At 47.6% G+C, this 139528-nt stretch overlaps 3 protein-coding genes and 1 long non-coding RNA gene across 4 annotated transcripts; all 4 read right to left on the bottom strand.

Moving 5' to 3' along the window:
- Window positions 1-38054: 38054 nt before the first annotated feature.
- On the bottom strand, window positions 38055-44604 carry LOC142930576 (uncharacterized). Its single transcript, XR_012946539.1, has 3 exons — window positions 44176-44604; window positions 40390-40603; window positions 38055-40247 (listed from the first exon to the last, which is right to left on the bottom strand). It is a non-coding gene; the product is annotated as an uncharacterized LOC142930576 (long non-coding RNA).
- An 8885-nt stretch (window positions 44605-53489) lies between these two features.
- Window positions 53490-55636, bottom strand: LOC142930578 (protein-arginine deiminase type-4-like). The gene is made up of 2 exons (XM_076073439.1): window positions 55122-55636; window positions 53490-54298 (listed from the first exon to the last, which is right to left on the bottom strand). The coding sequence occupies exons 1-2, from the start codon at window positions 55122-55124 to the stop codon at window positions 54059-54061; spliced, it is 243 nt and encodes an 80-aa protein (XP_075929554.1). The 5' UTR covers window positions 55125-55636; the 3' UTR covers window positions 53490-54058.
- Window positions 55637-57189: 1553 nt separating this feature from the next.
- LOC142930629 (protein-arginine deiminase type-2-like) lies at window positions 57190-78902 on the bottom strand. The gene is made up of 12 exons (XM_076073624.1): window positions 78042-78902; window positions 76231-76350; window positions 74548-74963; window positions 74176-74279; window positions 73550-73666; window positions 72981-73104; window positions 71059-71213; window positions 69121-69268; window positions 66529-66634; window positions 65574-65656; window positions 60600-60725; window positions 57190-59890 (listed from the first exon to the last, which is right to left on the bottom strand). The coding sequence occupies exons 1-12, from the start codon at window positions 78307-78309 to the stop codon at window positions 59651-59653; spliced, it is 2007 nt and encodes a 668-aa protein (XP_075929739.1). The 5' UTR covers window positions 78310-78902; the 3' UTR covers window positions 57190-59650.
- Window positions 78903-80380: 1478 nt separating this feature from the next.
- LOC142930577 (protein-arginine deiminase type-2-like) lies at window positions 80381-99279 on the bottom strand. The gene is made up of 4 exons (XM_076073438.1): window positions 99034-99279; window positions 84073-84244; window positions 83010-83082; window positions 80381-80803 (listed from the first exon to the last, which is right to left on the bottom strand). Exons 1-4 carry the CDS (start codon window positions 99123-99125, stop codon window positions 80709-80711), a joined length of 432 nt encoding a protein of 143 aa, XP_075929553.1. The 5' UTR covers window positions 99126-99279; the 3' UTR covers window positions 80381-80708.
- Between the last annotated feature and the right edge of the window lie 40249 nt (window positions 99280-139528).

Here is a 139528-nt window from a genome sequence, read left to right on the forward strand (position 1 = left end):
AGCTGACTTTGTGGAGGCTCTACCCGCAAGCGCCCAAACCAGTTAGAAGAGTTGATGCGCCAACTCGACCTATGCTTCGGCATGTGTAATGTGAGACAGGCAAAGACGGCCTTAGAGGCGCGCCGACGCCAACCCGGCGAGGACTTTCGCGACTATGCCGAAGACGTGCGATCGCTGACACGGATCGCCCATCCAGAGTTCGCGACAGAGGTAATTGACGAGCTGGCTGCCGACAAAACCCTCTGGTATTTAGCCTGCACCACGTGGTGGCAGCCCAAAGTGGGTAGTGCAAGCCTTCCCTTTGATACCCTTGTCAAGCGCGCGCTTGAGTGCGAGGAGCTTGCCAGTGAACGCGCGCAGCTCCGGGGGCTGGGACGAGAATGCGCCATCGCGAGCCTGCTCCCAAAGGAGGAAGAGGAGGAGGGGCTCACCAGTACGGTAAGGGGCCGGGCAAGGGAGCCTCCGGGATCCCGCGAGACAACCCCGGGATGGGTAGCAGGGCTACAGACCCGCATGGGAGATATAGCCGGCCAGCTGGCCCACGTATGCGAGGAAACGAACCAGAACATGACCAAACTACAGTCTACAGTTGAGACCATTCAGTCCGAAATGGGAGAGCTGCACTTCACAGTAGGCAGGCTAACTGGACGAGTGTCCCGATTGGGGGCAGAGCTTGGGCAGACACGTATCGGGGAGAGAAAGGACGGGCAAGGGGCCTCCTATGGGGCCGCCCCCCGGGCATGTGATCTGTGCGACCGGCGAGGGCATCTCATGAGAGACTGTCCTCAGATCGCCCGCGCTAGAAACGCACCAGGGCTAAATGCCAACGCCCCCTAGAGAGTGGACCAACTAGGGGTACAATCGACGCGGTCCCAACACAAAATGACGATAATAATAATGGTGAGCGAGTGACCTCCACCCAGATTCCGACAACAACACCCAAGGACGCGGTGAGGACGGGCGACTGGCTGCGGGAACTGGTTGCGGGAATCACGGGGGCCACGCCGCTGGTAGAAGGGCAGGTAAACGGGCGGTGCACCCGGATTTTGCTGGACACGGGGGCGGTGGCCTCACTCGTGAGCGCCACACAATGCAGCGTGCTCGGGATTGACGTGGGCCGCCTGCAGGCCCCAGATCGCGCGGTGCACACGGCGAGTGGAGCCGGGATGGGACTTCTGGGGAGGGTCACCCTGGAAGTCCGTCTCGGACGCCAGGTGTGTGACCAAGAGTTCTATGTCTCGAGCATGTTATGCCACGAGTGTATCACAGGTACAGACCTCCTGGAAAAGCTGTGGAAGGCAGCGGGGAGCGGATTCCTTTCCTGGGACCTGAGCCGAATCGCCCCCGCTTTGCACCCGTGGCCGCTACCCTGGTGTCGGCCGTCACCATCGGGCCGCTCGCCGAGATGCTGGTGCCAGTGGCAACACCCTCCACCGACCCACACACACCGACCATCGGGCGAGGTAATGCTAACTCCTCACCCGGAGTTGGCGACGCGGTACAGGGTTGTGGGATCAGCCACGCTGGTCAATGCAGATTGGGGCCGACTGTTTGTGCAGGTATTTAACATACACAGTACCCCGGAAATGCAACGACGACGCACCACGGTAGCCACCATACACCCCTTGCACGCGCGCCACTCTAACGACTCGGTGTTTGCACTCTGGGCTGAGGACCCTGGTCGCCCCGAGGACAACCAGGACCTGGCCTGGCGAGTCGGCCCGACTCCCCGAGCCGAGGGCGACTAGTTATAGTGTAATTAGTGTAGTTAGCCTGGTGGTTACGTAGCTAGTTACGGTGTAGTTAGTGCAGTTAGCCTGGTGGTCATGTAGCTAGTTACGGTGTAGTTAGTGCCGTTAGCCTGGTGGTCATTGAGCTAGTTATGGTGTAATTAGTGTGGTTAGCCTGATGGTCCTGTAGCTAGTTACGGTGTAATTAGTGTAGTTAGCCTGGTGGTGACATAGCTAGTTATGGTGTAGTTAGTGTAGTTAGCCTGGTGGTCATGTAGCTGGTTACGGTGTAGTTAGTGTAGTTAGCCTGGTGGTCACGTAGCTAGTTACGGTGTAATTAGTGTATTTAGCCTGGTGGTCATGTAGCTAGTTACGGTGTAGTTAGTGTAGTTAGCCTGGTGGTCATTTAGCTTAGTACGGTGTAATTAGTGTGGTTAGCCTGGTGGTCATGTAGCAAGTTACGGTGTAGTTAGTCTGGTGGTCATGTAGCTGGTTATGGTGTAGTTAGTGTAGTTAGCCTGGTGGTTACATAGCTAGTTACGGTGCATTTAGTGTAGTTAGCCTGGTGGTCATGTAGCTGGTTACGGTGTAGTTAGCCTGGTGGTCACGTAGCTAGTTACGGTGTAATTAGTGTAGTTAGCCTGGTGGTTACGTAGCTAGTTATGGTGTACTTAGTGTAGATAGCCTGGTGATTACATAGCTAGCTACGGTGTAGTTAGTGTAGTTAGCCTGGTGGTCATGTAGCTAGTTACGGTGTAGTTAGTGTAGTTAGCCTGGTGGTCATGTAGCTAGTTACGGTGTAATTAGTGTATTCAGCCTGGTGATCATGTAGCTAGTTACGGTGCAGTTAGTGTGGTTAGCCTGGTGGTCATTTAGGTTAGAACGGTGTAATTAGTGTGGTTAGCCTGGTGGTCATGTAGCTAGTTACGGTGTAATTAGTGTAGTTTGCCTGGTGGTCCACCACCGGAGGTTGTTATCTGGTGAAGGGGCAGTTACCTCTTTGTTTTGGTATTAATGTGTTGCCTCCAAGGAGTACGTCTGCGACTCAGTTGACCTCACTACGCATGTAAACACAGCAATACTACACATTCACAACCATTAAAAGTATCAGAGATAAATACATGTCCATATGATATACACTCACACGCAATATATAGTCACATAGCACACGTTATTTGCTGTAGTAATTCGCTAGACTGTACTGCTATCGATTACCTCATCACCTTGCAAGGTGTGAGTCTTGTTGTATATCACGGGTATGAAAATTTGAATGAAAATAATAAAAAGTTAAATGAAATTTGGAAGTATCCGTAATTATCCGAAATTATGTTAATTGATGTAATTATGCGCATAAATTACGCTAATTAGAGAGATAATCGTATACATTTATGCGAGTGTGCGATTATGCTAATACGAGCCGTTATGATAATTAGGCCCCGCCTCGCCGACGAGGTTAGTATTATCAATCGGGATAATGCAATTGATCGTATGAGGTTATGCAGGTTTGATGTAAGTCTGCCAGATTAAACTCGGCTTCGTTGTCTAGGTTCATACTATTGATCGGTATAATACAATTATTCTTGTTTTAACAGTTACTGATTAGATATTAGTGTTTATGTCAGGTCTCCAAATTCAAATCTCAACGTAGGATACAGTTCTTATAACTAAGATTATTTTGCATGAACTCATGAAAGAAACACTCAATTACTTCTGTGTTAGGCAATTTTATTCTAAACGAAACCTTAACACTATACTATGCGAATTCTCATGCTTGGATTTATCAACACAGTACCATCGGGGAATTTTCCCTCAGGTAGTAGGACATTCAACCATCAATGATTGCGTTGTTTCACTTTGGCAACAGCACCTATGATTAATTCACCGCGTAACGCGAGCTCAGTTGGTGATACGGAGAGTCTTTAAAACAGACATGCACAATATTCCAACAAAACCTAAAGACATTTTAATATGCGAAATTGTTATGCTTGAAATGGTCAACACAGTACTCCAGGCGATGTTCTCCTCATTGAACATACATTCAACCCTCAATAATCACGTTGTTAATTGGGTAACAGATCAATTGATTACTTCAGAGTAACACGAGCATTCACGGCACATAGGAATAAAAAGTCCTTAGAAAGTCATCCAACGATATTCATGCGAAAGGCGATCAAAGCAATTATTATACCCCAAAGGCACAAATATACGTCAATAGATTCATCGGCAAGATTATATAATTAACGAGATGTCTTGGAATAAGGTGTGCGGCAGTACGTGCTCTCCCATGGGAGATCCTTATCTGTGGCTAAGCTTTTCATTAATTCGTGGACAAGATTGTATGATAAAGAAACCGCCTTAACGCAATATTCTCCCTGTGAGCGTATAGCTTCGTGGCGAAAGTTTCAAAGGTTTAATTTGTATCGATGAATCTATTGGTAATTATGCGGTTGGAAGTAAAAATCACAAAACAATTAATGTACTTATAAACGACATATTCTCATCACTCGATGCCTTCACGGCCAGCTGATGGTTCATGTACTTGATAATTAGGCTTCTTATTAGTGATTCGTGTATGTTTTGAGTGGTATGAATTGGGTTGAGTGGGCAAGTGATCAATTCTTTGCGTCAAGCAGACGCCATGTGATGCGTTGTAGTGTGGGGCAGAGTCCGTATCATACGATTAGCGGGGTTTCCTTCTTTCACGCGGTCGGCCGGAATTCGGCCCACAGCAGGTTGACGAGTTGACACGGTGCTCGCCGTCGGCGCGATGATCTGTCGGCAGATGGCGGCCGCAGCTTGTCCGATGGCAGTTGACACCCTTGCTCACGGGCAGCTGGGCAGGCTCTTTCCCCTGCTGGATGAGCCGAGTTGGCACAACAGCCTCGTCTGCTGGCAGTTGACACTCTTGCTTGGTGTCGCTTGGTGGCGCGCTCTCTGGCGATGAACGATGCTTCGTTCGTTGCGGCACTTCTTCTGATGGTGCTGAACTCGCACGACGTAGCATGTCGCTAAACAGCGAGCCTCGCCATTCTGGGTGAGTTGATGAGTCTTCTTCTGCATCGGTGGTTGGCTGGTATCTTCAGGTTGGTCGCCGGCTTCTGCTGCTGGTTGCTGATCTGATTCAATGCTCGCGGGTCTCTCTTTTTATGCCAAAATTTCTCTCTCTGGTTCTGCCTTTTCACAAAGGACCGGATCTCTCTTTGATTTCGCTCTTTGTGGTGGGGTATGGATTGTCGTGTGTCCGTGTGTGTGTGTCATTTATTGAGGTAATATTAGTCTCATCAAGGCATGGTCCCCTCGCCTTCCTCAAGCCATAAAAGACATCAAAAGGAAACAGATGTTTCAGATTGCCCCAAGTGCATCCCTCCATCTCACTCTCTGCATTAATTAATCTGAGAGGAGGGGGCGAGCCTCCTGTCCTGCTCTTCCCTCCCGGTGTGACATTTTCCGCCGCACAAAGGGTGTGTTAAGGCTTTTGAAGTTAACATTTTTTTTTATCATAGTTTGGTTCCGTACCACTTGCAGTTATGATTCTGTATGTGACTCAAGGTATGTTGTAGTAGTTTTCCATCGTGGTGTTTGATTTTTATTTCCAAGAGGAGATGCTCTCTCGAGCATATGAAAATTCTTATCACGTGCTGCTGGAAGACAAAGGCGGCCGGGAGTTTCTCTTTCTCTCTGGCTGGCACTTGGTTTAACACTGCACAAATGTTATTTGGTTTTATGTTTCCCAAGATTTGTGATTTAACACCGTCACCACGACGCACTTCCCCGTTTTTATAAATTTCCGTTCCCCCGTCTGTATCCAGGGATCCGTGCTCTTGTGCTTGAATTATTCTTTACTTTAATTTTGTTGATGTCTTGAGTTTGAGAGGTAAGCATCTTGACAGTTGGAATTCGTATTCCTTGGTTTTTGGAAGGTCATGTATCGGCAAGATGTAATACAATTTAAGGTGAACAACGTTAGCATTAATATTGTGTTACCCACTATGTGGATTGTCTGCCCGGTTTCGCTCCCTGGAAGCTGCGAGGCCCTGAGAAATTCCCCCCCCCCCCTTTCCTCCCTGGTTCCGCCTTCTTACAACGGACCGGATTTTCTTTGATCTCGCTCTGCGTTGTGGGGGGGGGGTGTGCCGCACGTGTCGGTGTGTGTGTTCTCCCAAGCCATCTGTGTCCCTTCCTGTGATCACCGTCGCCCTCCCCAAGGTGTTACATTCCTTGCCATCCGTGCTGCGGGAAGACAAAGACGGTTGGGAGACTCCTTCCCTATGGGACACAGTCTATCTTAGTTGTGTAAGCCCGACCCATTTCGCCTCATCCCTTCTCGATAACCCTCGGTTTAATACTGCACAATGATCATCTTGGCTCACGTTTCCCAAGATTTGTGAAATAACACCGTCATCACGACGCACTTCCTAGGTTTCATTAATTTTCATCCCCATCTGAATCCAGGGATCCGTCCTGTTATGCTTGAGTTATTACTTATTTTATTTTATTTTTGATGTCCTGAGTTTAAGAGGTCAGTTTCTTGATTGTTGGAATTCATATCCCTTGGTTTTTGCAAGGTCGTGTAACGGCAAGATGTAATTTAATTTAAGGTGAATAACGTTAGTGTTAATATTATGTATGTGAAGTAATAACCCACTAGGGAGATTATAGTCTGGTGTTGTTTATTGTGTAAAGTGTGTGGATTCGTTATGATGTCGACTCATTTGTTGCTAAGTTCTGAAATTTAACCGTTGTATTAAGAGCAACGAAGGGTAAAATAGTTTTAAACCTCGCGTGTGCGTGGCGTCTCATTGTCTGGGGGTTCCAAGATGGAGTCTTTGAAGCCTGGAGCTTCCCCTCGGGCTTCATTAGTAATTCCCCCTTTCCCTCTTTGTTTATTACAGTTTATGGTTTATCTCCTGGCGGCCTGTGGTGTGTGAGGGGAGGGGGAGTCTGTGGTGTGTGAGGGGAGGGGGAGTCTGTATCCCCCCGTTTATTATTTAATGGCTTTTTACGACCTCCAGCTGCTTATTCTGGGTGTCGGTTCTTATCGTTGAGGTTGTTAACTTATTTATTTATCCGTTATTATTTTTAAAAAAATCCTCAAATATTATTAATATCAATTTTGGAAAAAGGGCCATATACAACATTCTGACACCTCATTATCATCGACCATGATGTAACCATTGCTGTATTAAGATCTCTCCATGCCGTTTTCACCCCTCAATGTCCTACGATGCAATAACTCCCCAAGCTCCAGCACACAAACTGATTCCTTTGCTCCGTTTCCGTGGTGGATGTCCTCTCCTGGCCGTGTTTCCCTTTTTTTGACAACCACTCCTCCTTTCGTCTCGACCGCCGGTCATCGTCCACGCCAATGATGATGCGTCCTGCTGCCCGAGCACACTTACGTTTCTTAAAAGTCAATATTATGTTGACTGTTAACCCTCTCCCATTCCGGTGATGTATGTGTACGTCATCGGAACGAAATCAGAAGAAAAGATCAAAAGAAAATAAGTTTATTAGATACGTCTTCAGGTCGGAAGACGTACCCGAGGCTCCCACAAGATCATGTGGAAGGGCGTGTGGCGCAGTTTGGCGCCAGCTATCGTAGAGTTAGGTCGTGTCGCTACGGTTCTCTGCGGTGAGTGCAATGTCTTTAAAAACAACGGCGCTACGCCTCTCTAAATGAAACTAACGGCGAACCGCTTGCATGCTCTGACATTCGGCGGCGAACGGGACACCGCACCCAGCAACTTGCAGACTGCCTCGGGATGGGTAAAATGGTTAAGAACTCACGTGCAATGAAGTTTACCGATGCCAACTCACGTGAGCCTCCGCACCAGACATGATCGTCCACCCTTTATACACACCGCCCACAGCGGCACGGCGGCGTCCACCACCCACCCGCGAAAACATCGCCGAGCCAACAAGCGCCGCTCAACGCCACCACAGTACACGCACCCCCCCCCCCCACCCCCCACTTGTGCGCTGATACTGCTCCGAGTTTGGCCGACAGACGAATGGCCGGGGGTTCTGCAGCGATGACTTCTCAAACCCTGTTTAAAAAATACTTGGGAGGGAAGGGGAGAAGGGTTACAGTCGCCCAAAATCCTCGCGACCTCCTGGGCACAACACACGCCCTCGCATCCCACCAACGTGGACGCAGCCACTCTCAATTCCTCTTCTTAAATCCAGACTATTGGTCATCATCTCTCCACACCGTTAGCAGTGTGGTGAAGGCATAGTAACAGATCGTGACACGGAGCCAGCTACTGTGAGTGGTGTGAAGGTTCACCGACAAGCCATGGGATGACAGTTTCCGTGGGTAGCATGGTGAAAGCTGGCTGAGGAGGTCATTAGCAAAGCCCGGGTGCCAGGAGCAGTGTGGTAACGGCTCAGTCACAGCTCGTGGCACAAACCCAGCTACTGTGGGCTGGGCGGTGTTGAGGCCTCGCTGCACCACACTCACCTCCATCCCCTCGTCCGGCTCGCTGACCTGCATGGGTCTCATGTAGGGGCTGCCGTCTCTGTGCAGCGCGGGAATTGATGACCCAGCTTCGGTGGGACACCTCCAGCACGAGCTTGACGCTCACCGGCAGCTGCTCCGACCGAACGGTGGCCGCCACATCCATGGCCTGCGTGATGCTGCACAAGCGCACGTGCACACGTGGGGCAGGTGGTCCTGAGCGCACCCGCATTGGCGCCGCGCAGCCACCCGTCTGACAAAGAAAGTGGCGCACGTTGTGGCCGATGCAAATGTAGCGCAGAAGAGTATGGAGCTCTGTGTGTGTACGTGTGTATGTTGAACTTCTTTTGCGCTGTACGTCGCCAACCGCGCAAATCGGAGGTGCGGTGGAAAGGGCCAGAAACTAAATGCAGAAAGATCAGTTCTAAAGAAAATAGATTTCAATCTTTAATAAATTAACATTTCAATCGAAGAAATTAGGTTTCAACTTGATACGGCTCGCGACCACGTGAGACCCATCACTTCGACATGGCCCACAAGCAATATCTATCACTGTGAGCATCTTAGCCGCACTAATCAGGTACTAGAGGGAAATATTTTTGACCTGGCTATAGCATGGTCTTTCTAATTTTAGTCCGCTTCTGTCACAGCTGAAGGCCCTAGCAGTGACAGAACAATTTCTGATTTGAAACTCCACCTAATTTACTCCCGGTATAAGTGTAGTGTTCGATTTCACTCAGACAACTTCTGTCTTTCTTCGAACACTGCTTTATTTACAACTCTCAGCATGTCCTCCACATTCCACAGTATCCTGGTCGCCACGGCTCGCTCGCCGTGCTTCACTCGACTCGCTCGCCACCTTTGTCTCTCCACTCCCCATGATTACTTCGCTTATTCCTTATTAACTTCTTGTCTCCGCTCTCCGCTATCACCCTCGCTATGCTCTCTCCACTGCTAACTGCTTCGTCTCTGTTCACCGTTATCACCATCACTATGCTCACTCCACTGCTAACTGCTTCGTCTCTCACTCCGTCTCAGCAACTCCGCACACAGCGTCTTCGCACACAGCGACTTCGCACACAGCGTCTTCGCACACAGCGTCTTCGCACACAGCGTCTTCGCACACAGCGACTTCGCACACAGCGACTTCGCACACAGCGTCTTCGCACACAGCGTCTTCGCACACAGCGACTTCGCACACAGCGTCTTCGCACACAGCGTCTTCGCACACAGCGACTTCGCACACAGTGCCTTCGCACACAGCGTCTTCATACACAGCGACTTCACAGACAGCAATTTCGAACACAGCGTCTTCGCACACAGCGACTTCGCACACAGCGTCTTCGCACACAGCGTCTTCGCACACAGCGACTTCGCACACAGCGCCTTCGCACACAGCGTCTTCATACATAGCGTCTTCGCACACAGCAATTTCGAACACAGCGTCTTCGCACACAGCGACTTCGCACACAGCGTCTTCGCACACAGCGTCTTCGCACACAGCGACTTCGCACACAGCGACTTTGCACTCAGCAACTCCACCCTTCAACTCTTCACTCCAACTCTCCCAAGCTCTCTAACTTCAACCCATCTCCAAGCTCAACTCCCTTCAACTCAACTCCCCTCTGTTGACTCCGACTCCCGCTCTTATACCCGCTCTCATTACACCCCCAATTAATTAACCCGCGTCCCAACGGCGCTCCGCGTGACCGTCGCACCTGTTTCTCGCCAGACTTCCAGACGCCTCTCCAGCCCCAGCAACAGCACCAACCAATCACAGCCGTCCACGGCTACCCTGGCTTATTTGCCCTAATATAACCTGCACTGTATTCGCCTTCACTACAGGCTGACCCAAGATAACCCGTACTGTTTGTGTGATCAGGTAATCACGCTGTTTGTGCTACGTACCTTCCTACTCCACTACATAAGCACAACCGTTTATTATAAACCTTGCTGACATGTGCGCCCACCTCCATTGCGTTTACGGCCAGCTGCCACAGTGCACAGCGCATTGTAACGAGGGCCCCCCCTCTCTCACCATGTCAGTCGTGGGGGAGGGGGTGTGTTAAACCATACATGGTGCTGGTCAGTGCGGGCGTTGGCGAAGGGAGTGGGATGCCCAGGACCAGTTCATGTTGTAAGGTAGCTGCATTTAACGGGCACGGAATTTGTTCCAAAGTGTGGCGTCAAATGCTATGATGATGCTCCTTGACGTCACAATTACGCAAGTCACTTTACGCGAATGTAGAAACATTTCCTTCGATTTTAATGACGCTTCAAATTCACTCGAGACAGCATGTAACAAGGAGCAGATTTTTTAAGTGTCCTCTCTGAAGAATGCCACGTCAGCTGTGTGCGGAGCGGTGTGGCAATGTTTCAATTTAAAGCTTTCGTGACTGCAGGGATTCATCTTCTTGGTTCTTTCGGTAAAGTCACGTACAATGGAAATAAAATAATAAAAATAAAACATAATAACATGAAATTCTCAAGACGTTTCTGCCACAACACAAGTAGCCTTCCTCAGGTGAAGAAACAGAACTATCAGTAAGACAGCGCTTCAGTGACTACTGCCAAGCTTGGCAGCGTCTTTTAAGCTGGGTGGGAGGAGCAGAGCGCCTAGGGCATGGAGATGACCAATAAGGACTGAATTGGTCTGTAATAAGGTAGGACACTGATTCGGAGTGGACAGGTATGGTCTTGACTTTGAAGAAGGTAATTTTTTTAGCGCGACCTTTGCCAATTACTTTGGCCGAATGTTAACGGTGGCGACCCTAACTCACAATTGGTAAAACGATGCAAAGATAGCAAAAACAACACATTTACGAACGTCGAATTCAACATCCACAGCGACACGCGCAGTCCAGAAACCGGTGAGTGGATTATCCCGAGTTGTGTATAGAATGAGGGCCAACAGCCAACAAGGCTATTTTAATTTAACACGTAGGCTTTCGCGACGAATATATAGAGGCGTAGATGTGGTAACCGCACTTCTGCGCTCTTGCGCAAAGTGGGGGGGGTGGGGGGGCGCAGGGGGGGTAATTACCCTATTGAAAGTTGGTACGGCTATTGTAATACACAATTTACAGGAAGGACATGATCAAATAAAGGGCTCGCATAATATACGTTGCCTCAGTAATCCCCCCCCACCCCACTTTGCGCAAGAGCACAGACGTGTGGTTACCACATCTACGCCTCTATGTAAGGAACGACAAAGTTAGACTTAAGCTAGTTTAATTAGTGGTGAAACGTCGTACTCAGATTGTAAATGTTTTGGCTTGGCTCTCCAACACACCGGTGTGCTGTAATAGTGACGAATTGGCACGTTTTGATTACGTGACAACCCTTACTAGAGTTGGCTGTGTCGGCTGGTGGCGGGGTTTAACGACACATTTATATATTTACGCAATCTAAGCCCAAAACAACTCTATTATTGAAGGCTATTTTACTCATTCTAGATTTGAAGTTTTCGTGACTGCAAGGATCCATGCTCTGGATCTTTCGGTAAAGTCACGTAGGTAAAGAAAATTATATAAAAGATAAAAATAAATCAATTAAATTAAATCATGACATTACTATTGCAATACGAGCAATCATCATCATCAGGTGTGAAAAGCACAGCTAAAATTTATTTTTATCTTTTATTTTATTTTCTTTACCTACGTGACTTTACCGAAAGAACCAGAGTATGGCTATTTTACTATTTTATTTTAACCGGTAAAGCCCACTGAGCTATGTAGCTCTTTTTCAGAAGCGACCTGGCTATCACAAATCATAGCTCAACGAAGTGGCTTATCACGTAAATATTTATAGCAGCCAAATACTCGAAACGCACGTTGATTCTAAATGTGGGGAGGGGGGGCGGAGGATCAGGAGGAAAATCCACACAATCACAGGGAGAGAAACACCACAAACTTCAAATACACAGCAGGCGTCAAGGTCGGGGTCGAACCCACAATCTCCTGTATACCAAGCGAGGGAGTTAACATCTCACCACCCGGGTGCACACGAGTCGTCCAGGTAAATAAACTGTTGTTCCGAAACGCACACACACCACAGTCCACCGTCCTGCCTCAGCAATTCTCTGAAGTCATTCGTGCCCCCGCCCTCACCACACACCTTAGTTTCTCGCAGGCCTGTGCATTTTCCCTCCCAACCTCCTCAGCTTTTGAGACTGACGAGAAGTTCTTACCGGGGTCCCCGACTCGGTGGTGCCTCGGCTGGGAGGCTTCCCCCCCTTGCTCTCCAAAAACCCTCGCAGAATTATGACGTTTGGTCCAAAATCCTTCGTTTTCAGTTTCGATCATTAATTTAAGACCATTTTGCGTTGATAAATTATCCACGTGATAAGGCACTTTATTGAGCGATTATTTGTAGCCAGGTCACTTCAGAAAAATAGGCGAATTGTTCAGTGGGCTTTACCTGGTAAGATACAAAAACATTTCTTCAGTGATTTTTTTGTATTGTTTGTTGCACCGTTCTGACCCGCCCCTTCTGGACGTCTGTTTCTTGTTTAGAGATGTAGGAAAGAATCGGTGTATTCGGAGAAAACCCATGCTATGAGACGTTAAAACTTAAAGGTTAAGACTTAAAGTTTGAGACACAAATGGGTTCACAATCCCAATTGCCGCACTATCTCCTGACCACCACAAAGTGCAAGTGAGTTTAGGATTTGCAACAACAACTAAATCTGCAGGCCCCACCAACACTTGCCTCCCAAGTGTAGGCCTATGAGTGTGTGCGACTGAATGGAGGTCTATGTGTTGCAAGCTCAAAATACTTGGGTAATGCTGAATCAGCTCAGAGCGTCACACACAAACCACACATTTTACAAACGTCATAATACAAAATATGTATTAACATCGTTCAGGCAAAGGAATTAGCATCATACATTCGGTAAGAATAATTCGCAACCCTGCGTTAATCCAACGCTGGTTGAAGGCATCCTCGCGTGGTTATTCTGGCAGTATCTTTCGCAGCTTGATGAGGAAAGCTGTGAAAAAATACAATCCACGCATTATAATTTAATGTCACCTTAACAAAATATACGATACAGAAATAAAAATGACGTGAACCTGCAAATATAGATCACCACCCTATCTACTCCACACGAAGCTCTCTTGACTAAGAGCAGACTCCTCTCAATGGGTTTTTGTAAAAAAACTTTTCATGCCTTGTCGGTCATGGGGTTGTACATGTATAGTGACATCACGGATTTCACTTGGTCATGCCGGCTCTAGTGAGGCACGGCGTGCGATGTATTGACATCGTGGGCACCACGATTATGTGGGTGCAGTACCGGCCCTAGAGGTGCTCGGTGAGCGCTGACTGGCAGTGCTGGATGGCACCACGCTCTGCGTGCAGTGCTGACCCCTACAGGGTAGGGTGTGAGAGTGCCGGCCATTGGAATGGGGTTATAAAGGGCCATGGCACTCTGGTTGACCCCGAAGGACACGTGGCCGGTAAAGTCTACACAGGGCGCCCAAGTGGGGGCTAGGGGTGGTCACGTGTCGAGAGGATTCGAGAAGGTGGTCGTGGCCAAGGGCGGAACCAGCCACGACCAGTGAAGATATAAGCCGGGTCCCCAGAGGGACCGGGATTCGGCGTTGCTGTTGTTATCCTGAAGATCTACGTTCGACGTCTGAGAAAAGTCACCAACACATGGACCTGGACCCGAGCTGGGGTCGTGTCCACTGTAGCTACTCGCAGTGTAATAAGTGTAGTTAGCATGGTGGTCATGTAGCTAGTTACGGTGTAATTAGTGTAGTTAGCCTGGTGGTCACGTAGCTAGTTACATTGTCATTAGTGTAGTTAGCCTGGTGGTCACGTAGCTAGTTAGGGTGTTATTAGTGTAGTAGCCTGGTGGTCATGTAGCTAGTTATGGTGTAATTAGTGTAGTTATTCTGGTGGTCATATATCTAGTTACGGTGTAGTTAGTGTAGTTAGCCTGGTGGTCCACCACCGGAGGTTGTTATCTGGTGAAGGGGCAGTTACTCCTTTGTTTTGGTATTAATGTGTTGCCTCCAAGGAGTATGTCTGCGACTCAGTTGAACTCACTACGCATGTAAACACAGCAATACTTGTACACATGCACAACCCTTAAAAGTATCAAACAGAGATAAATACACGTGCATATGATATACACTCACACACAATATTTAGTCACATAGTACACGTTATTTGCAGTAGTAATTCGTTAGACTGTACTGCTATCGATTACCTCATCACCTTGCAAGGTGGGAGACTGACACCTAATCATCATCGACCATGATCTAACCATTGCTGTATTAAGATCTCTCCATGCCGTTTTCACCCCTCAAGGTGCTACGATGCAACAACTCCCCAAGCTCCAGCACACAAACTGATTCCATTGCTCCGTCTCCGTGGTGGATGTCCTCTCCTGGCCGCGTTTCCCTTTTTGGCAACCGCTCCTCCTTTAGTCTCGACTCCCGGTCATCGTCCATGCCAAAGATGATGCGTCCTGCTGCCAGAGCACACTTACATTTCTTAAAAGTCAATATTATGTTAACTGTTAACCCTCTCCCATTCCGGTGACGTATGTGTACGTCATCGGAACGAAATCAGAAGAAAAAATCAAAAGAAAATAATTTTATTAGGTATGTCTTCAGGTCGAAAGACGTACCCGAGGCTCCCACAAGGTCAAATGGGAGGGCGTGTGGCACATTTTCGCGCCAGCTATCGTAGAGTTAGGTCGTGTCGCTGTGGTTCCCTGCGGTGAGTGCAAAGTCTTTAAAAACAACGGCGCTACGCCTCTCTGAAAACTAACGCCGATCCGCTTGCACGTTCTGACATTCGGCGGCGAACGGGATACCGCACCCAGCAACTTCCAGACCGCCTCGGGATGGGTAAAATGGTTAAGAACTCATGTGCAATGAAGTTTGCCGATGCCAACTCACGTAAGCCTCCACACCAGACGTGATCGCCTACCCTTTATACACACTGCCCAAAGCGGCACGGCGGCGTCCACCACCCACCAGTGAAAACACCTCCGAGCCAACAAGTGCTGCGCAAAGCCACCACAGTACACGGACCCCCCCAACCCCACCTGTGTGCCCATATTGCTCCGAGTTTGGCCGACAGACGAATGGCCGCGGGTTCTGCAACGATGGCTTCTCAATCCCTGTTTAAAGAATACGTGGGAGGGGAGGGGAGAAGGGTTACTGTCGCCCAAAATTCTCGCGACCTCCTGGGCACAACACATGCCCTCGCATCCCACCAACGTGCACACAGCCACTCTCAATTCCTCTTCTTAAATCCAGACGATTGGTCATCATCTCTCCACACCGTGAGCAGTGTGGTGAAGGCATAATAAGAGATCATGACACGGAGCCAGCTACTATGGGTGCGGTGAAGGTTCACCGACAAGCCATGGGATGTCAGTTTCCGAGGGTAGCGTGGTGAAAGCTAGCTGAGGAGGTCATTAGCAAAGCCCGGGTGCCATGAGCAGTGTGGTAACGGCTCAGTCACAGGTCGTGGCTTAAACCCAGCTACTGTGGGCTGGGCGGTGTTGAGGCCTCGCCGCACCACACTCACCTCCATCCCCTAGTCCGGGTCGCCGACCCGCGTGGGTCTTATGTAGGGACTGCCGTCTCTGTGCAGCGCGGGAATGATGACCCAGCTTCGGTGGGACACCTCCAGCACGAGCTCGACGCTCAACGGCAGCTGCTCTGACCGAACGGTGGCCGCCACATCCACGGCCTGCGTGATGCTGCACAATCGCACGTGCACACGTGGGGCAGGTGGTCCTGAGCGCGCCCGCATCGGTGCTGCGCAGCCACCCGTCTGCCACTGAAGTGGCGCGCGTTGTGGCCGATGCAAATGTAGCGCAGAAGAGTATGGGGCTCTGTGTGTGTACGTGTGTATGTTGAACTTCTTTTGCGCCGTATGTCGCCAACCGCGCAAATCGGAGGTGCGGGGGAAAGGACCAGAAACTAAATGCACAAAGATCAGTTCTAAAGAAAATTTATTTCAATCTTTAATAAATTAACATTTCAACCTAAGAAATGAGGTTTCAACTTGATACGGCTCGCGACCACGTGAGACCCATCACTTCGACATGGCCCACAAGCAATATATGTCACTGTGAGCATCTTAGCCGCACTAATCAGGTACTAGAGGGAAATATTATTGACCTGGCTATAGCATGGTCTTTCTAATTTTAGTCCGCTTCTGTCACAGCTGAAGGCCCTAGCAGTGACAGAACAATTTCTGATTTGAAACTCCACCTAATTTACTCCCGGTATAAGTGTAGTGTTCGATTTCACTCAGACAACTTCTGTCTTTCTTCGAACACTGCTTTATTTACAACTCTCAGCATGTCCTCCACATTCCACAGTATCGTAGTCGCCACGGCTCGCTCGCCGTGCTTCACTCGACTCGCTCGCCACCTTTGTCTCTCCACTCCCCATGATTACTTCGCTTATTCCTTATTAACTTCTTGTCTTTGCTCTCTGCTATCACCCTCGCTATGCTCTCTCCACTGCTAACTGCTTCGTCTCTGTTCACCGTTATCACCATCACTATGCTCACTCCACTGCTAACTGCTTCGTCTCTCACTCCGTCTCAGCAACTCCGCACACAGCGACTTCGTACACAGCGTCTTCGCACACAGCGTCTTCGCACACAGCGACTTCGCACACAGCGACGTCGCACACAGCGACTTTGCACTCAGCAACTCCACCCTTCAACTCTTCACTCCAACTCTCCCAAGCTCTCTAACTTCAACCCATCTCCAAGCTCAACTCCCTTCAACTCAACTCCCCTATGTTGACTCCGACTCCCGCTCTTATACCCGCTCTCATTACACCCCCAATTAATTAACCCGCGTCCCAACGGCGCTCCGCGTGACTGTCGCACCTCTTTCTCGCCAGACTTCCAGACGCCTCTCCAGCCCCAGCAACAGCACCAACCAATCACAGCCGTCCACGGCTACCCTGGCTTAATTGCCCTAATATAACCTGCACTGTATTCGCCTTCACTACAGGCTGACCCAAGATAACCCGTACTGTTTGTGTGATCAGGTAATCACGCTGTTTGTGCTACGTACCTTCCTACTCCACTACATAAGCACAACCGTTAATTATAAGCCTTGCTGACATGTGCGCCCACCTCCATTGCGTTTACGGCCAGCTGCCACAGTGCACAGCGCATTGTAACAAGGGCCCCCCCTCTCTCACCATTTCAGTCGTGGGGGAGGGGGTGTGTTAAACCATACATGGTGCTGGTCAGTGCGGGCGTTGGCGAAGGGAGTGGGATGCCCAGGACCAGTTCATGTTGTAAGGTAGCTGCATTTAACGGGCACGGAATTTGTTCCAAAGTGTGGCGTCAAATGCTATGATGATGCTCCTTAACGTCACAATTACGCAAGTCACTTTACGCGAATGTAGAAACATTTCCTTCGATTTTAATGACGCTTCAAAAAGGAGCAGATTTTTTAAGTGTCCTCTCTGAAGATTGCCACGTCAGCTGTGTGCGGAGCGGTGTGGCAATGTTTCAATTTAAAGCTTTCATGACTGCAGGGATTCATCTTCTTGGTTCTTTCGGTAAAGTCACGTACAATGGAAATAAAATCATAAAAATAAAACATAATAACATGAAATTCTCAAGACGTTTCTGCCACAACACAAGTAGCCTTCCTCAGGTGAAGAAACAGAACTATCAGTAAGACAGCGCTTCAGTGAATACTGCCAAGCTTGGCAGCGTCTTTTAAGCTGGGTGGGAGGAGCAGAGCGCCTAGGGCACGGAGATGACCAATAAGGACTGAATTGGTCTGTAATAAGGTAGGACACTGATTCAGAGTGGACAGGTATGGTCTTGACTTTGAAGAAGGTAATTTTTTTAGCGCGACCTTTGCCAATTACTTTGGCCGAATGTTAACGGTGGCGACCCTACCTCACAATTGGTAAAACGATGCAAAGATAGCAAAAATAACACATTTACGAACGTCCAATTCAACATCCACAGCGACACGCGCAGTCCAGATTCCGCTGAGTGGATTATCCCGAGTTGTGTATAGAATGAGGGCCAACAGCCAACAAGGCTATTTTAATTTAACACGTAGGCTTTCGCGACGAATATATAGAGGCGTAGATGTGGTAAACGCACTTCTGCGCTCTTGCGCAAAGTGGGGGGGGGGGGGGGCGGAGGGGGGATAATTACCCTATTGAAAGTTGGTACGGCTATTTTAATACACAATATACAGGAAGGACATGATCAAATAAAGGGCTCGCATAATATACGTTGCCTCAGTAATCCCACCCCACCCCACTTTGCGCAAGAGCACAGACGTGTGGTTACCACATCTTCGCCTCTATGTAAGGAGCGACAAAGTTAGACTTAAGCTAGTTTAATTAGTGGTGAAACGTCGTACTCAGATTGTAAATGTTTTGGCTTGACTCTCCAACACACCGGTGTGCTGTAATAGTGACGAATTGGCACGTTTTGATTACGTGACAACCCTTACTAGAGTTGGCTGTGTCGGCTGGTGGCGGGGTTTAACGACACATTTATATATTTACGCGATCTAAGCCCAAAACAACTCTATTATTGAAGGCTATTTTACTCATTCTAGATTTGAAGTTTTCGTGACTGCAAGGATCCATGCTCTGGATCTTTCGGTAAAGTCACGTAGGTAAAGAAAATAATATAAAAGATAAAAATAAATCAATTAAATTAAATCACGACATTACTATTGCAATACAAGCAATCATCATCAGGTGTGAAAATCACAGCTAAAATTTATTTTTATCTTTTATTTTATTTTCTTTACCTACGTGACTTTACCGAAAGAACCAGAGTATGGCTATTTTACTATTTTATTTTAACCGGTAAAGCCCACTGAGCTATGTAGCTCTTTTTCAGAAGCGACCTGGCTATCACAAATCATAGCTCAACGAAGTGGCTTATCACGTAAATATTTATAGCAGCCAAATACTCGAAACGAACGTTGATTCTAAATGTGGGGAGCGGGAGCGGAGGATCAGGAGGAAAATCCACACAATCACAGGGAGAGAAACACCACAAACTTCAAATACACAGCAGGCGTCAAGGTCGGGGTCGAACCCACAATCTCCTGTATACCAGGCGAGGTAGTTAACATCTCACCACCGGGTGCACACGAGTCGTCCAGGTAAATAAACTGTTGTTCCGAAACGCACACACAGCACAGACGACCGTCCTGCCTCAGCAATTCACTGAAGTCATTCGTGCCCCCGCCCTCACCACACACCTTAGTTTCTCGCAGGCCTGTGCATTTTCCCTCCCAACCTCCTCAGCTTTTGAGACTGACGAGAAGTTCTTACCGGGGTCCCCGACTCGGTGGTGCCTCAGCTGGGAGGCTTCCCCCCCTTGCTCTCCAAAAACCCTCGCAGAATTATGACGTTTGGTCCAAAGTCCTTCGTTTTCAGTTTCGATCATTCGTTTAAGACCATTTTGCGTTGATAAATTATCCACGTGATAAGCCACTTTATTGAGCGATTATTTGTAGCCAGGTCGCTTCTGAAAAATAGGCGAATTGTTCAGTGGGCTTTACCTGGTAAGATACAAAAAAAAATTTCTTCAGTGATTTCCTGACCACCACAAAGTGCAAGTGAGTTTAGGATTTGCAACAACAACTAAAACTGCAGGCCCCACCAACCCTTGCCTCCCAAGTGTAGGCCTATGAGTGTGTGCGACTGAATGGAGGTCTATGTGTTGCAAGCTCAAAATACTTGGGTAATGCTGAATCAGCTCAGAGCGTCACACACAAACCACACATTTTACAAACGTCATAATACAAAATATTTATTAACATCGTTCAGGCAAAGGAATTAGCATCATACATTCGGTAAGAATAATTCGCAACCCTGTATTAATCCACCGCTGGTTGAAGGCATCCTCGCGTGGTTATTCTGGCAGTATCTTTCGCAGCTTGATGAGGATAGCTGTGAAAAAATACAATCCACGCATTATAATTTAATTTCACCTTAACAAAATATACGATACAGAAATTAAAATGACATGAACCTGCAAATAGAGATCACCACCCTATCTACTCCACACGAAGCTCTCTTGACTAAGAGCAGACTCCTCTCAATGGGTTTTTGTAAAAAAACTTTCCATGCCTTGTCGGTCATGGGGTTGTACATGGATAGTGACATCACGGATTTCACTGTGTGATGCCGGCTCTAGTGAGGCACAGCGTGCGATGTATTGACATCGTGGGCACCACGATTATGTGGGTGCAGTACCGGCCCTAGAGGGGCTCGGTGAGCGCTGACTGGCAGTGCTGGATAGCACCACGCTCTGCGTACAGTGCCGACCCCTACAGGGTAGGGTGTGAGAGTGCCGGCCATGGGAATGGGGTTATAAAGGGCCATGGCACTCTGGTTGACCCCGAATGACACGTGGCCGGTAAAGTCTACACAGGGCGCCCAGGTGGGGGCTACGGGTGGTCACGTGTTGAGAGGATTCGAGAAGGTGGTTGTGGCCAAGGGCGGAGCCAGCCACGACCAGTGAAGATATAATCCGGGTCCACAGAGGGACCGGGATTCGGCGTTGCTGTTGTTATCCTGAAGATCTACGTTCGACGTCTGAGATAAGTCACCAACACATGGACCTGGACCCGAGCTGGAGTCGTGTCCACTGTAGCTACTCCCAGTGTAATGTGTAGTTAGCATAGTGATCATGTAGCGAGTTACGGTGTAATTAGTGTAGTTAGCCTGGTGGTCACGTAGCTAGTTACATTGTCATTAGTGTAGTTAGCCTGGTGGTCACGTAGCTAGTTAGGGTGTTATAAGTGTCCTAGCCTGGTGGTCATGTAGCTAGTTATGGTGTAATTAGTGTAGTTAGTCTGGTGGTCATGTAGCTAGTTACGGTGTAGTTAGTGTAGTTATTCTGGTGGTCATGTATCTAGTTACGGTATAGTTAGTGTAGTTAGCCTGGTGGTCCACCACCGGAGGTTGTTATCTGGTGAAGGGGCAGTTACTCCTTTGTTTTGGTATTAATGTGTTGCCTCCAAAGAGTACGTCTGCGACTCAGTTGAACTCACTACGCATGTAAACACAGCAATACTTGTACACATGCACAACCCTTAAAAGTATCAAACAGAGATAAATACACGTGCATATGATATACACTCACACGCAATATTTAGTCACATAGCACACGTTATTTGCAGTAGTAATTCGTTAGACTGTACTGCTATCGATTACCTCATCGCCTTGCAAGGTGGGAGACTGACACCTCATCATCATCGACCATGATCTAACCATTGCTGTATTAAGATCTCTCCATGCCGTTTTCACCCCTCAAGGTCCTACGATGCAACAACTCCCCAAGCTCCAGCACACAAACTGATTCCATTGCTCCGTCTCCGTGGTGGATGTCCTCTCCTGGCCACGTTTCCCTTTTTGGCAACCGCTCCTCCTTTAGTCTCGACTGCCGGTCATCGTCCACGCCAATGATGATGCGTCCTGCTGCCAGAGCACACTTACATTTCTTAAAAGTCAATATTATGTTGACTGTTAACTCTCTCCCATTCCGGTGACGTATGTGTACGTCATCGGAACGAAATCAGGAGAAAAAATCCAAAGAAAATAATTTTATCAGGTATGTCTTCAGGCCGGAAGACGTCCCCGAGTCTCCCACAAGGTCAAGTGGGAGGGCGTGTGGCACAGTTTGGCGCCAGCTATCGTAGAGTTAGGTCGTGTCGCTGTGGTTCTCTGCGGTGAGTGCAAAATCTTTAAAAACAACGGCGCTACGCCTCTCTGAAAACTAACGCCGATCCGCTTGCACGTTCTGACATTCGGCGGCGAACGGGATACCGCACCCAGCAACTTGCAGACCGCATCGGGATGGTTAAAATGGCTAAGAACTCATGTGCAATGAAGTTTGCCGATGCCAACTCACGTAAGCCTCTGCACCAGACGTGATCGCCTACCCTTTATACACACTGCCGAAAGCGGCACGGCGGCGTCCACCACCCACCAGTGAAAACACCTCCGAGCCAACAAGCGCTGTGCAAAGCCACCACAGTACACGGACTCCCCCCCCCCCCCCCACCTGTGTGCCCATATTGCTCCGAGATTGGCCAAAAGACGAATGGCCGCGGGTTTCTGCAGCGATGGCTTCTCAAACCCTGTTTAAAAAATACGTGGGAGGGGAGGGGAGACGGGTTACTGTCGCCCAAAATCCTCGCGACCTCCTGGGCACAACACACGCCCTCGCATCCCACCAACGTGGACACATCCACTCGCAATTCCTCTTCTTAAATCCAGACGATTGGTCATCATCTCTCCACACCGTTAGCAGTGTGGTGAAGGCATAGTAACAGATCATGACAAGGAGCCAGCTACTGTGGGTGGTGTGAAGGTTCACCGACAAGCCATGGGATGACATTTTCCGTGGGTAGCATGGTGAAAGCTGGCTGAGGAGGTCATTAGCAAAGCCCGGGTGTCATGAGCAGTGTGGTAACGGCTCAGTCACAGTTTGTGGAACAGACCCAGCTACTGTGGGCTGGGCGGTGTTGAGGCCTCGCCACACCACACTCACCTCCGTCCCCCTCGTCCCGCTCGCCGACCCGCGTGGGTCTCATGTAGGGACTGCCATCTCTGTGCAGCGCGGGAATGATGACCCAGCTTCGGTGGGACACCTCCAGCATGAGCTCGACGCTCACCGGCAGCTGCTCCGACCGAACGGTGGTCGCCACATCCACGGCCTGCGTGATGCTGCACAAGTGCACGTGCACACGTGGGGCAGGTGGTCCTGAGCGCGCCCGCATTGGCGCTGCGCAGCCACCCGTCTGCCAAAGGAAGTGGCGCACGTTGTGGCCGATGCAAATGTAGCGCAGAAGAGTATGGGGCTCTGTGTGTGTACGTGTGTATGTTGAACTTCTTTTGCGCTGTACGTCGCCAACCGCGCAAATCGGAGGTGCGGGGGAAAGGACCAGAAACTAAATGCAGAAAGATCAGTTCTAAAGAAAATAGATGTCAATCTTTAATAAATTAACATTTAAATTGAAGAAATTAGGTTTCAACTTGATACGGCTCGCGACCACGTGAGACCCATCACTTCGACATGGCCCACAAGCAATATCTGTCACTGTGAGCATCTTAGCCGCACTAATCAGATACAAGAGGGAAATATTTTTGACCTGGCTATGGCATGGTCTTTCTAATTTTAGTCCGCTTCTGTCACAGCTGAAGGCCCTAGCAGTGACAGAACAATTTCTGATTTGAAACCCCACCTAATTTACTCCCGGTATAAGTGTAGTGTTCGATTTCACTCAGACAACTTCTGTCTTTCTTCGAACACTGCTTTATTTACAACTCTCAGCATGTCCTCCACATTTCACAGTATCCTGGTCACCACGGCTCGCTCGCCATGCTTCACTCGACTCGCTCGCCACCTTTGTCTCTCCACTCCCCACGACTACTTCGCGTACTCCTTATTAACTTCTTGTCTCCGCTCTCCGCTATCACCCTCGCTATGCTCTCTCCACTGCTAACTGCTTCATCTCTGTTCACCGCTATCACCGTCACTATGCTCACTCCACTGCTAACTGCTTCGTCTCTAACTCCGTCTCAGCAACTCCGCGCACAGCAACTTCGCACACAGCGACTTCGCACACAGCGTCTTCGCACACAGCGTCTTCGCACACTGCGACTTCGCACTCAGCGTCTTCGCACACAGCGATTTCGAACACAGCGTCTTCGCACACAGCGACTTCGCACACAGCGTCTTCGCACACAGCGTCTTCGCACACAGCGTCTTCGTACACATCGACTTCACACACAGCGTCTTCGCACACAGCGATTTCGAACACAGAGTCTTCGCAAACAGCGACTTCGCACACAGCGACTTTGCACTCAGCAACTCCACCCTTCAACTCTTCACTCCAACTTTCCCAAGCTCTCTAACTTCAACCCATCTCCAAGCTCAACTCCCTTCAACTCAACTCCCCTCTGTTGACTCCGACTCCCGCTCTTATACCCGCTCTCATTACACCCCCAATTAATTAACCCGCGTCCCAACGGCGCTCCGCGTGACCGTCGCACCTCTTTCTCGCCAGACTTCCAGACGCCTCTCCAGCCCCAGCAACAGCACCAACCAATCAAAGCCGTCCACGGCTACCCCAGCTTAATTGCCCTAATATAACCTGCACTGTATTCGCCTTCACTACAGGCTGATCCAAGATAACCCGTACTGTCTGTGTGATCAGGTAATCACGCTGTTTGTGCTACGCACCTTCCTACTCCACTACATAAGCACAACCGTTTATTATAAACCTTGCTGACATGTGCGCCCACCTCCATTGCGTTTACGGCCAGCTGCCACAGTGCACAGCGCATTGTAACGAGGGCCCCCCCTCTCTCACCATGTCAGTCGTGGGTGTGTTAAACCATACATGGTGCTGGTCAGTGCGGGCGTTGGCGAAGGGAGTGGGATGCCCAGGACCAGTTCATGTTGTAAGGTAGCTGCATTTAACGGGCACGGAATTTGTTCCAAAGTGTGGCATCAAATGCTATGATGATGCTCCTTGAAGTCACAATTACGCAAGTCACTTTACGCAAATGTAGAAACATTTCCTTCGATTTTAATGACGCTTCAAATTCACGCGAGACAGCATGTAACAAGGAGCAGATTTTTAAAGCGTCCTCTCTGAAGAATGCCACGTCAGCTGTGTGCGGAGCAGTGTGGCAATGTTTCAATTTAAAGCTTTCGTGACTGCAGGGATTCATCTTCTTGGTTCTTTCGGTAAAGTCACGTACAATGGGAATAAAATAATAAAAATGAAACATAATAACATGAAAGTAGCCTTCCTCAGGTAAAGAAACAGAACTGTCAGGAAGACAGCTCTACAGTGAACACTGCCAAGCTTGGCAGCGTCTTTTAAGCTGGGTGGGAGGAGCAGAGCGCCTAGGGCACGGAGATGACCAATAAGGTCTGAATTGGTCTGTAATAAGGTAGGACACTGATACGGAGTTGACAGGTATGGTCTTGATTTTGAAGAAGGTAATTTTTTGAGAGCGACCTTTGCCAATTTCTTTGGCCGAATGTTAACGGTGGCCACCGTAACTCACAATTGGTAAAAAAGATACAAAGATAGCAAAAACAAGACATTTTCGAACGTCCAATTCAACATCCACAGCGACACGCGCAGGCCAGAAACCTAATGATGAGAAAATTACCGGTGAGTGGATTATCCCGAGTTGTGTATAGAATGAGGGCCATCAGCCAACAAGGCTCTTTTGGTTTAACACGTAGGCTTTCGCGACGAATATATAGAGGCGTGGATGTGGTAACCGCACTTCTGCGCTCTTGCGCAAAGTGGGGGGGGGGGGGGGGGTTGGGGGGGCGGAGGGGGGGTAATTACCTATTGAAAGTTGGTACGGCTATTTTAATACACAATATACAGGAAGGACATCATCAAATAAAGGGCTCGCATAATATATGTTGCCTCAGTAATCCCCCCCCCACCCCACTTTGCGCAAGAGCACAGAAGTGTGGTTACCACATCTACGCCTCTATGTAAGGAACGCCAAAGTTAGACTTAAGCTAGTTGTAATTAGTGGTGAACGTCGTACTCAGATTGTAAATGTTTTGGCTTGGCTCTCCAACACACCGGTGTGCTGTAATAGTGACGAATTTGCACTTTTTGATTATGTGACAACCCTTAGTGGAGTTGGCTGTGTCAGCTGGTGGCGGGTTTTAATGACACATTTATATATTTACGCGATCTAAGCCCAAAACAACTCTATTATTGAAGGCTGTTTTACTCATTCTAGATTTGAAGTTTTCGTGACTGCAAGGATCCATGCTCTGGATCTTTCGGTAAAGTCGCGTAGGTAAAGAAAATAATATAAAAGATAAAAATAAATCAATTAAATTAAATCACGACGTTACTATTGCAACACAAGCAATCATCATCATCAGGTGTGAAAATCACAGCTAAAATTTATTTTTATCTTTTATTTTTTACCTACGTGACTTTACCGAAAGAACCAGCGTATGGCTATTTTACTATTTTATTTTACCCGGCAAAGCCCACTGAGCTATTTAGCTCTTTTTCAGAAGCGACCTGGCTATCACAAATCATAGCTCAACGAAGTGGCTTATCACGTAAACATTTATAGCAGCCAAATACTCGAAACGCACGTTGATTCTAAATGTGGGGAGGGGGAGCGGAGGATCAGGAGGAAAATCCACACAATCACGGGGAGAGAAACACCACAAACTTCAAATACACAGCAGGCGTCAAGGTCGGGGTCAAACCCACGATCTCCTGTATACCAGGCGAGGTAGTTAACATCTCACCACCGGGGTGCACACGAGTCGTCCTGGTAAATAAACTGTTGTTCCGAAACGCACACACAGCACAGTCCACCGTCCTGCCTCAGCAATTCACTGAAGTAATTCGTGCCCCCCGCCCTCACCACACACCTTAGTTTCTCGCAAGCCTGTGCATTTTCCCTCCCAACCTCCTCAGCTTTTGAGACTGTCTAGAAGTTCTTACCGGGGTCCCCGACTCGGTGGTGCCTCGGCTGGGAGGCTTCCCCCCCTTGCTCTCCAAAAACCCACGCAGAATTATGACGTTTGGTCCAAAGTCTTTCGTTTTTAGTTTCGATCATTCATTTAAGACCATTTTGCTTTGATAAGTTATCCACGTAATACGCCACTTTGTTGAGCGATCATCTGTAGCCAGGTCGCTTCTGAAAAATAGGCGAATTGCTCAGTGGGCTTTACCTGGTAAGATATAAAAAATAGTTTTCTTCAGTAATTTGTTTGTATTGTTTGTTGCACCGTTCTGAACCGCCCCTCCTGGACGTCTGTTTCTTGTTTAGAGATGTAGGAAAGAATCGGTGTATTCGGAGAAAACCCATGCTATGAGAGGTTAAAACTTAAAGGTTAAGACTTAAAGTTTGAGACACAAATGGGTTCACAATCCCAATTGCCGCACTATCTCCTGACCACCACAAAGTGCAAGTGAGTTTAGGATTTGCAACAACAACTAAAACTGCAGGCCCCACCAACCCTTGCCTCCCAAGTGTAGGCCTATGAGTGTGTGCGACTGAATGGAGGTCTATGTGTTGCAAGCTCAAAATACTTGGGCAATGCTGAAACAGCTCAGAGCGTCACACACAAACCACACATTTTACAAACGTCATAATACTAAGTATTTATTAACATCGTTCAGGCAAAGGAATAAGCATCATACATTCGGTAAGAATAATTCGCAACCCTGTGTTAATCCACCGCTGGTTGAAGGCATCCTCGCGTGGTTATACTGGCAGTATCTTTCGCAGCTTGATGAGGAAAGCTGTGAAAAAATACAATCCACGCATCATAATTTAATTTCACCTTAACAAAATATACGATACAGAAATTAAAATAACATGAACCTGCAAAGAGAGATCACCACCCTATCTACTCCACACGAAGCTCTCTTGACTAAGAGAAGACTCCTCAATGGGTTCTTGTAAAAAAACTTTCCATGCCTTGTCGGTCATGGGGTTGTACATGTATAGTGACATCACGGATTTCACTGTGTGATGCCGGCTCTAGTGAGGCACGGCGTGCGATGTATTGACATCGTGGGCACCACTTTTATGTGGGTGCAGTACCGGCCCTAGAGGGGCTCGGTGAGCGCTAACTGGCAGTGCTGGATGGCACCACGCTCTGCGTACAGTGCCGACCCCTACAGGGTAGGGTGTGAGAGTGCCGGCCATGGGAATGGGGTTATAAAGGGCCATGGCACTCTGGTTGACCCCGAAGGACACGTGGCCGGTAAAGTCTACACAGGGCGCCCAAGTGGGGGCTAGGGGTGGTCACGTGTCGAGAGGATTCGAGAAGGTGGTCGTGGCCAACGGCGGAACCAGCCACGACCAGTGAAGATATAAGCCGGGTCCCCAGAGGGACCGGGATTCGGCATTGCTGTTGTTATCCTGAAGATCTACGTTCGACGTCTGAGAAAAGTCACCAACACATGGACCTGGACCCGAGCTGGGGTCGTGTCCACTGTAGCTACTCCCAGTGTAATAAGTGTAGTTAGAATGGTGGTCATGTAGCTAGTTACGGTGTAATTAGTGTAGTTAGCCTGGTGGTCACGTAGCTAGTTAGGGTGTTATAAGTGTAGTAGCCTGGTGGTCATGTAGCTAGTTATGGTGTAATTAGTGTAGTTAGCCTGGTGGTCATGTAGCTAGTTACGGTGTAGTTAGTGTAGTTATTCTGGTGGTCATGCATCTAGTTACGGTGTAGTTAGTGTAGTTAGACTGGTGGTCCACCACCGGAGGTTGTTATCTGGTGAAAGGGCAGTTACTCCTTTGTTTTGGTATTAATGTGTTGCCTCCAAGGAGTACATCTGCGACTCAGTTGAACTCACTACGCATGTAAACACAGCAATACTTGTACACATGCACAACCCTTAAAAGTATCAAACAAAGATAAATACACGTGCATATGATATACACTCACACGCAATATTTAGTCACATAGCACACGTTATTTGCAGTAGTAATTCGTTAGACTGTACTGCTATCGATTACCTCATCGCCTTGCAAGGTGGGAGACTGACACCTCATCATCATCGACCATGATCTAACCATTGCTGTATTAAGATCTCCCCATGCCGTGTTCACCCCGCAAGGTCCTACGATGCAACAACTCTCCAAGCTCCAGCACACAAACTGATTCCATTGCTCCGTCTCCGTGGTGGGTGTCCTCTCCTGGCCGCGTTTCTCTTTTTGGCAACCGCTCCTCCTTTAGTCTCGACTGCCGGTCATTGTCCACGCCAATGATGATGCGTCCTGCTGCCAGAGCAGACTTACGTTTCTTAAAAGTCAATATTATGTTGACTGCTAACCCTCTCCCATTCCGGTGACGTATGTGTACGTCATCGGAAGGAAATCAGAATAAAAAATCAAAAGAAAATAATTTTATTAGGTATGTCTTCAGGTCGGAAGACGTACCCGAGGCTCCCACAAGGTCAAGTGGGAGGGCGTGTGGCACAGTTTGGCGCCAGCTATCGTAGAGTTAGGTCGTGTCGCTGTGGTTCTCTGCGGTGAGTGCAAAGTCTTTAAAAACAACGGCGCTACGCCTCTCTGAAAACTAACGCCGATCCGCTTGCACGTTCTGACATTCGGCGGCGAATGGGATACCGCACCCAGCAACTTGCAGACCGCCTCGGGATGGGTAAAATGGTTAAGAACTCATGTGCAATGAAGTTTGCCGATGCCAACTCACGTAAGCCTCCGCACCAGATGTGATCGCCTACCCTTTATACATACTGCCCAAAGCGGCACGGCGGCGTCCACCACCCACCAGTGAAAACACCTCCGAGCCAACAAGCGCTGCGCAAAGCCACCACAGTAGACGGACTCCCCCCCGCCTCCCCCACCTGTGTGCCCATATTGCTCCGAGTTTGGCAGAAAGACGAATGGCCGCGGGTTCTGCAGCGATGACTTCTCAAACCCTGTTTAAAAAATACGTGGGAGTGGAGGGGAGAAGGGTTACTCTCGCCCAAAATCCTCCTCCTGGGCACAACACACGCCCTCGCATCCCACCAACGTGGACACAGCCACTCTCAATTCCTCTTCTTAAATCCAGACGATTGGTCATCATCTCTCCACACCGTTAGCAGTGTGGTGAAGGCATAGTAACAGATCATGACACGGAGCCAGCTACTGTGGGTGGTGTGAAGGTTCACCGACAAGCCATGGGATGACAGTTTCCGTGGGTAGCATGGTGAAAGCTGGCTGAGGAGGTCATTAGCAAAGCCCGGGTGCCATGAGCAGTGTGGTAACGGCTCAGTCACAGGTCGTGGCACAAACCCAGCTACTGTGGGCTGGGCGGTGTTGAGACCTCGCCGCACCACACTCACCTCCGTCCCCTCGTCCGGCTCGCCGACCCGCGTGGGTCTCATGTAGGGACTGCCGTCTCTGTGCAGCTCGGGAATTGATGACCCAGCTTCGGTGGGACACCTCCAGCGCGAGCTCGACGCTCACCGGCAGGTGCTCCGACCGAACGGGAGCCGCCACATCCATGGCCTGCGTGATGCTGCACAAGCGCACGTGCACACGTGGGGCAGGTGGTCCTGAGCGCGCCCGCATTGGCGCTGCGCAGCCACCCGTCTGCCAAAGGAAGTGGCGCACGTTGTGGCCGATGCAAATGTAGCGCAGAAGAGTATGGGGCTCTGTGTGTGTACGTGTGGATGTTGAACGTCTTTTGCGCTGTACGTCGCCAACCGCGCAAATCGGAGGTGCGGAGGAAAGGACAAGAAACTAAATGCAGAAAGATCTGTTCTAAAGAAAATAGATTTCAATCTTTAATAAATTAACATTTCAATTGAAGAAATTAGGTTTCAACTTGATACGGCTCGCGACCACGTGAGACCCATCACTTCGACATGGCCCACAAGCAATATCTGTCACTGTGAGCATCTTAGCCGCACTAATCAGATACTAGAGGGAAATATTTTTGACCTGGCTATAGCATGGTCTTTCTAATTTTAGTCCGCTTCTGTCACAGCTGAAGGCCCTAGCAGTGACAGAACAATTTCTGATTTGAAACTCCACCTAATTTACTCCTGGTATAAGTGTAGTGTTCAATTTCACTCAGACAACTTCTGTCTTTCTTCGAACACTGCTTTATTTACAACTCTCAGCATGTCCTCCACATTCCACAGTATCCTGGTTGCCACGGCTCGCTCGCCGTGCTTCACTCGACTCGCTCGCCACCTTTGTCTCTCCACTCCCCACGATTACTTCGCTTACTCCTTATTAACTTCTTGTCTCCGCTCTCCGCTATCACCCTCGCTATACTCTCTCCACTGCTAACTGCTTTGTCTCTGTTCACCGTTATTACCGTCACTATGCTCACTCCACTGCTAACTGCTTCGTCTCTCACTCCGTCTCAGCAACTCCGCACACAGCGACTTCGCACACAGCGTCTTCGCACACAGCGTCTTCACACACAGCGTCTTCGCACACAGCGACTACGCACACAGCGTCTTCGCACACAGCGACTTCGCACACAGCGCCTTCGCACACAGCGACTTCGCACACAGCGTCTTCATACACAGCAACTTCACACACAGTGTCTTCACACACAGCGATTTCGAACACAGCGTCTTCGCACACAGCGACTTCGCACACATCGACTTTGCACTCAGCAACTCCACCCTTCAACTCTTCACTCCAACTCTCCCAAGCTCTCTAACTTCAACCCATCTCCAAGCTCAACTCCCTTCAACTCAACTCCCCTCTGTTGACTCCAACTCCCGCTCTTATACCCGCTCTCATTACACCCCCAATTAATTAACCCGCGTCCCAACGGCGCTCCGCGTGACCGTCGCACCTGTTTCTCGCCAGACTTCCAGACGCCTCTCCAGCCCCAGCAACAGCACCAACCAATCACAGCCGTCCACGGCTACCCCAGCTTAATTGCCCTAATATAACCTGCACTGTATTCGCCTTCACTACAGGCTGATCCAAGATAACCCGTACTGTCTGTGTGATCAGGTAATCACGCTGTTTGTGCTACGCACCTTCCTACTCCACTACATAAGCACAACCGTTTATTATAAACCTTGCTGACATGTGCGCCCACCTCCGTTGCGTTTACGGCCAGCTGCCACAATGCACAGCGTATTGTAACGAGGGCCCCCCCTCTCTCACCATGTCAGTCGTGGGGGAGGGGGGGGTGTTAAACCATACATGGTGCTGGTCAGTGCGGGCGTTGGCGAAGGGAGTGGGATTCCCAGGACCAGTTCATGTTGTAAGGTAGCTGCATTTAACGGGCACGGAATTTGTTCCAAAGTGTGTGTCAAATGCTATGATGATGCTCCTTGAAGTCACAATTACGCAAGTCACTTTACGCAAATGTAGAAACATTTCCATCGATTTTAATGGCGCTTCAAATTCACGCGAGACAGCATGTAACAAGGAGCAGATTTTTAAAGCGTCCTCTCTGAAGAATGCCACGTCAGCTGTGTGCGGAGCGGTGTGGCAATGTTTCGATTTAAAGCTTTCGTGACTGCAGGGATTCATCTTCTTGGTTCTTTCGGTAAAGTCACGTAGAATGGAAAGAAAATAACAAAAATAAAACAGAATAACATGAAATTCTGAAGACGTTTCGGCCACAACACAAGTAGCCTTCCTCAGGTGAAGAAACAGAACTGTCAGCAGGACAATGCTTCAGTGAACACTGCCAAGCTTTGCAGCGTCTTTTAAGCTGAGTGGGAGGAGCAGAGCGCCTAGGGCACGGAGATGACCAATAAGATCTGAATGGGTCTGTAATAAGGTAGGACACTGATACGGAGTTGACAGGTATGGTCTCGACTTTGAAGGAGGTAATTTTTTGAGCGCGACCTTTGCCAATTACTTTGGCCGAATGCTAATGGTGGCGACCATAAATCACAATTGGTAAAAAATATACAAAGATAGCAAAAACAACACATTTACGAACGGCCAATTCAACATCCACAGCGACACGAGCAGGCCAGAAACCTAATGATGAGAACATTACCGGTGAGTGGATTATCCCGAGATGTGTACAGAATGAGGGCCATCAGCCAACAAGGCTATTTTAGTTTAACACGTAGACTTTCGCGACCAATATATAGAGGCGTGGATGTGGTAACTGCACTTCTTCGCTCTTGCGCAAAGTGGGGGGGGGGGGGGGGCGGACGGGGGGAAATTAGCCTATTTAAAGTTGGTACGGATATTTTAATACACAATAGACAGGAAGGACATGATCAAATAAAGGGCTCGCATAATATACGTTGCCTCAGTAACCCCCCCACCCCACTTTGCGCAAGAGTGTAGAAGTGTGGTTACCACATCTACGCCTCTATGTAAGGAACGACAAAGGACACTGATACGGAGTTGACTTAAGCTAGTTGTAATTAGTTGCGAAACGTCGTACTCAGATTGTAAATGTTGTGGCTTGGCTCTCCAACACACCGGTGTGCTGTAATAGTGACGAATTGGCACTTTTTGATTACGTGACAACCCTTACTAGAGTTGCCTGTGTCGGCTGGTGGCGGGGTTTAACGACACCTTTATATATTTACGCGATCTAAGCCCAAAACAACTCTATTATTGAAGGCTATTTTACTCATTCTAGATTTGAAGTTTTCGTGACTGCAAGGATCCATGCTCTGGTTCTTTCGGTAAAGTCACGTAGGTAAAGAAAATAATATAAAAGATAAAAATAAATCAACTAAATTAAATCACGACGTTACTATTGCAACACAAGCAATCATCATCATCAGGTGTGAAAATCACAGCTAAAATTAATTTTTATCTTTTTTTTTATTTTCTTTACCTACGTGACTTTACTGAAAGAACCAGAGTATGGCTATTTTACTATTTTATTTTACCAGGTAAAGCCCACTGAGCTATGTAGCTCTTTTTCAGAAGGGAACTGGCTATCACAAATCATAGCTCAACGAAGTGGCATATCACGTAAATATTTATAGCAGCCAAATACTCGAAACGCACATTGATTCTAAATGTGGGGAGGGGAAGCGGAGGATCAAAAGGAAAATCCACACAAATCACGGGGAGAGAAACACCACAAACTTCAAATACACAGCAGGCGTCAAGGTCGCGGTCGAACCCACGATCTCCTGTATACCAGGCGAGGTAGTTAACATCTCACCAACGGGGTGCACACGAGTCGTCCCGGTAAATCAACTGTTGTTCCGAATCGCACACACAGCACAGTCCACCGTCCTGCCTCAGCAATTCACTGAAGTAATTCGTGCCCCACGCCCTCACCACACACCTTAGTTTCTCGCAGGCCTGTGCATTTTCCCTCCCAACCTCCTCAGCTTTTGAGACTGTCTAGAAGTTCTTACCGGGGTCCCCGACTCGGTGGTGCCTCGGCTGGGAGGCATCCCCCCCCTTGCTCTACAAAAACCCTCGCAAAATTATGACGTTTGGTCCAAAATCCTTCGTTTTTAGTTTCGATCATTTATTTAAGACCATTTTGCTTTGATAAATTATCCACGTGATAAGCCACTTTGTTGAGCGATCATCTGTAGCCAGGTCGCTTCTGAAAAATAGGCGAATTGCTCAGTTGGCTTTACCTGGTAAGATAGAAAAAAATTTATTCAGTGATTTGTTTGTATTGTTTGTTGCACCGTTCTGACCCGCCCCTCCTGGACGTCTATTTCTTGTTTAGAGATGTAGGAAAGAATCGGTGTATTCGGAGAAAACCCATGCTATGAGAGGTTAAAACTTAAAGGTTAAGACTTAAAGTTTGAGACACAAATGGGTTCACAATCCCACTAGCCGCACTATCTCCTGACCACCACAAAGTGCAAGTGAGTTTAGGATTTGCAACAACTAAAACTGCAGGCCCCACCAACCCTTGCCTCCCAAGTGTAGGCCTATGAGTGTGTGCGACTGAATGGAGGTCTATGTGTTGCAAGCTCAAAATACTTGGGCAATGCTGAATCAGCTCAGGGCGTCACACACAAACCACACATATTACAAACGTCGTAATACAAAATATTTATTAACATCGTTCAGGCAAAGGAATTAGCATCATACATTCGGTAAGAATAATTCGCATCCCTGTGTTAATCCACCGCTGGTTGAAGGCATCCTTGCGTGGTTATTCTGGCAGTATCTTTCGCAGCTTGATGAGGAAAGCTGTGAAAAAAATACAATCCACGCATTATCATTTAACTTCACCTTAACAAAATATATACGATACAGAAATTCAAATGACATGAACCTGCAAATACAGATCACCAGCCCATCTACTCCACACGAAGCTCTCTTGAATAAGAGCAGACTCCTCTCAATGGGTTCTTATAAAAAATAACTTTCCATGCCTTGTCGGTCATGGGGTTGTACATGTATAGTGACATCATCGATGTCACTGTGTGATGCCGGCTCTAGTGAGGCACGCCGTGCGATGTATTGATATCGTGGGCACCACGTTTATGTGGGTGCAGTACCGGCCCTAGAGGGGCTCGGTGAGAGCTGACTGGCAGTGATGGATGGCACCACGCTCTGCGTGCAGTGCCGACCCCTACAGGGTAGGGTGTGAGAGTGCCGGCCATGGGAATGGGATTACAAAGGGCCATGGCACTCTGGTTGACCCCGAAGGACACGTGGCCGGTAAAGTCTACACAGGGCGCCCAGGTGGGGGCTAGGGGTGGTCACGTGTCGGGTCGAAAACCGGCGAGCGGATTCGAGAAGGTGGTCGTGGCCAAGGGCGGAGCCAGCCACGACCAGTGAGGATATAAGCCGGGTCCCCAGAGGGACCGGGATTCGGCGTTGCTGTTGTTATCCTGAAGATCTACGCTTGACGTCTGAGAAAAGTCACCAACACGTGGACCTGGACGCGAGCTGGGGTCCTGTCCGCTGTAGCTACTCCCAATGTAATTAGTGCAGTTAGCCTGGTGGTCACGTAGCTAGTTACGGTGTAATTAGTGTAGTTAGCCTGGTGGTCACATACTAGATACAGTGTAATAAGTGCAGTTAGCCTGGTGGTCACATAGCTAGTTACAGTGTAATTAGTGTAGTTAGCCTGGTGGTCATGTAGCTAGTTACGATGTAATTAGTGTAGTTAGCCTGGTGGTCGCATAGCTAGTTACAGTGTAATTAGTGTAGTTAGCCTGGTGGTCATGTAGCTAGTTACGATGTAATTAGTGTAGTTAGCCTGGTGGTCATGTAGCTAGTTACGGTGTAATTAGTGTAGTTAGCCTGGTGGTCATGTAGCTAGTTACGGTGTAATTAGTGTAGTTAGCCTGGTGGTCATGTAGCTAGTTACGGTGTAATTAGTGTAGTTAGCCTGGTGGTCATGTAGCTAGTTACGATGTAATTAGTGTAGTTAGCCTGGTGGTCATGTAGCTAGTTACGGTGTAATTAGTGTAGTTAGCCTGGTGGTCATGTAGCTAGTTACGGTGTAATTAGTGTAGTTAGCCTGGTGGTCCACCACCGGAGGTTGTTATCTGGTGAAGGGGCAGTTACCCCTTTGTTTTGGTATTAATGTGTTTTCTCCAAGGAGTACTTCTGTGACTCAGTTGAACTCACTATGCATGTAAACACAGCAATACACATGCACAACCCTTAAAAGTATCAAAGATAAATACACATGCATATGATATACACTCATACGCAATATATAGTCACATAGCACACGTTATTTGCAGTAGTAATTCTCTAGACTGTACTGCTATCGATTACCTCATCACCTTGCAAGGTGGGAGTCTGACACATCATCATCGACCATGATCTAAACATTGCTGTATTAAGATCTCTCCATGCCGTTTTCACCCCTCAAGGTCCTACGATGCAACAACTCCCCAAACTCCAGCACACAAACTGATTCCTTTGCTCCATCTCCGTGGTGGATGTCCTCTCCTGGCCGCGTTTCCATTTTTTTGGCAACCGCTGCTCCTTTAGTCTCGATCGCCGATCATCATCCACGCCAATGACGATGCGCCCTGCTGCCCGAGCACACTTACGTTTCTTAACAGTCAATATTATGTTGACTGTTAACCCTCTCCCATTCCGGTGACGTATGTGTACGTCATCAGAACGAAATAATGAGAAAAAATCTAAAGAAAATAATTTTATTAGGTACGTCTTCAGGTCGGAAGACGTACCCGAGGCTCCCACAAGGTCATGTGGGAGGGCATGTGGCATAGTTTGGCGCCAGCTATCGTAGAGTTCGGTCGTGTCGCTACGGTTCTCTGCGGTGAGTGCAATGTCTTTAAAAACAACAGCGCTACGCCTCTCTAAATGAAACTAACGGCGAACCGCTTGCACGTTCTGACATTCGGCGGCGAACGGGACACCGCACCCAGCAACTTGCAGACCGCCTCGGGATGGGTAAAATGGTTAAGAACTCACGTGCAATGAAGTTTGCCGATGCCAACTCACCTGAGCCTCTGCACCAGACGTGATCGCCTACCCTTTATACACACCGCCCACAGTGGCACGGCGGCGTCCACCACCCACCAGTGAAGCGATGGCTTCTCTAACCCTGTTTAAAAAATACGTGGGAGGGGAGAAGGGTTACTGTCGCCCAAAACCCTCGCGACCTCCTGGGCACAACACACGCCCTCGCATCCCACCAACGTGGACACAGCCACTCTCAATACCTCTTCTTAAATCCAGACGATTGGTCATCATCTCTCCACACCGTGAGCAGTGTGGTGAAGGCATAGTAACAGATCGTGACACGGAGCCAGCTACTGTGGGTGGTGTGAAGGTTCATCGACAAGCCATGGGATGACAATTTCCGTGGGTAGCGTGGTGAAGGTTGGCTGAGGAGATCATTAGCAAAGCCCGGGTGCCATTAGCAGTGTGGTAACGGCTCAGTCACAGGTCGTGGCACAGACCCAGCTACTGTGGGCTGGGCGGTGTTGAGGCCTCGCCGCACCACACTCACCTCCGTCCCCCTCGTCCAGCTCGCCGACCCGCGTGGGTCTCATGTAGGGACTGCCGTCTCTGTGCAGCGCGGGAATTGATGACCCAGCTTCAGTGGGACACCTCCAGCATTAGCTCGACGCTCACCGGCAGCCGCTCTGACCGAACGGTGGCCGCCACATCCACGGCCTGCGTGATGCTGCACAAGCGCACGTGCACACGTGGGGCAGGTGGTCCTGAGTGCGCCCGCATCGGCGCTGCGCAGTCACCCGTCTGCCACTGAAGTGGCGTGTTGTGGCCGATGCAAATGTAGCGCAGAAGAGTATGGGGCTCTGTGTGTGTACGTGTGTATGTTGAACTTCTTTTTGCGCCATACGTCGCCAACCGCACAAATCGGAGGTGCGGGGGAAAGGACCAGAAACTAAATGCACAAAGATCAGTTCTAAAGAAATTAGATTTCAATCTTTAATAAATCAACATTTCAATCTAAGAAATGAGGTTTCAATTTGATACGGCTCGCGACCACGTGAAACCCATCACTTCGACATGGCCCACAAGCAATATCCATCACTGTGAGCATCTTAGCCGCACTAATCAGGTACTAGAGGGAAATATTTTTTTCCTGGCTATAACATGGTGTTTCTAATTTTAGTCCGCTTCTGTCACAGCTGAAGGCCCTAGCAGTGACAGAACAATTTCTGATTTGAAACCCCACCTAATTTACTCCTGGTATAAGCACAACCGTTTATTATAAACCTTGCTGACATGTGCGCCCACCTCCGTTGCGTTTACGGTCAGCTGCCACAATGCACAGCGCGTTTATAATAAACGGTTGTGCTTATACCAGGAGTAAATTAGGTGGGGTTGCAAATCAGAAATTGTTCTGTCACTGCTAGGGCCTTTGGCTGTGACAGAAGCGGACTAAAATTAGAAACACCATGCTATAGCCAGGTCAAAAATATTTCCCTCTAGTACCTGATTAGTGCGGCTAAGATGCTCACAGTGACGGATATTGCTTGTGGGCCATGTCGAAGTGATGCGCATCATGCGGTTGCGAGTCGAATCTAATTGAAAACGAATTTCTTAGATTGAAATCTAATTTCTTAGAGATGGAAAACTAATTTCTTTAGAACTGCTTTTTGTGTTTAGTTTCTGGTCCCTCCCTCACTGCACCTCCGATGAGCACAGATGATTACGTATGGTGCGAAAGAAGTTCAACATTCATATATACAATCAGTGGCTTGACTACGAGTTGTAACAGTGTCAGAGAGGGTAAAACCTCTTCGTAGTTTTTCATATTTTGATACTGGAAAAAAAGGTCCCATTTTGTAGATGCTCACCCCGAGCTTTAAATGCTCCGATAGTGGCATTGTCTTCGTGCTGTTCCTCTTTTTGCGTTTTGCTTTGGCCTAACACTGGTTGAGACTAGGCCCTAAAGAAGGCTGTCTCTGGTGTCGGCCAATCAGTTTCAAAGACAATGCATATATTATCAGAGCATGTTTGTTTACATGTTCACCACAACAATGCAGACATGATTCCTTGAAAAAGGTTTCTATTTGGTGTTTGAACATCTTAATACCTGTTTTATTGCCAGAAAGTGTTTAACCTATTCTTATTTTTTAATAGTTGTAAAAGTGTGTTTATATACTGCCCTACAAAGCCAGCGATGTGGCATCAATTCCCGACCATCGCTAACGCCGCCACTGCAGCTTTGCACTTTAAATCTAGATTGAAAACTAATTTCTTTAGAACTGAATTTTGTGTTTAGTTTGTTGTATCTTTCCCTGCACCTCCGATTATCCCGGTTGGCTAAGTACGGTGCGAAATAAGTTCAACATACAATCCATGGATATCCAAAACGTGATATGGGCCTCCTCTAGGGCGAGTCGGCCTCAAACGAGTACCTGATACAATGTACCAAAAATCCGCACTGAGGAAGGGCAACAATACCAGACCTGGCGCTAACCACACCACCACATTGTACGCTGTGCAGGTATTAATAGGTGCTTGCCAACAGAACTTACCCCAACGGTTTGTTCAAGGCTACATGAGAAAAAGTCGTTTTATTCATGCAGCATTATAAAGTGTGGCATGGCCAGAGGTCGGCAAGACCTGTAGCTCCGGAGACTGTGTTGTGGCTCTTGAAATAGAGTTGTTTTTTTACTGAATTCCAAAAAATGGCTATTCTTGTTATTTTGTTTGCCGGCCCCTGTCCGTGGAAGTCCAGTTGACCATTGAAGTCCAGTTTGCCATGGAAACCCAGTTTACCATGGAAGTCCAGTTTGCCATGGAAGCCCAGTTTGCCATGGACAGGGGTCACCAACCTGTGGCTCATTAAGGACTGTTTTCGTGACGCTATTTATTAAGGACCACCGTCTCGTATTCACATCCATTGTGGCTCTTTTGAAATATTGAGGTTTTATTTTACCGAATTGGAAAAAAAAGTATCTTCTTGTTATTCTGGTTGCCGACCCCCGGCGCACGGTGAAGTATCCCACGGTGAAGCGCGGCATGGTGAAATGTGGCGTGGTAAACGTGGGTGAATCAAACGGTGCAGCGGGAGGGGTCACCTGCACCGGACAGCATCAGCATCATGGCTCCACTCCCCGACCCGGCCTCCAGCACCACGTCTCCCGGTCTCAGGTCAAGGTGCATGAGCATGGCACTCACATCCTGCCATGATAACCATCATCATGACCATCATAACCATCATCATGACCTTCATCATAACCATCATCATGACCATCATAACCATCATCATAACCATCATCATGACCATCATAACCATCATCATAACCATCAGCATGTCGGGCACCGTGTTGCGTGTCCTCGTCCACGCCTTTGACGCTGGCGTCAGGTTGCGTTTCATTCGACGGATGGCTGCCTTGGCCCTGTGCCTCCTGTCCCGCAGACTCCGCATCAGGGCTGAAGCTCTGGGGACCCAGGAGGATGGCGAGGCGTGCGGCTGGGGACAGGGAACGGCGCCACGTGCCGCGCCGGACAAGGGGTGAGGAGGCAGCATCCGCGACCTGGGAACAAGGGGCAGTGGAAACGCCATCATGTACACCTGCAACAACAGGGCTCTTAAGAGGCAAAATCTGGCCCACGAACTCGCGTCCCTTCATCGTACCATTAAACTATAAACTATATTTTATTTTACCACGTAAGGCCCACTGAGCTATAACGCTCTTTTTCAGAAGCAACCTGGCTATCACAAATGAGAGCTCATACAGTGGCTTATCACGTGGACATTTCTAGCAGCCCAATACTCTTAAACGCATGTTTTTTTTTTACATGGAGGGAAAAACCTGAGGACATATATAAAAAAGTACCACCGTGGCTCTGAAATTAAATGACAGTGCTAAAGTTAATTCGTTTGTGCGAGTGCGTGATATAATTTAGTGAATGGTCTTGGACACCATATCGACTGTGTTGTAATGTGTTGTGGAGGTGCAGGCCTGAGGTGTGAGGACTGTAGCACAGAGGTGGTGGTGATTCTGAAAACACTTATGGAATTAAAGTTTGGACACACCTGGCCTATAACAAATGCACGAAGTTTATGCAGCAACACCTCAATGAATCACCAAGACACACATTTAGGAGGGTCCTGCATTGTGATGTTCGGTCGTAAATTATATATTTTTACGTGGTTCTTGTGGGATAAATTGGTGATACCACTTAATAGATCTGCTGCTAGTTATATGTATGTTGAACTTCTTTTGCACCGTACGTAGCCAACCGTGCTAATCGGAGGTGAGATTGTTGGGTTCATGATACCCACTTTATTGGTGGAGTGGCAGTCAAAGGATGGAACATTGTCTGTTAATGCGTGAGAAGCTGGCTTTTATATTTAGTGCAGTTTTAGGCAACTATTTGATCAATCTGGCCGTGTTTCCTGAAGGGCGAGTCACTACAAATCACAGCAATATATATTCGTATTGGATCGATAAGGAGTTATCGAGACTTACCGCTACAGACGGACAGAAATAGACGAATAGAGGGAATACATTAATGGCAGTGTTCTTCAGTAATTTTCAGAAGGAGGGGCCCACTTTCGCCGATAAGACATCATCGGGAGTGTGGTGAGGGCCACCACACATTTGAAACCATTGTTGGGTTTTACAGCAGCACGATAATGATGACAATGGGGGGTGTTTTCACTCTTTGTGTATCGTCGGTGGGGGCCGCAGGTCAGGTGCCGGACTAAGGCCCCTGGGGCCCACCAGGGCACCCGCGGTGGCCTTGCGGTGAATGAAACCGCATTAACGCTTTCAACCTCAGTTGGAATGAATGTGTTTTTTTTTAACCAACTGCCAGGCCCAGTAAATAAACATCACCACCAGCGGAGTGTGAAATCCCCCTGCCTTGGTGCATAGCTTCAACGGCTTCACACAGCCAGCCCCCAGCATGCACCGCGCACTGTGACGTGGCCCCGTGTGCCGGCTCCCGTCATGCACCGCGTGTTGTAACACAAGGCTACGTTATTAGTCGGAATAACCGTGACTTTAAATTTGCTTTTTTTTCCTTCTAAATCTACAAACCTGTCAACCCATACAGTTCTCTCCGTATTCTTGTACAGGGAAATTGAGTTTTCAGGTCCGTACGGCATACAGACATTTAAATACGGGCAACAAAATATCTATTTGTTTGTGTTTCTCCCTTATGATGGGACTTTGTAGGATGAACGTTGAGATTTATAAGGACACTGGGTAATCAATAATGTCTGAATTGGTCTGTAATAAGGTAGGGCACTGATAAGGGGTTGACAGGTATGAATCTCTAGCATTAAACTCGCTATTGACACATTTTTATTCGATCTTCATGCAGCGTCTCGCCGCCCTGTGTCTACCATGCCAAAAGGAGGACAGTGCAGCAGGATTCATCATTGTACTGTACTTCTATGCTCCGCGCCTTAATCGACCCACACAGAGCAGCCGTGGTGAAATATGGTGAAGAACCCCCGCGAGAGACACTGCATGGGGGGAGCGGCCTTCATAACGAAGTGAATCGCCAAAGGGCTGTAGATTAGCATTTATAATTGTAAGCTTATCAAACGTTGGGGCTGTCGCCAATGATCTGTACTCAGGATGCAATTCTGAATTTCGGATTTATCCGTAATTCCGAATCGTGTTTATTTTCACAGCCAACAGCCCGTGACATCGTCTCCATTATTCTATGGTTCTTTCGGTAAGTCAGGTAGATAGCAAAAATATAAAAAGTGATTAAAAAGTGATTTTACCGATTAAAAAGTGATTTTACCGATTAAAAAGTGAATTTACCAAAAAAAGTTACTTTAACGAAAGAACCATAGAATATGAATTCCTGCAGTCACTAAAGTTTAAGTCAAAATCGCTCCCTTACCACAATTATTATAATGCTGCAAATATGTAAATGACCCTAAAACTTTTTCGTAAACTGTCACGGGAAAATTGTAAATGTTCATCCGCAACGTGACCTTAGGGGCCGTCCATAAATGACGTCACGCACCTAGGGGGGGGGGGTCAGACATTTGTGCCGATGTGACGAGGGGGGGGGGTTGAGAAATGTGACGTCACATCAAAATGCGCAACTTAAATAAATATAGACACATTCTACTTAATTAAATAGACTTTTTTCTCCTACAACATCAGAGTGCAGCGCCACATTAAATACGCACTACAATGACAATAGTTTAAAGCGATTTGAAGCATGTTTTACTTTCAAAATGAAAATATGGTTTTGGGGGGTGGGGCAGAGCTTTGTGACGTCATATTTGAGGGGGGTCTGACTTTTTGTGACGCCGTGAGACGGCCCCTTAGACCGAAAGCTTTAAGAGGTTAAAAACCTCTACATCTGGCATGTTTATATTCTTAGTTTTTTCGGTAAAGTCACGTTGAAGAGAAACAACAAAATAATAAAATATATATAAAACAATAAAAAAAATTCTCACGACGTTTCGACCATAACTCAAACGGTCATCTTCAGGTGTGTTGGTTTGCATAAATTTATTTTTAAACGGCGCATTTATTTATTTATTAAAAAAAAGGACGTTAGCGTCACGCGCAGCGATTTGGCAGTTTACCCAGGACTAGTCCATCTATATTTTGAAAAGAGGAGGGGGGAGACGAAATTTTATAATGTATGCTGTCTGAAAGCCAATGTAAGCGTGAACAATCAATTAAGAACTGAAATGGAAAGATTTGATAAACCATTTCGTTCTTAATTGATTGTTCACGCTTACATTGGCTTTCAGACAGCATACATTATAAAATTTCGTCTCCCCCCTCCTCTTTTCAAAATATAGATGGACTAGTCCTGGGTAAACTGCCAAATCGCTGCGCGTGACGCTAACGTCTTTTTTTTATAAATAAATAAATGCGCCGTTTAAAAATACATTTATGAAAACCAACACACCTGAAGATGACCGTTTGAGTTATGGTCGAAACGTCGTGAGAATTTTTTTTATTGTTTTATATATATTTTATTATTTTGTTGTTTCTCTTCAATGTGACTTTACCGAAAAAACTAAGAATATGAATTACTGCAGTCACGAAAGCTTTAAATCAAAATCTGGCATGTTTGTTAGGGGGGGGGGGGGGCACAACGTGACGTCACGTCTTACCTGTGACTCTGTGACGTCACTCGCCCCGCGCCCTTCGCTTTCGATGTGGCCAGGGTGCGAGCCCGCACGGCTGGCGAGCTCACGTGACGGCACGCAAAAGCGGCGATGCATGTGCCCAGACGCGCGGTTTGACGCGGACCCTCGTAGTCCCCTCAGGTCTCGGAAGTTCGAGGTCATCGGTGATGTCATTTGGCGTTCCGAGTGGCCGTCGCACGTGCGTGACGTCACCACTCGACGGCGTCGACTGTCGATTCCGAGGCGTTCGGTGTGAGCGATTCGCTATCGCGATTCTTGAATCGATGGCGTTTCGTCTCCCGTGGGCTGTTCCTGCGGCCGTGATGGCCACGGCCCCTTTTGTGCCAGGCTAGGTGCACCTTGAGGCCGTCAAACGTGGACTCCACCTGCTCCGTCTGTGTGAGATAGAGGGCGTCGCGGTGGCTAAGAGATGTTAACTACCTCGCTTGGTATACGGGAGGTCGTGGGTTCGATCCCGACCCTGACCCCTGCTATATATTTGGAGTTTGCGTGTCTCTCCTCCCGTAGAGATGTTAACTACCTCGCCTGGTATACAGGAGGTCGTGGGTTAGACCCTGACCCCTGCTGTATATTTGGAGTTTGCGTGTCTCTCCCCGTAGAGATATTAACTACCTCGCTTTGTATGCAGGAGGTCGTGGGTTCAATTCCGACCCTGACCCCTGCTGTATATTTGGAGTTTGCAGTGTCTCTCTCCCCGTGGTCGCATGGATTTTTCTCCGTGCCCTCCGTTTTTTCCTTCCACATTTAAAATCAACATCACGCGTTTAGAGTCGATCATCGATTATCCACGAGGGAGGGGACGCCAGATTTTCAAAAACTCCGGATAATTAATCACTAAATAATTATTTAAAATAGATGATTTTTGCACATTCTTGTATGACATGTTTTTAGGTGTTATATGTTTTTTTTATTTGTTTACTGTATGAAATTGTCAGACATTAACATACAATGGACAAAAATGAACATCCAACTTTAAAAAAAGTTACTCTATTTACTGTATCGTACTTACCACTCCAATTTCGAAGACTACATGGGTTTATGTATATGAGCGCAGTATTATTGTATGTAGTGTATAATGTAGTGTATATATTTGACACTGAAATCAAGCATAGCTACTTTGTGTGTCATGTTTTGGTGATTTCGAAAACGTTTTTTGGTTTGGCCATGTTTTTGTTTATTGTAGTACGGAGTTAGACTGATGGCCTTAATCTAAGTTGTCTTGTGGTTGTTGTTGTTGTTTGACTTGCATCCCACTGGGATTTTTGCACACAGTGTTGGTGTACGGTGCTTTTTCAGGAATATTTAGATGTTTTTTCCTGCATTTTCTGTTTGCACAGTCGCATAGTCACTTTAAGATGTTTTCTTGTTTATTTTTGTGTTTGTTGCGGTTGCACCCGATTCACGAGCCGAATGACTCACATGGCTATACCTAATAAATGGAACTATCAATGGAACTATGTGTAGTGTCTTCAAAAATTACTCACACCAACACGTAACAAGTCACCTACTTACACTTTATTCACCTATTCTTGCACCAGTTGTAGGCACTCCTATAACTATCTATATCAGTGGTTCTTAAGCTGGGTTCGATCGAACCCCAGGGGTTCGTTGAGTCACTCTCTGGGGTTCGGCAGGGGTCAAGACACACACAGTATAGCAGCCCGGTTCGCACTAGCAATGTCGGGCCGTTTTTGTCAGCCGTCAAAAAATTGGCAACACACAATTTTTCTTCGCTGTGTTAGATTACAAGTGTTACACAAAATAAATTCAGCCCACTTGTATTAGTCGTGACGTCACGCTCCGCTTGGCCATCATTGGCTGCAGCTGATCACGCCACATTGCGTGATCAGGAACTTGGTGTGCTCAGTAGTCGACTTGTGGCTGTTGTGATTTTACGTCATTTGTGATTTTCTTTTAATCTTTCAATCCCTTCATACTAACTATGTCGAGCAAAAAAAGAAAGTGGTTGGACGAATATGTACAATATGGATTCACGTGTATAAAGGAACGTGATAGGAGTCAGCGTCCTCAATGCATGATTTGCAATGCCAAGTTGAGCATTTCTAGTCTAGCACCGGCAAAACTAAAGGAACACTTCCTAAAGCTGCATGGAGATGGGAAATACAAGAACACAACGCTCGCTGAATTCAAGGTGAAGAGAGCCAGATTCGATGAAAAGGCTACTCTGCCTGTTCTCGGCTTTGTACCCATCGACAAACCGATCGTCACAGCATCACAGTTGCGTACCTGATCGCAAAGCAGGGCAAACCACACACCATTGGTGAAACACTCGTAAAACCAGCTGCGTTGAAGATGGCGAATATCATGCTGGGAAAAGCTGCTGAAGATAAGACGACATGAGCGATGAGAGCTTGGCTCAAGTAGTTCTGATTTCAAGCCCAATAAAATTCAGCCTCCAACTCGACGAGACCACTGACGTTTCCAATCTAAGCCAGCTTGTATTCGTGGGCAATATGAAAGACGACGTGATGAAGGAATATTTTTTTTATTTTGTAACGATCTTTCGTGGAATATAGTTTCTGCAGTTTGTTCGGACGGAGCTCCAGCCATGCTGGGACGACACTGGTTTTGGAGCGCTGGTGAAATCCGATGCACCACACATCATTGTTACGCACTGTGTTCTGCACAGGCATGCGTTGGCAACAAAAACCTTGCCTCCAAAACTGCCAGAAGTATTAAAAATTGTAGTTGAGTGTGTGAACTACGTGCGAAATAGTGCTATGAAGCACTGCATCTTCAAAGAGCTGTGTAAGGAAATGGGCTCTGAATTCTAGATACTTCTGTACCATTCTAACGTTCGGTGGTTATCCCGGGGAAAGGTGCTGAATCGTGTTTTTGCCATGCGTGTGGAATTAGTCCTGTTTTTGCGAGAGTACCAACATTGTCATGCAGATTGCTTCGAAAATTCTGAGTTCGTTCTCATTTTGGCGTACATGGCCGATATTTTCGATGCTCTCAATCATCTCAATCGACAGATGCAGGGTGGTGGAGTCAACATCATTGAAGCGGAAGAAAACCTGAAGGAGTTTAAAAAAAAGCTCCCTTTATGGAAATGACGAACAGAGAATGATAACTTCACAAACTTCTCCCTGCTGGACGACTGTGTAAGTAAGATCGAAGACGTGTCTGGAATTGGAGACATTTCTGTACCTGGGGAGCTGAAGCAAGCAATTGCCATGCACTTAGATGAGCTCGCAAAGTCTCTCGACGGATACTTCCCCACCACAGAGTCATATCCAGCATGGGTGAGACAGCCGTTCACGTTTAGTGTTGCGACAGCAGATGTCAACGATGAATACCTCGAGGAAATCATTGAACTTCAGCAGAGCCAGCTTCAACAGCAACTCTTCAGAACAACAACGCTCTCAACGTTTTGGTGTCACCAAATCGTACCATACCCTCTAATTGCTAAGAAAGCCCTTGAGATACTCACACTGTTACAACGTATCTTTGCGAGCAATCTTTTTCGAGGATGGTAGACCAAAACTAAGAAAAGGAACAGACTTTGTTGCGAAAATGATATGAGAGTGGCACTTGCCAAGGTGAAGCCGCGCATTTCTGAACTTGTATCTGAAAGGCAACAGCAAAAGCCACATTGATTTGCAGTAAATATTCACTGAGTTATGTTTTTGTGTGAAATTCATGTTTTGTTGGTTTTGTTCTTTGAACACAGTGATTTTGTGTGCAACTGATGCATGGTTAATTTTGTGCACTAATAAAATATATACCTATGTTTTGAAGAAATCATATTTTATTTTTCCAATTACGAAGGTTTCGGTGAATGCACTGATGAAGCTTGCAGGGTTCAGTACCTCCAATAAGGTTACGAACCACTAATCTATATGATCACTTATGGTTAACTTCTCCCCACTCTTATCTACCTTTCGCCTCCCTTATCCTGCGCTCAGCAGCTCTGCTCTCAGCAACTTCGCACACAGGGTCTCCGCATGCAGCGTCTCCACACACAGCAACTCTACACCTCGACCGCTGCCCTCACCTACGCTCCCTCAGACCCGCTCACCCGTCTGTCCCAGGTGAGGGAATCACTATCACCCGCCTGGCGACGGCATAAGGGTTGAGGTTCCTTTGACGGCTGGAGCGGCTGCGGCGAGATGTCTTCACACTTGGTCCCCGGCAACAACTCCCCCGCTCCGCTCACGCACACTCCCTTATTTTAATTCCTCTGCTAATTATCCAAGACCTCTCGTGCGTCTCTTTAAGCTGTCGCCAGGCTAGCGCCTGTCAGCCCATCAATCAACCAGTATCTCCCGTCTCCCTGGCAACACCTCCGGTCTCAGCGTGCACAACCGGTCGACTCCGTTTGCACCTGGTTGCCCCTTAACAACTGGCGGTTTGCCCGTGCAAACCTCATGCGCACCTGTTTGCCCTCAGTTGCCCTGGGTTAACTGTGCGCACCGCGTATTTCACTACTCTACACATGCACACGGTGGCGATACCTGGACTGGGTCACAGCCTTTGGAGCGGTTTTGTCGGATTGGCCCGGGACAGCTGGATAATGTTGGAAGCAGCCGGATTATCGATAATCAACTATTTATCTGCTTTACATTTTCACGTGACAAAGCCACTTCGTTGAGCTATCATTTGTGGTAGCCAGGTCGCTTCTGACAGCTCAGTGGGCCTTAAGTGGTAAAATAAATAAATCAACTTTAGTTTTTGGTTTAGTGCATATATGGGTTTTCTCCAAGAGCTCGTTTCCTCCTACTTAAACACGAATCTAGTTACAACTCCCCAATATAGTGAGGATCCCAGAGCTTGAGCATTTGCTGGCGCCGGCTCACTGCTTGGCTGCTGCTGCATTCCCACTTGTCTGTGGTTCCTGCACGCTCTTCTCGAGACGTTCTCTCGCTTCAAGAGCGAGTGAATAACTGCGGCGCGTTACGAGTTGAAGTTATTTTCTGCTGCAGTTGGAATTAGTGGTCAGTCGGCTTTGTTAGCTTTGCACCCAAGCTTTGGAACGCCTTGCCACTTGAAATCAGGCAGTCGGTAGACATTTAAGTCTGCTTTGAAAACCCATCTCTTTTTAAAGTGGCCTACCCTCTATAGTTTGGTCAGTTGGCCTGTCTTTATTTTTGTTTCCTGCTTTTCATGCATTGCGCATTGGGAACCTAGGATGGAATGCGCATTATACATTTGAATTATATTATTCACATTCTTGCGCCTCTTCCCCTAAATGATATCCTGATTCTTCTACTATTGATGTTCCATCACGAGACATCAGTATCCATTTTGTACTTTAACACAGCATCGCAACCTCCCTGCATTTAAGAATGCAAGTCTCAAGTTTATTTTGTTTAACCACATGAGGATTGAAGACGCTAGGATAGAGCCTCATTTGCAAGAGTGACCTGGGCATCAGCCCACGGAAGTCGATATGACAGTCATTCACGTAACTTTAAATTCTTATGGGCACCAGCATGAGTCACAGCAAGGCCCCTCAGTAACATTTATGTGTAGCTATGGAATTGACAGCAAGGGCATTGCGGTGGCGAGATGTTAACTACCTCGCCTGGTATACAGGGGGTTGTGGGTTCGATCCCGACCCTGATGCCTGCTGTATATTTGGAGTTTGCGTGTCTATCTCCCCATGGATTTTTTCCCTAGGTCCTCTGGCTGCTATAAATTTCCACGTGATAAGCCACTTCGTTGAGCTGTCATTTGTAATAGCCAGGTCACGTCTGAAAAAGAGCTATACAGCTCAGTGGGCCTTACCTGGTAAAAAAAAAACATTTTTTAGTAAGTTGATACAGGAGTGCTTCAAGAAAAGCCAAAAGCATTGCATTCGTCCCTGTGTGTGTGAAAAAGCAGGTGATTTCCCAATGCACTCCATTGGGTCCGATTCTGGTGTTGATAGTGGCAGTTTGTAGTGATATTTGGTCCGAAAAAAATTCGAATTATCCCTCAGTTATCAAGAGCAACTGCCTTTCTACCAAAACGTAATTCAGGCCCGGCCAAATCACCTTTGACGAACAGATCATAGCTCAGTGGGCTGTACCTGACAAATAGAACAGTATATCCATGAATGAGAGGATATTATTCCTCTGCACTAATCACACCTCCGATTAGCACCATTGGCTAAATACGGTGCGAAATAAGTTCATCGCACATACAGAAAGTTGCAAATCAGTAATCAACTTGAATGGGTTTTGGGCATTGTTAGAAAGTACACTTTATTGCGAAGAAAATGTCATCAACTATTCACTTTGCAATTTACACAAGACCTGAAATATCTTGAATTACAGAACATTGACATCCCTTAGCCAAGAGCGATGCTGAAGCGTGGGAAGGTAACTAGGAAACATAAACCATTGTGAAGCATGCACAGTAAAGCCACCGCCTCCGCTATAACCGTGCATGTGGCCGCATGACATTCTCGCCAAATCTTATAAGCCACAGGCCCTGAGGGGGCATGCATATGCGTGGATTAGCACACACGGTACGGACACCATAAACTGCGCACAGTGACATGCTGATGGACAATCGACTTCCGTGGTACTGTACACCTAAGTTTTTTTTACACAGGGCACAACCTCCTGATGAGACTCGAGGAAACGATAAAGAAACCATTGTATTTTTTATTTTACCAGGTAAGGCCCCACTGAGCTGTGGTAGCTATTTTAAGAAGCGACCTGGCCACAAATGATAGCTCAACGAAGTGGCTGATCGTCACGTGGGAATTGATAGCAGCCAAATACTCCTTAAGCGCATGTTGATTCTAAATGTGGAGGGAAAAACCCTAGGACCCGGAGAAAAATCCACGTACCCACGGGGAGAGAGAGACATAGAGGCGAACAAAGCCTCACCAGGGTTTTCTATGACGCATTGCTATTAAGAGCCCAATAATTGGTATATTGAAATGTGATTTTATTGCGGAGGGTAAACAAGCTCCCTTTTTGTGACTTTATGTAAATATATTGGTTTGAATAAAAGTGTTTGAGGGATTTTGCATTTCTCTTTGCTGTGCATAACTATGTTGGAACTGCATCTGACAAACAATTGAACTAGACATGCGTAGGTATGTACAACTTGATAACACTGTAATCAACTTAAAACTGACACTGTATATTGTTAGGGTTCTAGATTTAAAGCTTTCGTGACTGCTAGGATCCATACTCTTTGGTTCTATTGGGTAAAGTCACGTAGGTAAAAAATAAAATAACAAAAATCACGACGTTTCGGCCACAACACAAGCGGCCTTCATCGGGTGAAGGGACGAGACTGTCTGGAGGACAGCGCTGGAGTGAAAAAAGCCACGCTCAGATCACGACCTTTAAGCTGTGTGAGAAGAAACAAAGCGCCTTGACAAAGGAATTAGCATATAATTTAGCATTGAAATGGCTCATTGAAATAGCTAAGTTAAAGTATACACATCCGCAGAGGCACCCCTTGACAAAGGAATTAGCATAGAATTTAGCATTGAAATAGCTGAGTGATTAGCTTGTAACTGGTCACAGAAATAGCTATGTTAAAGTCAGAGCATATACATTCACCGAGGCACCTAGTACAAATCAAACAAATTCTCCGATACCAGGGTTTTTATCAGAGATTTGTTCACGAGGCAATTCAGATCTACAAACACAGACACAAATTCAACCGAGAAGATGGTTTCAAATTAAGCAACCATTGGAAAGATGTTCTAAATCGAACTAAACATTAAACTAATTTCAATGGTACAGTATATTTTTCAAGTAGTGGTACCCCAAACTTTCGCAGCTCTTATAAATTCCCTTTTCACACGATCAATAGGTAAACTCCTCCCCCCCCCCCCGCGCCAAACGGCAAGTCCACCGGCACGTACACCACCTCTTTTCTAAAATCGGCCAATCAAATGCTAATTTTTATGCTAATTTCTTTGTCAGGACACCTTGTTTGCTCGCACACAGTTTAAAGGTCCGCGGTCTGGGCGTGGTTGTATTTCGCTGAATTCTCCTGTTTGATTTGTACTAGGTGCCTCGGTGAATGTATATGCTCTGACTTTAACATAGCTATTTCTGTGACCAGTTACAAGCTAATCACTCAGCTATTTCAATGCTAAATTCTATGCTAATTCCTTTGTCAAGGGGTGCCTCTGCGGATGTATATACTTTAACTTAGATATTTCAATGAGCCATTTCAATGCTAAATTATATGCTAATTCCTTTGTCAAGGCGCTTTGTTTCTTCTCACACAGCTTAAAGGTTGCGATCTGAGCATGGCTTTTTTCACTCCAGCGCTGTCCTCCAGACAGTCTCGTCCCTTCACCTGATGAAGGCCGCTTGTGTTGTGGCCGAAACGTCGTGATTTTTGTTATTTTATTTTTTACCTACGTGACTTTACCCAATAGAACCAAAGAGTATTGTTAGGGTGTTTATGAATTGTCTGAGGTTGCTTAATCTGTGGAACTGCCAGTGTTTCTTAGTTAGATGAGGCATAAATATTATTTGCCTTAAGAGACCACTTTCTGTGCGTTGTTTACACTACGTTATGGATGCTGTGTTTTTTATTCCTTAATATAATGCCATCGTGTTTTAGGCTCAGTCTACATTACAATTAATATGACAGATTAAAAATGCGTGTTTTTAGAGATACATAATTGAAAAAAAATGAAGATAATTTGTATATTGCGATTATAATTTTCTATCTATTTTTTTACTTCGCTTATGTGTTATTGTTTATTATTGGTTTATTTTTACCGTCACTTGTTGCATATGTCGGAGGAAGTGGTGGTGTTGTTTTTGTTGATGAAACACGATTCGAGAGCTTCTTGACTCACAGGGTCATGCAAAATAAACTGAAACTTAATGGACAGCTGAGGAAAGACAGTTTGAGTTCGGAAATATATATTTTTGCACGGACATCATTTGCCGTAGCAAATGTGTAAAGCGTTCCAACCACCCCCCCCAACTCTACACTCAATGCGTCGTGTCCAATTCACCGTACGTCACATGACTTATTGATGAATGCAACTCAACACAGTATCACTTAAAAAAATTGCTTTCATGGTGGATTATACGTAAATAATAATAGGTCTACATCACCACATTAGAATTACATCTTGGTTGCTCTGCCTATAGGCTGTTTAATACTGGAGTTCGTTACCTCAAAATCCACTACGGCAACATACAGCGATTGCTTTTGCATCATGTCGCTGGGTTATGGTGAAGGGACCCACCCCACAGTGTTCATGGAGACCTCTTGCCTATATGAGGCAATCCATACACATTGTAATGAGCAGGCTAAATGGAGCACAGGAGGGCAAGTGAAAGATGAGCTTCATTTTATTCACCCGAAACCATATTGACGCTCACCCACTTAAACACGTGCTTCTGGCAAATATTGTTCCAAACAGCACAGTAAGCTGCTCATTAGTGAAACAAACATATGTCCGTTTATTTTGTAGATTTTAAAAAATGCATGTTCATCAGGATTTCATTGTACACGTACGGTAGCTGGGGACCTTTTAAGCGACTGCTTGGACCTGTCCAAAATTGGCAAATCTCCCTCTTTCCAATGTGTTTTCGGGTCATACCATGTTCTTGTACCATGTTTGTTGTCCTTCCCCTGTACCACCGATTAGCACGGTCGGCTAACACACGTACACGTTCGGCTTCTTCAGGAGCTCTCGTGAAACTGAAGAAGTTCCCAGAAAACGTCGGAGACATCGTGCCCAACAATGCGCAGTGCAACCATAAAAAAAACCACAGACATAGAGAGAGGGCTATGAAGCACAATAAAAACGCGAAAACGTACGCAGCAAAACTCTCCGTCAGTAGGGCGGTGGCCCTCGCGGGCACCGTCCCGACCCCGTGGGTACGTGGTGGCTGGGGCCTCACAGGGGGCCCACATCCCACCAATGCGTGGCGGCGAAGTGCGCTCGGCACGTGTTGGAGCCGCAGTGGACCTCGCCCTTCTTCACGTGGTGCGACAGGAGGTCGTCCACGAAGGAGCAGCGCAGGCCGAGGGGCTCGATCAGCGAACACACGCTGGTCTCGAGGGCGCACTGCTCGTCGATGATCGGACCAAACGGCTTGGGGATGGCCAGCTCCTTGTTCAGCACCACCATGTTCACCTGCGAGTCGTAACACGTGCAAGAGGTGAATTTTTTTTCACGTGTGTATGTTTAACTTTGTTAGCAGCGTATGTAGCCAACCGCACTAATCGGCTGAGTGTCTCGCAGTTTATAACGGTTTGTTAGAAACGTCTTTGCCGTGTTCACCTTTCCACAATAAAGAATACGACGTTTCGCCAATTCTGGCCGTCCCCTTATGATGCTAATTGTAATTATTGGTGAAACATCGTACTCATTGTAAATGTTGTGGGTTTAACTCTCCAAAACACCGGTGTGCTGAACTCCTAACGAATTGGCATGTTTTGTTTACGTACTGAACCTTACTAATTAAGCAAGCACCCTCTCTAGTTTCCGCTCCTCCCTCAAGACCCACCTCTTCTCCCAGGCCCATCCTTCCCTCCATCCCTTAGCACCCCCATAATTCCGGTACTCACAAACCGCCCTCCCCATACCCCAAACCCTATCCGCCAAATCACTTTTCGTTACCCGAATTGTACCACTCATAATCCTTGTAAAGCGCTGTAGATAACAGCGCTATGTAAATATAAGATATATTGGCTGTGTCGGGTGGTGGCGGATTTGACGACATTTATATTTATGCGATCTAACCCAAAAAACCTCTTATTATGGACAATATTGGTCGTGAAAGCTCTGCTACTACTACGTGTTAACTTGCACCTGTGGTGGCGAGGCTGTTATCGCTCGCCAAGCGCACGGCTTCCGTCGCGTTTTGCATTCTCGACCGGTCGCAGGGGACGTGAACCCGAGGTTTGCCACGCAACATTGCAGCAGCAACAACGACAATGAGGGCAGCCACACGCACCATGTTGGAGAAGTAGGCCTCGGCCTTGCTCTAGTTGAGGAAGAAGAGCACGGGGAGCTCGATAATGTCCGCCTCCTCCAGGCCCAGCTCCCTCTTGAGCACGTCACGGTTCCAGTCGATGCAGCGCTGCCACCACACACAGGACAGATAAATGGGGAGCCGGGGATCGCGTCGCTTCAAGGCTGTGTGGCAGGTGCCTCCCCAACCCCAGCAAGCTGTTAACGGCGCTGTCTCCACCGCTGCGTACGTTCAGTGGTCCCTCGGTCTATGATTCCATCGATTAACAATCCGCCTCCCATAGTCCCATTTCTATTAACGATACATTTTCAATGAACGATACGGTTTTACGATATCACACGGCCGCCCATTTCGGCCAATCGGAGCGGTCCCAAGTGGACTCAGCCAACCTCAGCTCCAACAACCCCTTAAACCGCTATCCATGTTCTTAGCCAAAGGTATGACATTTTATTGTATGCTCTATTCATTATTTATCCATTTTTCTATTCATATTAATGCTCTAATGTGTTCCTACAACGTGTATTTATTAAAATTGCGTGTTTAAATATTATAACCTATATTTTTAGGGTGAAAAAGATCAACTTCTGGTCGTCTTTTAACAAATTAAGCCTTCAACGTGTATTTCCTATATTCGATTCATGATGTCAAGTAACGATGGTTTTCGTGGACCCAGTTAACATCGTTAATCGAGGGATCATCGTATATCTGTACAGCGGCTGGGAGGGCAATCACTCGTGATGATAGTGTAGAGGTGTTAACTACTCACTGTTCGGTAACCTGCATTGCCACGAGGTATCAAAGGGGCAGTGCAGCGTTACCTCTGTGTACATAACGGTTGGGGTCAGACGAGGTGAAGTGGATCGTAGCGACAGGTATCAGTGTGTTTAACACGTAGTAGAGCTTCCACGGCCAATATCCATGAGAGGTTTTTTGTTGGATTAGATTGCGTAAATATACATGTCGTTAAACCCGCCACCACCCGACAGCCAATTAGTAAGGTTTGTCACGCAAACAAAATATGCCAATTGGTTACTAGTTCAGCACGCCGATGTGTTGAAGAGTAAACTCACATTTATAATTCGAGTACTAAAACTTACATCCTATGGTTGTGGCTTTAGCCAGGAAAAAATACATTTTAGTGATATTGCTATTGATTTAATGATCAACTTATATTTAACATATGTAATTGAAGATATCGGTGTTACAAAAAATAACCTAATGATAACATGTCTAATGAATGTAAAACACTAAAATCCCTCTTGCACCCTCAAATGCGGAATGCGCACCGTTATAACGCGGAACACTCCCGTTATAACGCAGAACGCTCCCATTATAAAGCGGAATGCTCCCATTATCACGCAGAATGAGCGGCGTTATAATGCTGAATGCTCCCATTATAACACGGCATGAGCGCCGTTATAACATGGCATGAGCGCCGTTATAACATGGAATGAGCGCCGTTATAACGCGGTTTTCTGAGCAGTCGACGTCGAACTACTTTCTTGAGCTGCATGGCTGAATGGTGTGATACAGTACGCGGAATGATACAGTAACACGGCGGTGTAGCCTCAGTTATTTATCCCGCCATGTTACTCCCCGTGTGCACATCATATCTCGCCAAACTGTTGTTTACATTTTTAGTGGGGAAATAGTTTTTCGCTTAAAACTAGTTTTTAGTTTGAAGCAGCACTTATCAGGAACGCATCTACCGCCTTAAACGAGGACTTACTGTGATGATATATTTTATCATTTTTATTAAACAAGAGCCCAGTATACGGCACGAGCGACGGAAATTATATTTTTGTTAAACGGACAGTGTGATTATCGTGGACATGACATCGTACTTTATATCGTAGCATCCCCATAAGGGGTGACCCGAATGAGCTGTGTGTGCCCATCTGGTGGAGAGGCGATGATGATGATGGCGAAGCCACTGCCAGCGCATTTCAGTTTCAAATTAGTGAACTATTCTAAACTAAAAAAAAGATTTTACCAGGTAAATAGCTCTTTTTCAGAAGCGACCTGGCCACAGAAAGTCAAGAACAAAGAACACGTTTAAACAATTTATTGAAAGCAGTGCAACATCAATCAAACACCAATATTTTAACCACATCAATTTGCAGTGGCGATTAATAAAATATAAAAGAGAAATGCACCTGGAAATGAGGCACTTCTCATAAATGTACTACTGATTTTGGTCCATGGAAGGTACATTAAAAAGCAAAGCGAATCACATGACTTGGTGGCCTGTGGTCGAACCTGGCGCCGACGTCTTTTCGATGCCGAGACACGTAGAAGAGAAGCATTTTGAATCAATATCTCCTGTAAACCGGAGTACATTCGCAGGCGGATATTGTCAAGAAACTCTGCGCTTTTAATTTAAGCTAAATTCCCAACTCTGAAAGTTTGACGCTCATGCAATGAACATTAAGTCTCACGTGGCAGAGCGGGTGAGAAAATTCCTCCCTCTGACACGTGGAGCCAGAGGTCACTTCCAGCTGTCTCAGAGGTAGCGCTGCTATATCCTCTTCAGTGAGCCATACCATTACACAAGGGGGGGTTGGTTGCACTGCTGAATGAGACATCCCAATGGATACTTCGTCTCAGACATGATGCAAACAGGGAAATTATGATAAAATTTTGTAAAGTTTAAAAGCCATGTAAAACTATTCTTCACATTAATCTAAATCATTGTTGCCACGGCCAATTCGAGTGACGCACACTCGTTACATGTTTTTCTAATTTAAACTTTTCTTATCCAATGCAAAACTGGATGTCAGAGTTAAGTTGATCCTTGGGGCTCTAGTTATCCTTCGATCTCAAAGGATTCGCAAGTCAATTGGGGGATGAATAGGCCTGAATAGGCACGAACATCATACCAGCCACAGTTTTCTTAAATGCCTTTCCCTACACAATGTTTGCAATGATAAGGCAAAAGTCTGCTGCAAGAGTTACTTGGCTTAGATAACGCCCTTCGACAAGCCTACTATTTGTTTTTAGTCCTTAAGAGCTGGCACGAGTTACCTGCCTGAAATAATCAAATCACCATACGTGATTACAGCCTGGATTAATACTCACAAGGCAGTTGCCTGAATTGAACCAGCTGAGCAAGCTATGCCAGAGCTGTGCCGAGCCAACCCTGGTGTGACTCGAGAGGTGCTGGGTTGTTTTTCCACTGCACCAGCCAAGACATGCCAGGGCTGTACCGAGCCAGCCCTGGTGGCACTCGGGAGGTTGCTTGGGTTGCTTTTCCACTGCAACCAGCCGAGCCATGCCACCGGCAACAAGCACAACGAGCAAGTCGAGACACAGGTAGACAATGTGATGACGCCGTGTCCTCACCACAGTGTGCCGACTAGCGTCGCACATGATGAACGAATCATTAGCCCTGTTTAACACGTAGTAGTAGGCTACGTGTTAGATATAAATGTGTAATTCAGCCTGCCACCACCCGACAGCCAATTGGCGAGGTTTGTCACATCAACAAAACATGCCAATTAGTTGCTGCTTCAGCACATTGATGTGGCAAAGAGTAAAAATAGTAAATTGTGGATTTACTCTCCCAACACACAACCGGTGTGCTGTAGTAGTAACAAATTGACACGTTTTGTTTACGTTATAATCTGGATGGAACACTCATTTCTTTAGAACTGCTTTTCGTGTTTCGTTTGTGGTCCTTCCCCGACACCTCCGATAAGCACGGTTGGCTACGTATGGTGCGAAAGAAGTTCAACATACAATTCTTACAAATTGGCTGCGTCGGATGGTGGCGGGTTAATCAACGCATTTATATTTACGTGACCTAACCCAAGCAAAACTCTTTGTGAATCATTGACCCTGACCCTGTTTGGGCCCGAGCTAGATTCAGATACTTTGTTAGCCCAGGAAATTATGCTTTGGTTGTGGCTCAGCACAGTGGGAAAACCAACCACCTGTACCATCAGTTTAACACGTAGGCTTTCGTGACCAATATTATTCATAATAAAGGTTTTTGGGTTAGATCGCGTTATGTATAAATGTGTCGTAACCCTCTACCACCCGACATGGCCAAACAGTAAAAAATGTGTCACGTTTACAAAGGACAAATAGTTTACTACTTTAGCCCACCGGTGTGTTGACGAGTGAATCAACATCATTTAAAATTTGAGTACGACGTTTCGCTGGTAATTACATCCAGCTTCATCGGGCAATTCGCCAGAATGGTAAAGCCCTCACTTTCTCCCGGTGTTAAATAGAGCAGCAGGGTGACGTCATCATTTAACTCATTCAGGTGCAGTGATTTCAGGCGGGAGGGGGGGGGTATTGTAATTATAAAATCGATTGGTAATCAGTCAATGGTTATGATTAGTAATGAGTTGTAGATTAGTAATTAGTTGTAATGTGTGTTATTATAATTATATGCACAATAACACATGCGGGCCTCGCACTGGCTTGGCTCGGACGATCCAGCGGAGGACGGGCCATCGGCATGACGTGGGCTGTCGTCTTCACGCCCAGGGGCTTGACGGGTCTCACAGGGGGTCCACGTCCCACCAGCGGACGCCGGCGAAGGGTGAGCGGCGAGTGTTGGAGCCGCAGTGCACCTCGCCCTGATTGAGGTGGTAGGTCTTCAGGTCGTCGATGAAGTGGCAAGCGAGGCCCAGGGGCTCGAGCAGGGAGCGCACGCGTCTCTCCAGTGGGCACTGCCCGTCCACGTGCGGCCAGAATGGCTTTGGGATGCCCAGTTGCTTGTTGAGCACCACCATGTTCACCTGGGCCACGGAATGGCACGGGAGAAATTAATAAGCCTGCATTTTAACGATGATATAAGGAATAATATACTATTTTGCAGAGGTTCTTAGCAGTCAGTTGTAGAGTATTCCAAGTTGGTCATAGAGGAGTGGGGTAGTTTAGGGTACAGTATACAAAGTATGTATGTACGGTGAACTTATTTCGCACCGTGTGTAGCCAACAGTGCTAATGGGAGGTGCGGGGTAAAGACAACAAACTAAACACAACAACAAGCAGTTCTAAGGAAATGAGTTTCCTGTGGCTGAAGTCACGATACAGCGCAAGCACAATGCGATGGCAGTGGTGGATGGTGAATGTTTACAACTGAGACTGCCACTAGTGTGACCACTTGGCAGCATCGTGAAATAAACAGATCTAAGAGAAGGGCACGGCAAGATGCCGGATGGCTATCGTAAACAAAATTCGGATATTGCCATTTCTAACAGATGCCGGTTTAATGGAGCATTCTGGATGGTAAAGTGCCGAATTGCAGAGCTTTTCCTGTATATACTATTAAAAATAATAATAAAAAAATTAAGCTTCTAATCTCAATGGTCCTCAAACTATTTGTGATGGACAGGTCACTTCTGAAAAAGAGCTATATAGATCAGTGGGCCTTACCTGGTAAAATAAAAAAAATAGTTAAACAGTTAAAGAGTGGAGCTTTGGTAACAGAGCATCCACACGCACCACGTCGGGGAAGTAGGCCTCGGCCTTGCTCTCGTTGAGGAAGAAGAGCACGGGGAGGTCGATGATGTCCGCCTCCTCCAGGCCCAGCTCCCTCTTGAGCACGTCGCGGTTCCAGTCAATGCAGCGCTGCCACCACAGTCGTTGCCATTAATACGCACGTGTGCGTGTGTGTGCGCGCGTGTGTGTGTGCATTTCTTCACAGGTGCTCGCTAACAGCACTTGCCCCAAAAGGCCGTTAAGGCTATATGGGGGATCTTTGTCTTTGTGCCTTACAAAATTGGCGCGTGATTTTTGGCGATTTCAGTGGCGATTTTCTTTTTCTCTCACTAACTTTGACGTCAATTATTTTTTATATGCATGTAGTATTAATAATAACGAACGATAAAAAGTAGCATTCAAAGCCATCAAATGGGGCTGTCTTTGGCCTTATGGAAACAATAGGCTTTTGTATTCTTTGGTTCTTTCGGTAAAGTCACGTAGGTAATAATAGAATAAAATAAAACAAAAATAAAAACAACTAAATTAAATCACGACGTTTTGGGCGCAACACAAGCGCCCGTCATCAGGTGGAACACAACAGTTAGAAACATCTAACTGCAGTGAAACAAGACGCTATATAAATAAGAGAGGGGTGGGAGGAGCCAAGGTGGGGGGGTGGGGGGTGGGGGGTGCGTGGGGCGGGGGGTAGGGCATAGGAAGATCAAAGAGAGAAAAGGGAAGACACTAAACATGCTGCAATGGACAACATGACACTAAACATGCCGCAATGGACAACAACATCATGTAGTTATGATTTTACCTGATTAATAACATATTTCCAATGATTGCTCAATTTGTATCCATCATCTCAGTTAAAGTTATGTCTATGTTTGTGTATCTGGATGGCTTCATGAACAAACCTTTCATAGTAGCCAGATGGTTTGCAGAGTACCTTGGTCTCGGAAAAAACAATATCATGAGAGCCCACAGCATTATAGCAGTGATCAGCAACTGCGGAGGAATTGGTTTTTCCGTGTTTCAGATCTGACTTGTGCTCGCGGACACGGTCAGAAACATGACGTTTCGTTTCGCCAATGTAACGATCACCACAGATGCAACTTAGTTTGTAGATTCCAGGGTATTGCAAGTCAGGAATGACATCCTTCACAGATGAGATTAGATCACGGATTTTGTGTACTGTACTAAATCGGACCTGGATCTTGTGTTTTGTTTAAGATTTTGGCAACCTTTTTGGTAACGCCATCTATGTATGGTAACGTGATGGTTTTGATCGGAGTCTTAGGGGGTTGTTTCTCCATGGTAGGAGATACAACTTTGCGGATACTACGGACCGAGTATCCATTCATCTTAAGGGCCATGTGTACATGTTCTAATTCATTGACCAGGTGGTGTTGGTCAGAGATGCAGTCGGCCCTATGGATCAGTGTTTTGATGAGGGAATTCTTCTGTGCCGGATGGTGGTGGGAATCAGGCTTCAGATAGGAGTCTGTGTGGGTGGCATTCCTTTAGACAGAATGTCCCAAAGAGCCATGGGACCTCCTCTCAAACAGAACATCCAAGAATGGTAGCTTGCCATCCTTCTCCACTTCCATGGTGAATTTGATTGATGGGTGTATGGAGTTAATGTGGTCAAGAAATTGGTTCAATGCTGGTAGGCCATGTTGCCAAATGACGAAAGTGTCATCCACATATCTCTTCCACAGGGAACGACATAGGGTGGATGTCTGGATGGCGTCTGTTTCAAATTTCTCCATGAAAACATTGGCTATCACTGGTGACAAGGGGGACCCATGGGGTATCCTCATTTTGTTTGTAGAAAGTACCATTCCAGGTGAAGTAAGTGTTGATGAGGCAGTGCCTAACCAGCACAGGGACATCAGGGTTCAGTCCATGTTGGACAAAGTGTTCAATTATTGCTATGGTGTCAGTAGGCCTCGGCAAGGTAAGGTAAAAGGTTAAAACAACGAGCCTACCTTTACCCTACCTTTTACCCTTACCCCACTTTTTACCCTTACCCCATACAAATTACCCGATTACAGGGTAATTACTGGGGTACTACACATGAAAAAGGTTTATAACAGGTAAATGCTAGGTAGAGTGCTTTATTCATAGAGAATACTCTCGATGATTACAATTTTACACGCTTTATTTTAACTCACTGTTGTTGTCCTCAAATCTTGTAACTAAATTTTAACCCACTTCCCAATGTGGTATCGACTGCAAACTTGATATACTTATGTCATACTGATGACAATACTATATTCTATCATTAAAATATATATATAAGTTTTAAACATTTTTTATGTTATGTTTCGGCTTGGGTCTAATTGTCCACAGTCAACTGACGTTGGCTGTAATTGGCCACGGTCCCTTACGTTACGGCAAGCTTCGGGGCCACTTCCTGGAGTCGTGGAGTTCTGCAATTACTCATACATTTCATAAAAGCGTGTTTTTAAGAAAGTTTTTTTTTAATATTACTAATTAAATGGAGGCCACGGACTGCGCCACGGAGCTTTTAGTGGTAAACAAGGCACCGTATTTACCGGGTAATACTTCGCGCTACCGTTACCCTACTGGGTAATTCTTCCGAGCTACCTTTAACCCTACCCTTTACCTTACCCGTTGGCATGTCGACACCTTTACTCTTTTACCCGGTAAAAAGGGTAAATTACCTTACCTTGCCGAGGCCTAAGTGTCAGGCACTGGAACCTTGGTAAATGGAGAGACCACATCAAAGCTGACGAGGACATCATCAGGGGACAGTGAAATGTCCTTGATTAGAGAGACCAAGTGAGTTGAATTAAGTACAGCTGAAGTGGTCTTGCCAGTAAAGGGAAGTAAAGTATCCGGCAGAAAACGGGCTAGTTTGTAGGTAGGTAAGTTGATCGTGGACACGATGGGCTGCAATGGGGTACCTTCTTTATGGATCTTGGGAAAACCATAGAATCTGGGTGGTCTAGCAGCCGAGGGTTTTAGGGAGAGCCGTTTGACTGGTTCGATTAGGGAAGTCGAACTGGTAATTTTCTTGTTGGTTTTAGTAGTTAGGCTGTTAGTCAGATCTCTATTGATTTTGGAGTAGCTGCCATCATTGAGTAGGCCCTGGATTTTGTTGTTGTATGTGGTTATATCCATGATGACAGTGGCATTGCCCTTGTCGGCCGAGAGGATGACTATCTCATCCCTCTTTTTCAAATTTACGAGTTCAGAGCGCTCATTTTTGCCAATGTTGCTAATGGGTTTCTTAGAATTTTTGAGGATAGTGGCAATTTCAGCTCCAGCAACGTCTGTTTGGATGTGTCCTAAGCCTTTGAGGGCTCAGCATGTTTAGTGTCATGTTGTCCATTGCAGCATGTTCAGCATGTTAGTGTCTTCCCTTTCCTCTCTTTGATCTTCCTACGCCCTACCCCACGCACCCCCACCCCCCCACTCTGTATCTCCTCCTTGGCTCCTCCCACCCCTCTCTTATTTATATAGCGTCTTGTTTCACTGCAGATTTCTTGCCCAGTTCAGCAGTTGTTTCTAACTGTTGTGTCCCACCTGATGACGGGCGCTTGTGTTGCGCCAGAAACGTCGTGATTTAATTTAGTTGTTTTTATTGTTGTTTTATTTAATTTTTTTATCTACGTGACTTTACCGAAAGAACCAAAGAATATGGATCCTTGCAGTCACGAAAACTTAAAATCTAGAATAGGCTTTTGCTCATGAAACGGATATACGGTGAAGTCCTCGCTTAACGCGTGTTCACACAGCGCGTTCCTCGCTACGAGAGTTCTGCGAGGGAGCACTCTCGCACACAAGCGGAACGCGCCATGCAACAACGCTGGCTGCTCTCAGTTATAACGTTGGCCGCTCCCCATTATAACGTGGACCACGCCCCGTTATAACGTGGTTCCTGAGCGGTCGACGACGAACTACTTTCTTGAGTCGCGCGACTAAGCGGTATGATACAGTAACGCGGAACAATACAGTAACGCGACGGCGTACCCTCAAATTAGTTGTATGTCCTACCATCGGATGAGTTAATTATATAAACGTGATTCAGTCGGTTAATTCCTCACTTAATGCATTTACACTGAACGCAGCACTTTTCAGGAATGCATCTACCGTGTAAACGAGGAATTTCTGAACACGAATGAATCCCACCCCCTGCACGAGGCAGGTGTTTGAAGGACACCCTAAAATCGTGTGTGTGTGTGCTTATCTCTGGGTATCAGTGTGTGCGTGTGTGGTTATCTCTGGGTATCAGTGTGTGTATGGTTATCTCTGGGTATCAGTGTGTGTGTGTGTGGTTATCTCTGGATATCAGTGTGTGAGTGTCTGTGGTTATCTCTGGGTATCAGTGTGCGAGTGTGTGGTTATCTCTGGGTATCAGTGTGTGTGGGTGTGGTTATCTCTGGGTATCAGTGTGTGTGTGTGGTTATCTCTGGGTATCAGTGTGTGTGTGGTTATCTCTGGGTATCAGTGTGTGTGTGGTTATCTCTGGGTATCAGTGTGTGTGTGTGGTTATCTCTGGGTATCAGTGTGTGTGTGTGGTTATCTCTGGGTATCAGTGTGTGTGTGTGGTTATCTCTGGGTATCAGTGTGTGTGTGTGTGGTTATCTCTGGGTATCAGTGTGTGTGTGTGTCTGGTTATCTCTGGGTATCAGTGTGTGTGTGTGTGGTTATCTCTGGGTATAAGTGTGTGTGTGTGGTTATCTCTGGGTATCAGTGTGTGTGTGTTTGGTTATCTCTGGGTATAAGTGTGTGTGTGTGGTTATCTCTGGGTATCAGTGTGTGTGTGTGTGGTTATCTCTGGGTACCAGTGTGTGTGTGTGGTTATCTCTGGGTATCAGTATGTGTGTGTGGTTATTTATGGGTATCAGTGTGTGGTTATCTCTGGCTATCAGTGTGTGTGTGTGGTTATCTCTGGGTATCAGTGTGTGGTTATCTCTGGGTATCGGTGAGAACAGGTCCACCTCTGGGTGAATACTGTACCTGCACATTATTGTTTTCAGTCGTGATGTTTATGTCATCGAGGATGTCCTGAATCTTCATCTTGCGCTCCAAGGATGAGACAACTGTGGGGGGATCATAGATGGGAAGAGGGTGATCGCGATAGAGGAGATGTGGGAGGTCAGAGGTTAGGTTTCATTGCTTACAGCATTGACTACAACTAGCATTACTGCCTGTTGTAATTACAACTAGCAGTAACTACAACTAGCAATGGTGAAACGTCATACTCAGATTGTAAATGTTGTGGATTTGCTCTCCAACACACCGGTGTGCTGTGCTAGTAACAAATTGGCATGTTCTGTTTACGTGACAAACCTCAATAATTGGCTACGTCGGGTGGTGGCGGTTTTAACGATACATTTATATTTACGCGATCGAACCCAAAAAATCCGTATTACGGATTCTGTTCAATGCAAAACCGGTACCAGTTCTCGGTGCAAATCAATCGCTGCCACCCAAAGAGAGATGCCAATTTCCTGATTGTCCAACTGAAACCCAAGACATGTGGCAGCCCTGACTTTATAATGCCATCCAATGTTTGGTGCTTTACAGTTATATTTCTTGGAAAGGCAAGGATATTTTCCCAAAATGTATTTTTTCTTTCTTTGCAACTCACCAGATGGAAGTCTTTACAAAAGGGTCGGTGCCTCATTTTTCTCTTCTAGTCAATCATGACCCAGAACTTTTATCAGTATTAGAATACAGTCTAGGAAAGGCCTAAGGCCCAATCCACCACGTTTCCATTTTGCCTGCTTTCAGATGCCCTCAACTAGCAGAAGACGAATATGTACCTGCACATTAAAGCTAAACACAAATACGTAGTCGTCCAATGTGCGGGACACCGCTTCATTTAATACCTAGGATCTTGCGCTGCCAACTGCAGCTTCAGCGTCGATGTTTATAAATCTTCAACCTGCACATTTAGTGACGAGCTCACCGTCTGGGCAGCTCTCAAAGAGGCGCCTCTGGCCGTGGCCCTGCTGGTGCAGCTCCTTGAGGAGACGGAGACACGCGTTGGGGCTCGCGAGCAGCAGCCGGAACCCCTGTGTGTCGCACGGCACCACAAGCAAATCGCACACAACAACAACACAAACACGTAGAACACGACAATAATAACACCACGCAAAGCACAATACAATTCACCGTAACACAAACACGTCACACACAATGACAACACAACACAATGCACAGCAACACAAACACATCGCACACAACGACAACAACAACACAAACACGATGAACAACGGCAATAACAACACCACACAAAGCACAACACAATGCACGGCAGCACAAACGCATCACACACAACGACAATAACACCGCACAATGCACAGCAACACAAACATATCGTACACAACGACAACACCGTACAACAACACAAACACACAATGACAACGACATCAACACAAACACATCGCGTACAACAACGACAACAACAACACAACACACAACAACACAAACAGACAAAGATCGTTAGCAGCCCCGCCGTTGGGCAGGGGCCTCCCACCCGCGTCTTCCACTCTTCACGATCTCTTTGCCACCTCCATCTCGGGCATTCCCCCAAACTGCATCTCATCCCACAATCTCATTTTCCATCTTTATTTTTCCTTCAATCTTCAGCCTTAGTTCCTTTGGTAATGTTTCCGCATCTCTCATCCGATGTGCGAGCAATATCAGCCCCCCACTGGAAGCCCTGCGGCCACCTTGCGCCACTGATGACGCCGTCACTCGTCATCACCGAGGTCGTCACTCTGGACATCTTTGTGAAAAAGAGCTTTGTAGCTCATCGGATTCTTCCAATAAAAATAATTCAGATTATGATTCTGAGTGTCGCGCGTCTTGAAGGCCGGATGCCTGACAGCTGCCATTGGAAAATGCATGCCGCTTAAATGATTATTTTAAAAAAATCTGTCTTCTAATTGATTTTTCTAAATCTCACACAAACCCTCCTATTATTTCCTTTTTAAAGATCTTATTATCTTGTTCAAGTAAAAAAAGATCAATGGTCATCTATTTGCATATTCTCCAGATTATAAGAGACAGTTTTTTTCTCCCCGTACTTTAAAACAACATTTCCAGGTGCATCTTATTATTCAGTTTTCGTGTGTGTGACCAATATAACTTTATTGACACTGGGCACATGTTTAGAGTGCATCGGACCTTGCGAGTCTTTTATAATGATGAGACTATGGTATACCTTCAATAGTGCTGTTTGTTTGCTCACCCCTTGGCATTTTGGGCCTGTGCTTAGCAACCACAATAATAACAACAAAATAAACAACGCATGTATATAGACATTGTGCATGCACGTGTGCTCGAATATACAGGGTGCTTAAAAAAATGTTTAACACGTCTGAGAATTTGCAACAATGCCACAAGAAATGTGCCTCCAGGCTCTGAAGACCACCTGGAGATGATTCCAGGCATGTGTTGACAATGATTGCGAACAAGTGGAGACTTTCACATTTTTAAGCTATTAACATTACATTTTGGTATCATGTTACAGTACCTTATCCGTTATTGTTTCATTAAAAACGATAGTCCCATTTAAGTGTTAACGTTTTTTGGAAGCGGCCCGTACTCGAGGCCAGCGGTACTCCACGCCAGCGGTTCCCAACCCTCTTTCCCAACCTCCAAATATTTAGCGGAACACCACACGCTGCAACCACTAGTTATTTGAAATTGTGCATTTCCTCGGTGAGGATGTTATTATTTATCTTTTTTTCCACGGGACCCCCACCCCACCATAGTAGCCTCGCGGACCACAGGTTGGGAACCACTGCTCGAGTTTAAAAATCCATCCATGGTCCTGCCCCACCCTCGTCTTGCTTCTCTCGTCTCTTACTCCTCTGTTACATCCTATCCTCTATGCTCCCAGTCTCTGCGGTCCCTCTCCGTGCCGCCCTCACCATCCTGCACCCAGCCTCGCTCTCTCGTTCCTTGTCCCTTCTGGCTCCCCTTCACTGGGAACAAACTCCCACTGCATGCGGAACAATCATCGTTGCCAGAACAACCAGCTGCCGCTCCTCCCTTAAATCCCATCTCTTCTCCCCAGTCCAATCTACTACTGCTGCTGCTACTAAACTAACCTAAAATTAAATTAAACCATTATTTTACCAGGTGAGGCCCACAGAGCTATGTAGTGCTTTTTCATTAGTGGCTAATCACATGGGCATTTATTGCAGCCAAATGCTTTAAAAGCATATTGATTCTAAACGTGAAGGACCCGGAGACAAATCCTCGCGACCACAGGAAGAACATGCAAACTCCAAATATACAGCAGGCGTCAGGGTCAGTATGAAATCCACTACCTTCTCTACACCAGGTAAGGTAGTTAAAATCTTGCCACCGTGGCGCCTCCCTGTCCCCCACCCCCCAGCTACTACCAGACCTACCCCAACCCCCCCCCCCCTTAACCTCTCCCGCCTGTCCTCCTAACCGTCACCTAAACTACACCACCACTTTCTAAATCGCAACAACCACCATCATCTCCCGTGTAATCGGAGGACAGTTCACCATCACGCCAAACCTTGCGGTCGGGCGCCGGCACGAAGCTCATGAACTCGTCGACGTGGCCCACGCTGAGCCAGTCGCTGTAGAGCTCAACGGGCGCCTGCACCTGCTGCGCGAACAGGAACTCGCGCACGGCGCGGGCCATTTTGCGCCCCGCGCGCTCTCTGCAGGGACGGGACCACATACGAGACAAGCGGGGCGCGGCGGGTCAGGGCGGGTCGGGATGTCACACCTGGGCGACAACGGCGGGCGACGGAGTCAGGGGGATAAGGGGACAGGAGGTGGAGAGGGAATGCGGTGAATGGGACGATCCTGCGAACGAGGGACCCATTTGAGCTCGAGGTGGTGCGTGGCACGTGCCTGTAGTCCCGCCACTCTTAGAGTGATTGGTGCAGCGGCGGCGTGGTTGGCTTGGGCCCTGGTGAAAATAATTAATTGGGCCCCCCCATCCCTCCATCTTCAATTTTCCCCCACTTTGTATCATAAATCGTTACATCTCAATTATGAAGCTGTTTCATGACCGTTCCCCTCTTGTCTGTGTGTGTGTGCGAGCTGCTTAATGAGCTCATTCTTTACGTTTTCTGGCTTTCTGCCGAGTTCGGTTATGATTCGGAATCATACTATACAGTGTTGTTATGTTAAGGTTTGGTATTGAGCGGTATGCCATGTTAATTTAAAAAATATCGCACGATATGCTGCTAGGTGTGTACAAGTTGTTCATATGCTAGTGGTCACATGGCTATATATTTTTTTTGCTCTCAGGAAGCCACTAGAGTTATGCCCTTTCAAATCGAAATTGAAAAAACATTCTTTAAAACTGATTTTTGTACTTAGTTGATCCTGCAATCTCAAATGTAAATGATCTATAAACCTGAAAAGTTTGCATCTGAACTTCAATCTTTGATTAGTTTGTTGTCCTTCCCCCACACCTCCGATTAGCACGGCTGGCTAACGTACGGTGCGAAAGAAATTAAATGTGCACACCTATATACAACACCTGGACTCCTCTGGCTTATCGGCAGTGCCTTCCCTGTGACGGCACCAGAGAAGGTGTCGGTCCAGCGATGTTGGTAAATTGTCACGATTCAGCATCGTGACCAAACTCGCCCGTTTTTTGTGTAGATGGTACCTCGTTTGTATTTTCTCATTTATTTCTCTGTCTCATTTGTTGCAGTTTTTTCTTGACGATGGGTGTTTGAGGAATCGCCGATTCCAATACAATTGTTGCATTCAACGGCGAGCGCACGTCCAAATGTGCTTTCATGTGAATTCCAGTCTTGCGCAAGAGCAATTTTCGATGTCCACTCGCCACGACGAGAGTGCTTCGGGAGGAGGCAGCTTTGTCATTGTCTCCCATTGAAGAGGGCGAGGGCTACAGTGGTCCACTATATACTTGAACTAATTAAGGTTTGTGCAAATGAGAAAGCTATTTTTACAAGTGGGCTAATGGGGAGGGGGAGAGGGGGGTGAAGATAACCGTACAAATGAGATAGAATAAACGTGAAAAAAATTAAGCCCAAATGAAGTGGAAGTGGAGGGGGTGGAGCTGGGGTGAGGAGGTGCATTGCGAGATGAACCAGCCAACCCGAGTTTGAATCCCGGCCATGTTCAACATCGGTTAAAGAGCGTTAACCTGAACCGGGCCTGGCCCATTCCCACTCACCAAACGTGAAGGATGGTGGAAACAACCCCCTGTGATTGACATTGGTGTGGAATGGCCTTAATGCGGAAGATTTTTTTTTAATGCAGCAAGGCAGTCGATTTCTTCCTTACTTTCTGAAAACATGACGAAAAATAATGACTGAAGAAGAATCGGCTCTTGAATCAAATCGCGACCGCCGACTGAATATTCATCGAGTTATTGAAGAGGTTCGGGGGGAGAGGGGGGGAGGTGAATCATTCCATGCGGCGACCCCCAGAATGAGAGAGGGAGTGAGACACCCAGCAGACTCACCCGGGGAAGGCGCTGCCGATGATGATGCGCCCGAGTGGATATTTCTTGCCCCTCACGATGACGGGGGGCGACACCTCAAGGTTTCCGAACGAGTCCAGGCTGTTCACCCATTCGCCTCTCCGTGTCTTCCGCGTCACATAGCCAAAGTCCTTGCCCTGAGACGCCGGCCAGGGCAGAGAAACACCATGGTGGCGAGATATTAACTACCTCGCCTGGTATGCTGGAGGTCAGCTTTTGAGACTGTCGAGAAGTTCTTACCGGGGTCCCCGACTCGGTGGTGCCTCGGCTGGGAGGCTTCCCCCCCTTGCTCTCCAAAAACCCTTGCAGAATTATGATGTTTGGTCCAAAGTCCTTCGTTTTTAGTTTCGATCATTCATTTAAGACCATTTTGCTTTGATAAATTATCCACGTGATAAGCCACTTCGTTGAGCTATAATTTGTGGCCAGGTTGCTTCCGAAAAAGAGTCATATAGCTCAGTGGGCCTTACCTGGTAAAATAAAATAAAAATGTTGGTTTTAGTTTTAAAACATGAAAGGCTCACAGACTGAAGGGCTGTAATCTGTTGGAATTTTACACGTTGAAACAGACCATGGTTCATTTACATTATTACCCACAACTAGTGACATAGGTGCATAATAAATTGAGTACAGTCTCTGAAAAGTTCACGATTTGAAAAAGAGCTATAATTGCTCAGTAAGTCTTACCCCAGTACAATAAAAAAGGTTTATTTTTTAGGAACGCAGTGAACATGACTCTCGCCATGTCCAATTGCCTCCACGGACTCATCCCTGCATGCCCCGTCTCACTCCATCCTCTCTCATCATCCCCTCGGTTCCCCTCCACGCCCCCTCCTGCTGCTCCCCTCTCATCTCACTCTACTCTCCTCCGCACGACCTTCCCATTGCTCCCTTTCTTTTTGTCCTCACCATACTCCCCCCTGTGTATAGGAGGATACGATGCATTTCGTGGGTAACAAGCAATTCCTGTGAATGGGTTACTGGATGATGTATACAGTAGTCCCTCGTTAACACTGACATCGATTAAGTATACCTATCAACCTGTTATCAGTGCCTACCTTATTTCAGACCAATTCAGACAGTATTGGTCACCCCGTGCCCTTATAAAGGGCGAAACACAAACAAATAGAAACAAAATTTTGCCCGCATGGAAACGGCTGTACGCCGTATGGACCTGAAAACTTAATTTCCCTGTACAAGAATACGGGTAAACCGTATGGGTTGACAGGTATGTTTAATGTTTTTTAATCGGTTCACGTTTCACCTCCTATAGGACCCCTATGGTTCCGACTGACGTTAACATGTTGATTGATGGTAATGTTTACGTTCTGCACCGCGTGCAGAACGTAAACATTACATGACTGGTACCGTCTTCCTGTTTCAGGAGAAACCCAATTTTCTGATATACCATGATAAGTCCACCCGTTCGCCCAACTTAACGCCATTCGATTTTTTTTTATCTCTGCGATTTTTGAAATAAAGTCTACAACTAGCAAACCAAGCGACCTTGAAGAGCTTAAACATGTTACTGTTGTTGATGTTGCTGTGTCATCATCCATCCCCTACAGCTGTGTTGGAAAATGTTTTCTCAGGGTTTGAACACTGAATTAGTTTGATTATAGTGAATTATTGATCATAGTAAATGATGGACGACGTGGAAGTTTATTAATAATCCGATAATATCTAATCAATACCATAACATTTTGAATAAACTAAAAACTCCTAAGCCATATTAAATTAATGTCAGTACCTCGAATAACAATAAAACTACTCAACATTATTTTTGGTCTATTATTTTTCGGACACCCTGTATGCTTTTTAATCCGCGATTCGCGAGGCAGTGTGCATCGCTTTCTGCCATGGAAGCGTAGCCAGCAAGGGCTGGGTGGGGTCGACGCGGTTACCGTTAGAAGGATCGGCACGGCCTTAAGTTCGTGGTCCCGCGGGGAGTCGAACACGACCGGTATGACCTTGGTGGGACACTCGCAGTAGCCAAACTCCATCTCGTCCTGCGCGTGAACAAAGAGAAACGTCAATTACCCCACCCCCACGAAACCTCGCTGAGTGAATGGAGCAGCGTTGGTAGCGAGTGAATCCACCGGCGGATTAAGGCCTCCCAATGTCGCACTAAGACGTTTGGTTTGTTTGACCATACTTCACCGTGCAGGTGGAGTGCAGGCTGAAGGGTGGGCCCTAGGACCAGTTCGGATATCACTCACCACTGATGTTAGCTGTCATCAGGAAATCGAACTTGGGTCGCCGGGTTCATAACCCAGTGCTCTCACCACTGCACCACTGCACCACTGCTCCATCAGAACTAAAGCATTATGAGATGCTAATCATCTTCGACAGATGAGCTCACCCTGTGTGCTTACCACTATGAATGAGAATTGAACTCAGGTCACTGGGTTAGTAGCACAGCACGCTAACCGCTACTCTACGGCTCCCCACACACCTCAGTACTCTCTCTTACACACTGACACTCACCTGCATCCACACGTCCATATTGACCTGTATTTCAATTGGCGTGCACCCGGCCAGGTGAGCGAGGGTGGTCATCTGCTTTATGAACACCGCATTCGAGTCGACCCTGGGGTGACAAAGACAAAGTTCCCCCGTATAGCCTTAACAGACTGTAGGGGCAAGTGCTGTTAGCGAGCACCGATGAAGGCCGGCACAGCACACGAGGGGGTGGGTGGCCAGCACTACACCAACACACACTCTTCCACACACCTTTATCTCCCTAGTGGTGACGTTTACACATTGCACCAGCTACTCCTTTGAGGCATAGTCGACCTAGGGGAGGTCCAGGACCGGTAAAAATATTCGCTATCACTGGTGTTGGCTGTGAACGGGAATCGAACCTGGGTTGCCGGGTTTGTAGCACAGCGCACTAAACTGCTACACTTCCACTCCCTACTAACCCTGAGGTGAGCACACAACCACGCAAACACACAACCACGCAACCACAGAACCATGCAACCGCTCACCATGCAGAGAGGATACACCACGCATCACACGCCACCGCATCTAGGCCCGGTTTAATTTATTTTTGGGATTAACATAAAAATCGGGAACGTATCCCTACTCCCCAGATACCTTGACATGAAGACCTCCAGCGCCGGCTGGGTATTTGGAGTCATGATCCACGGAGCCACACGAAAAACCACGCTGTCGGTGAAAATCGGTGTGCTCTGTTTGCCCTGGCAAAAGCGAGAAAATAATAATACTATAGCGTCACAAAACAACCTAACCCATAATGTTCATAATGATGGTTTTGGGTTAGATCGCATAACAATAAATGTGTTGTAACCCTCCACCACCCGACACAGCCAATTGGTAAGGGATGTGTCATGTAAACAAACGCCAATTAGTTCCAACTTCAGCCCACCGGTGTGTTGGAGAGTAAATCCACAACATTTACAATTTGATTATGACGTTTCACTGGTAATTACATCCAGCATCATGCGCCATTTGCCAGAATAGCCTATCCCACTTCACTTCCCATAGATGGATCACTGATGTCAAGATGTGTCCAGACACCTGGATAGAAAATAAATCGCAACGTTCGATGGGCAGACAAAAAGCCGACTGCTGCAAGGATGACCGGAGTCTGCGTGATGGTTTATGCTCCTCGACAAGAAAGATGGATGCACGGGGATAGATGCTGCCCGGTTGCTGCTGCTGGTTCTGCTGCCCACTCACCGGCAGGATGCTCTGGAGGAGGCTGAGGTGGAAGAGAACAAATCCGTTGAAGTCGCCGTCCGGGAAGCTTAGCCCCTCCACGAAGAGTTTAACCTCTCCGCCACGACCCGGGTACTCGAACAAGTAGCTCGACTTGCCCGGCCCCAGCGAATGGCTCTCCGTGCCTATCACCTTGCTCAGATCTCAACACCACCGAGGCACCGACAACGTGTCAACCAGCGAGTGTCCTTCACTTGACATATCCCCCGTCACGTTTACAAGCTTGTGATGGTTGTCCGATCTCAGAATCAAGAGTAGGATTCAGACTGGAGAGTGAATTAAAACCTTTTCTATCTGCGAGGATTACGTTGTTGAAAATGCTCGCGAATGCAGAAAAACCTTTGCTCCAGTGGGGGAAAAGTGGGGTGAAGTTCCTGGAACGAGTGAACATAGGGAGGAAATGGTAAGTGTTAAATAACTATGAATACAATAAATAAATAACATTCAGAAGTACGACGTTTTTTTAATTTCCTTTCATAATGATGATGATTTGACAATGATAGAGGTGGTGGTGGTGGTGATCTCCTCGGGAGATACAGGGGTTTGATAACAACGCAGCACAGCTGTTATCAGTTCAGCACTGGGGAGCGCAAGCCGCAACACTCTCCCTGATTGCATTCGCGTTCTTTTTAATGGACCAGACAGTCGACTCGTTTATACATTTGGTATAAGTACGTATATGAAGTAAAAAAATCCACAAGAGTGAGTTTAGAGCGGGATTACTGCAAGACGTGAGGACTATGTGGGCAGCCGAGAGGGCATACCTGATCTTTGCAGACAGTTTCAAATGTAGTAACATTCTGTGCTCACCTCCCTAGTGTCGATGGTCTGTAGGCACTACGCACACTCGCGAATACTGAGTCTGGCGGGTCGCGAAGAGGGAAAAATGGATACATTTAGAAACTCGCGAATATGCGAAACTTGCAAATCCAGAACTCGCGCTTAGTGAGGATTTCTTGTATTTGGATTGAGGACTGCCTCAGGATACCAGCTACCATAGGCTTGAGATGCCAGGTAACCAGGAGATAGCAACGCAGCTACAGAATGTATGAAGTGAAGTCGTGAGTCGTAAGGAATGAACTGGCGGACCGTATCTCTCTTTAAATACACCTTGATGCTAAATGCAGAGGGAAAAAAAACCGGAGGACCCGGAGAAAAATCGACGCAGCCACGGGAAGAGAGACATGCAAACTCCAAATATAGAGAAGTCAGGGTCGGGATCTTACCCACGAACTCCTGTATACCCAGCGAGGTTGTTAACATCTCCTAGCCACCGTGCAAAGTGATTATAGACAGGCGTCAGGGTTGGGTTTGAGCCCACGACCTCCTGTATCCTGTATACCAGATGAAGTAGTTAACATCTCTTAGCCACTGTGGCGCAGTGCTCCGTTGGGTCGATGGGCCTCTCACCAGGTACGTGGAAGACGCCGGCGTGCTGCGACTCGAGGGTGTGCAGCTGGAGGCTGTAGCCGGGCGGCAGCTTGGCGGGACCTCGGGTACGAACCAGCATGGGCGACATGTCCTGCAGGTCTGTCGGGGGATGGTCACATGCGGCGGCATAGCGATCATCACCCATCAGCTCATTAGTGACACAGTGATTATCACCCGTCAGCTCAGTGACACGGTGATCATCACCCGTCAACTCATTAGTGACACAGCGATCATCACCCGTCAGCCCATTAATAACACGGCGATCATAACCCGTCAGCTCTTTCTGAAGCCAGCATCGCAGCTTCACTCGATCTCATTCCCTCTTCTCATTCCTCTCTTTCTCCACTGCATCTACCCAACCTCCTTCCTGGTCTTCCCTCCTCCCAGTTTCCCTCCACTTTTGTGGGCACCGCAACATGGCTCCCGCGACGCTTCGTCGACACCCAAGGCCTCTCGCCCCTCTAGGGGGAGCCCTTCTAAAGCAGTGGTTCTCATACCGGGGGGTACTCGGGGGTACAAGCAGTGCCAGATTAAGCTAGTGCGGGGCCTGTAGCATATGTTATAAAGGGGCCCTAAATATGAAAACACAATATTTTTACTTGCATAGTAAAGTCATTGTATTTTTTAGTTTGCTATACAGCCAAATACGACAAATCGCTAACCTTTAAACACCCAGTCATTCATAAAAGTTGAAGTCGGTATAGTACTATAATAATAGAGAATCACTGAATTGGAATTGATAGCTTCAAAGCATTTAGCGCGGGGCCCTTGAAAGTGCGGGGCCCGTAGCTAATGCACGTGTAGCTACTGCACGTGTAGCTACTGCACGTGTAGCTACTGCACGTGTAGCTACTGCACGTGTAGCTACTGCACGTGTAGCTACTGCACGTGTAGCTACTGCACGTGTAGCTACTGCACGTGTAGTAGCTACTGCACGTGTAGTAGCTACTGCACGTGTAGGGGGTACCTGAGGTGATTTATCAATGAGAGTCATTTTGTAAATAATCTTAGATGAGTCTGCCAATATAAAATAACCAAGATGAAATTTATATCCATATGGTAACCCAAAACGATATGAAAGACCTTTCTAAACTCACCGATCGTAAACAATGTGGGTTTCCAAGATAACCAGCGAGCGCGAACAAATTACCTCGCGCGTTGCACAGCGTCCATTTAATTATCTTCTTTTATGCACTTGCAGTTACTAGCTAGTTAGGATACCTCACGAAATGAACAACTGGTTCAAATATTGATGTCCATTATTCATACATTTATTTCTCAGAACCATGTTTAGTCGGGCAAGGAGCTTGTGCTCGTATGAAACAAAATTCAACAAGGGGGTCACAGAAGTCGCCAATCGAAGGTTGAGAACCACTGATCTAGAGGGCGTTTACGCATGTCACACGTCACACATTTTTTGTGCATTTGTATTATTAAAGAATAAAAACGCTCAGCAAGTCGTCAATGAGGAGCACGGAGAAAGCGAAGCGGCGTGAGGTGGAGATTGGAGTTTGCATGTCTCTCTCTCTCTCTCCCCGTGGTCGCCTGTGGATTTTTTTCCGGATCCTCCGGTTTTTCCCTCAAACATTTTAAATCAACGTCACGCGTTTAGAGTATTTGGCTGCTGTAAATGTCCACGTGATGACAAGCCACCTTCGTCGAGCCGTCATTTGTGAATGCCAGGTCGCTTCTGAAAAATAAGTTATATACAGCTCAGTGGGGCCTTGCTTGTTAAAATAAAAATTCGTTTAGTTTATCAATTTTTAGTTCATGGAGTGGCGACCGCGCACCTGCTGCCCCCTGTAGGTAGCGGTCCTCGTTGTCGGGTTTTGGGGTGGAGTCCGTCTCCTTGTCGCAGTTCACCAGAAGAATGGCGCCATGCCCGTTGGGTCCCCACTTCCACGTCGCCTTCACGCGCCACAGAGAAAAAGACAAAGATCCCCCCCATGTAGCCTTAACAATACTATCAAGGCAAGCGCTGTTGTTGCGTGCAGCACCTGTGAAGGGCCGGCACGACACATGAGGGGGTGGGTGGCCAGCATCATGCCCCAGCCGCATTTGTCTTGCCCAGTGGTGATGTTTACGCGCCGCACCGGGTACTTATTTGAAGCCGAGTCGACCTTGGGGAGGTCCAGGACCAGTTCAGACTGGTGTTGGTGGCAGTCACAGTGGGTTCAAAGAACAGCGCTCTAACCATTACACTACCGCTCAGGACCACAGAGATAGAGATCCCCCATATAGCCTTAAACAGATTGTTGGGGCAAGTACTTTTCCCGAGTAGCACCTATAAAGACTGTAACGGCACACAAGGGGGTGGATGGCCAGCACCACACACCGGCTGCCTTTGTTGCCCCCTGTGGCAATGTTTACTACATGCCACACCAGGTACCCATTTGAGGCTGAGTCGACCTAGGGGAGGCCCAGGATCGGTTCAGATAATTGTCACCGGCATTGGTGGCCGTGAGCAAGAATAAAATCCGTGTAGCCGGGTTCGTTGCGAGGCATAGCGCAAAACCGTTACTGCACCACCGCCCAGCACCACGGGCACAGAGCGACAACCGTCGAAGCTTCTACAACGCCCCCCCACACCGCCACCCTCCAGTGAGCGAAGACTGCGGCCACGCTCTGGGGATGACGACACGGGCTGAGCACTCGCGCCTTTGCCGCTTGTTGCAGACGAGCGCGGTTCGAGCCCAGGGGCCGCCCTGGATGACGCCGCGGGGTGTATCAACCAGAGACAAAATGGGCCGTCTGCTTCACAGTGGTGGACATTCGAGATCCCGTGACGTGATTCGAAACGGAGTGGACCACGTGTGCCGGCGTCACGGTCCAAACTTACCAATTAAAATTACTCGTAAATGACCTATGAACTATAAAACTATACAAAAAAGGTGTATTTATACTGGAGGAATCCGATGAGCTAACAAACAATAGGAAAACACGATAGGAGTGTAAAGTAAAAAAACATACCAATAAGTATTTTTTTTTTATCTTACCAGGTAAAACTTACCGAGGTATTTACTTATTTTTCAGATGCAACCTGGCCACAAATGGTAGCTCAACGCAGTGGCTTATCGTGTGGAAATTTATAGCAGCAAAATACTCCAAACACAAGTCGATTATAAATGTGGAGGGAGAAAGCAGAGTGAGAAAGACGCAAACTCCAAATATACAGCAGGCGTCAGGGTCGGGATCGAACCCACGACCTCCTGTATACCAGGCAAAGGAGTTAGCATCTCGCCACCGATGACGGGGGCAGAAGAGGATAGTGTGCGGCCGTCCACCTAGCTGGGCTTTGACAGAAAACCACGAGCATGTGAGAGGGAGTGGACAGGGTGAGATGAAACGAGAAGGGAGTAGGCAGGAGTGAGCCCTTGCAGAGAAACAGAGGTGACCTCTATTTTTTTATATTGTTAACAACCCTGCCAAGCCCTTCCCGACCCCCCGCCCCGAGTTGCCAGAGCATGCTCTCTGGACAGAAGCTCCCTTCTTCCTCACTCTGCTGTCCGGATCTGGAACTGCCTCCCTGATTAACACATTGTCGGCAAAGTCACCAATTCCGGTCTTCAGGCCTTCAAATGCCGAGCACAGACACATGGGAAATTTTCTAATGTCACCACACGCCTTGTAGGGACTGAATCTTTGAGCTGTAGTGAACCAATGATAATGGCAATTAGATGTACTAATGTTTAACATGTAGGCTTTCACGACCAACATCATCCATAATACAGGTGTTTTTTGGGTTCGTGGCGGTGGCGGCTTTAACGACATTCATATCTTTATTGTAACTGTAAAAAACCTGCATTATAGATGTACTAATGTCTGATATGGCGATCGTTCACAATTGCACCCAATGCAACAAAAAACAGATTAACGCGAGCCCCATACAAAGCGCTGATCACCAAAATGCAGTTGGGAGGGGGGGGGTAGAACAGAAATTCTGCAAACAGCAGCCCCGAGTTTTCGGCGCGACAGGGGCCTAGCGAAGTGCGGAAAAAACTGGGCACACTACCCCACACAGGTGGGGAACGCCCGCGGGGGGAGGGGGGGGACATTATTGTTTATACGGGGAGGGGAAGAGGGTAATGGGGGAAAGATAGGGACGAGGAGGGGATAGGAGGGGAAGGGGGTTGGGGAGGGGGGTGATCTCTTTACGTTTATTCAGGACAGAGGGTGTGCCAGTGAAGGGATCGGAGTATGAAGGGTAACGTTGGTCTCTTTCTGTGTGCAGAGTCCTGGCATTTCGGATCATCGTCATTCTCCCCATCTGGGGAAGGCGAAAGGTGGTTGAGGAGGCTACAGAGGACAATGGATGAGTGTGCTCTGCAGCAGCCAGGCAGAGGGAGCGGCGATGCAGGAGATGCGCAGACAAGAGGGAGGAGGTGTGACACAGGGTGGAGGTACGTGGGGAGAAGAAAAATACAGGGGGCTCAGGATCAACGACGATGACTCGGAGGTTAAGCGCACACACTCCTTGCCAGGCGCTTTACCTTGTTAGGGTGGTTTTGCTCTACGATGCCATCTCGATCAGAGTCCACATCCAGGGAGAGGCCTGTAATCGAACAACAACAACAACAGCATCGTCACCATCGCACGGCCAAAGCTTAAATATCTCACTTTCGAGTCCAGGTCAACGAACTTCCTCTGTTCCTCTTTTCCTCTCTATTAAATATAAGGGAATAATTCTGTCCATGTCCGTCCCAAACTATATTGAATTGTTATGCCTTGACCACACCTTTTTGATGTAAACAATGAACTTCAGTCAAATGTCCTTAAAGTAATGATGTGTTTTATTTGATATTTTAAAAATATTGTAAACTACATTATTCCTATGCTAATTATACTATGACGGTCACACAGTGCATCTGAATTACAAAAGCACTACTTACTAAGCACTGTAACGTTGCAGGAACAATTATTAACTTTAAGTGGCACTAAAAGTTGAAACCTGTTTAGTTCTTACTGGCTTAACCAACTCGCCTGGTATACAGGAGGTCGTGGGTTTGACCCCGACCCTGATGCCTGCTGTATATTTTGAGTGTGCGTGTTCTCCCTGTGGTTCCATGGAATTTTCTCCGGGTCCTCCGGTTTTTCCTTCCACATTTAGAATCAACGTCACACGTCTAGAGTATTTTGGCTGCTTTACATTTCCACATGATGGAAAGCCACTTCGTTGAGCTACCATTTGTGGCCAGGTCATTTCTGAAAAAAAGCAATATAGCACAATGGGCCTTTCCTGGTAAAATAACATAAAAAGTTTAGTTTCAGTTTAAAACACAAAAGGCTCTCAGACTGACAGAGCATATTGTGTTGGTATTTTACGCGTTGAAACAGACCATGGTTTATTTACTTCATATTCCACAACTAGTGACGTAGGTGCATTCATAAATTGAGTACAATCTCTGAAGTTCACGATTTGTTTAAACCACCTTCAACCACGATCAGACGCCTAATTAACTCCTGTGGACAGACACATGAATGCTTTGTGAACATTGCATGATGTCAATCACACCTCATCTAATTTTATATTTATAGAGAGCACCTTCACTCAAGGCACTTGACAGAGCTTACAACTGAGAGACAGAATATCATGATTGAGATGGCAGGGGCGTGCACGAGTTGAGGAATGAGTGACCACAAAAGAGGAGAACGTAGGTATCACAGACGTGTGGGGATAGGAATGGGAAGAAGTGGAGGGGCGAGGGGCGGGATGAAGAAGAGAACAGGCAACAGAGGAGAGATGAGCTTGAAAAGATTCAACGCTTCAAAACCTTCGCGTGCATCTCCTCATCAAGAAAACCAATGTTTAAAAAAAAAGACATCTGTTTGAGTTACACAGCTGTTGTTCACATTCTTCCACTTAACCAAAAGTTAATTAAAATACAGGAATAAGGGATCTTTGGACAACCAGATGAATTGCAAATTGGCTTCAAAGCAGAGATAACAGGAATAATGGCAAATAAAGTAGCGTATATGAGGCAGTTCATTGTATGCTATTGTTTGAGCTGGAACGGGCAGCCGATTAAGTCAATTAATTGATGAAAAATTGTAACCAACGATTATGTTTTGGTACTTGATTACTCAGGCCCATTTAAAATGGTGACTGTTCCCCCATCCTTAAGGGAGAAAACCATCCCCACAAGCCATGGCCAGCGTGACATTGCCGACTTTTCTTGAGTCACCACGCCCCACCCATTACCTTCTGTTCAGTATCAACGTGTGGAAAACAGACGTGAGAATGATTATTTTAACATAAACTATTTTTGTCTTATCCAAATGGCACAGAATTTGCTAGAATAATCGATTGCTAAGGTAATTGGATAACGCCACTCTAGATACTACATGCTCAATGCCCCCCCCCCCCCGTCGCCATTTCATTACGGTGTGACATCACAGGAAGTGACGTCACAGTTCTGTCATTACCCGATATCGCCGAAAAGCTCTGGGTGACTATCAGAGTGAATCCGGGATTGAATGGAAAGAAACACCACTGTATGACTCTACTTTATTAGTTATTAAGATAAGGAGCTCATGTTAGTTGGCTTGCGTGTCAAGAATAATGTTTTAGGCTTTGGGTTTAGAATTCCACATATTAGATAGGGGCTCATATCATGGTTGGTGTTGGGTGTTATTGTTATTGAATCATATTTTCGCGTTCCGTAGGTCCTGAATTTTGATTTTTTTTAAAGTATCACGCTCGTTGTCACTCGCACAAGGACACAACGCAGAAGTGACGACACTCAGCGACCACATCTCACCAATGGCCGTCAGGTAAACTCGAGCTTTGGCCAGGGCAACGTCAGCCTTTTCTCCGTAAAAGGTCACGGACATCTGCAATCAAAACCCAAAGAGGATGAGTACCCCGCGCGGTGTGGGGGGGGGGGGTAGTTGAGACCTGAATTAACAAAACCCTCATCTCTGGTGTAGGCCACTCTGTTTCAAAGACAATGTATATATTATCAGAGCATGTTTGTTTGCAAGTATGTGTGGTTAATGCAGACTTGATTCCTTGAAATAGGTATCTATTTGGTGTTTGAACATCTTAACACCTGTTCTATTGCCATCACATATAATTATTCCATTGTATTTCTGATATGTTGAATAAATAGCATCCATCCTTCTTCTGAATACTCATTTTGCCTGGGCATATCCCGTGAATGCAATCGTGATGATTGCGGCAGTGGCCGGTGGTAGGAGTGTTGGTTCTAATGGTCCTGTGCACTTGGACGGATGAGAGCGGTGTGGCAGGGATATCAATGTCGGTCACGGTGGAGAGTAAATGGATCCAGTGGCAGATACAGTGGTGGTGTTGTTGCTCGTGGTAGTGATTAAGTGCCCTCACTGTAGTGGCAGATGAATCAGTATTAATGGTTATAAAGGGTAGTGGTGGACGAATTTAGACAAAGATTCCCCATATAGCCTTTAACAGACTATTGGGGCAAGTGCTATTGACGAGCACCTATGAAGGTCGGCAAGGCAAAGACGGGGTGGGTGGTAACACCACGCTTGGCCGCCTTTGTCTCCTCAGTGGCAATGTTTTTATACACTGCATCAGGTAATCATTTGAGGCTGAGTCGGCCTCGGGGAGGTCCAGGACCGGTTGAGATCATTAATCGTCATGGGTGTTGGCCGTGAGCGAGAATCGAACTCAGGTCGCCGGGTTCGTAGCGTGGTGCGTTAACTACTGCGCCACAGACCCAGGTGCCATGAGTTGACCGACTGAGATGACTGGCAAATGCACCAGCCGTGCCCCCATAATGTGCACGCACACGCACACAAACGCGCACATGCACGCATGCACACGCAGCGTAATGCTCTCACCTTCTTGTCACCAACCTCCTGGCTGGGCGTGAGCACCTGAGCGTGCACCTGGGTCCCCACGGCCACGCGGCCGCGTGCGTCGTTGGCCGCCGACCTGAACGGCGTGCTCACCCAGCACGTGACGTCCACGCTGGCACTCACAGAGAAGCTCTCTGCCCCCGGCGGTGCCACACTAGGAATGGGCAAGGGGGGGGGGGGGTAGGGCAATTTGAATGTACAGCATCCCAAACGCGTTACTCCTTGGCATTAGTTTGAATGGTAAAATCCTAAACAAAATCTGCTGCATTGCCAAAATATGATACTGAGCTAAACAATTGTTTTATTTTACCATGTAAGGCCCCCCACTGAGCTATATATATATAGCTCTTTTCTAGAAGGGACCTGGTCAGAAATGATAGCTCAATGAAGTGGCTTATCGTCACGTGGATATTTATAGCAGCCAGATACCGGATGGCCCTGAAAAAAAAACACACGACCACGGGGAGAGAGACACCACAAACTCTAAATATGCAGCAGGTGTCAGGGTCGGGATTGAACCCACGTCCTCCCGTATACTAGGCGAGGAAGTTAACATCTCGCCACTGTGGCGCGCGTATAAGCAAGAGTTCTCACGAAAAAAACATCCCCTGTACTGTTTTGAATACACATAGTCTATCAGAATTTTCAGAAATTAAATGTCCTACACACGGGTTGTCGTTTACACTCAAAATAGCCCCTACTGGATCAGTTGCAACAACATGGCAAATTGCGTTCAATTTATCTCTCGGATTGCATCGTCAGACATTACCTATCCACTGCTGGATGATGGCCTCACCGTCCCATCGTGGCACTGCATTGCCACAGTCCCTCCTGCACCAGCATGTGAGCTGATCTGCCACCACTGCCTTCTCCACGGGAGTTGTGAAACTCATTTTTGGCAGTATGTACACTCTATATAGGATGTCTTAGCACATTTAATGCAGCCGTTTGGGTGGCCACTTTATCTCAATTATAATTGATAATTATCAGTTCAGACACATGCAAAGCAGGTTTGTGTGACAGCCACCAACCATTGTTAAGTCAACATAACTCTGAGCTGCATTTAGAAACATGCGTTTAGAGTATTTGACTATGATACATTTCCACGTGATTGATACTTTGTTGATCTATTATTTGTGGTCAGGTCGCTTCTGAAAAAGAGCTATGCAGCTCAGTGGGTCTGATCTGGTAAAATAAAATAAAAATTAATAGTTAACTCTAGTGTGCCATGATGGTCTTCGTGAGGTGGTTACCAACAGCACTTGCCCCCCAACAAACTGGTAAAGGCTACAGAGGCCATATTTGTCTTTGTATATATGTGTATGCATGCATAGGTTGTGTGCACCTAAGGTTAGTACTTGTGGTTGACTGCCTAGTTGGTTATGGTTTAAGGCTAGGGCTCGCATTCGATCGGTCAATTTGTTCTGCTTGCAAACTGCTTACCCCCCATTTCCCCATTGCAACGTGTGACCTTTTTTTGTTTTTGGCAACGCTCTGTGACAGCAGCGTGAATCAGACACCAAAGTACCCCCCCACCCCAAGTCCCAGTCCATATTAATCAATGCTGCTTGTGCAGTGGGTCGTCCTTCCCCCGCACCTCTGATTAGCACGGTAGGCTACGTACGCCGCTAAAGAAGTTCAACATACAGTACATAAACATAGAACATAGCAATGAATGGGCCTCGGGAAACAACACCACTCTGCGTAGCTGTAGGGCAAAGCAATCGCATCTGGAGAGGGAGCCCTGGGCACCGAACCATAGGCACAGGTAAACTTGCACAGTTATTGAGTTGTGTCTCTTATGTGGTGACCAGTGCGTTTTGAACCTTTAGCCAAGGGCACTTCGTCGCCGACCCCTTCCTCACTGTTGCACACGCGCACGAGAGACACAAGATGATGAAACGAGCCACAAATCGTTTGGTTGTAAACTCCGCCGGCTGTTGGTGGTCACGTCTGAACCAGAATGTTCTCTGTGAGTCGCTACATCTGCAGCATGTACAATTCGTTGGGGATATGCGAATGATTGGAATAAGAGCAGATGGCCAAACGCCATGGGTTATAGGAAATGCATTTATGCAAAGTTGGTGCTGCCCTGCATTTAACTTTCCTCGCACAAGCATGTACTTTCTCCTGAACATCTGTGAAAAAAGAGCTTTATAGCTCATCGGATTCCTCCAGCATAATAAAGATTCCAATTCTGACCGCTGCTGGCGACAAAGAAAATTCCGGTTCAGAAGTGCCCACCGACAACCCAAACAAATCTGTGGTGCGGCCATTGATGGGCACTTCTGAACCAGAATGTTCTCTGCGAGTTGCTACATCTACAGCGTGTACAAATCACTGGGGATGTGCGGACGATTGGAATCATTGCAGATGGCCAAGCGCCATGGGTTATACCAGGGGGGGTTGGCAACCTGTGGCTCTGGAGTCGCATGTGGTGGCTCTTTGGCTTCCCCCTTGCGGGCGGCCGTAAAATAGACAGTAGGCCTTAAACTTAATTGAACGTAAAGATAATTTATTAAGTATGGCAGGGAATGGGTCACTTTAGAATATCTAGACGATGGCGAAATGTACAAAAGTCAAACTGTATTGTTAAAGTGTCATTAAGGGGGACAAAAACTAAATAGACGCAGTTTATTCCATCACCTATTTTGGTTAAGTCACAATGTGGTTGTCATCTGCCTGTATACCTGCTGCTGTGTTTGTGTGTAACAAGGAGCTCAGAGTGCGAACGGCTCTCGAACTATATTGGTCAAAGACAAAACAAAAATGTCTCTTCTTTTTTGAAAAGTTGCCGAGCCCTGGGTATATACGAATTGCGTTCGTGCAAAGTTGATGCTGCCCTGCATTCGCTTTACTCACACTGCATTTGATTTCTCCTGGATATCTGTGAAAAAAGAATGGTTTTTAGCTCATCGGATTCCTCCAGGATAATAAAGTTTCTGATTCTGACCGCTGCTGACGACAGGACCTCTCCACTCGAGGGCACGTGGGCTTCTCTTCCACGATGGGCAGACATCTTGGAAGAGCACGGGAGTACCCACACTTTAGGGGCCGTCCATAATTTTGGATGATTTTTAACCCCCCCCCCCTCATCACACGGCGTCACAAAAAGTCAGACCCCTCCCTCAAATATGACGTCACAAAGCTCTGCCCCCCCCCAAACCATATTTCCATTTTGAAAATAAAACATGCTTCAAATCTCTTTAAACTATTGACATTGTAGTGCGTATTTAATGTTGTGCTGCACTCTGATGTTGTAGGAGTGTTGTTATAACAAGTAGTGTTCTTATAACAATTCTATATTTATTTAAAGTTGCGCATTTTGATGTAACGTCACATTTCTCAACCCCCCCCCCCCTCGTCACACATCGTCACAAATGTCTGACCCCCCCCCCAAGTGCGTGACGTCATTCATGGACGGCCCCTTACCCCACCACACGTGAGCTGCTGACAGACGGTGTTGCACCCATTTATGCTGTTGAGTGGACAGAGGTGGGGGGGTTGGTGGGGGGGGATTTAAGCGACTTGCAGCGTTGTTTCAACAGTACAACAAAATTCTACTTGGATTAACAAAGCGTATAAATGTGACCATGGCTCAAGGTGTTGTACAAGTATGGGGACGACATGTACATGTACAGAGCTTTTTTGGGGGGGGGGGGGGGTGGGGGAGATAAAAAAAATGTTGGCAGGCAGAGGGGTTAAATTCCTCAGGTCACAAATGATCTTACGGTAGATGGTCAAATGAACACACTTTTTTGGGAGAGAGAGATATTCGTTTCGGCAAATGAGGAAGGCCTCTAGCCCTGACAAATCCGGGCAGCGGTGACGGCGGTTTGGATGGGAAAAATAAAATAATTCCAAATCATGGAGGCTCGTGTTGTTGCTCTGGAGACAAGGAGATCGATGATCATCGATATTCGGTCGCCTTGTTGATGGCACTCGTTGTGATTTCTCGCTCAACAGGGTGGACCACGTGAAGGCTGCCACGGGGAGGCGGGGGGGCAGCAGCAAAGTAAACGAGTGCCCTCCCATTCCATGAAAGTTTATTTAGGGGTTCGGACAGAAAGCCCTCGTTTCTGGAGCAGAGAGCACTCGAGGGGGAGTAAAGTGGGCTAAGAGAGAGGGGCGAGGTAGGAAAGTCCACGGAGTATCTTAGAGGTATCGAGTGTGATGCCAGGAATCGATCCGAATTGGGGGTGATGTCGCATTGTTTACAGGGTGTTGTGCATTAAGTTTGATGGAGTTTGTAGATTTAGCGACGTCATACGCCTCCGATTAGCACGGTTTGGCTTTCATGTGGTGTGAAAGAAGCTCGACATACATGTGTACGTACAACGAGAAGAGAGTTGCAGTAGTTAAGTTGAGAGGTGATGACGGTCTCAAGCAGCAGCAGCAGCTATGGCGAGGAGATGGCAGGTGCCAGTGGAGGTATAAAGGTAAGACCTACTTTAAACGCGATACCTCACCGAATGTTACCCGTATCTTCCATAAATCATTTTTACGATCACATTTACATTCCTTGGTTATCAGTCACTGATTTGGCTGTGAATGTAAACATCCTAACAGCTGCAAAACACCTCTGAGTGCACAATTATGTGCAAATCCCATAGTATAAGCCTTTACTGGCTACATAAGCAAACAATAGATATCTTAAGATAATAGTACAGTACTCCCTTGGCTAACTGTTTCATCCGTTCCATGAAAATTACTGGCAATCGAAATAACTGTGCATTTAATTCACTTATAAGTTGAAAAATAAGTCTGCAAGAGAGACGTTTCCACGCCAAAACAGAAAACGTCATGTAAACAAAGCCAGTCGAGGTCTAAAAGCTCATAAATGGGCGTCGCTGATTGGCTGAGGTAAGCTCTGCCCACTTACGAGCGCTCGGATTAGCCGAATTTGGCGCCCCGCGTGCATAACGTAAACGTTACCGTTAATCAAAATGTTAACATCAGTCAAAACCACGGGGGTCCTATGGGAGACGAAATGTCAACCGATTAAAAAAAAACGTTAACCGATGTCACCGTTAACCGAGGGACTACTGTATTAGATCAGGGACGCCAAAACAAAGCCCCTGACAGAAACCTAGACGCCCCCCCCCCCCGCCACCGCCCTATCATAGACTGTCTGGAAGAGCCAAGGCCCACATATAGATTATCGGAGGCTTACCGTTTGCTAGGCAAGGAAGGTGCTGGGACCAGATCAGCAATTCTGAAACTATGGAACAGAAGAAACCTTCTATTCCCCGACATCACACTGCTGAAATTGTCCTAAATCTGGAAAGCCCCGAGAATCCGGCCCAAGATCAATACCGCTCAAAACTCTTACAGTTAAAATTCATGCATGGCACATACATGACAAAAGAAAGGGCAAAATTCACAGCAAACCCCTCCTGACTGTCTAGCATGTACCCCAGGCACAATACAAACCCACTTACGCGCGGTTTTGGTCATGCCCGGGCATCCCAAATTTATACCAGAAGGTGACATTTGACAAATGTGGCAACAACCTCTCTCCATCGATTGAAACTGCCCTGTGGGGGGGGGGGGGGGGGGGGCTTGAAACCGAGTAACCCTTTCAAAACACCAGCACGCCCTACTCCAAGCGTTCACCATCATTGCCCAGGAAAACCATCCTTGTAAAACTGGAAAGACCATGACCCCCCGCCAGCCACCATCTCCCATGGGGGCAAAGGCGTTACACCCTGCTAGCTCACGCGGGCAATGAACACATTGTCCTACAAGGCAATGAAACGGTATATGAGGTCAGGGTATCCCCCCTCTGACCGCCGAAGTTTAAAATTAGAGTAAAGTGTCCCCCTGCCCCCCTCGTTGACCGGGACGCGTGGGCATAATATTTGCGAAGCGGTTGTTTTTTTTTTGTCGCCCCCAACGTTCTGCGGCGGGCCTTTGTTTTTTAGGGACAGCAAGAATCGCGTCAAACATTTTTAAATGAGAGGAAAGGTGGAGAGGCCCTGGGAGGGTGGGAGACGGGGAGCGGCCAAGGGAGAGGGGGAACCCCCCACCGCCACCAGTTGAGATAAGAAGGTCCCAGAATAGAGGAGAGGTTGTCATCCCAAAACGCAAAGCCACGTGGATGTTAGTATGGTTTATAGGGCGCGTTCCTTTCTCACCCACCTTCCACGATACACCTGATCTCCCCCCGAGAATGCTGATTACTTCCTCCCTGCCCCCTCTTGCCCCCACCCCCATCCATATATACACTCTCCCACTCTCCCCCGTCGGAAGACCCCCTCAGGGTGGTCACCGAACATTCCTTTCACACACCTCTACATGTTCAAGCGCCAAAAGACTCCACACCCACCCAAACCCACCCATCCACTCACCCAAACCCACCAAAATCCACGCATCCAAACCCACCCACCCACTAACTCCCCCCCTCCCACCCACTAACTCCCCCCCACCCACCCACATTTTCTATTATGTTGTGCACATCTATCACCTCTGCTTTCCCGCGAGAGAGACTTCTGCTACAACTCGTTAAATTAAGTCACTACCAAATAAGGGCCCGCCCCAGGCCCTGTCAATCATGGTGATTGTTTGACCACATCTTGCCACACTTGTGAGTGCAGGTTAATTTAAAAAAGAAGGGCGGGAACCAGGACCGGTAGAGTTATGATTACTCACCACTGACGTTAGCTGTCGCTGGGAATCAAACTCAGATAAGCGGTTTCATTTATGCGGTGAAACAAACCACTGCGTCACCAGTCCCCACAATGAGCTCCTACCCAAGCAAAGAGTGCTGTGAAGGTGAACTCCACTGCCATAGTTCTCAACAACACATCTCCAGATTAGTGCTCAGGAGGAAGGATGTATCCAACGCACATCCGATTAACGCGGCTGGCTACGTACGGTGCGAAAGAAGTCCATCGCACGTATGTCCAGGGCACCTACCCATAACCACACACTCGCGACTCGCGTCTCTTGAGCTCTCGATCGGACTTTGAGTCCGATTTGTGAAATATGTGCTGCGTTTTAAATAGTGTTTATTTTAGTGATTATTTCGTGGTGTAGCGTGGTTGGTACGGCAGCTGGTGAACGGAATGTCTGATCTTAAGGTATCTAGATTTATATAGCGCCGCTTATTATAGCAATTATTTAACACGTAGTAGGCTTTTGCGACCAATATCATCCATAATAGTTTTTTTGGGGTTAGATCGCGTAAAAATATAAATGTTGTGTCATTAAAACCCGCGACCACCCAACACAGCCAACTAGTAAGGGTTGTCACGTAAATAGAACGTGGCCAATTCTAGATTTGAAGCTTTCGTGACTGCAAGGATCCATACTCTTTGGTTTTATTCGGTAAAGCCACGTAGGTAAAAAAAATAAAACAACAAAAATCACGACGTTTCGGCCACAACACAAGTGGCCTTCATCAGGTGAAGGAACCGTGCTGTCACGAAGACAACGTTGGAATAAAGCAAGTCAAGCCAGGTCGCGTCCTTTAAGCTGTGTGGGAGGAAACCAAACGCTTTGACAAAGGAATTAGCATAAAGTGCTGATAGAACACTTAAAGTGCTGATAGAACACTTAACACGGGGGGGGGGGGGGGGGTGGGGAGGGGAATTTCACAATGCAAACGTTGTCTTGAAGGGAAATAACCTGCTGTGAAAGTTTGGTATATCACTACTGGGATAAATATACTGTATCATTGAAATTAGTTTAATGTTTGGTATGATTTAGAACATCTTTCCAATGATTGCTTAATTTGAAACCATCTTCTCGGTTGAAATTGTGTCTGTGTTTGTAAATCTGAATTTCCTCGTGTACAAATCTCTGATGATAACCTGTGGGTTTGTAAAGGACCTGGGTATCGGAGAACACTATATCGTGATCACCCACAGCGTTGTAACAGTGGTCAGCCACGGCAGAAGAATTCGTTCTGCCGTGTTTCAAATCTGATTTGTGCTCGCGAATTCGGTCAGAGACATGTCGCTTCGTCTCCCTGATATAGCAATCACCACAGGTGCAGCTAAATTTGTAAAGCCCGGGGTACTGTAAGTCCAGAATGACATCCTTCACGGATGGGATCAGGTCACGGATTACGTGTACTGTGTTGAACCGGACCAGGATCTTGTGTTTGTTTATAAACAACCATTTGATATTCTAGATTTAAAGCTTTCGTGACTGCTAGGATCCATACTCTTTGGTTCTATTGGGTAAAGTCACGTAGGTGAAAATAAAATAACAAAAAAATCACGACGTTTCGGCCACAACACAAGCGGCCTTCATCAGGTGAAGGGAGTGGAAGAAGCCACGCTTAGATCACGACCTTTAAGCTGTGTGAGAAGATAAAGAAGACCAAGCGCCTTGACAAAGGAATTAGCATATATTTAGCATTGAAATGGCTCATTGAAATAGCTAAGTTAAAGTATACACATCCGCAGAGGTACCCCTTGACAAAGGAATTAGCATCGAATTTAGCATTGAAATAGCTGAGTGATTAGCTTGTAACTGGTCACAGAAATAGCTATGTTAAAGTTAGAGTATATTCATTCACCGAGGCACCTAGTACTCATCAAACACGAGAATTTAGCGAAACACAACCACGCTCAGACATCGGACCTGTGTGCGAGCAAACAAGGTGTTCTGACAAAGAAATTAGCATAAAAATTAGCATTTGATTTGCGGATTTTAGGAAAGAGGTGGTGTAAGTGCCGGTGGACTTGCAGTTTGGCGCGGGGGGGAGGGGGAAAGGGGGGAGGGGGAGTTTACCTATTGATGGTGTAAAAATGGGAATTTATAAGAGCTGCGAAAGTTTGGGGTACCACTACTCGAAAAATATACTGTACCATTGAAATTAGTTTAATGTTTAGTTCGATTTAGAACATCTTTCCAATGGTTGCTTAATTTGAAACCATCCTCTCGGTTGAAATTGTGTCTGTGTTTGTAGATCTGAATTGCTTCATGAACAAATCTCTGATAAAAGCCCGTGGGTTTGCAAGGAACCTTGGTATCGGAGAAAATTATATCGTGATCCCCCACAGCGTTGTAACAGTGATCAGCCACGGCAGAAGAATTCGTTTTGCCGTGTTTCAAATCTGATTTGTGCTCGCGAATTCGGTCAGAGACATGTCGCTTTGTCTCACCGATGTAGCAATCACCGCAGGTACAACTCAATTTGTAAACCCCGGGGTACTGTAAATCAGGAATGACATCCTTCACGGATGGGATCAGATCACGAATTTTGTGTACTGTATTGAACTGGACCTGGATCTTGTGTTTGTTTAGAATTTTGGAAATCTTTTTAGTAACGCCTGATATATATGGAAGTGTGATGGTTTTGACCGGAGTATCAAGTGGTTGTATCTGTATGGAGGGAGAGACAGCTTGGCGGATGGTACGGTCAGAGTAACCATTCCTTTTGAGGGCCAGGTGTACATGTTTTAATTCACTGGTCAGGTGGTGTTGGTCCGAAATGCAATGAGCCCTATGGTATAAAGTTTTGATGAGAGAATTATTTTGGGCTGGGTGGTGGTGGGAATCAGGTTTTAAGTAGGAATCTGTGTGGGTGGGTTTCCTGTAGACAGAATGCCCCAATGAGCCATCAGGTCTCCTCTCAAACAGAACATCTAAGAACGGTAGCTTGCCATCTTTCTCCACTTCCATGGTGAATTTGATGGCGGGATGTCTGGAATTGATGTGGTGTAGGAAAAGGTTCAGAGCTGGGAGGCCATGTGGCCAAATGACGAAAGTGTCATCCACATATCTCTTCCACAGGGAAGGTCTGAGGGTGGAAGTCTGGATGGCGTCTGATTCAAATTTCTCCATCAAAATATTGGCTATCACTGGTGATAAGGGGGATCCCATGGGGGTACCCTCATTTTGTTTGTAGAAGGAGCCATTCCAAGTAAAGTAGGTATTGTTGAGGCAGTGCCTAACCAGTGCAGGTGTGTCGGGGTCTAGTCCATGTTGGACCAAATTTTCAATTATTTCAATGGTATCAGGTACTGGGACCTTGGTGAACAAAGAGACCACATCGAAGCTGACAAGGATATCGTCAGGGGACAGTACAACGTCTTTGACCATAGAGACCAATTGGGCTGAGTTAAGTACTGCTGAGGCGGTCTTGCCAGTGAAAGGCAGCAAGGTATCTGACAGAAAACGGGCTAGTTTATAGGTAGGAGAGTTGATCGTGGATACGATGGGTCGAAGTGGGGTGCCTTCTTTATGAATCTTGGGAAGACCATAGAATCTAGGGGGTCTTGCAGCAGAAGGTTTTAGGGAGGGACGTTTAGTTGGGTCGATTAGGGAGGTCGAACTTGTGATGATCTTGTTGGTTTTTATCGCTAGGCTATTAGTGGGGTCATTTTTTATTTTTGAGTAACTTCCATCGTTGAGCGGATTCTGGATTTTGTTGTTGTATGAATCTTTATCCATAATAACAGTAGCGTTGCCTTTATCTCTGGTCAAAACCATCACACTACCATATATACCAGGCGTTACTAAAAAGACCTCCAAAATTCTAAACAAACACAAGACCCTAGTCCGGTTCAATACAGTACACAAAATCCGTGACCTGATCCCATCCGTGAAGGATGTCATTCCGGACTTACAGTACCCCGGGGTTTACAAATTGAGCTGCACCTGTGGTGATTGCTATATCGGGGAGACAAAGCGACATGTCTCTGACCGAATTCGCGAGCACAAAACAGATTTGAAACACGGCAGAACGAATTCTTCTGCCGTGGCTGACCACTGTTACAACGCTGTGGGTGATCACGATATGGTGTTCTCCAATACCCAGGTCCTTTGCAAACCCACAGGTTATCATCAGAGATTTGTACACGAGGCAATTCAAATTTACAAACACAGACACAATTTCAACCGAGAAGATGGTTTCAAATTAAGCAATCATTGGAAAGATGTTCTAAATCATACCAAACATTAAACTAATTTCAATGGTATAGTATATTTATCCAAGTAGTGATATACCAAACTTTCACAGCAGCTTATTTCCCTTCAAGACAACGTTTGCATTGTCAAATTCCCCTCCCCCCCCCCCCCCCGTGTTAAGTGTTCTACCAGCACTTTAAGTGTTCTATCAGCAGTTTATGCTAATTCCTTTGTCAAAGCGTTTGGTTTCATCCCACACAGCTTAAAGGACGCAACCTGGCTTGACTTTCTTTATTCCAACGCTGTCTTCGTGATAGCACGGTCCCTTCACTTTATGAAGGCCACTTGTGTTGTGGCCAAAACGTCGTGATTTTTGTTGTTTCTTTTTTTTACCTACGTGACTTTACCGAATAGAACCAAATAGTATAGAACGTCACCAATTCGTCACTGGTACAGCACACCGACGTGTTAGAGAGCCAAGCCACAACATTTACAATCTGAGTACGACGTTTCGCCAGTAATTACAACTAGCTACTATTGGTGAAGACTAATTACGAAGGTCCGACTTACAAACACCGCGTCCTTACAAACCAGCTTCCATGAAATATATTTTCAAAATAGCTTTGACTTAAAACGTGAACTCGCAATTGCAAACTGAACCGCGGAAACATGCTGTTCAGAGTTGCGATCGTCCGCGAGGTGATGAGTTGGACCCACGATGGCAGTCAGCGTTTGCGTGTGTGTGTGTGAAAGTGAGTGAGTGTGGACGTGTGTGTGAAAGTGAGTGTGGAGCGGTAGTGTAGTGGTTAGCGCTACGCTGCGCAACGAACCCGGTGACCCGAGTTTGATTCCCGCTCACGGCCAACACCAGTGACGATGATCTGAACTGGTCCTGGGCCTCCCCTAGGTCGACTCAGCCTCAAATGAGTACCCGGTGCGATGTGTAAACATCGCCACTGGGGAGACAAAGGCAGTCGGGCGTGGTGCTGGCCACCCACCCCCTCGTGTACCGTTCTGGCCTTCATAGGTGCTCGCTAACAGCACTTGCCCCTACAGTCTCTTACCGGCTATACGGGGGAACTTTGTTTGTTTGGACTGGTAGTGTAGCGGTTAGTGCTCTGCTGCGCTGGGGGCCATCCATTTAGTACGTACGCATGGAGGGGGGAGGGGGTGGTTAACCCAAATGCGTACACTTATGTATGGGGGGTCTACTGACAATGTTACGTACGCATAGGAAATGGGGGTTAGGGAACCTCGATAATAATTTGTCGAAATTGGCCTTCAAATGAGCCACAGTTCAGTTACTTCAGCGGTCAGACAACAAGCACTACCGGGAGAAGTGGGACTATGGGAGAGGTGTCACTTGTGTATTGGTTGGGGTGGGGTTTGCAAGCGGTGTGCGGGTTACAGACACTGAGAGGTCGCATCGGGGCGGCCAGGTGCGGTGGTGAGAGGGAGCAACGGAAAGGAGGCGGCTCTTTAAGATGCATGGCAGTGATTTGGCCGGCTGCAAATGCAGGCAGGGAAAAGACGCCGGGCAGACCGGGAGATTGAGACGATAACGAGGAAAGCCACGGGCGTTAGGCGACTGCAGGTCGCCTGCTTAATTCACGAGGAGTTAATGAGGAGGGATTTATATACACGGGAGCGTGGGAGAAAGAGTTGAGTTGGTCGGAGTGAAGAGAAGAGGAAAGACAAGAGAAGCTAGCAGAGAGTCTAGCTAGCAGTAGAGAAGCTAGCAGAGCGTATAGTTAGCGGTGGATAAGCTAGCAGAGTATATAGTGGAAGGTTAGCAGTAGAGAAGCTAGCAGAAGATATAGTGAGATACTAGCAGTGGAGAAGCTATCCGAGTGTATAGTAAATGGCTAGCAGTGGAGAGGCTAGCGGAGTGTATGGTGGGAAGCTATCAGAGTGTGTAGTGGTAGGCCAGCAGCAGAGAGAGCAAAGCGTGACAGGCAGGCTAGCAGTGGAGAGACTAGAAGAGTGAGATATGTTCAAACACCACACCAGTTACTCGTTTGAGGCTGAGTAGACCTAGGGGAGGCCCAGGACCGGTTAAAATAATCGTCACCGGTGGTGGCCGTGAGCGGGAATCGAACTCGGGTAGCCGGGTTCATAGCGTGGCGCGCTAACCACTACACTACAATGCGTTACGCTTCAACATGCGCGCATCACGTGACAGATTTGACGTCACAGCTCACTTGCCGTGCGAAACATATATGCATTATTGAGCACCCCCCCCCAAAAAAAATTGTGTTTTGTATAATATTTGCATGGTGTACAGCCTGGAAAGTCCCCACATGGCAAATTTCCATTTTGTTGCACGTCGGGAAGTACGCTAAACATTTTGAACAGACACACGTATTCACAACTGTGCCTTTTATATATATGAAGATTTACTACACAGTATTATTTTACAGTGTTACGTGCAAATGTACAATGTTTCTTCTTAATTGAGTTTAACGATGCTTTCCTGTTTTGCTAAACCGTAACAGACTTCATAACACCGACCGCATGGGCATTTAAATAATCCGTTATTGTGTTCCTACCTACGAACCGTTCGACTTACGAACCGGTCTTAGGAACGAATTAGGCTCGTAAGCCGAGGACTGCCCGTATAGCTATTATAATATATAGTTGTACATTATATATTTGTACATACGGTGATAGTGGTTGAGATAAAGATTACTGCGATGGGGGACGCTGTCCAACTGCAAACCACTCTTCATAGCTGGCACCTGAGTGCCTCCGGCCCGTGGGCCCCCGGGTGCAGTGGCAATGCCTGCACACTCGATAGCTACACCGCCGTTGTTACAACTACCATCCCACTACGGTCCTTGGCGTACGCTTATTATTGCTCGCCCTGTAGACGGGCAAACAATGAAGACAATGTGGGGCGTTGGTATATGTAGTGTAAACATATGGAGAAAAATGACACGTTTTTTTACATTTATTTAACCAGGTAAGGCCCACTGAGATATGGAACTCGTTTTCAGTAACGACCTGGCCACAATTGATATCTAAACGAAGTGGCTTATCAACGTGTACATTTATAGCAGCCAAATACTCTAAAACGCATGTTTCTAAATGTGGAGGGAAAAACTGGAGAACCCGGAGAAAAATCCACACGACCACGGAAACAGAGAACATGCCAACTCCAAATTTACAGCAGGCGTCAGGGTCGGGATTGAACCCACGAACTCCTGTATACCAGGCGAGGAAGTTAACATCTCTATTGAGAAAGACACGCAAACACGCAATATACAGCAGGCGTCAGAGTCGGGATTGAACCCATGACCTCCTGTATACCAGGCGAGGTAGTTAAAATCTCTATAGAGAGGCACGCGAACTCCAAATATACGGCAGGCGTCAGAGTCGTGATTGAACCCACGACCTCCAGCATAATTATCGGGATCGGTGGCCACTAGGGGAGGCAGTCATGATGAAAATACCTGATCAGCTACACTCCCCTTGAAGGCCGGGTGTGGTGACGTGCCCACTCATGTCTTTATGACATCAGAGGTCAAAATTTAAATGTAAAAAGTTCCGGCATGAGACCACTTTGTCACACAACATCCCTCCCACCGTTAACTATCAGTTTTCCCTCTGCGGAAACATCGTAGCATCGGAGTGGGAACAGTTATATGTATGTTGAACTTTCTTTCGCACCGTACGTAGCCAACCGCGCTAATCGGAGGTGCGCGGGAACGACAACAAAACAGTGTTATAGGTGTATACCGGCTCTGTTCGACCACTTTACGACTGCTCAACACACAGCTCAAATATATCACTTACACACACAGCTCCATGCGGCACTCACTGGTGACACACACAGCTCCATGTATCACTCACTGGTACACACACACAGCTCCATACATCACTCACTGGTACACACACAAAGCTCCATGCATCACTCACTAGTAACACACACAGCTCCATGTGTCACTCACTGGTAGACACACAGCTCCATGCGTCACTCACTGGTACACACACACAGCTCCATGTATCACTCACTGGTACACACACACAGCATCATGTATCACTCACTGGTACACACACACAGCGCCATGCGTCACTCACTGGTAAATGTCCATGACCAGCTCAGTGCCCAGGACGAAGACCTCCTCCAGGACCTTGTCCAGCTGCAGGTAGATTGTCCGAGTCTTGGCCATGTTGTCCTCCGCACGCCTTCCTTCCTACTGCACCTGCAAAACACGACGGGGCAACTCAAGCTAAGAAGAGCAGCCGCTCGGGATCACGTTATCAGCTGCTTGTTAAGGCTCTTTAAATAGCCAGGCGTCTTATATGGGGGGTCGTGAGTCACGACTTTTTGTCGGCGCGAAATATAAGGAAGGGTTCCCTCGTGCTTATTGGTTCATGGTGATGTAATTGTACCTGGGAGGGGTGGGAGGGGTGGTGGGCGGAAAGTGGGGGAGGGGGCAGGGATGGAGGGGAATGGGCAGGGATGGAGGGGAGGGGGTAGGGATGGATGGGAGGGGTTAGAGATGGAGGGGAGGGGGTAGGTAGGGAGGGGAGGGGGCAAGGATGGAGGGGAGGCGGTAGGGATGGTGGGGAGGGAAAACCCGAAGGACCCGGAGAAAAATCCACGCGACCAGAGAGAGAGAGAGAGACACGCACACTCCAAATATACAGCAGCAGGTGTCAGGATCGAGATCGAACCCACGACTTGCTGCATACCAGGCGAGGGAGATAACATCTCACCACCGTGGCACCCCAAACGAACCCGGGGACTAAGCAAAACCACTGCCCTGCACCTGTTTGGATGGAAAAACATTTGCCTTTCCAAAACGTCAGTGCAAGGCACTGATCTCATGCCTTTCTTAACACACCGAGCCCTAATGTTATCGCCACACACACCGCACTGTTAATGCCACTGATGCCGTGCGTGTTACTTTGTAGCCTAAATCTCCAGAACCAATAGTCAAAGGAGCAAACCAAAAGTATAAAAACACACGCTTTCCACAACACTGTTTTTTTTCTTTTAGATGACGTGATCTGAAGAGCAGTTCTAAAAACGTTTCATGGGGTCATTGTTTTTGTATGTCCTGTATGTATGTATATGCACCTCCGATTCGCACGTTTGGCAACGTACGGTGGGATAGAAATTCAACATACATATGTATTTTTGTTATCATTGCTCGTCAGAGACACCTACTGAAGGTGATTGAATTAAAATATACATTTTATTATTCACCAAACTTCTCTTGTGCATTGATGTGAATCAGTTTGCATAATCTTCACAAATATTTTGTAACCATCAGCCTGTGGACTATCCAAAAGAGATCTGGCTAGCAATTGAGCAGCATTGATTCTAGCAAGTCTGACACTGCCGATGCTGAAGTTATGCAACCCCAGAAGACCGTGAGGTCGTTGCATTTGTTTTTTTAAAATATACTTTTATATGTTTTATGTCGAGAGACAGACATCTGGAGGAGACATTGTCTGCTGATCTCTTATATTCTCCACAACGGTGCTAATGAGTAGTTTGTGTTTTGCGCGATCCAGACCATTGAATGATGTTTGTCCATCATTCCGCTTGTAACCACAGAGCCAACAGAAGTGCCACCATACACAAAACACAGCCTTAAACGACCACACAAAGGTACTCCCTACACAAAGGCAAATATCCCCCGTATAGCCTGTAACACTGTTGGGGCAAGTGCTGTTAGCGAACACCTCTGAAGACCGGTACGGCACACGAGTGGGTGGGTGGCCAACACCACACCCGGTCGCCTTTGTCTCCCTAGTGGTGATGTTTTACACCCGGCACCGGGTGCTAATTTGAGGCTGAGTCGACCTAGGGGAGGTCCAGGACCCGTTCAGATAATCGTCACTGTGGCCGTGAACGGGAATCGAACTCGCGTCGCCGGGTTTGTAGCGCAGCGTGCTAACCGCTGCACTACCGCTCCCCGACACACAAAAAGACAAGGACAAAGATCCCCCGTCTAGCCTTAACAGACTATTGAAGCAAGTGCTGTTAGCAAGCACCTATGAAGGCCAGAACGGCACACGAGGGGGTGGGTGGCCAGAACCACCCACGGCCGCCTTTGTCTCCCCAGTGGCGATGTTTATTACACACCGCACCAGGTACTCATTTGAGGCTGAGTCGACCTAGGGGAGGCCCAAGATCGGTTCAGATAATCGTCACCGATGTTGGCCATGAGCGGGAATCGAACTCCGGTCGCCAGGTTTGAAGCGTAGCGCACTAACGGCTACACTACCGCTCCCCGACACACACACACACACAACCACACTCATGCACACATCAAAAAACATCATAATCAGCCACGATCTATCCACTGCTGCATCAAGGCCTGCCCAAGCTGTTGCAACCTCTCACGGTTTTGCGATGCAGCAGTCCGCCTCGCGTTCCGCACACAAAGTTCCGTTATCTGTCTTGGGCAACTTTGTAGGTGCCAGAGCAACGAAGCCGCTCCGTCGGAGCCGTGCCTACGGCAGTGGTACTGCAACAGCGAAGCCGCTCCGTCGGAGCCGTGCCTGCGGCGGGGGTGCTGCAGCAACAAAGCCGCCCGGCTTCCGTCGCGGCGCTTCCCCCACCACCCCCCGACATGAACACACACACACACATAGAGCCCCGAGGGGAGGTCACCTGTCCGACAGGCTTTCACCCGGAAGCCCTCCAATCTTCACAGTTTCCTGCGACCAGGGAATTGGGCGACCTCCCCCGAGGCTAGCTCGCACCGCGGCGCCGTGACCTGGATGGTAGTTGCATGGTCACAACGGGGCTGCTCAGCCGCCGCGGATAGAGGGGCACACTCGACACGGGTCAGCAGGCAGGTAGGGGGTGGGGCGGAGTAACGAACGGCGGGACGAATGCGCTTGCATAAAGAGTTAAAAGCGGACGTCGGAGAGAGAACTGATCCGATTAGAGAGCAGCGGGAAATTCGAGGCTTCTGATTGGACGAAAGGCCAGCGGATTAGCGGCAAGTTATCGTTGATGTAACGACAATAAAAAGGGCAGGGAAGGTAGGGGCAGTCAGTCGTGTTCTTCTGGGGTCAAGGATCGGAGGAGTCATCGTGCCTGCCACTGGATCGTCCGTGAGACGAGTCGCAGCGCAGCCAGGCCCCGTTCCCAGCGAGGACTACGTGCAGCCTCGCCTTTCCACGGCTTCCTACACCTCGGAGTCGAACCGTGAGTACGCAGGAGAGAGGTGAGGTTAAGGGGAATATCCTTAGGGAGAGTGATTAGGGAGAGACGGGACAGATTGAGTCCTAGACCACTGGGAGATAGGTTAGACCTGCCCTGCTAGCCCACACTGACACGGGTAGTTTCGCTTCGTTATTCGCGGAGAATAAATCGCCAGTAGTCAATAAACCTTGTCGTGTCGTCCCTGCGAATGCGGAGAGGAGTGCATGGTGCTGTGAGCCTTCTCGTTGTGGTATCCTGTGTTTGCGCACGAGCGTGTATTTTACCCCCGTGTGTGCGCTCGCCGCTGCGTGTAGCTCATAGTTAACATGTACGCGAGGTAGACGGGCATCGTGCACGCGAGATCACCTGTGCCGCCTCTGCTTAAAGTGTGCGTGAGGTAGACGGGTGGCGTGCATGCGAGATTAGCTGTGTAGCTCGTGGTTAGCGTGTGCGAGAGGTGCACGGGCGGCGTACCCGCGAGGTTGTTCATACAGCCCTTTAAACCAGCTCCGGGGCACCTCCTCCAATCAGCTGCGCACGTACGAGTGACGCCCCTGCCCTCTGATCCCTGACCCCGGGTCCCGCGCGTGCGATTGGTGCACGGCGCCAGGCAGGTAGCCGCATCGAATTTTGGTGGCTGCGGGTGCATGAGTATGCGCGACTGCGTACGGCGTGCATAACGTTTAGAGGATCATGCGAGTGGGAGTGTGTGCGAATTGATCCCAGGTGGCTATGCCCCAGCAGCGGATTATGCCAAGAAGGACTGTGATGAGGGGGGGGAGGGGGGTTGGAGGGCAGTAACCCTCCCCCGAGCACGCGAGAGGAGAGCAATGGCTCTCCAGGGAGCGAGGAGTCGGAGGTCAGCCTCCCCGACAACATGGCGTCAGAAGCGGTACGAACACCCATATCCCCACAGGAGAGAGGCGCGTTACTCCACGTAAAAATAAGGTATGGGTTTACCGGCATGGGGACCCCTTCATGGAAAGCGTTTGCCCACAACATCATAGGGGCTAAAGAGCTTAATGGCTGGACGGACACGCAGTCGTTATGGCAACTTACTATTAATCTAGATGGGCGGGCAGCTGACTTTGTGGAGGCTCTACCCGCAAGCGCCCAAACCAGTTAGAAGAGTTGATGCGCCAACTCGACCTATGCTTCGGCATGTGTAATGTGAGACAGGCAAAGACGGCCTTAGAGGCGCGCCGACGCCAACCCGGCGAGGACTTTCGCGACTATGCCGAAGACGTGCGATCGCTGACACGGATCGCCCATCCAGAGTTCGCGACAGAGGTAATTGACGAGCTGGCTGCCGACAAAACCCTCTGGTATTTAGCCTGCACCACGTGGTGGCAGCCCAAAGTGGGTAGTGCAAGCCTTCCCTTTGATACCCTTGTCAAGCGCGCGCTTGAGTGCGAGGAGCTTGCCAGTGAACGCGCGCAGCTCCGGGGGCTGGGACGAGAATGCGCCATCGCGAGCCTGCTCCCAAAGGAGGAAGAGGAGGAGGGGCTCACCAGTACGGTAAGGGGCCGGGCAAGGGAGCCTCCGGGATCCCGCGAGACAACCCCGGGATGGGTAGCAGGGCTACAGACCCGCATGGGAGATATAGCCGGCCAGCTGGCCCACGTATGCGAGGAAACGAACCGGAACATGACCAAACTACAGTCTACAGTTGAGACCATTCAGTCCGAAATGGGAGAGCTGCACTTCACAGTAGGCAGGCTAACTGGACGAGTGTCCCGATTGGGGGCAGAGCTTGGGCAGACACGTATCGGGGAGAGAAAGGACGGGCAAGGGGCCTCCTATGGGGCCGCCCCCCGGGCATGTGATCTGTGCGACCGGCGAGGGCATCTCATGAGAGACTGTCCTCAGATCGCCCGCGCTAGAAACGCACCAGGGTTAAATGCCAACGCCCCCTAGAGAGTGGACCAACTAGGGGTACAATCGACGCGGTCCCAACACAAAATGACGATAATAATAATGGTGAGCGAGTGACCTCCACCCAGATTCCGACAACAACACCCAAGGACGCGGTGAGGACGGGCGACTGGCTGCGGGAACTGGTTGCGGGAATCACGGGGGCCACGCCGCTGGTAGAAGGGCAGGTAAACGGGCGGTGCACCCGGATTTTGCTGGACACGGGGGCGGTGGCCTCACTCGTGAGCGCCACACAATGCAGCGTGCTCGGGATTGACGTGGGCCACCTGCAGGCCCCGGATCGCGCGGTGCACACGGCGAGTGGAGCCGGGATGGGACTTCTGGGGAGGGTCACCCTGGAAGTCCGTCTCGGACGCCAGGTGTGTGACCAAGAGTTCTATGTCTCGAGCATGTTATGCCACGAGTGTATCACAGGTACAGACCTCCTGGAAAAGCTGGGGCTCAACGTGCAGCCCCGCCAGCGTTGCGCCACCGTGGAAGGCAGCGGGGAGCGGATTCCTTTCCTGGGACCTGAGCCGAATCGCCCCCGCTTTGCACCCGTGGCCGCTACCCTGGTGTCGGCCGTCACCATCGGGCCGCTCGCCGAGATGCTGGTGCCAGTGGCAACACCCTCCACCGACCCACACACACCGACCATCGGGCGAGGTAATGCTAACTCCTCACCCGGAGTTGGCGACGCGGTACAGGGTTGTGGGATCAGCCACGCTGGTCAATGCAGATTGGGGCCGACTGTTTGTGCAGGTATTTAACATACACAGTACCCCGGAAATGCAACGACGACGCACCACGGTAGCCACCATACACCCCTTGCACGCGCGCCACTCTAACGACTCGGTGTTTGCACTCTGGGCTGAGGACCCTGGTCGCCCCGAGGACAACCAGGACCTGGCCTGGCGAGTCGGCCCGACTCCCCGAGCCGAGGGCGACTAGTTATAGTGTAATTAGTGTAGTTAGCCTGGTGGTTACGTAGCTAGTTACGGTGTAGTTAGTGCAGTTAGCCTGGTGGTCATGTAGCTAGTTACGGTGTAGTTAGTGCCGTTAGCCTGGTGGTCATTGAGCTAGTTATGGTGTAATTAGTGTGGTTAGCCTGATGGTCATGTAGCTAGTTACGGTGTAATTAGTGTAGTTAGCCTGGTGGTGACATAGCTAGTTATGGTGTAGTTAGTGTAGTTAGCCTGGTGGTCATGTAGCTGGTTACGGTGTAGTTAGTGTAGTTAGCCTGGTGGTCACGTAGCTAGTTACGGTGTAATTAGTGTATTTAGCCTGGTGGTCATGTAGCTAGTTACGGTGTAGTTAGTGTAGTTAGCCTGGTGGTCATTTAGCTTAGTACGGTGTAATTAGTGTGGTTAGCCTGGTGGTCATGTAGCAAGTTACGGTGTAGTTAGTCTGGTGGTCATGTAGCTGGTTATGGTGTAGTTAGTGTAGTTAGCCTGGTGGTTACATAGCTAGTTACGGTGCATTTAGTGTAGTTAGCCTGGTGGTCATGTAGCTGGTTACGGTGTAGTTAGCCTGGTGGTCACGTAGCTAGTTACGGTGTAATTAGTGTAGTTAGCCTGGTGGTTACGTAGCTAGTTATGGTGTAGTTAGTGTAGTTAGCCTGGTGGTCATGTAGCTAGGTACAGTGTACTTAGTGTAGATAGCCTGGTGATTACATAGCTAGCTACGGTGTAGTTAGTGTAGTTAGCCTGGTGGTCATGTAGCTAGTTACGGTGTAGTTAGTGTAGTTAGCCTGGTGGTCATGTAGCTAGTTACGGTGTAATTAGTGTATTCAGCCTGGTGATCATGTAGCTAGTTACGGTGCAGTTAGTGTGGTTAGCCTGGTGGTCATTTAGGTTAGAACGGTGTAATTAGTGTGGTTAGCCTGGTGGTCATGTAGCTAGTTACGGTGTAATTAGTGTAGTTTGCCTGGTGGTCCACCACCGGAGGTTGTTATCTGGTGAAGGGGCAGTTACCTCTTTGTTTTGGTATTAATGTGTTGCCTCCAAGGAGTACGTCTGCGACTCAGTTGACCTCACTACGCATGTAAACACAGCAATACTACACATTCACAACCATTAAAAGTATCAGAGATAAATACATGTCCATATGATATACACTCACACGCAATATATAGTCACATAGCACACGTTATTTGCTGTAGTAATTCGCTAGACTGTACTGCTATCGATTACCTCATCACCTTGCAAGGTGTGAGTCTTGTTGTATATCACGGGTATGAAAATTTGAATGAAAATAATAAAAAGTTAAATGAAATTTGGAAGTATCCGTAATTATCCGAAATTATGTTAATTGATGTAATTATGCGCATAAATTACGCTAATTAGAGAGATAATCGTATACATTTATGCGAGTGTGCGATTATGCTAATACGAGCCGTTATGATAATTAGGCCCCGCCTCGCCGACGAGGTTAGTATTATCAATCGGGATAATGCAATTGATCGTATGAGGTTATGCAGGTTTGATGTAAGTCTGCCAGATTAAACTCGGCTTCGTTGTCTAGGTTCATACTATTGATCGGTATAATACAATTATTCTTGTTTTAACAGTTACTGATTAGATATTAGTGTTTATGTCAGGTCTCCAAATTCAAATCTCAACGTAGGATACAGTTCTTATAACTAAGATTATTTTGCATGAACTCATGAAAGAAACACTCAATTACTTCTGTGTTAGGCAATTTTATTCTAAACGAAACCTTAACACTATACTATGCGAATTCTCATGCTTGGATTTATCAACACAGTACCATCGGGGAATTTTCCCTCAGGTAGTAGGACATTCAACCATCAATGATTGCGTTGTTTCACTTTGGCAACAGCACCTATGATTAATTCACCGCGTAACGCGAGCTCAGTTGGTGATACGGAGAGTCTTTAAAACAGACATGCACAATATTCCAACAAAACCTAAAGACATTTTAATATGCGAAATTGTTATGCTTGAAATGGTCAACACAGTACTCCAGGCGATGTTCTCCTCATTGAACATACATTCAACCCTCAATAATCACGTTGTTAATTGGGTAACAGATCAATTGATTACTTCAGAGTAACACGAGCATTCACGGCACATAGGAATAAAAAGTCCTTAGAAAGTCATCCAACGATATTCATGCGAAAGGCGATCAAAGCAATTATTATACCCCAAAGGCACAAATATACGTCAATAGATTCATCGGCAAGATTATATAATTAACGAGATGTCTTGGAATAAGGTGTGCGGCAGTACGTGCTCTCCCATGGGAGATCCTTATCTGTGGCTAAGCTTTTCATTAATTCGTGGACAAGATTGTATGATAAAGAAACCGCCTTAACGCAATATTCTCCCTGTGAGCGTATAGCTTCGTGGCGAAAGTTTCAAAGGTTTAATTTGCATCGATGAATCTATTGGTAATTATGCGGTTGGAAGTAAAAATCACAAAACAATTAATGTACTTATAAACGACATATTCTCATCACTCGATGCCTTCACGGCCAGCTGATGGTTCATGTACTTGATAATTAGGCTTCTTATTAGTGATTCGTGTATGTTTTGAGTGGTATGAAATGGGTTGAGTGGGCAAGTGATCAATTCTTTGCGTCAAGCAGACGCCATGTGATGCGTTGTAGTGTGGGGTTTCCTTGTAGTGCGGGGTTTCCTTCTTTCACGCGGTCGGCCGGAATTCGGCCCACAGCAGGTTGACGAGTTGACACGGTGCTCGCCGTCGGCGCGATGATCCGTCGGCAGATGGCGGCCGCAGCTTGTCCGATGGCAGTTGACACCCTTGCTCACGGGCAGCTGGGCAGGCTCTTTCCCCTGCTGGATGAGCCGAGTTGGCACAACAGCCTCGTCTGCTGGCAGTTGACACTCTTGCTTGGTGTCGCTTGGTGGCGCGCTCTCTGGCGATGAACGATGCTTCGTTCGTTGCGGCACTTCTTCTGATGGTGCTGAACTCGCACGACGTAGCATGTCGCTAAACAGCGAGCCTCGCCATTCTGGGTGAGTTGATGAGTCTTCTTCTGCATCGGTGGTTGGCTGGTATCTTCAGGTTGGTCGCCGGCTTCTGCTGCTGGTTGCTGATCTGATTCAATGCTCGCGGGTCTCTCTTTTTATGCCAAAATTTCTCTCTCTGGTTCTGCCTTTTCACAAAGGACCGGATCTCTCTTTGATTTCGCTCTTTGTGGTGGGGTATGGATTGTCGTGTGTCCGTGTGTGTGTGTCATTTATTGAGGTAATATTAGTCTCATCAAGGCATGGTCCCCTCGCCTTCCTCAAGCCATAAAAGACATCAAAAGGAAACAGATGTTTCAGATTGCCCCAAGTGCATCCCTCCATCTCACTCTCTGCATTAATTAATCTGAGAGGAGGGGGCGAGCCTCCTGTCCTGCTCTTCCCTCCCGGTGTGACATTTTCCGCCGCACAAAGGGTGTGTTAAGGCTTTTGAAGTTAACATTTATTTTATCATAGTTTGGTTCCGTACCACTTGCAGTTATGATTCTGTATGTGACTCAAGGTATGTTGTAGTAGTTTTCCATCGTGGTGTTTGATTTTTATTTCCAAGAGGAGATGCTCTCTCGAGCATATGAAAATTCTTATCACGTGCTGCTGGAAGACAAAGGCGGCCGGGAGTTTCTCTTTCTCTCTGGATGGCACTTGGTTTAACACTGCACAAATGTTATTTGGTTTTATGTTTCCCAAGATTTGTGATTTAACACCGTCACCACGACGCACTTCCCCGTTTTTATAAATTTCCGTTCCCCCGTCTGTATCCAGGGATCCGTGCTCTTGTGCTTGAATTATTCTTTACTTTAATTTTGTTGATGTCTTGAGTTTGAGAGGTAAGCATCTTGACAGTTGGAATTCGTATTCCTTGGTTTTTGGAAGGTCATGTATCGGCAAGATGTAATACAATTTAAGGTGAACAACGTTAGCATTAATATTGTGTTACCCACTATGTGGATTGTCTGCCCGGTTTCGCTCCCTGGAAGCTGCGAGGCCCTGAGAAATTCCCCCCCCCCCCTTTCCTCCCTGGTTCCGCCTTCTTACAACAGACCGGATTTTCTTTGATCTCGCTCTGCGTTGTGGGGGGGGGGTGTGCCGCACGTGTCGGTGTGTGTGTTCTCCCAAGCCATCTGTGTCCCTTCCTGTGATCACCGTCGCCCTCCCCAAGGTGTTACATTCCTTGCCATCCGTGCTGCGGGAAGACAAAGACGGTTGGGAGACTCCTTCCCTATGGGACACAGTCTATCTTAGTTGTGTAAGCCCGACCCATTTCGCCTCATCCCTTCTCGATAACCCTCGGTTTAATACTGCACAATGATCATCTTGGCTCACGTTTCCCAAGATTTGTGAAATAACACCGTCATCACGACGCACTTCCTAGGTTTCATTAATTTTCATCCCCATCTGAATCCAGGGATCCGTCCTGTTATGCTTGAGTTATTACTTATTTTATTTTATTTTTGATGTCCTGAGTTTAAGAGGTCAGTTTCTTGATTGTTGGAATTCATATCCCTTGGTTTTTGCAAGGTCGTGTAACGGCAAGATGTAATTTAATTTAAGGTGAATAACGTTAGTGTTAATATTATGTATGTGAAGTAATAACCCACTAGGGAGATTATAGTCTGGTGTTGTTTATTTTGTAAAGTGTGTGGATTCGTTATGATGTCGACTCATTTGTTGCTAAGTTCTGAAATTTAACCGTTGTATTAAGAGCAACGAAGGGTAAAATAGTTTTAAACCTCGCGTGTGCGTGGCGTCTCATTGTCTGGGGGTTCCAAGATGGAGTCTTTGAAGCCTGGAGCTTCCCCTCGGGCTTCATTAGTAATTCCCCCTTTCCCTCTTTGTTTATTACAGTTTATGGTTTATCTCCTGGCGGCCTGTGGTGTGTGAGGGGAGGGGGAGTCTGTGGTGTGTGAGGGGAGGGGGAGTCTGTATCCCCCCGTTTATTATTTAATGGCTTTTTACGACCTCCAGCTGCTTATTCTGGGTGTCGGTTCTTATCGTTGAGGTTGTTAACTTATTTATTTATCCGTTATTATTTAAAAAAAAATCCTCAAATATTATTAATATCAATTTTGGAAAAAGGGCCATATACAACATTCTGACACCTCATTATCATCGACCATGATGTAACCATTGCTGTATTAAGATCTCTCCATGCCGTTTTCACCCCTCAAGGTCCTACGATGCAATAACTCCCCAAGCTCCAGCACACAAACTGATTCCTTTGCTCCGTTTCCGTGGTGGATGTCCTCTCCTGGCCGTGTTTCCCTTTTTTTGACAACCACTCCTCCTTTCGTCTCGACCGCCGGTCATCGTCCACGCCAATGATGATGCGTCCTGCTGCCCGAGCACACTTACGTTTCTTAAAAGTCAATATTATGTTGACTGTTAACCCTCTCCCATTCCGGTGATGTATGTGTACGTCATCGGAACGAAATCAGAAGAAAAGATCAAAAGAAAATAAGTTTATTAGATACGTCTTCAGGTCGGAAGACGTACCCGAGGCTCCCACAAGATCATGTGGAAGGGCGTGTGGCGCAGTTTGGCGCCAGCTATCGTAGAGTTAGGTCGTGTCGCTACGGTTCTCTGCGGTGAGTGCAATGTCTTTAAAAACAACGGCGCTACGCCTCTCTAAATGAAACTAACGGCGAACCGCTTGCATGCTCTGACATTCGGCGGCGAACGGGACACCGCACCCAACAACTTGCAGACTGCCTCGGGATGGGTAAAATGGTTAAGAACTCACGTGCAATGAAGTTTACCGATGCCAACTCACGTGAGCCTCCGCACCAGACATGATCGTCCACCCTTTATACACACCGCCCACAGCGGCACGGCGGCGTCCACCACCCACCCGCGAAAACATCGCCGAGCCAACAAGCGCCGCTCAACGCCACCACAGTACACGCACCCCCCCCCCCACCCCCCACTTGTGCGCTGATACTGCTCCGAGTTTGGCCGACAGACGAATGGCCGGGGGTTCTGCAGCGATGACTTCTCAAACCCTGTTTAAAAAATACTTGGGAGGGAAGGGGAGAAGGGTTACAGTCGCCCAAAATCCTCGCGACCTCCTGGGCACAACACACGCCCTCGCATCCCACCAACGTGGACGCAGCCACTCTCAATTCCTCTTCTTAAATCCAGACTATTGGTCATCATCTCTCCACACCGTTAGCAGTGTGGTGAAGGCATAGTAACAGATCGTGACACGGAGCCAGCTACTGTGAGTGGTGTGAAGGTTCACCGACAAGCCATGGGATGACAGTTTCCGTGGGTAGCATGGTGAAAGCTGGCTGAGGAGGTCATTAGCAAAGCCCGGGTGCCAGGAGCAGTGTGGTAACGGCTCAGTCACAGCTCGTGGCACAAACCCAGCTACTGTGGGCTGGGCGGTGTTGAGGCCTCGCTGCACCACACTCACCTCCATCCCCTCGTCCGGCTCGCTGACCTGCATGGGTCTCATGTAGGGGCTGCCGTCTCTGTGCAGCGCGGGAATTGATGACCCAGCTTCGGTGGGACACCTCCAGCACGAGCTTGACGCTCACCGGCAGCTGCTCCGACCGAACGGTGGCCGCCACATCCATGGCCTGCGTGATGCTGCACAAGCGCACGTGCACACGTGGGGCAGGTGGTCCTGAGCGCACCCGCATTGGCGCCGCGCAGCCACCCGTCTGACAAAGAAAGTGGCGCACGTTGTGGCCGATGCAAATGTAGCGCAGAAGAGTATGGAGCTCTGTGTGTGTACGTGTGTATGTTGAACTTCTTTTGCGCTGTACGTCGCCAACCGCGCAAATCGGAGGTGCGGTGGAAAGGGCCAGAAACTAAATGCAGAAAGATCAGTTCTAAAGAAAATAGATTTCAATCTTTAATAAATTAACATTTCAATCGAAGAAATTAGGTTTCAACTTGATACGGCTCGCGACCACGTGAGACCCATCACTTCGACATGGCCCACAAGCAATATCTATCACTGTGAGCATCTTAGCCGCACTAATCAGGTACTAGAGGGAAATATTTTTGACCTGGCTATAGCATGGTCTTTCTAATTTTAGTCCGCTTCTGTCACAGCTGAAGGCCCTAGCAGTGACAGAACAATTTCTGATTTGAAACTCCACCTAATTTACTCCCGGTATAAGTGTAGTGTTCGATTTCACTCAGACAACTTCTGTCTTTCTTCGAACACTGCTTTATTTACAACTCTCAGCATGTCCTCCACATTCCACAGTATCCTGGTCGCCACGGCTCGCTCGCCGTGCTTCACTCGACTCGCTCGCCACCTTTGTCTCTCCACTCCCCATGATTACTTCGCTTATTCCTTATTAACTTCTTGTCTCCGCTCTCCGCTATCACCCTCGCTATGCTCTCTCCACTGCTAACTGCTTCGTCTCTGTTCACCGTTATCACCATCACTATGCTCACTCCACTGCTAACTGCTTCGTCTCTCACTCCGTCTCAGCAACTCCGCACACAGCGACTTCGCACACAGCGACTTCACACACAGCGTCTTCGCACACAGCGTCTTCGCACACAGCGACTTCGCACACAGTGCCTTCGCACACAGCGTCTTCATACACAGCGACTTCACAGACAGCAATTTCGAACACAGCGTCTTCGCACACAGCGACTTCGCACACAGCGTCTTCGCACACAGCGTCTTCGCACACAGCGACTTCGCACACAGCGCCTTCGCACACAGCGTCTTCATACATAGCGTCTTCGCACACAGCAATTTCGAACACAGCGTCTTCGCACACAGCGACTTCGCACACAGCGTCTTCGCACACAGCGTCTTCGCACACAGCGACTTCGCACACAGCGACTTTGCACTCAGCAACTCCACCCTTCAACTCTTCACTCCAACTCTCCCAAGCTCTCTAACTTCAACCCATCTCCAAGCTCAACTCCCTTCAACTCAACTCCCCTCTGTTGACTCCGACTCCCGCTCTTATACCCGCTCTCATTACACCCCCAATTAATTAACCCGCGTCCCAACGGCGCTCCGCGTGACCGTCGCACCTGTTTCTCGCCAGACTTCCAGACGCCTCTCCAGCCCCAGCAACAGCACCAACCAATCACAGCCGTCCACGGCTACCCTGGCTTATTTGCCCTAATATAACCTGCACTGTATTCGCCTTCACTACAGGCTGACCCAAGATAACCCGTACTGTTTGTGTGATCAGGTAATCACGCTGTTTGTGCTACGTACCTTCCTACTCCACTACATAAGCACAACCGTTTATTATAAACCTTGCTGACATGTGCGCCCACCTCCATTGCGTTTACGGCCAGCTGCCACAGTGCACAGCGCATTGTAACGAGGGCCCCCCCTCTCTCACCATGTCAGTCGTGGGGGAGGGGGTGTGTTAAACCATACATGGTGCTGGTCAGTGCGGGCGTTGGCGAAGGGAGTGGGATGCCCAGGACCAGTTCATGTTGTAAGGTAGCTGCATTTAACGGGCACGGAATTTGTTCCAAAGTGTGGCGTCAAATGCTATGATGATGCTCCTTGACGTCACAATTACGCAAGTCACTTTACGCGAATGTAGAAACATTTCCTTCGATTTTAATGACGCTTCAAATTCACTCGAGACAGCATGTAACAAGGAGCAGATTTTTTAAGTGTCCTCTCTGAAGAATGCCACGTCAGCTGTGTGCGGAGCGGTGTGGCAATGTTTCAATTTAAAGCTTTCGTGACTGCAGGGATTCATCTTCTTGGTTCTTTCGGTAAAGTCACGTACAATGGAAATAAAATAATAAAAATAAAACATAATAACATGAAATTCTCAAGACGTTTCTGCCACAACACAAGTAGCCTTCCTCAGGTGAAGAAACAGAACTATCAGTAAGACAGCGCTTCAGTGACTACTGCCAAGCTTGGCAGCGTCTTTTAAGCTGGGTGGGAGGAGCAGAGCGCCTAGGGCATGGAGATGACCAATAAGGACTGAATTGGTCTGTAATAAGGTAGGACACTGATTCGGAGTGGACAGGTATGGTCTTGACTTTGAAGAAGGTAATTTTTTTAGCGCGACCTTTGCCAATTACTTTGGCCGAATGTTAACGGTGGCGACCCTAACTCACAATTGGTAAAACGATGCAAAGATAGCAAAAACAACACATTTACGAACGTCGAATTCAACATCCACAGCGACACGCGCAGTCCAGAAACCGGTGAGTGGATTATCCCGAGTTGTGCATAGAATGAGGGCCAACAGCCAACAAGGCTATTTTAATTTAACACGTAGGCTTTCGCGACGAATATATAGAGGCGTAGATGTGGTAACCGCACTTCTGCGCTCTTGCGCAAAGTGGGGGGGGTGGGGGGGCGCAGGGGGGGTAATTACCCTATTGAAAGTTGGTACGGCTATTGTAATACACAATTTACAGGAAGGACATGATCAAATAAAGGGCTCGCATAATATACGTTGCCTCAGTAATCCCCCCCCACCCCACTTTGCGCAAGAGCACAGACGTGTGGTTACCACATCTACGCCTCTATGTAAGGAACGACAAAGTTAGACTTAAGCTAGTTTAATTAGTGGTGAAACGTCGTACTCAGATTGTAAATGTTTTGGCTTGGCTCTCCAACACACCGGTGTGCTGTAATAGTGACGAATTGGCACGTTTTGATTACGTGACAACCCTTACTAGAGTTGGCTGTGTCGGCTGGTGGCGGGGTTTAACGACACATTTATATATTTACGCAATCTAAGCCCAAAACAACTCTATTATTGAAGGCTATTTTACTCATTCTAGATTTGAAGTTTTCGTGACTGCAAGGATCCATGCTCTGGATCTTTCGGTAAAGTCACGTAGGTAAAGAAAATTATATAAAAGATAAAAATAAATCAATTAAATTAAATCATGACATTACTATTGCAATACGAGCAATCATCATCATCAGGTGTGAAAAGCACAGCTAAAATTTATTTTTATCTTTTATTTTATTTTCTTTACCTACGTGACTTTACCGAAAGAACCAGAGTATGGCTATTTTACTATTTTATTTTAACCGGTAAAGCCCACTGAGCTATGTAGCTCTTTTTCAGAAGCGACCTGGCTATCACAAATCATAGCTCAACGAAGTGGCTTATCACGTAAATATTTATAGCAGCCAAATACTCGAAACGCACGTTGATTCTAAATGTGGGGAGGGGGGGCGGAGGATCAGGAGGAAAATCCACACAATCACAGGGAGAGAAACACCACAAACTTCAAATACACAGCAGGCGTCAAGGTCGGGGTCGAACCCACAATCTCCTGTATACCAAGCGAGGGAGTTAACATCTCACCACCCGGGTGCACACGAGTCGTCCAGGTAAATAAACTGTTGTTCCGAAACGCACACACACCACAGTCCACCGTCCTGCCTCAGCAATTCTCTGAAGTCATTCGTGCCCCCGCCCTCACCACACACCTTAGTTTCTCGCAGGCCTGTGCATTTTCCCTCCCAACCTCCTCAGCTTTTGAGACTGACGAGAAGTTCTTACCGGGGTCCCCGACTCGGTGGTGCCTCGGCTGGGAGGCTTCCCCCCCTTGCTCTCCAAAAACCCTCGCAGAATTATGACGTTTGGTCCAAAATCCTTCGTTTTCAGTTTCGATCATTAATTTAAGACCATTTTGCGTTGATAAATTATCCACGTGATAAGGCACTTTATTGAGCGATTATTTGTAGCCAGGTCACTTCAGAAAAATAGGCGAATTGTTCAGTGGGCTTTACCTGGTAAGATACAAAAACATTTCTTCAGTGATTTTTTTGTATTGTTTGTTGCACCGTTCTGACCCGCCCCTTCTGGACGTCTGTTTCTTGTTTAGAGATGTAGGAAAGAATCGGTGTATTCGGAGAAAACCCATGCTATGAGACGTTAAAACTTAAAGGTTAAGACTTAAAGTTTGAGACACAAATGGGTTCACAATCCCAATTGCCGCACTATCTCCTGACCACCACAAAGTGCAAGTGAGTTTAGGATTTGCAACAACAACTAAATCTGCAGGCCCCACCAACACTTGCCTCCCAAGTGTAGGCCTATGAGTGTGTGCGACTGAATGGAGGTCTATGTGTTGCAAGCTCAAAATACTTGGGTAATGCTGAATCAGCTCAGAGCGTCACACACAAACCACACATTTTACAAACGTCATAATACAAAATATGTATTAACATCGTTCAGGCAAAGGAATTAGCATCATACATTCGGTAAGAATAATTCGCAACCCTGCGTTAATCCAACGCTGGTTGAAGGCATCCTCGCGTGGTTATTCTGGCAGTATCTTTCGCAGCTTGATGAGGAAAGCTGTGAAAAAATACAATCCACGCATTATAATTTAATGTCACCTTAACAAAATATACGATACAGAAATAAAAATGACGTGAACCTGCAAATATAGATCACCACCCTATCTACTCCACACGAAGCTCTCTTGACTAAGAGCAGACTCCTCTCAATGGGTTTTTGTAAAAAAACTTTTCATGCCTTGTCGGTCATGGGGTTGTACATGTATAGTGACATCACGGATTTCACTTGGTCATGCCGGCTCTAGTGAGGCACGGCGTGCGATGTATTGACATCGTGGGCACCACGATTATGTGGGTGCAGTACCGGCCCTAGAGGTGCTCGGTGAGCGCTGACTGGCAGTGCTGGATGGCACCACGCTCTGCGTGCAGTGCTGACCCCTACAGGGTAGGGTGTGAGAGTGCCGGCCATTGGAATAGGGTTATAAAGGGCCATGGCACTCTGGTTGACCCCGAAGGACACGTGGCCGGTAAAGTCTACACAGGGCGCCCAAGTGGGGGCTAGGGGTGGTCACGTGTCGAGAGGATTCGAGAAGGTGGTCGTGGCCAAGGGCGGAACCAGCCACGACCAGTGAAGATATAAGCCGGGTCCCCAGAGGGACCGGGATTCGGCGTTGCTGTTGTTATCCTGAAGATCTACGTTCGACGTCTGAGAAAAGTCACCAACACATGGACCTGGACCCGAGCTGGGGTCGTGTCCACTGTAGCTACTCGCAGTGTAATAAGTGTAGTTAGCATGGTGGTCATGTAGCTAGTTACGGTGTAATTAGTGTAGTTAGCCTGGTGGTCACGTAGCTAGTTACATTGTCATTAGTGTAGTTAGCCTGGTGGTCACGTAGCTAGTTAGGGTGTTATTAGTGTAGTAGCCTGGTGGTCATGTAGCTAGTTATGGTGTAATTAGTGTAGTTATTCTGGTGGTCATATATCTAGTTACGGTGTAGTTAGTGTAGTTAGCCTGGTGGTCCACCACCGGAGGTTGTTATCTGGTGAAGGGGCAGTTACTCCTTTGTTTTGGTATTAATGTGTTGCCTCCAAGGAGTATGTCTGCGACTCAGTTGAACTCACTACGCATGTAAACACAGCAATACTTGTACACATGCACAACCCTTAAAAGTATCAAACAGAGATAAATACACGTGCATATGATATACACTCACACACAATATTTAGTCACATAGTACACGTTATTTGCAGTAGTAATTCGTTAGACTGTACTGCTATCGATTACCTCATCACCTTGCAAGGTGGGAGACTGACACCTAATCATCATCGACCATGATCTAACCATTGCTGTATTAAGATCTCTCCATGCCGTTTTCACCCCTCAAGGTGCTACGATGCAACAACTCCCCAAGCTCCAGCACACAAACTGATTCCATTGCTCCGTCTCCGTGGTGGATGTCCTCTCCTGGCCGCGTTTCCCTTTTTGGCAACCGCTCCTCCTTTAGTCTCGACTCCCGGTCATCGTCCATGCCAAAGATGATGCGTCCTGCTGCCAGAGCACACTTACATTTCTTAAAAGTCAATATTATGTTAACTGTTAACCCTCTCCCATTCCGGTGACGTATGTGTACGTCATCGGAATGAAATCAGAAGAAAAAATCAAAAGAAAATAATTTTATTAGGTATGTCTTCAGGTCGAAAGACGTACCCGAGGCTCCCACAAGGTCAAATGGGAGGGCGTGTGGCACATTTTCGCGCCAGCTATCGTAGAGTTAGGTCGTGTCGCTGTGGTTCCCTGCGGTGAGTGCAAAGTCTTTAAAAACAACGGCGCTACGCCTCTCTGAAAACTAACGCCGATCCGCTTGCACGTTCTGACATTCGGCGGCGAACGGGATACCGCACCCAGCAACTTCCAGACCGCCTCGGGATGGGTAAAATGGTTAAGAACTCATGTGCAATGAAGTTTGCCGATGCCAACTCACGTAAGCCTCCACACCAGACGTGATCGCCTACCCTTTATACACACTGCCCAAAGCGGCACGGCGGCGTCCACCACCCACCAGTGAAAACACCTCCGAGCCAACAAGTGCTGCGCAAAGCCACCACAGTACACGGACCCCCCCAACCCCACCTGTGTGCCCATATTGCTCCGAGTTTGGCCGACAGACGAATGGCCGCGGGTTCTGCAACGATGGCTTCTCAATCCCTGTTTAAAGAATACGTGGGAGGGGAGGGGAGAAGGGTTACTGTCGCCCAAAATTCTCGCGACCTCCTGGGCACAACACATGCCCTCGCATCCCACCAACGTGCACACAGCCACTCTCAATTCCTCTTCTTAAATCCAGACGATTGGTCATCATCTCTCCACACCGTGAGCAGTGTGGTGAAGGCATAATAAGAGATCATGACACGGAGCCAGCTACTATGGGTGCGGTGAAGGTTCACCGACAAGCCATGGGATGTCAGTTTCCGAGGGTAGCGTGGTGAAAGCTAGCTGAGGAGGTCATTAGCAAAGCCCGGGTGCCATGAGCAGTGTGGTAACGGCTCAGTCACAGGTCGTGGCTTAAACCCAGCTACTGTGGGCTGGGCGGTGTTGAGGCCTCGCCGCACCACACTCACCTCCATCCCCTAGTCCGGGTCGCCGACCCGCGTGGGTCTTATGTAGGGACTGCCGTCTCTGTGCAGCGCGGGAATGATGACCCAGCTTCGGTGGGACACCTCCAGCACGAGCTCGACGCTCAACGGCAGCTGCTCTGACCGAACGGTGGCCGCCACATCCACGGCCTGCGTGATGCTGCACAATCGCACGTGCACACGTGGGGCAGGTGGTCCTGAGCGCGCCCGCATCGGTGCTGCGCAGCCACCCGTCTGCCACTGAAGTGGCGCGCGTTGTGGCCGATGCAAATGTAGCGCAGAAGAGTATGGGGCTCTGTGTGTGTACGTGTGTATGTTGAACTTCTTTTGCGCCGTATGTCGCCAACCGCGCAAATCGGAGGTGCGGGGGAAAGGACCAGAAACTAAATGCACAAAGATCAGTTCTAAAGAAAATTTATTTCAATCTTTAATAAATTAACATTTCAACCTAAGAAATGAGGTTTCAACTTGATACGGCTCGCGACCACGTGAGACCCATCACTTCGACATGGCCCACAAGCAATATATGTCACTGTGAGCATCTTAGCCGCACTAATCAGGTACTAGAGGGAAATATTATTGACCTGGCTATAGCATGGTCTTTCTAATTTTAGTCCGCTTCTGTCACAGCTGAAGGCCCTAGCAGTGACAGAACAATTTCTGATTTGAAACTCCACCTAATTTACTCCCGGTATAAGTGTAGTGTTCGATTTCACTCAGACAACTTCTGTCTTTCTTCGAACACTGCTTTATTTACAACTCTCAGCATGTCCTCCACATTCCACAGTATCGTAGTCGCCACGGCTCGCTCGCCGTGCTTCACTCGACTCGCTCGCCACCTTTGTCTCTCCACTCCCCATGATTACTTCGCTTATTCCTTATTAACTTCTTGTCTTTGCTCTCTGCTATCACCCTCGCTATGCTCTCTCCACTGCTAACTGCTTCGTCTCTGTTCACCGTTATCACCATCACTATGCTCACTCCACTGCTAACTGCTTCGTCTCTCACTCCGTCTCAGCAACTCCACACACAGCGACTTCGTACACAGCGTCTTCGCACACAGCGTCTTCGCACACAGCGACTTCGCACACAGCGACGTCGCACACAGCGACTTTGCACTCAGCAACTCCACCCTTCAACTCTTCACTCCAACTCTCCCAAGCTCTCTAACTTCAACCCATCTCCAAGCTCAACTCCCTTCAACTCAACTCCCCTATGTTGACTCCGACTCCCGCTCTTATACCCGCTCTCATTACACCCCCAATTAATTAACCCGCGTCCCAACGGCGCTCCGCGTGACCGTCGCACCTCTTTCTCGCCAGACTTCCAGACGCCTCTCCAGCCCCAGCAACAGCACCAACCAATCACAGCCGTCCACGGCTACCCTGGCTTAATTGCCCTAATATAACCTGCACTGTATTCGCCTTCACTACAGGCTGACCCAAGATAACCCGTACTGTTTGTGTGATCAGGTAATCACGCTGTTTGTGCTACGTACCTTCCTACTCCACTACATAAGCACAACCGTTAATTATAAGCCTTGCTGACATGTGCGCCCACCTCCATTGCGTTTACGGCCAGCTGCCACAGTGCACAGCGCATTGTAACAAGGGCCCCCCCTCTCTCACCATTTCAGTCGTGGGGGAGGGGGTGTGTTAAACCATACATGGTGCTGGTCAGTGCGGGCGTTGGCGAAGGGAGTGGGATGCCCAGGACCAGTTCATGTTGTAAGGTAGCTGCATTTAACGGGCACGGAATTTGTTCCAAAGTGTGGCGTCAAATGCTATGATGATGCTCCTTAACGTCACAATTACGCAAGTCACTTTACGCGAATGTAGAAACATTTCCTTCGATTTTAATGACACTTCAAAAAGGAGCAGATTTTTTAAGTGTCCTCTCTGAAGATTGCCACGTCAGCTGTGTGCGGAGCGGTGTGGCAATGTTTCAATTTAAAGCTTTCATGACTGCAGGGATTCATCTTCTTGGTTCTTTCGGTAAAGTCACATACAATGGAAATAAAATCATAAAAATAAAACATAATAACATGAAATTCTCAAGACGTTTCTGCCACAACACAAGTAGCCTTCCTCAGGTGAAGAAACAGAACTATCAGTAAGACAGCGCTTCAGTGAATACTGCCAAGCTTGGCAGCGTCTTTTAAGCTGGGTGGGAGGAGCAGAGCGCCTAGGGCACGGAGATGACCAATAAGGACTGAATTGGTCTGTAATAAGGTAGGACACTGATTCAGAGTGGACAGGTATGGTCTTGACTTTGAAGAAGGTAATTTTTTTAGCGCGACCTTTGCCAATTACTTTGGCCGAATGTTAACGGTGGCGACCCTACCTCACAATTGGTAAAACGATGCAAAGATAGCAAAAATAACACATTTACGAACGTCCAATTCAACATCCACAGCGACACGCGCAGTCCAGATTCCGCTGAGTGGATTATCCCGAGTTGTGTATAGAATGAGGGCCAACAGCCAACAAGGCTATTTTAATTTAACACGTAGGCTTTCGCGACGAATATATAGAGGCGTAGATGTGGTAAACGCACTTCTGCGCTCTTGCGCAAAGTGGGGGGGGGGGGGGCGGAGGGGGGATAATTACCCTATTGAAAGTTGGTACGGCTATTTTAATACACAATATACAGGAAGGACATGATCAAATAAAGGGCTCGCATAATATACGTTGCCTCAGTAATCCCACCCCACCCCACTTTGCGCAAGAGCACAGACGTGTGGTTACCACATCTTCGCCTCTATGTAAGGAGCGACAAAGTTAGACTTAAGCTAGTTTAATTAGTGGTGAAACGTCGTACTCAGATTGTAAATGTTTTGGCTTGACTCTCCAACACACCGGTGTGCTGTAATAGTGACGAATTGGCACGTTTTGATTACGTGACAACCCTTACTAGAGTTGGCTGTGTCGGCTGGTGGCGGGGTTTAACGACACATTTATATATTTACGCGATCTAAGCCCAAAACAACTCTATTATTGAAGGCTATTTTACTCATTCTAGATTTGAAGTTTTCGTGACTGCAAGGATCCATGCTCTGGATCTTTCGGTAAAGTCACGTAGGTAAAGAAAATAATATAAAAGATAAAAATAAATCAATTAAATTAAATCACGACATTACTATTGCAATACAAGCAATCATCATCAGGTGTGAAAATCACAGCTAAAATTTATTTTTATCTTTTATTTTATTTTCTTTACCTACGTGACTTTACCGAAAGAACCAGAGTATGGCTATTTTACTATTTTATTTTAACCGGTAAAGCCCACTGAGCTATGTAGCTCTTTTTCAGAAGCGACCTGGCTATCACAAATCATAGCTCAACGAAGTGGCTTATCACGTAAATATTTATAGCAGCCAAATACTCGAAACGAACGTTGATTCTAAATGTGGGGAGCGGGAGCGGAGGATCAGGAGGAAAATCCACACAATCACAGGGAGAGAAACACCACAAACTTCAAATACACAGCAGGCGTCAAGGTCGGGGTCGAACCCACAATCTCCTGTATACCAGGCGAGGTAGTTAACATCTCACCACCGGGTGCACACGAGTCGTCCAGGTAAATAAACTGTTGTTCCGAAACGCACACACAGCACAGACGACCGTCCTGCCTCAGCAATTCACTGAAGTCATTCGTGCCCCCGCCCTCACCACACACCTTAGTTTCTCGCAGGCCTGTGCATTTTCCCTCCCAACCTCCTCAGCTTTTGAGACTGACGAGAAGTTCTTACCGGGGTCCCCGACTCGGTGGTGCCTCAGCTGGGAGGCTTCCCCCCCTTGCTCTCCAAAAACCCTCGCAGAATTATGACGTTTGGTCCAAAGTCCTTCGTTTTCAGTTTCGATCATTCGTTTAAGACCATTTTGCGTTGATAAATTATCCACGTGATAAGCCACTTTATTGAGCGATTATTTGTAGCCAGGTCGCTTCTGAAAAATAGGCGAATTGTTCAGTGGGCTTTACCTGGTAAGATACAAAAAAAAATTTCTTCAGTGATTTCCTGACCACCACAAAGTGCAAGTGAGTTTAGGATTTGCAACAACAACTAAAACTGCAGGCCCCACCAACCCTTGCCTCCCAAGTGTAGGCCTATGAGTGTGTGCGACTGAATGGAGGTCTATGTGTTGCAAGCTCAAAATACTTGGGTAATGCTGAATCAGCTCAGAGCGTCACACACAAACCACACATTTTACAAACGTCATAATACAAAATATTTATTAACATCGTTCAGGCAAAGGAATTAGCATCATACATTCGGTAAGAATAATTCGCAACCCTGTATTAATCCACCGCTGGTTGAAGGCATCCTCGCGTGGTTATTCTGGCAGTATCTTTCGCAGCTTGATGAGGATAGCTGTGAAAAAATACAATCCACGCATTATAATTTAATTTCACCTTAACAAAATATACGATACAGAAATTAAAATGACATGAACCTGCAAATAGAGATCACCACCCTATCTACTCCACACGAAGCTCTCTTGACTAAGAGCAGACTCCTCTCAATGGGTTTTTGTAAAAAAACTTTCCATGCCTTGTCGGTCATGGGGTTGTACATGGATAGTGACATCACGGATTTCACTGTGTGATGCCGGCTCTAGTGAGGCACAGCGTGCGATGTATTGACATCGTGGGCACCACGATTATGTGGGTGCAGTACCGGCCCTAGAGGGGCTCGGTGAGCGCTGACTGGCAGTGCTGGATAGCACCACGCTCTGCGTACAGTGCCGACCCCTACAGGGTAGGGTGTGAGAGTGCCGGCCATGGGAATGGGGTTATAAAGGGCCATGGCACTCTGGTTGACCCCGAATGACACGTGGCCGGTAAAGTCTACACAGGGCGCCCAGGTGGGGGCTACGGGTGGTCACGTGTTGAGAGGATTCGAGAAGGTGGTTGTGGCCAAGGGCGGAGCCAGCCACGACCAGTGAAGATATAATCCGGGTCCACAGAGGGACCGGGATTCGGCGTTGCTGTTGTTATCCTGAAGATCTACGTTCGACGTCTGAGATAAGTCACCAACACATGGACCTGGACCCGAGCTGGAGTCGTGTCCACTGTAGCTACTCCCAGTGTAATGTGTAGTTAGCATAGTGATCATGTAGCGAGTTACGGTGTAATTAGTGTAGTTAGCCTGGTGGTCACGTAGCTAGTTACATTGTCATTAGTGTAGTTAGCCTGGTGGTCACGTAGCTAGTTAGGGTGTTATAAGTGTCCTAGCCTGGTGGTCATGTAGCTAGTTATGGTGTAATTAGTGTAGTTAGTCTGGTGGTCATGTAGCTAGTTACGGTGTAGTTAGTGTAGTTATTCTGGTGGTCATGTATCTAGTTACGGTATAGTTAGTGTAGTTAGCCTGGTGGTCCACCACCGGAGGTTGTTATCTGGTGAAGGGGCAGTTACTCCTTTGTTTTGGTATTAATGTGTTGCCTCCAAAGAGTACGTCTGCGACTCAGTTGAACTCACTACGCATGTAAACACAGCAATACTTGTACACATGCACAACCCTTAAAAGTATCAAACAGAGATAAATACACGTGCATATGATATACACTCACACGCAATATTTAGTCACATAGCACACGTTATTTGCAGTAGTAATTCGTTAGACTGTACTGCTATCGATTACCTCATCGCCTTGCAAGGTGGGAGACTGACACCTCATCATCATCGACCATGATCTAACCATTGCTGTATTAAGATCTCTCCATGCCGTTTTCACCCCTCAAGGTCCTACGATGCAACAACTCCCCAAGCTCCAGCACACAAACTGATTCCATTGCTCCGTCTCCGTGGTGGATGTCCTCTCCTGGCCACGTTTCCCTTTTTGGCAACCGCTCCTCCTTTAGTCTCGACTGCCGGTCATCGTCCACGCCAATGATGATGCGTCCTGCTGCCAGAGCACACTTACATTTCTTAAAAGTCAATATTATGTTGACTGTTAACTCTCTCCCATTCCGGTGACGTATGTGTACGTCATCGGAACGAAATCAGGAGAAAAAATCCAAAGAAAATAATTTTATCAGGTATGTCTTCAGGCCGGAAGACGTCCCCGAGGCTCCCACAAGGTCAAGTGGGAGGGCGTGTGGCACAGTTTGGCGCCAGCTATCGTAGAGTTAGGTCGTGTCGCTGTGGTTCTCTGCGGTGAGTGCAAAATCTTTAAAAACAACGGCGCTACGCCTCTCTGAAAACTAACGCCGATCCGCTTGCACGTTCTGACATTCGGCGGCGAACGGGATACCGCACCCAGCAACTTGCAGACCGCATCGGGATGGTTAAAATGGCTAAGAACTCATGTGCAATGAAGTTTGCCGATGCCAACTCACGTAAGCCTCTGCACCAGACGTGATCGCCTACCCTTTATACACACTGCCGAAAGCGGCACGGCGGCGTCCACCACCCACCAGTGAAAACACCTCCGAGCCAACAAGCGCTGTGCAAAGCCACCACAGTACACGGACTCCCCCCCCCCCCCCACCTGTGTGCCCATATTGCTCCGAGATTGGCCGAAAGACGAATGGCCGCGGGTTTCTGCAGCGATGGCTTCTCAAACCCTGTTTAAAAAATACGTGGGAGGGGAGGGGAGAAGGGTTACTGTCGCCCAAAATCCTCGCGACCTCCTGGGCACAACACACGCCCTCGCATCCCACCAACGTGGACACATCCACTCGCAATTCCTCTTCTTAAATCCAGACGATTGGTCATCATCTCTCCACACCGTTAGCAGTGTGGTGAAGGCATAGTAACAGATCATGACAAGGAGCCAGCTACTGTGGGTGGTGTGAAGGTTCACCGACAAGCCATGGGATGACATTTTCCGTGGGTAGCATGGTGAAAGCTGGCTGAGGAGGTCATTAGCAAAGCCCGGGTGTCATGAGCAGTGTGGTAACGGCTCAGTCACAGTTTGTGGAACAGACCCAGCTACTGTGGGCTGGGCGGTGTTGAGGCCTCGCCACACCACACTCACCTCCGTCCCCCTCGTCCCGCTCGCCGACCCGCGTGGGTCTCATGTAGGGACTGCCATCTCTGTGCAGCGCGGGAATGATGACCCAGCTTCGGTGGGACACCTCCAGCATGAGCTCGACGCTCACCGGCAGCTGCTCCGACCGAACGGTGGTCGCCACATCCACGGCCTGCGTGATGCTGCACAAGTGCACGTGCACACGTGGGGCAGGTGGTCCTGAGCGCGCCCGCATTGGCGCTGCGCAGCCACCCGTCTGCCAAAGGAAGTGGCGCACGTTGTGGCCGATGCAAATGTAGCGCAGAAGAGTATGGGGCTCTGTGTGTGTACGTGTGTATGTTGAACTTCTTTTGCGCTGTACGTCGCCAACCGCGCAAATCGGAGGTGCGGGGGAAAGGACCAGAAACTAAATGCAGAAAGATCAGTTCTAAAGAAAATAGATGTCAATCTTTAATAAATTAACATTTAAATTGAAGAAATTAGGTTTCAACTTGATACGGCTCGCGACCACGTGAGACCCATCACTTCGACATGGCCCACAAGCAATATCTGTCACTGTGAGCATCTTAGCCGCACTAATCAGATACAAGAGGGAAATATTTTTGACCTGGCTATGGCATGGTCTTTCTAATTTTAGTCCGCTTCTGTCACAGCTGAAGGCCCTAGCAGTGACAGAACAATTTCTGATTTGAAACCCCACCTAATTTACTCCCGGTATAAGTGTAGTGTTCGATTTCACTCAGACAACTTCTGTCTTTCTTCGAACACTGCTTTATTTACAACTCTCAGCATGTCCTCCACATTTCACAGTATCCTGGTCACCACGGCTCGCTCGCCATGCTTCACTCGACTCGCTCGCCACCTTTGTCTCTCCACTCCCCACGACTACTTCGCGTACTCCTTATTAACTTCTTGTCTCCGCTCTCCGCTATCACCCTCGCTATGCTCTCTCCACTGCTAACTGCTTCATCTCTGTTCACCGCTATCACCGTCACTATGCTCACTCCACTGCTAACTGCTTCGTCTCTAACTCCGTCTCAGCAACTCCGCGCACAGCAACTTCGCACACAGCGACTTCGCACACAGCGTCTTCGCACACAGCGTCTTCGCACACTGCGACTTCGCACTCAGCGTCTTCGCACACAGCGCCTTCGCACACAGCGATTTCGAACACAGCGTCTTCGCACACAGCGACTTCGCACACAGCGTCTTCGCACACAGCGTCTTCGCACACAGCGTCTTCGTACACATCGACTTCACACACAGCGTCTTCGCACACAGCGATTTCGAACACAGAGTCTTCGCAAACAGCGACTTCGCACACAGCGACTTTGCACTCAGCAACTCCACCCTTCAACTCTTCACTCCAACTTTCCCAAGCTCTCTAACTTCAACCCATCTCCAAGCTCAACTCCCTTCAACTCAACTCCCCTCTGTTGACTCCGACTCCCGCTCTTATACCCGCTCTCATTACACCCCCAATTAATTAACCCGCGTCCCAACGGCGCTCCGCGTGACCGTCGCACCTCTTTCTCGCCAGACTTCCAGACGCCTCTCCAGCCCCAGCAACAGCACCAACCAATCAAAGCCGTCCACGGCTACCCCAGCTTAATTGCCCTAATATAACCTGCACTGTATTCGCCTTCACTACAGGCTGATCCAAGATAACCCGTACTGTCTGTGTGATCAGGTAATCACGCTGTTTGTGCTACGCACCTTCCTACTCCACTACATAAGCACAACCGTTTATTATAAACCTTGCTGACATGTGCGCCCACCTCCATTGCGTTTATGGCCAGCTGCCACAGTGCACAGCGCATTGTAACGAGGGCCCCCCCTCTCTCACCATGTCAGTCGTGGGTGTGTTAAACCATACATGGTGCTGGTCAGTGCGGGCGTTGGCGAAGGGAGTGGGATGCCCAGGACCAGTTCATGTTGTAAGGTAGCTGCATTTAACGGGCACGGAATTTGTTCCAAAGTGTGGCATCAAATGCTATGATGATGCTCCTTGAAGTCACAATTACGCAAGTCACTTTACGCAAATGTAGAAACATTTCCTTCGATTTTAATGACGCTTCAAATTCACGCGAGACAGCATGTAACAAGGAGCAGATTTTTAAAGCGTCCTCTCTGAAGAATGCCACGTCAGCTGTGTGCGGAGCAGTGTGGCAATGTTTCAATTTAAAGCTTTCGTGACTGCAGGGATTCATCTTCTTGGTTCTTTCGGTAAAGTCACGTACAATGGGAATAAAATAATAAAAATGAAACATAATAACATGAAAGTAGCCTTCCTCAGGTAAAGAAACAGAACTGTCAGGAAGACAGCTCTACAGTGAACACTGCCAAGCTTGGCAGCGTCTTTTAAGCTGGGTGGGAGGAGCAGAGCGCCTAGGGCACGGAGATGACCAATAAGGTCTGAATTGGTCTGTAATAAGGTAGGACACTGATACGGAGTTGACAGGTATGGTCTTGATTTTGAAGAAGGTAATTTTTTGAGAGCGACCTTTGCCAATTTCTTTGGCCGAATGTTAACGGTGGCCACCGTAACTCACAATTGGTAAAAAAGATACAAAGATAGCAAAAACAAGACATTTTCGAACGTCCAATTCAACATCCACAGCGACACGCGCAGGCCAGAAACCTAATGATGAGAAAATTACCGGTGAGTGGATTATCCCGAGTTGTGTATAGAATGAGGGCCATCAGCCAACAAGGCTCTTTTGGTTTAACACGTAGGCTTTCGCGACGAATATATAGAGGCGTGGATGTGGTAACCGCACTTCTGCGCTCTTGCGCAAAGTGGGGGGGGGGGGGGGGTTGGGGGGGCGGAGGGGGGGTAATTACCTATTGAAAGTTGGTACGGCTATTTTAATACACAATATACAGGAAGGACATCATCAAATAAAGGGCTCGCATAATATATGTTGCCTCAGTAATCCCCCCCCCACCCCACTTTGCGCAAGAGCACAGAAGTGTGGTTACCACATCTACGCCTCTATGTAAGGAACGCCAAAGTTAGACTTAAGCTAGTTGTAATTAGTGGTGAACGTCGTACTCAGATTGTAAATGTTTTGGCTTGGCTCTCCAACACACCGGTGTGCTGTAATAGTGACGAATTTGCACTTTTTGATTATGTGACAACCCTTAGTGGAGTTGGCTGTGTCAGCTGGTGGCGGGTTTTAATGACACATTTATATATTTACGCGATCTAAGCCCAAAACAACTCTATTATTGAAGGCTGTTTTACTCATTCTAGATTTGAAGTTTTCGTGACTGCAAGGATCCATGCTCTGGATCTTTCGGTAAAGTCGCGTAGGTAAAGAAAATAATATAAAAGATAAAAATAAATCAATTAAATTAAATCACGACGTTACTATTGCAACACAAGCAATCATCATCATCAGGTGTGAAAATCACAGCTAAAATTTATTTTTATCTTTTATTTTTTACCTACGTGACTTTACCGAAAGAACCAGCGTATGGCTATTTTACTATTTTATTTTACCCGGCAAAGCCCACTGAGCTATTTAGCTCTTTTTCAGAAGCGACCTGGCTATCACAAATCATAGCTCAACGAAGTGGCTTATCACGTAAACATTTATAGCAGCCAAATACTCGAAACGCACGTTGATTCTAAATGTGGGGAGGGGGAGCGGAGGATCAGGAGGAAAATCCACACAATCACGGGGAGAGAAACACCACAAACTTCAAATACACAGCAGGCGTCAAGGTCGGGGTCGAACCCACGATCTCCTGTATACCAGGCGAGGTAGTTAACATCTCACCACCGGGGTGCACACGAGTCGTCCTGGTAAATAAACTGTTGTTCCGAAACGCACACACAGCACAGTCCACCGTCCTGCCTCAGCAATTCACTGAAGTAATTCGTGCCCCCCGCCCTCACCACACACCTTAGTTTCTCGCAAGCCTGTGCATTTTCCCTCCCAACCTCCTCAGCTTTTGAGACTGTCTAGAAGTTCTTACCGGGGTCCCCGACTCGGTGGTGCCTCGGCTGGGAGGCTTCCCCCCCTTGCTCTCCAAAAACCCACGCAGAATTATGACGTTTGGTCCAAAGTCTTTCGTTTTTAGTTTCGATCATTCATTTAAGACCATTTTGCTTTGATAAGTTATCCACGTAATACGCCACTTTGTTGAGCGATCATCTGTAGCCAGGTCGCTTCTGAAAAATAGGCGAATTGCTCAGTGGGCTTTACCTGGTAAGATATAAAAAATAGTTTTCTTCAGTAATTTGTTTGTATTGTTTGTTGCACCGTTCTGAACCGCCCCTCCTGGACGTCTGTTTCTTGTTTAGAGATGTAGGAAAGAATCGGTGTATTCGGAGAAAACCCATGCTATGAGAGGTTAAAACTTAAAGGTTAAGACTTAAAGTTTGAGACACAAATGGGTTCACAATCCCAATTGCCGCACTATCTCCTGACCACCACAAAGTGCAAGTGAGTTTAGGATTTGCAACAACAACTAAAACTGCAGGCCCCACCAACCCTTGCCTCCCAAGTGTAGGCCTATGAGTGTGTGCGACTGAATGGAGGTCTATGTGTTGCAAGCTCAAAATACTTGGGCAATGCTGAAACAGCTCAGAGCGTCACACACAAACCACACATTTTACAAACGTCATAATACTAAGTATTTATTAACATCGTTCAGGCAAAGGAATAAGCATCATACATTCGGTAAGAATAATTCGCAACCCTGTGTTAATCCACCGCTGGTTGAAGGCATCCTCGCGTGGTCATACTGGCAGTATCTTTCGCAGCTTGATGAGGAAAGCTGTGAAAAAATACAATCCACGCATCATAATTTAATTTCACCTTAACAAAATATACGATACAGAAATTAAAATAACATGAACCTGCAAAGAGAGATCACCACCCTATCTACTCCACACGAAGCTCTCTTGACTAAGAGAAGACTCCTCAATGGGTTCTTGTAAAAAAACTTTCCATGCCTTGTCGGTCATGGGGTTGTACATGTATAGTGACATCACGGATTTCACTGTGTGATGCCGGCTCTAGTGAGGCACGGCGTGCGATGTATTGACATCGTGGGCACCACTTTTATGTGGGTGCAGTACCGGCCCTAGAGGGGCTCGGTGAGCGCTAACTGGCAGTGCTGGATGGCACCACGCTCTGCGTACAGTGCCGACCCCTACAGGGTAGGGTGTGAGAGTGCCGGCCATGGGAATGGGGTTATAAAGGGCCATGGCACTCTGGTTGACCCCGAAGGACACGTGGCCGGTAAAGTCTACACAGGGCGCCCAAGTGGGGGCTAGGGGTGGTCACGTGTCGAGAGGATTCGAGAAGGTGGTCGTGGCCAACGGCGGAACCAGCCACGACCAGTGAAGATATAAGCCGGGTCCCCAGAGGGACCGGGATTCGGCATTGCTGTTGTTATCCTGAAGATCTACGTTCGACGTCTGAGAAAAGTCACCAACACATGGACCTGGACCCGAGCTGGGGTCGTGTCCACTGTAGCTACTCCCAGTGTAATAAGTGTAGTTAGAATGGTGGTCATGTAGCTAGTTACGGTGTAATTAGTGTAGTTAGCCTGGTGGTCACGTAGCTAGTTAGGGTGTTATAAGTGTAGTAGCCTGGTGGTCATGTAGCTAGTTATGGTGTAATTAGTGTAGTTAGCCTGGTGGTCATGTAGCTAGTTACGGTGTAGTTAGTGTAGTTATTCTGGTGGTCATGCATCTAGTTACGGTGTAGTTAGTGTAGTTAGACTGGTGGTCCACCACCGGAGGTTGTTATCTGGTGAAAGGGCAGTTACTCCTTTGTTTTGGTATTAATGTGTTGCCTCCAAGGAGTACATCTGCGACTCAGTTGAACTCACTACGCATGTAAACACAGCAATACTTGTACACATGCACAACCCTTAAAAGTATCAAACAAAGATAAATACACGTGCATATGATATACACTCACACGCAATATTTAGTCACATAGCACACGTTATTTGCAGTAGTAATTCGTTAGACTGTACTGCTATCGATTACCTCATCGCCTTGCAAGGTGGGAGACTGACACCTCATCATCATCGACCATGATCTAACCATTGCTGTATTAAGATCTCCCCATGCCGTGTTCACCCCGCAAGGTCCTACGATGCAACAACTCTCCAAGCTCCAGCACACAAACTGATTCCATTGCTCCGTCTCCGTGGTGGGTGTCCTCTCCTGGCCGCGTTTCTCTTTTTGGCAACCGCTCCTCCTTTAGTCTCGACTGCCGGTCATTGTCCACGCCAATGATGATGCGTCCTGCTGCCAGAGCAGACTTACGTTTCTTAAAAGTCAATATTATGTTGACTGCTAACCCTCTCCCATTCCGGTGACGTATGTGTACGTCATCGGAAGGAAATCAGAATAAAAAATCAAAAGAAAATAATTTTATTAGGTATGTCTTCAGGTCGGAAGACGTACCCGAGGCTCCCACAAGGTCAAGTGGGAGGGCGTGTGGCACAGTTTGGCGCCAGCTATCGTAGAGTTAGGTCGTGTCGCTGTGGTTCTCTGCGGTGAGTGCAAAGTCTTTAAAAACAACGGCGCTACGCCTCTCTGAAAACTAACGCCGATCCGCTTGCACGTTCTGACATTCGGCGGCGAATGGGATACCGCACCCAGCAACTTGCAGACCGCCTCGGGATGGGTAAAATGGTTAAGAACTCATGTGCAATGAAGTTTGCCGATGCCAACTCACGTAAGCCTCCGCACCAGATGTGATCGCCTACCCTTTATACATACTGCCCAAAGCGGCACGGCGGCGTCCACCACCCACCAGTGAAAACACCTCCGAGCCAACAAGCGCTGCGCAAAGCCACCACAGTAGACGGACTCCCCCCCGCCTCCCCCACCTGTGTGCCCATATTGCTCCGAGTTTGGCAGAAAGACGAATGGCCGCGGGTTCTGCAGCGATGACTTCTCAAACCCTGTTTAAAAAATACGTGGGAGTGGAGGGGAGAAGGGTTACTCTCGCCCAAAATCCTCCTCCTGGGCACAACACACGCCCTCGCATCCCACCAACGTGGACACAGCCACTCTCAATTCCTCTTCTTAAATCCAGACGATTGGTCATCATCTCTCCACACCGTTAGCAGTGTGGTGAAGGCATAGTAACAGATCATGACACGGAGCCAGCTACTGTGGGTGGTGTGAAGGTTCACCGACAAGCCATGGGATGACAGTTTCCGTGGGTAGCATGGTGAAAGCTGGCTGAGGAGGTCATTAGCAAAGCCCGGGTGCCATGAGCAGTGTGGTAACGGCTCAGTCACAGGTCGTGGCACAAACCCAGCTACTGTGGGCTGGGCGGTGTTGAGACCTCGCCGCACCACACTCACCTCCGTCCCCTCGTCCGGCTCGCCGACCCGCGTGGGTCTCATGTAGGGACTGCCGTCTCTGTGCAGCTCGGGAATTGATGACCCAGCTTCGGTGGGACACCTCCAGCGCGAGCTCGACGCTCACCGGCAGGTGCTCCGACCGAACGGGAGCCGCCACATCCATGGCCTGCGTGATGCTGCACAAGCGCACGTGCACACGTGGGGCAGGTGGTCCTGAGCGCGCCCGCATTGGCGCTGCGCAGCCACCCGTCTGCCAAAGGAAGTGGCGCACGTTGTGGCCGATGCAAATGTAGCGCAGAAGAGTATGGGGCTCTGTGTGTGTACGTGTGGATGTTGAACGTCTTTTGCGCTGTACGTCGCCAACCGCGCAAATCGGAGGTGCGGAGGAAAGGACAAGAAACTAAATGCAGAAAGATCTGTTCTAAAGAAAATAGATTTCAATCTTTAATAAATTAACATTTCAATTGAAGAAATTAGGTTTCAACTTGATACGGCTCGCGACCACGTGAGACCCATCACTTCGACATGGCCCACAAGCAATATCTGTCACTGTGAGCATCTTAGCCGCACTAATCAGATACTAGAGGGAAATATTTTTGACCTGGCTATAGCATGGTCTTTCTAATTTTAGTCCGCTTCTGTCACAGCTGAAGGCCCTAGCAGTGACAGAACAATTTCTGATTTGAAACTCCACCTAATTTACTCCTGGTATAAGTGTAGTGTTCAATTTCACTCAGACAACTTCTGTCTTTCTTCGAACACTGCTTTATTTACAACTCTCAGCATGTCCTCCACATTCCACAGTATCCTGGTTGCCACGGCTCGCTCGCCGTGCTTCACTCGACTCGCTCGCCACCTTTGTCTCTCCACTCCCCACGATTACTTCGCTTACTCCTTATTAACTTCTTGTCTCCGCTCTCCGCTATCACCCTCGCTATACTCTCTCCACTGCTAACTGCTTTGTCTCTGTTCACCGTTATTACCGTCACTATGCTCACTCCACTGCTAACTGCTTCGTCTCTCACTCCGTCTCAGCAACTCCGCACACAGCGACTTCGCACACAGCGTCTTCGCACACAGCGTCTTCACACACAGCGTCTTCGCACACAGCGACTACGCACACAGCGTCTTCGCACACAGCGACTTCGCACACAGCGCCTTCGCACACAGCGACTTCGCACACAGCGTCTTCATACACAGCAACTTCACACACAGTGTCTTCACACACAGCGATTTCGAACACAGCGTCTTCGCACACAGCGACTTCGCACACATCGACTTTGCACTCAGCAACTCCACCCTTCAACTCTTCACTCCAACTCTCCCAAGCTCTCTAACTTCAACCCATCTCCAAGCTCAACTCCCTTCAACTCAACTCCCCTCTGTTGACTCCAACTCCCGCTCTTATACCCGCTCTCATTACACCCCCAATTAATTAACCCGCGTCCCAACGGCGCTCCGCGTGACCGTCGCACCTGTTTCTCGCCAGACTTCCAGACGCCTCTCCAGCCCCAGCAACAGCACCAACCAATCACAGCCGTCCACGGCTACCCCAGCTTAATTGCCCTAATATAACCTGCACTGTATTCGCCTTCACTACAGGCTGATCCAAGATAACCCGTACTGTCTGTGTGATCAGGTAATCACGCTGTTTGTGCTACGCACCTTCCTACTCCACTACATAAGCACAACCGTTTATTATAAACCTTGCTGACATGTGCGCCCACCTCCGTTGCGTTTACGGCCAGCTGCCACAATGCACAGCGTATTGTAACGAGGGCCCCCCCTCTCTCACCATGTCAGTCGTGGGGGAGGGGGGGGTGTTAAACCATACATGGTGCTGGTCAGTGCGGGCGTTGGCGAAGGGAGTGGGATTCCCAGGACCAGTTCATGTTGTAAGGTAGCTGCATTTAACGGGCACGGAATTTGTTCCAAAGTGTGTGTCAAATGCTATGATGATGCTCCTTGAAGTCACAATTACGCAAGTCACTTTACGCGAATGTAGAAACATTTCCATCGATTTTAATGGCGCTTCAAATTCACGCGAGACAGCATGTAACAAGGAGCAGATTTTTAAAGCGTCCTCTCTGAAGAATGCCACGTCAGCTGTGTGCGGAGCGGTGTGGCAATGTTTCGATTTAAAGCTTTCGTGACTGCAGGGATTCATCTTCTTGGTTCTTTCGGTAAAGTCACGTAGAATGGAAAGAAAATAACAAAAATAAAACAGAATAACATGAAATTCTGAAGACGTTTCGGCCACAACACAAGTAGCCTTCCTCAGGTGAAGAAACAGAACTGTCAGCAGGACAATGCTTCAGTGAACACTGCCAAGCTTTGCAGCGTCTTTTAAGCTGAGTGGGAGGAGCAGAGCGCCTAGGGCACGGAGATGACCAATAAGATCTGAATGGGTCTGTAATAAGGTAGGACACTGATACGGAGTTGACAGGTATGGTCTCGACTTTGAAGGAGGTAATTTTTTGAGCGCGACCTTTGCCAATTACTTTGGCCGAATGCTAATGGTGGCGACCATAAATCACAATTGGTAAAAAATATACAAAGATAGCAAAAACAACACATTTACGAACGGCCAATTCAACATCCACAGCGACACGAGCAGGCCAGAAACCTAATGATGAGAACATTACCGGTGAGTGGATTATCCCGAGATGTGTACAGAATGAGGGCCATCAGCCAACAAGGCTATTTTAGTTTAACACGTAGACTTTCGCGACCAATATATAGAGGCGTGGATGTGGTAACTGCACTTCTTCGCTCTTGCGCAAAGTGGGGGGGGGGGGGGGGGGGGCGGACGGGGGGAAATTAGCCTATTTAAAGTTGGTACGGATATTTTAATACACAATAGACAGGAAGGACATGATCAAATAAAGGGCTCGCATAATATACGTTGCCTCAGTAACCCCCCCACCCCACTTTGCGCAAGAGTGTAGAAGTGTGGTTACCACATCTACGCCTCTATGTAAGGAACGACAAAGGACACTGATACGGAGTTGACTTAAGCTAGTTGTAATTAGTTGCGAAACGTCGTACTCAGATTGTAAATGTTGTGGCTTGGCTCTCCAACACACCGGTGTGCTGTAATAGTGACGAATTGGCACTTTTTGATTACGTGACAACCCTTACTAGAGTTGCCTGTGTCGGCTGGTGGCGGGGTTTAACGACACCTTTATATATTTACGCGATCTAAGCCCAAAACAACTCTATTATTGAAGGCTATTTTACTCATTCTAGATTTGAAGTTTTCGTGACTGCAAGGATCCATGCTCTGGTTCTTTCGGTAAAGTCACGTAGGTAAAGAAAATAATATAAAAGATAAAAATAAATCAACTAAATTAAATCACGACGTTACTATTGCAACACAAGCAATCATCATCATCAGGTGTGAAAATCACAGCTAAAATTAATTTTTATCTTTTTTTTTATTTTCTTTACCTACGTGACTTTACTGAAAGAACCAGAGTATGGCTATTTTACTATTTTATTTTACCAGGTAAAGCCCACTGAGCTATGTAGCTCTTTTTCAGAAGGGAACTGGCTATCACAAATCATAGCTCAACGAAGTGGCATATCACGTAAATATTTATAGCAGCCAAATACTCGAAACGCACATTGATTCTAAATGTGGGGAGGGGAAGCGGAGGATCAAAAGGAAAATCCACACAAATCACGGGGAGAGAAACACCACAAACTTCAAATACACAGCAGGCGTCAAGGTCGCGGTCGAACCCACGATCTCCTGTATACCAGGCGAGGTAGTTAACATCTCACCAACGGGGTGCACACGAGTCGTCCCGGTAAATCAACTGTTGTTCCGAATCGCACACACAGCACAGTCCACCGTCCTGCCTCAGCAATTCACTGAAGTAATTCGTGCCCCACGCCCTCACCACACACCTTAGTTTCTCGCAGGCCTGTGCATTTTCCCTCCCAACCTCCTCAGCTTTTGAGACTGTCTAGAAGTTCTTACCGGGGTCCCCGACTCGGTGGTGCCTCGGCTGGGAGGCATCCCCCCCCTTGCTCTACAAAAACCCTCGCAAAATTATGACGTTTGGTCCAAAATCCTTCGTTTTTAGTTTCGATCATTTATTTAAGACCATTTTGCTTTGATAAATTATCCACGTGATAAGCCACTTTGTTGAGCGATCATCTGTAGCCAGGTCGCTTCTGAAAAATAGGCGAATTGCTCAGTTGGCTTTACCTGGTAAGATAGAAAAAAATTTCTTCAGTGATTTGTTTGTATTGTTTGTTGCACCGTTCTGACCCGCCCCTCCTGGACGTCTATTTCTTGTTTAGAGATGTAGGAAAGAATCGGTGTATTCGGAGAAAACCCATGCTATGAGAGGTTAAAACTTAAAGGTTAAGACTTAAAGTTTGAGACACAAATGGGTTCACAATCCCACTAGCCGCACTATCTCCTGACCACCACAAAGTGCAAGTGAGTTTAGGATTTGCAACAACTAAAACTGCAGGCCCCACCAACCCTTGCCTCCCAAGTGTAGGCCTATGAGTGTGTGCGACTGAATGGAGGTCTATGTGTTGCAAGCTCAAAATACTTGGGCAATGCTGAATCAGCTCAGGGCGTCACACACAAACCACACATATTACAAACGTCGTAATACAAAATATTTATTAACATCGTTCAGGCAAAGGAATTAGCATCATACATTCGGTAAGAATAATTCGCATCCCTGTGTTAATCCACCGCTGGTTGAAGGCATCCTTGCGTGGTTATTCTGGCAGTATCTTTCGCAGCTTGATGAGGAAAGCTGTGAAAAAAATACAATCCACGCATTATCATTTAACTTCACCTTAACAAAATATATACGATACAGAAATTCAAATGACATGAACCTGCAAATACAGATCACCAGCCCATCTACTCCACACGAAGCTCTCTTGAATAAGAGCAGACTCCTCTCAATGGGTTCTTATAAAAAATAACTTTCCATGCCTTGTCGGTCATGGGGTTGTACATGTATAGTGACATCATCGATGTCACTGTGTGATGCCGGCTCTAGTGAGGCACGCCGTGCGATGTATTGATATCGTGGGCACCACGTTTATGTGGGTGCAGTACCGGCCCTAGCGGGGCTCGGTGAGAGCTGACTGGCAGTGATGGATGGCACCACGCTCTGCGTGCAGTGCCGACCCCTACAGGGTAGGGTGTGAGAGTGCCGGCCATGGGAATGGGATTACAAAGGGCCATGGCACTCTGGTTGACCCCGAAGGACACGTGGCCGGTAAAGTCTACACAGGGCGCCCAGGTGGGGGCTAGGGGTGGTCACGTGTCGGGTCGAAAACCGGCGAGCGGATTCGAGAAGGTGGTCGTGGCCAAGGGCGGAGCCAGCCACGACCAGTGAGGATATAAGCCGGGTCCCCAGAGGGACCGGGATTCGGCGTTGCTGTTGTTATCCTGAAGATCTACGCTTGACGTCTGAGAAAAGTCACCAACACGTGGACCTGGACGCGAGCTGGGGTCCTGTCCGCTGTAGCTACTCCCAATGTAATTAGTGCAGTTAGCCTGGTGGTCACGTAGCTAGTTACGGTGTAATTAGTGTAGTTAGCCTGGTGGTCACATACTAGATACAGTGTAATAAGTGCAGTTAGCCTGGTGGTCACATAGCTAGTTACAGTGTAATTAGTGTAGTTAGCCTGGTGGTCATGTAGCTAGTTACGATGTAATTAGTGTAGTTAGCCTGGTGGTCGCATAGCTAGTTACAGTGTAATTAGTGTAGTTAGCCTGGTGGTCATGTAGCTAGTTACGATGTAATTAGTGTAGTTAGCCTGGTGGTCATGTAGCTAGTTACGGTGTAATTAGTGTAGTTAGCCTGGTGGTCATGTAGCTAGTTACGGTGTAATTAGTGTAGTTAGCCTGGTGGTCATGTAGCTAGTTACGGTGTAATTAGTGTAGTTAGCCTGGTGGTCATGTAGCTAGTTACGATGTAATTAGTGTAGTTAGCCTGGTGGTCATGTAGCTAGTTACGGTGTAATTAGTGTAGTTAGCCTGGTGGTCATGTAGCTAGTTACGGTGTAATTAGTGTAGTTAGCCTGGTGGTCCACCACCGGAGGTTGTTATCTGGTGAAGGGGCAGTTACCCCTTTGTTTTGGTATTAATGTGTTTTCTCCAAGGAGTACTTCTGTGACTCAGTTGAACTCACTATGCATGTAAACACAGCAATACACATGCACAACCCTTAAAAGTATCAAAGATAAATACACATGCATATGATATACACTCATACGCAATATATAGTCACATAGCACACGTTATTTGCAGTAGTAAT

The sequence above is a fragment of the Petromyzon marinus genome, chromosome 42, assembly GCF_048934315.1.
Source record: "Petromyzon marinus isolate PM22_M1 ecotype Great Lakes invasive population chromosome 42, UKy_Petmar_22M1.pri1.0, whole genome shotgun sequence".
In the NCBI taxonomy this organism is placed as follows: domain Eukaryota; kingdom Metazoa; phylum Chordata; class Hyperoartia; order Petromyzontiformes; family Petromyzontidae; genus Petromyzon; species Petromyzon marinus.

What these genes read in the sequence shown, in the direction of transcription:
- LOC142930629 (XM_076073624.1), bottom strand. Translation starts at nt 78,309, where the DNA reads ATGCGGCTGGGGCATGATGCTGGCCACCCACCCCCTCATGTGTCGTGC. An exon ending in ATGCAGGTGAGTGTCAGTGT is followed by an intron (nt 73,105 to 73,549) that starts GTAAGAGAGAGT and finishes GTAATTGACGTT; the next exon opens with TCTCTTTGTTCACGCGCAGG. An exon ending in ATCGGCAGCGCCTTCCCCGG is followed by an intron (nt 69,269 to 71,058) that starts GTGAGTCTGCTG and finishes CCGTCCCTGCAG; the next exon opens with AGAGCGCGCGGGGCGCAAAA.
- LOC142930577 (XM_076073438.1), bottom strand. Translation starts at nt 99,125, where the DNA reads ATGGCCAAGACTCGGACAATCTACCTGCAGCTGGACAAGGTCCTGGAG. An exon ending in AGGAGGTTGGTGACAAGAAG is followed by an intron (nt 83,083 to 84,072) that starts GTGAGAGCATTA and finishes TTTTGATTGCAG; the next exon opens with ATGTCCGTGACCTTTTACGG. An exon ending in AGTTTACCTGACGGCCATTG is followed by an intron (nt 80,804 to 83,009) that starts GTGAGATGTGGT and finishes GTTCGATTACAG; the next exon opens with GCCTCTCCCTGGATGTGGAC.